The sequence below is a fragment of the Cnephaeus nilssonii genome (assembly GCF_951640355.1).
Source record: "Cnephaeus nilssonii genome assembly, chromosome: 4".
Classification (NCBI taxonomy): domain Eukaryota; kingdom Metazoa; phylum Chordata; class Mammalia; order Chiroptera; family Vespertilionidae; genus Cnephaeus; species Cnephaeus nilssonii.
Genome location: NC_137075.1, coordinates 106,449,692 through 106,593,870, shown reverse-complemented (window position 1 = coordinate 106,593,870; position 144,179 = coordinate 106,449,692). Strand labels below are relative to the sequence as shown.

The 144,179-nt window shown below is 44.3% G+C and overlaps 4 protein-coding genes across 12 annotated transcripts; 3 read left to right on the top strand and 1 right to left on the bottom strand.

The window, feature by feature from the left end:
* Positions 1-3,766: 3,766 nt before the first annotated feature.
* On the top strand, positions 3,767-8,623 carry LOC307098325 (alpha-1-antitrypsin-like; the record flags this gene model as incomplete). Its single annotated transcript, XM_079769013.1, has 4 exons — positions 3,767-4,364; positions 5,804-6,074; positions 6,855-7,002; positions 8,438-8,623. The coding sequence occupies 4 exons, from the start codon at positions 3,767-3,769 to the stop codon at positions 8,621-8,623; spliced, it is 1,203 nt and encodes a 400-aa protein (XP_079625139.1).
* A 25,872-nt stretch (positions 8,624-34,495) lies between these two features.
* Positions 34,496-41,720, top strand: LOC307098324 (corticosteroid-binding globulin-like; the record flags this gene model as incomplete). Its single annotated transcript, XM_079769012.1, has 4 exons — positions 34,496-35,105; positions 36,517-36,787; positions 41,186-41,333; positions 41,463-41,720. The coding sequence occupies 4 exons, from the start codon at positions 34,496-34,498 to the stop codon at positions 41,718-41,720; spliced, it is 1,287 nt and encodes a 428-aa protein (XP_079625138.1).
* A 5,628-nt stretch (positions 41,721-47,348) lies between these two features.
* On the top strand, positions 47,349-83,343 carry SERPINA10 (serpin family A member 10). Of its 4 annotated transcripts, none has more exons than XM_079769071.1 (6): positions 47,349-47,534; positions 49,894-50,756; positions 51,819-52,092; positions 53,606-53,756; positions 55,588-55,826; positions 82,957-83,343. In XM_079769071.1, the coding sequence occupies exons 2-5, from the start codon at positions 49,943-49,945 to the stop codon at positions 55,777-55,779; spliced, it is 1,431 nt and encodes a 476-aa protein (XP_079625197.1). In that variant the 5' UTR covers positions 47,349-47,534; positions 49,894-49,942; the 3' UTR covers positions 55,780-55,826; positions 82,957-83,343. The 4 variants fall into 4 exon arrangements, with proteins under 4 accessions (XP_079625197.1, XP_079625196.1, XP_079625194.1 ...); XM_079769070.1 differs by lacking the exon at positions 82,957-83,343 and adding an exon at positions 76,134-76,566; XM_079769068.1 differs by lacking the exon at positions 82,957-83,343 and adding an exon at positions 60,489-61,785 and having other exon boundaries at positions 47,350-47,534.
* On the bottom strand, positions 58,464-142,053 carry PPP4R4 (protein phosphatase 4 regulatory subunit 4). Of its 6 annotated transcripts, XM_079769067.1 has the most exons (26): positions 141,789-142,053; positions 140,401-140,474; positions 117,174-117,276; positions 105,758-105,846; positions 101,835-102,004; positions 100,984-101,057; positions 98,858-98,964; positions 97,636-97,743; positions 95,401-95,522; positions 90,551-90,673; positions 89,361-89,530; positions 88,554-88,673; positions 86,490-86,567; positions 85,434-85,517; positions 84,441-84,623; positions 78,520-78,625; positions 76,691-76,838; positions 71,834-71,978; positions 68,145-68,186; positions 67,982-68,056; positions 65,196-65,262; positions 64,696-64,779; positions 64,318-64,411; positions 63,141-63,211; positions 61,801-61,948; positions 58,464-59,397 (listed from the first exon to the last, which is right to left on the bottom strand). In XM_079769067.1, exons 1-26 carry the CDS (start codon positions 141,903-141,905, stop codon positions 59,373-59,375), a joined length of 2,727 nt encoding a protein of 908 aa, XP_079625193.1. In that variant the 5' UTR covers positions 141,906-142,053; the 3' UTR covers positions 58,464-59,372. The 6 variants fall into 6 exon arrangements, with proteins under 6 accessions (XP_079625193.1, XP_079625188.1, XP_079625189.1 ...); XM_079769062.1 differs by lacking the exon at positions 105,758-105,846 and having other exon boundaries at positions 101,835-101,982; XM_079769063.1 differs by lacking the exons at positions 67,982-68,056; positions 105,758-105,846 and having other exon boundaries at positions 101,835-101,982.
* Between the last annotated feature and the right edge of the window lie 2,126 nt (positions 142,054-144,179).

Genomic DNA, 144,179 nt, shown 5'->3' with positions numbered 1-144,179 from the left:
GCCTCCCACTGGCACGCTAGCGAGGTCCCTCCGCTGGGAGCCTTGGTTTTCTCGCTAGCAAAACAGGAGCATTAAGGTCCCTTGAGGCCTTGATATTTCCAGGGTGGCCCAGGGTCATTCTTCCACAGGGTCACTCTGAGTCTTGGCTCCTGGTGGTGCCCGTGATCTCCCTCCCACCTGGATCAATGCACCTTGGAGGCCGATTCCAGGTCCAATGTGAGCTTTCCTGGGGCTGGCACCTTGGCAGCCTCAAGCCCAGGGACTTCAGGCTGCTGACATTTGTTGAAGATCAGTTCCAGGCTCTGAGTATGTCTTCCTCATTTACTCCTCTCCACAGATCTGTGAGGTGGGCATCAAAGCAAGACGGCCCTTTGGTCTTACATGGCCACCCCCACACCCCCTTCAGGTGGCCTGGCACATGCTGGCTCCGCTAGACTAGGCTGCTGCAGGGAGGCACAGCAAGGCCCCGATGGTATCAGGCCCCCGCTGGCTGAGCGCTCAAGGCTCCCAGGCTCACTTCCTGCACGATGGGGGGGTAGGGGGGAGAGGGGGCGGTTACTGGGCCATGGAACTTCGCATCCCCACGCCGAGATGCCCTATAAGTAGGTGAAGCCCTGAGAGACGGGGCAGCCTGCGAGATGAGTCCAGCCCGGCGAGGCTCTCTAGAGAGCAGGTGAGTTCCGTGTGCTGAGTGTGTAACCCTCCCACAGCCTCCCCGGAGCTGGGCTGGGGTGAGCTGGCTGGGGGTGCCACGATGATCACCTCCACTTGACAGAGGAGGACACTGAGGCGCAGCAGGTCGGGCTGCAATTGCTGGGTCAGGATGGGAAGCCCGTCAGCGAGCCTTCTCTGTCCTGCTTGGCAGTTGTGGGCTCGCTCCCCTCAGCCGCCCCCGGAGCAGGCCCTCTCAGACTACCAGAGCTGTGGGCACAGCTGCTCGCTGCCGCTTCTCTCTCCACCCCCTCCCTGTGGCCTCGGTGGCATCACCTGGGATTCTCCCACCTGCAAAGGTAGGGACCCGCCCCCTTGGAAGCCCCCTCCCCCTCCCCATTCTCTGCCCTGCTTCTTCTTTTTTAAATTTTTTCATAGCATTTCATGGTATAGATGTCCACAGCTTTCTTACCCATTCATCTACTGATGGGCACTGGGGCTGTTTCCGGATCTTAGCTATTGTATATAGTGCTGCTATGAACATGGGGGTGCATGTATTCTTTCTGATGGGAGTTCTGGGGTTTTTAGGATATACTCCCAGAAGTGGGATCGCTGGGCCAAACGGAAGTTCCATACTGTTGCCCACAGTGGCTGCATCAGTCTGCACCCCCACCAGCAGGGAACTAGGGCTCCCTTTGCCCCACATCCTCACCAGCACTTGCTGTTTGTTGATTGCCCAGCCTCTCTACCTCAGTCTTCTTTCTTACCTGGTTCCTTTAAAACTCAGTCAGAGACAGAGACCTTGACCTTCCCTTCAATTCCACGCCCTGTCCATGTCATTGAAGAGAGCAGATGCCTGATGAGCTTTTCCCACTTTCCAGAGCACAGCCCGTGGTCTCCCCTCTGCTCCCTGGCCCCGACCTCCTACCCCACCAAGCCGGCCTTGATCTCTGGGAGGCTGAGGGGTATTCATTAACTCTTCCGATAACCCTCTTCTCTCACCTCTTCCCCTCTCTTATCTGGGTTCATGGCCCATCTTGACATCAGGTGGCCCCTCATGGATCCTAAAGGTTTTACTGCAAAACCCACGACCCTCTTCCCCCACAGAGCTGACGCCGGTCTCTTTCTGGCTGTGAGCTTTGATGACGAGGCTGATTTCACTCACTTCTCCCGGCAATCTCACTTTAAAGGGGAAGCTCAGAGAGATTAGCATGTGGGCCCACAGCTAGGGAAGGACGGGGCAGATCAGAAGCCAGGCCTGTCCGAGGCTAACAGAGACTCCCTCGCACCACCTCCTGCCCCCAGCCACCCTGTGTCACTGCAAAAAGCAGCACCTGAGGCCCTGTCACCTGAGCCCAGGGCTGGGGGTGGGTCCTGCCCATGTGGGCAGGTGAACCCACTGCAGACAATGTGGGGGATGGGACCTGGGACTCGCGGTGGGGCCAGCTTGGAATGGCTTCGAGGGGCTGTGGCCATGTGACTATTGAGTGGGAACAGCCTGACACTCCGAGACGGTCGCCATTTAGCCTTGTAGAGGTGATTGCCATTAAGTTCCCAGTGAAGAAGGGGTGCCCAAGCTCCCCAGGGGGCAGGAGAGGAGGTTCACTGCATCTCCCGAAGGCCTTGACTCAACCTGCCACCGCGGATCCCTGGGATCCCTAGACAAGGTCCCCACCCAAGAAGAATGCACGCCCCAAGCTCACGGGTCTCCTGAACACGTTGGCCCCCAGGGGCAAACTCAGTGGGGACTCACGTGACACAAACCCATCCTGAAATAAGAAACATGACTAACCAGGGAGGAGGAGGCCTCCCAAGGGGCCTCATGCCCTGAGCCCCTCCTGTCCCACCAGGGACCTCCACATGGGCACTTCTGACCCGAGAAGACACTGGCAATGTCTGAAAACCCTCCACTGTCACACTGGAGGGCAGGTCTATCGGGGAGGCTGCTGCACGTCCCACACCGCACAGGACAGCCCAGAGCCTGGGACTTTGCTGCCCCAGTGTTTCTGGTGCTGGGCTGAGCCCCTGACTCCTTGTGTGCCCGCACCCTACAAACAGCCAGGCTCCAGCTTGGGAAGAGTCGGCAGGTGACCACGCCTGGCACAGAGGGCTGGGCCCGAAGCCAGAAGTCTGTCTCTCCTGGCTCTGCTTGACCAGCTGCATGGCCGCGAGCAAGTCACCAACCCTCTCAAGCCTCACTTTCTGGCATCCTTCAAAGTGAAGATAAGGAGACGCTCCATCAGACCATGGATGTCTGGGAGGGCCTCCCGGTGAAGGCTCGCAGGTGCTCTTCCTCCAAACAGCCCCCAACAGCCCGCAGGCCTGGCACATGCAGGATCGGGTAATAGCCCGCACCAGGCTCAGGTGGCCCACATGTGCAAGCTGCAGTGGTTGCAAGAAAAGGGAGAGGGATGAAGTGTGTGGCGTGAGGGAGGATCTGGGCCATGCCAGGCAGGATGGGATTCCTCTGAGTTCTGTGGTATTCTGGCTGTGTGTCCTTGGGCAAGATCTTTCCCTCTCTGGGCAGCAGCCTCTCTGCCCATTAAATAACTAAGTCCCATGGCAGCCGCTTGGAGCTGTTCCAGATCCAGTCATCCCTGAGGCGGATCTGACTGCTACCTGGGTAACTGTGTGTATCCAGCATCTGTGTCCTGTGCCTCAGTTTCTTCTTTGATAAAATAGGAGCTGTGGTCCTTGCACCTCGGGGTCACTCAGATGTCAGGGTAGCTGTAGAGAGCGTGACCCACACTCCCGATGTCCTGCTCCTTTCTGTGCTCTGTGACCTTGGACAAGTGACTTAGCCTGCGGCACTTTGGTCTCCTCATCTGTAGACTGAGAATTGGCATATGACCTGCATCCTACGATTGCTCTAAGAGGGCAAGGAGATGTGTGAGCGAAGTGCTCAGAGAGGAGCACGGCACCTGGGAACGCTGTGCAAGCCTCAGCTGTTGTTCTGAGTCATGCCGATGAGGACAGAGAACGGGCCTGGCCCGGGGCTGCGTGGGGGAGGAGCTGCAGAAGCTCCGGCTGCTGGACATGGTGTGAGTCAGTGGCCAGGGGCACTCCCTGTGTGGCCTGACTTGGGCGTGATGCTCCTTCTCTCTCTCTCAGGACAATGCCGTCCTCCATCACGTGGGGCCTCCTCCTGCTGGCCAGCCTGTGCTGCCTGGCCCCTGCCTCCCTGGCTGATAGTCTCCACGGAGTCGCTGTCCACAAGATCGCCCCAAACCTGGCCGACTTCGCCTTCGGCCTGTACCGCCAGGTGGCCCGTCAGTCCAACTCCACCAACATCTTCTTCTCCCCAGCGAGCATCGCTACAGCCTTTGCCATGCTCTCCCTGGGGGCCAAGGGCGCCACTCACACCCAGATCCTGGAGGGATTACATTTCAACTTGAAGAAGGTACCTGAGGCTGACATCCACACAGGCTTACAAAATCTCCTCCACACCCTCAACCAGCCAGACAGACAGTTGCAGCTGATCGCTGGCACCATCTTGTTTGCCAATGAGAGTGTGAAGTTCGTGGATAAGTTTTTGGAGGATGCCGGGAAGCTGTACCACACAGATGTCTTCTCCATCAACTTCAGAGACACCAAGGCCAAGAAACAGGTCAACAATTACATAGGGATGAAAAGCCGAGAAAAAATTGTAGATCTGGTCCAAGAGCTTGACAAAGACACAACTCTTGCTCTGGCAAATTACATCTTCTTTCAAGGTAGGTTTTACCACCAGCCTGAGCTGGTTCCCATGGAAACATCCAAAAACATTCTCAAACATCAGTTCCTAAGCTTTCCTGGGCGGTGCAGGATGCCATGTGACTGTGCATCTGGGCAGGGGGATCCCATTCTCCCCACACAACCACAGAAAACGCCCCTCATCAAGTCAGGTCAGCCATCGAAGGGTCAGCAGTCAGAGCATCATCTTCCCTGCAGGACGTGCCAGAGCCTTTGTGCCTGTTCCACGTGCATCGTAAATCCCCACCAGGGACAGAGGTACAATATGCAATGTGCCCCCCCCCACACACACACACACACACACACAGAGCCAGACAAACACACTTGAGCAGAGTGTGAAAACGAAGAAGGTCTCCTGGGCCACTCTAGTGTCGGGGGAGGCGTGGCAGCTTTAGAGTCAGAAAGACAGGGTCAATCCTGCCTCCACCACCGCCAGTGCCTGGCTCTCGGCAAGTCTCTGTACCTCTCTGAGGTTCGAGTTCCCTACCTGGAACATGAACACAGTAATCCCTGTTGTCAGGTTTCTGTGAGGAGCACGCATGTCACAAAGAACATGGGACTACAGGCTCACAATGTGGGTGCTCAGCTGAACTTGACTCTCAGCCTGCCTTCCTCCTCTGAGTGAAGAAAATGCCAGAAACTTCTGGGTCCCAGAGCACATTCTGAGGCTGTTGAAACAGTCCCTGGTAGTAGCCTGGGGCAGGCAGGTGAGAGGCAAGGTCAGGGGCTGCTTCCTTCTCTCTGTGGGCTCCTTGACCTGGGGCCGAAAATGCCCTGGAGAGCGCCAAGGCCAGAGTCAGCACATCCTGGGCCCCAGCTGAGCGGTGGGACCCCAGGCCGGTCTTGTCCTCTGCAGCCTCAGTCTCCACCTTCCATCCAATGAGAAAGGGGCTCAGGGCTCCCGAGACTCCTGTGCACTCTCACCTGGCAGGATGGTCATGGTCTTTTGGAATAGCAGAGGGGGTGCCCAGGCCTCCGCGTCTCACATGTTGGTCCAGGAAAGGCCGTTAGAGGAAGAACAAGGGTGATTTCCCCGAATGCTAAGAACCCGAGGCAAGGGGCAGGGAGACTCAGGCCAGGAGCTGCCAAGTACGACTGATGCCAATCACTTTCATTTAGCCCCTTCTGAGCAACCCTCCATTACTAGAAAATAGGCATGAAATACAAGTTCACATGCTTACTCTGCCCAGCCAGGCTGGCACCCTGAGCCTCTACAATATAGACACCGTGGACCCTCCTCCAGCCGGCTTTCTCCCCACTGAAGTCCTGTCAGTGAGCTGAGGTCCCTTTCAGCTGACAGATGGGGAAGCTGAGGCTCAGAGAGAGCCCTCTCACGCAGGAGGCTCAGGGCTCCTGCATTCTGCCACGGGTACCTAACCCTCCCCTCTCCTGGCTGACCGGCACCTTCACCTCTCTCCAGGCCGGTGGAAGGTTAAAATCGAGACCGAGAACTTTGTAGCAGAAGACTTCCACGTGGACAGAAAGACCACGAAAAGGGTGCCCATGATCCACCGCGTGGGCAGGTTTGGCCTGCTGCACGACAAGGCGCTCTCCTCCTGGGTGCTGCTGCAGCACTACAGCGGCCCCGTGCCCGCCTTCCTGATCCTGCCCGACGAGGGGAAGATGCAGTACCTGGAGGCCAAGGTCTGCCCGAAGCACCTGGCCAGGATCTTCAAAACCATCGACATACGGTGATTCCCAGCCCGGGGCTGACCAGGAGCCGCCACGTCGGGCCTGGCCAGAGGGCCGGGGAGAGGGGGGCCCTCCTCATGCCTGACTCTGCGTTCAGACAGAAGCCAGCATCAGCTTAGGTAGCACCAGCCGGGCTCCTCAAGTGGGACAGTGCCGGCAGCTGAGGAGGCAGAGCCCTGACCTTGGGGACCTCCAGCTTGGACACTGCCCCTCCCCCATGTCAGCGCCTGGCGCAGGGAGAGCAGCGCCTCACTCGCTAGGAGAGAACCCAGGAGGAAGCGGTGTCTTCCTGGAAAAGTCGGAATGTGGAGGGAAAGGGTAGAAAGTTCCTGGCTAGAATCACGTCAGACCTTCTCAGGGCCACACTCTGTCCCCATGGGAAACAAGAGCTGAGCAATCAGCCCGTGTGTCACTCCTCACTCGCTGGAGAAATGTCACTCAGCACCTGAAACCATGCCCCACATTCCCCTGGGATTCCAGCCCCAAAGGCCCGGTCGGGGGTGACCAAACCCTGCAGGGCAGTGTGCAAAGTGTTTCCCAAGGACACTATGGGTCTGCTCGGAGGGCTTCTCAGAGGAGGTGGCATGTGAGGCTTTCAGGATAAGAGGACCCACATTATTCTGACATTCTCTGACAGGGTAGAGCACCTAACAATACAACAAACCAACACTGACCTCCATCCTCCTGTGGGTAGAGAGGCAGGGGCCAAGAGGGAGAAATGACCAGAAAAGAAACTTTCCATGTTGTGAAATTCCTTTCTTTTCTAACCATCTTGACAGGCCTGCCAGTCTGAGTATGCCCAAACTGTCCATTTCTGGAACCTACGATCTCAAAGCCATCCTGGGAGAAATGGGCATCACCAAGGTCTTCAGTAATGGGGCTGAGCTCTCGGGGGTCAGCGAGGAGGTTCCCCTGAAGCTGTCCAAGGTGAGCCTGTCCCTGGTGTCCACAGGGCACAATGTGTGCGGGCTGCAGCCCAGGGGAGGGGACGAAGGGGCACAAACACCCCGCAGACCGAGGTCTCTGGGGAAGGCCATTGGACTCACCAAGGCTGGGCCGTGCTCAGGCGCCCGAGGGAGGGGTGGCTCCTGTGTCCTGGCCCTTTAGGGACGTCCTCTGAGGCGGTGTCACTGACCCTCTGTCTCATCTCTGGTCAGGGTCTTCTCCTCTTTGGGCCTCGGTGGGCCCATATTTACCAAGTCAGACTGAGGGTCAGGGATTTCAAAGGAATCCCCCCCCCCCCCACCCGCCCTTCCTGTGACATTGGGAGCTATTGATGAATCAGCAAGCCAAGTTAATGAGTGACTGGGCTAAAGATGCCACTAATCAGGAGAACTGAGGGGACCCCAGCAACAACTGCGGCTCAGTACTGGCTACAAACTGAGTGCCTGACTGTGGACTGGACGCTATGAAGGGGTCCCCATCTACGCCCTGGTCCCCAAGGAGCTTACAATCGGGCACTAGAAACAAGAGACACGCCCAGGGACAGAAAGTCCAAGTCCGGCTTCTACCTCCTGAGGTGGGGCTGTTTGCAGGGAGGATGAGAATGTTGGTCCGGAGGCCTGAGGGTGCGCAGGTGGAGTCGGCAAAGGCCTTGAGAAGTGGAAGAGGCCTGGTGTCCCCTGCGGTGGGGGCCTGGTGTCCCCTGCAGGGGGGGCCTGGATGGAAGGACAAGGCAGGTGGTAAGAGAGGACTGAGTATGGTGCAGGGAAGGGACCGGCTCCTGGGGAAGGAACAGTAAAGGAGAGGAGTCTGGGACGAGGCTGAGCAGGTAGGTTCAGCCAGTGGATGGTGCCCCACAGTTCCCAGGTAAAGAGCTCTGAGTTTGTTGTGCTGGTGCATGCACATATACATGCGCACTCTAACACAGGCAGCATTTATGGAGCACCTATGCTGGCTGGGGTTCTCACATAGAGCACCTAATGGCCCTAGGTGGTCATATCATGTAGCTCTGATTTTCCTACTTAGGGAAGCGAGGATTCAAGAAGAGTATTCATCTCCTTGAGGTGGCACAGTTAGTTATTTAGTTAGTTAGTTAGCTAATTGGTGGGGAAAAATAGATTGTAACCCCATTTCATGTTCTTCCCACCACACCATGATGATTCAAGTTGTGAGTCCAGTGGTTCTTTAATAAAAATGCTCCAATGGCAGACACCCAGCTGGCAATTCTGCTTGTTTGTCATTGTTTTGTTTTTCAATCAAGGAAATGCTATAGAGGTCCAGGTCCCCACTGGGCCTCTGTGCAGACCCTTCCCTGAGCCCCCAGCACAGCTCCCCCCATATCTGGCCTTGCTCCAAGGCCTGGGTAAAGGACGGCGCAGTCTGCCTCTGCCCCCGCATGCCTCTGCTGTGTCTTTTCCAGGCGCTGCACAAGGCTGTGCTGACCACTGATGAGAGTGGGACTGATCATTCCGGTGCCATGCCTTCGGAAGAGCGTGACAGGCTTAAGTATCTGACCATCAAGTTCAACAGGCCCTTCTTAGTCATCATCATGGATGAAAACGCCAACATGCCTCTCTTCATGGGAAAGATGGTAAATCCCACGTAAAAGTAACTGCCTCTCCGGGTTCAGCCCTTCACTTCCCAAGCCAAGCCCCCTCCCTTGGTGACATTAAAGAATGGATAAACTGGCCCGAGTTTGAGTGTGACATGCAAATCCCTGAGTCTCCGAGTCTCCTTTCACATCCCCAGGAGGTGTGTGGAATCCAGGTCACAGCATCTTTCTATCCATTTAATATTGATTAAGTATTTACACTGTCCAGGCATTGTGGTTGGCAAGCATAAAGTTTTGGCTGAAACCATAATTTACTTAATGCATATAGGCACCCAGCAGTGACAGGAGATGGGCATACTGGAGATGGGTGGGGAGATGGGTGGGGAGATGGGTGAGGAGATGGGTGGGGAGATGGGTGGGGAGATGGGTGGGGAGATGGGTGGGGTACCTAATTAACTACTTAGACTTTGGTAGAAGAGTGGCAGGAAAAGAGGGCAACAGTTAGGCAAAGCTAAGCCAGGCAGAGCACACAGCAGGGAGAGAGTTTAGGGTCTGCACTTACTTAGGGGACCCAATATTTCAGAACAATAAAGGCTCAAATCTACATTAAATAATGGTGTTTGGACCTCTGGGTGGAGCAAATGTTAAAATATAAAAATACAAATGCTTCAGAAGAAAGCATTGATATTGCAGTGCCTAAAACTTCTCTAAACTAGAGAATAAAGCCAAACCCATAAAAGGAAGGATTATCATATTTGACTTTATAAAATGTCTGGCCAAAAAAATGCAATTTGATTCACCAAGAAGGTATAACAAATATAAATATACTAGAGGCCCGGTGCACAAAATTCATGCACTCGGGACAGGGGGTCCCTCAGCCCAGCCTGACCCTCTCACAGTCCAGGATCCCACAGGGGATGTCCGACTTGATGACTTAGGCCCGCTCCCTACAGTCAGGCATCCTTAGCGCTGCCGTGGAGGCGGGAGATGCTCCCACCACCACCACTGCGCTTACCAGATGTGAGCCTGGCTTCTGGCTGAGCAGCGCTCCCCCTGTGGGAGTGCACTGACCACCAGGGGGCAGCTTCTGCGTTGAGAGTCTGCCCCCCTGGTGGTCAGTGTGCATCATAGCAACCAGTCATTCTTCCGTTCAGTCGATTTGCATATTAGTCTTTTATTACATAAGACTAGAGGCCCGTTGAACAATATTCATGCAAGAATAGGCCTTCTTTCCCCTGGCTTCACTCCCGGCCGCCCGGGAGCTGCCAAGTCCCCGCTCTCAGCCGGAACACCGCTCCTGTAGCTCCCTCCGCCCCCCTCCCTACTCCTCATAGCAGGCGTCCCACCCCAGCCGGTCACTCCATGCCTGCATATGCAAATTAACCTCCCATCTTTGGCAGGTTAATTTGCATACTCACTGCTGATTGGCTGGGGGCATAGTGGAGGTATGGTCAATTTACATGTTTGTCTATTATTAGGTAAGATATGCACCAAACATCAGAGCTCCTAAATATATGAAGCAAACATTGACAGAAGTAATGGAAGAAATAGGAACACATTATAGTTGGAGAAGCAATACCCCACACTAAATAATTAATAGAAAAACCAGGCAGAAGATCAAAAAGGAAACAGAAGAGTTGAACACCTCTACAGAGCAACTGTACTAACAGACATATCAGAATACTGCACCCACGAGAGCAAAATAAACATTTTTCTCAAGTGCAAATGGGGAATTCTCCAGAATAGAACATATATATGTTAGGTCACAAAGCAAATTTTAATACATTTTAAAAGACTGGAATCATACAGCCTAGCTGGCATGGCTCAGTGTTTAAGAGTTGACATATAAACCAGGAGGTCATGGTTCATTCCTGGTCAAGGCACATGCCCAGGTTGCAGGCTCATTTCCCAGTAGGGGGTGTGTAGGAGGCAGCCGATCAATGATGCTCTCTCATCATTGATGTTTCTATCTCTCTATCCCTATCCCTTCCTCTCTGAAATAAATAAAAATGTATTTTTTTAAAAAGATTGGAATCATACAAAGTAGCTTGTACAATCACATTAAAATGAAACTAGAAATCAATAGCAAAAGAAAACCTGAAAAATCCTATTGGTCAAAGAAGATATCACAAGAAAAATTTTAAAATATCTTGAGACAAGTAAAAATGAAAACACTACTTACCAAAACTTATGGGATGCAGTAAAAGCAATACTAAGAAAATTTATAGCTCTAAGCATTTACATTTTAAAAAAGAATATCTCAAATCACCAACCTAGCTTCACACCATAAAGAACTAGGGGAAAATAGCTAAACTCAAAGCTAACAAAAGAAAGAATATAAAAAAGACTAGAGCAAAGATAATTTAAAAAAAAAATACCATTTTTAAAAAAATCAACAAAACCAAGAGTTGATTCTTTGAAAAGATCAACAAAATAGGCAAACCTTTAGAGAGTCTGACTAAGAAAAAAAGAGAGAACACTCAAATAACTAACATCATAAATGAAGAAGACATTACAAGTGATTTTGCACAAATAAAAAGGATTATAAGATAATACTATGAAAAAATTATATGCCAACAAACTGGATAATTAGATACAACAGATAAATTTCTAGAAACAGACAGTCAACCAAGATTGCTCATGAAGAAATAGAAATTGTATAACTAGCAATGGAAATTGAATCAATAATAAAAAAACCTCCCAACAAAGAAAATCCTAGGACCTCATGCTTCACTGTTGAATTCTACCAAGTATTTAAAAAGTAATTCACACATATAATCGTCAAACTTTTCCAAAAAATGAAGAGGAAATAATCCTTCTAACTTATTTTATAAAATCAGCATTACTCTGATACCAAAGCCAAAGACACTACAAGAAAAAAAAAACTATAAACCAACATTTCTGATGCAAAAATCCTCAACAAAATTTGAGAAAATATAGTTCAACAGCACATTATAAGGATTATACACTACCATCAAGTGGGATTTGTTATTGGACAAAGTAAGGGTGGTTTAACATATGAAAATCAATCACTACAATATATCACATTAACAGAATGAAGGAGAAAACAAATGATTATCTCATTTGATACAGAAATATTTGACAAAATTCAACATCCTTTCGTGATAAAAACACTGAAAAAAACTAGGAATAGAAGCTAACTACCTCAATATAATAAAGACCATATATAAAAAAACCACTACTGATTGTAGAGAGCGCCTGGGAAGGCCCAGCTACTTCTTCAACCATGTCTCTGGCTATGCTAGCATTGGTTAGCTGCCTGTCTTCTGTAAAGTCTTGCGCAGTCAAGTCCGAGGACTCTGAGTAAATATACACCAACAGCAAAAGAAACTTTCTTTCATTTAGTAGCAAAAAATGTTAACATGTCTGTAGTTTTGATTTCTCTCTTATTGCTGTTTTGCATTGGCATTGTTTTGTTATTATTTTAATAGCCAGGGTTTTGCTCTTGACATTCAAGTTTTAAAATTATAACATGTATATAGTTTGGTTTTTGCATTGGCATTGTTTGCAATTGTTTTAATATTAGAGCTTTATTCTTGATGTTTATATTTTACTTTTATTATAGTAGCTTAAAAACAAAAAAAGGGTGAGAAGTAGAGAGCGCCTGGGAAGGCACATGGGCATTCCTTAATTATTGTCAGCTGAACCCGAGGCGACAGGCAAAGCCACACCCTGGGAACTCACTTTGACAAAAAGGCAAGAGTGTTATCAGCTTGGCCTTCATTTCAGCCCAGGTGTCAGGGAGTGTGTTTTGATATGTAAATCCAGTCAAGCACCAGGAATGCTCGGACCTACTCAAGAATGCAAATAATCTCCTTTGTCTTGACCTTTTGATGAAATTTCTGTTATTTGGTGGTATAAAATAAACATGCTGCATGGGCTCTGGGTCACTGTCTCTCCAGCAGAAGAGGGCAGCAGTCCCACCCAGTTCCAACTTTTTCCTTCTATCTCTGTGTCTTGTCTCTTTCATTTATTTCTCAATCCCCAGCTCCTCTACTCAGGAACTGGACCCGCTCTCTAGCTGCGCTGGATGCGGAAAAAAGAGAAATATTTTTACATCAACTGATATCATACTCAGTGATGAAAGACAGTTTTTCTTTTAGTATCAATAAAACAAGACAAGGATGCCTGCTTTGGCTTCTTCTAGTTAGCATAGTAATAGAACTTTCAGCCAGTGCAATTAGGCAAGAAAAAACAATTAAAAGCATCCAAATTAGAAAGAAAGAAGTAAAATGATCTTTGTTCACAGACAACATGATTTACATGTATAAAACTCTAAAGATTATACACATACACTGTTAGAACTAATAAACATAGTCAGCAAAGATTCAAGAGACAAAATCAATAGGCAAAAATCAGTTGCATTTCACACACTAACAAACAATCCATTAAGGAACTTTAAAAACAAATTCTATATACAATAGCATCAAAAAGAATAAAATATGTAGGAATAAACTTTCACCAAGGAGGTGAAAAATTTTTACACAGAAAACTACAAAACATTGCTAAAGAAATTAAATAATATATTAACAAGTGGAAAGACATTCCATGTTCAGAGACTTGAAAACAACATTGTTAAGATGTCACTAGTACCCACTCCATCAGTAGATTTAATGAAATCTCTATCAAAATCCCACAAGCATCTAGTATAGAAATAGGAAAAATGCATCCTAAAATTCACATGGAATCTCATGGGACCAGAACAGTCAAAACAATCCTGAAAAGGAACAAAGTGAGAGATTGCATATTTCCTGATTTCAAAGCTACAGCAATCAAAACACTGTGGTCCTGGCTTAGCAACAAACCTACAAACCACGGGGAAAAGATAGAGAGAGCAGATATAAACCCTCACATATGTGATCAAGTGATTTTAGCAGAGGTGCTAAGACTAACGGGGATAAAACAGTCTTCTCAACAAGTGGGTGCTACGAAAACTAAATCCACAAGAGAATAAAGTTTGATCCCTATCTTACATCATATGCAAAAAAATAGCTCAAAATAAAAAACCTAAATGTCAGTGCTAAACTCTAAAGCTCTTAGAAGAAAGCATAGGGGAAAGTTTCATAATGTTGATTTAGCAGTGATTTCTTGCATCTGTCGCCAGAAGCACACACACACAGTTAAAACTCACGGACTATATCAAATTTCAGAACATTTATGCATTCAAGAGCACAATCAACTAAGTGAAAAGGCAACCTGTGGAATGGGAGAAAATATTTGCAAAGTATATATCTAATAAGAAGTTAACACCCAAAATACGTAAAAGAGTCCTATAACTCACCAATGATTAAAAAAAAAAATTCAAAAAATGAGTCAAGGACTTGAATTAACTTTTTTGAAAAAAATTATATATATGACCAACAAGCACAAGAAAAGATGCGCAATGTCACTAGTCATTAGGGAAATGCAAATCAAAACCACAATGAGATACCAATTCACACCTGATTATTTTTTTAAAGAAAGTAACAAGTGTTGGCAAAGAGAAACTGGAACCTGTGTGCACTGTTGGTAAGAATGTAAACTGCTGTAGCCACTATGGAAATAGCATAGTAATTCCTCAAACGCTAAAAACTGAAATATCATATGATCCAGCAATTTCATCTCTGGATATATATTCAAATAATTGGAATCAGAGTTTTGAAGAGATCTTGTAAATCTATGTTCATAGCAGCTTTATTCACAACAAACAAAAGATGGAAGCAACCCATATAGCCATCAACAGATGAACAAATAAACAAAATCTGGTGTATGCATATAATAAAATATTATTCAGCCTTAAACAGGAATAAATTCTGAGGCACGCTACAGCGCGGATGAATTTTGAGAACATTATACTAAATGAAATAAGCCAGTCACAAAAGGACATGAGACACTGAGTGTACTCAAAATCATAGCGAGGCAAGAAAACAGAAGGGTGAGTATAAGAGGCTGGGCGGAGAAACGGGAGGTGATGTTTAATGGGCACAGAGGTTCTGTTTTGCAAGATGAAAATTGTTCTGGAGGTTGGTTGCAGAACAATGTGAATGTACTTAACGCTGCTGAACTGTACACTTAAAACTGGTTAAGATAGGAGTCACATCAGCATCGTGGCAGAAGGAGAAGGCCCCCTTTTTAAAAATATATTTTTATTGATTTCAAGAGGAAGAGGGAGAGAAATAGAAACATCAATGATGAGAGGAAATCATTGATCAGCTGCCTCCTGCACGCCCCCCAATGGGGATTGAACCCCCAACTTGGGCATGTGCCCTGACCAGGAATCAAACCTTGACCTCCTGATTCACAGGTCGATGCTCAACCACTGAGCCATGCTGGCTGGGCAAGAAAGCCCTGTTTACCTCCCCTTAATCTATAATTAGTCATCCATCTGTAACCAAACAGGTTTCTCTGCTCAACACACTAGCATGTCTGAGATGCCCACACACTGGTGCATCTGAATGTGCTGCATACGGACCCATAGACATGTTTCCCCACAGACCCAGCTAACACAGCAGGAGCAGCAGTCAGTGTGCAGCCCCACGCTATGGCGAGGCAGAGGGTACGAGGGGCAGGAGCAGTGCCCAAGGGTCCAGCTCCCTCTGGCAAATGCTGTGGAGCCAGAAGCAGCAGCAGAGATGCTTCTACAAAGTCCCAGCTACAGCGCAGCAGTGCCAGCAGCCATGGGGAACCAGGTAGCAGTGCAGCAGCAAGCTCACAAACACACTTGGGAGGGACTGAGCAAAAAAGAAAAAAATCATGAACTCACCACTTGTGTGGTGTCTGCCAGGGGAAGGGGGAGGAAGAGGAGAGTAAAGAGGGGATAAATAGTAATGGACAAAGAGTTGACTTGGGGTGGTGAACACAGTACAGTGTAGAGATGACGTGTTGTAGAATTGTGCACCTGAAACCTATATAATTTTGTTAAACAGTGTCACCAAATAAATTCAATAAAAAGGAAAAAAATAAACCAAAAAAAAAAACAACTTAATGAGAAAGAAAGAATTCTGAAGGCAGCCAGGGAAAAAAGACAATAACCTGCAAAGAAAACCCCATTAATTATCATCAGATTTCTCAGCAGAGACCCTACAGGCTAGGAGAACATGGAATGATATCTATACTAATAAAAGGGTAATATGCTAATTAGACCAGATAGACCAGACATTTTCCATTCGTCCGGTCCTCCTTCCGGACAAAGCCACGGTGGTGGGGGCCAAGGCAGAGGCAGTTAGGGGCGATCAGGCAGGCAGGGGAGGGCAGTTAGGAGAGATCAGGCTGGCAGGCAGAGAGGTTAGGGGCGATCTGACAGGCAGGAAGAAGTGGTTAGGGGTGATCAGGCAGGCAGGCGAGCGGTTAGGAGCCAGCAGTCCCAGATTGTGAAAGGGATTTCCCAGATTGGAGAGGGTGCAGGCTGGGCTTAGGGACACCCCCCCCCCCCGCCCCATGCACAAATTTTGTGCACCGGGCCTCTAGTATTCAAAATATTGAAAGATAGAAATCACCAGCCAACAACAATATATCCAGCAGTTATCCTTCAGATATGAAGACAAAATAAAGGCTTTCCCAGACAAGGAAAAGCTGGGGGAATTGACCACCACAAGACCTGCATTAGAAGAAATGTCGAAAGGAGGTCTTCTAACTAACACAAAAAGACAAAAATATATAAAAATCTGAGTGAGGTAACAAACAGACAGAAGCAGAAAACTGCAACTCTATTTCAGAACAGGGTGTTAAACACCTAATTATAAAATAAAGATATAAAGAGAAAAAAGCATTAAAAACTAGAGCTATGCAAGGAAGGGTCAACATTCACAAATCAATCGACATCATACACCACACTAACAAAATGAAGGAAAAAGGTAATATGATTATCATAATAGATACAGAAAAGTATTCGACAAGATACAACATCCATTTATGATTTTTTAAATTTCAATAAAGCGCCTATAAAAGTTCCCAGAAGAAAAATGGGCAAAGGACTTAAGCAGACAGACTACAAAAAAAAAATAGGAATGGCCAATGGAAATATGCAAGAATTCTAAATCCTATTCATAATTTAAACACAAATCAGATTAACAGAACACCATTTTCCTACAGTTAGAATGGCATAAATGTACAAGGTTGACAATGCTCATTGCTGATGAGCATGTGAGTGAACAGATGTTTTCATACAACATAGTAAAATCAAAATACAAAAGTGTGTATAGTATGATTTCTTCTGTGAACACACACAGTTATTTAGCTAACAACTATTTACGAGTATCTACTATGTGCCAGGCACTGGTTGTGCAACTGTGAACCAAACAGACACAAGCCCTGCTCACAGGAGCTCAATGGGGGATGCAAGCAATTGACCAGGTTAAGTCAATACTATGCATAGAACAGCGGGGGGTGATGAGTCCTGTTGCAAAAAAATAATAACAACAACAACAACACAGGGACAGGGGGAGGGGAGTGCTGGGGTCTGAGACACCCTTGGATGGAATGTCAGGGGAGGCCTCACAGAGAAGGCAGCATGGAAACCGAGGCAGGTGGGAGAGTGAGCTGTGTGGGAATCCGGGAGAGATCAGCCAGGCGGAGACCCTGGGGCGGGAATGTGTCTGGCATGTTCCGGGGAAGCGAAGCGAGGGGGCAGTGCGCCGGGGCATGGAGAGTATGAGTGAGAGAGGAGCAATAGAAGGGGCCAGAGATGCGACTGCAGTGTCTGCTTTGGGCGGGGGGCTGCTACAGTGAACACCCGTGGGAGTGGCTTTTGTCTAAGTGACCTGGAGCCCAACGAGGGTTTTCAGCAGAGGCACGGGGCAATTTACATTTTGACAAAATCCCATAAAGATATGGGTGGCACGACCATAGACCATTTTGCTCTCTTTAGAGTTTTCTACATTTAACAAGTATTAACCATTTGTACACCGTAAGCATCTATAGACGCAGACGGCGGACCTTTTTAAATTAAATTCCAAATATTGTGGCAGTTAACTGGTTAAGTATTACTTTAAAGTTAAAATGGAAGGGGATGCTGGGAGGTCGGGACCGGTGGGGGAGGGCAAGTGGACACTCAGGGAGGCAGCTCTATCCTGGCCAGAGAAGCAGGGGCCATCCTGAAGGCAGGCGTTCCCCCTGGCATTTCCCGGGGGTGTTCATTTGTGTTGTGGGGGGAAGTCTCCTTAGGGAAATGAGTTTGGAAAACTCTGGGTAAATCTTTACTGCAGGACATCTCAGCCCCTTGCAGATATTACCATCCAAGTGGGAGCAACGATGCAGTTTCCCAAACTTATTTGAGCAGGGAGCTATTTTTTTAATCACCTGTAGGGTCCCATGGAACACACTTTGCAAAATGCTCTGTGCGGGGAAAGGCTCTGCTGTGGGTCGTGCCAAGGGCAGACTGCAGGTAGTTAGCCGTCTCGGCCATGGCCAGGCAACTGGTTGGTGAGGCATGATGAGGACGCCTGAGAGCTTCCTCTCCCTCGCGCACACCTGTCGTGCCTTCTGGGCTCACATGCCCGGGTGCTCAGAGACCGTGATTCGGATGCGGGTTACCCTGCCCTCTGTGACTCGGTGGCACCTGCTGACAGTTTGCTCAGACAGCACAGTGATGGACATTCCTGGTTCCGAGGGGCAGCACCACCTGCTGCTGCCGGAGCCCCAGCCCGCAGCCTCCGCCCTGGGCACTACGTGGAGGGCAGCTGAGGTACAAGAGGCCGAGTGGACAAACAGGCTTGTCAGACAGGGGGCAGGTGGCCAGGCCGTGGTTACACAAGCCCCCATCACCTTGGACCTGTTAATATTAACTCAAATCTCCAGCGCAGGGAACATCAGCAACCTCCCAAGTCATGGCCCTGATAAATATTATTTTGCTCGTATTGCTGGCTAGCTCTCATCTGGCCTTCAAGAGTGATCTTGCCTAGTCCCTCCTAACTACGCAGCTGTCATTCCCTGTGGCCACGTGTGGGGGAACGTCTCTCCCATGGGACGGGAATGGTCAGCCAGGGGACTGCAGGAGAAATGTCACCTGGAGCCATTTCAATAACTGTGCCACAGGGCTGCCTCTCAGAAGACATTTCTTCCCCGTGGGCATTCCCTGGCTTGCTGTCTACCTTTTTGATGCCTAGTCATTGCTCACGTGAACTGAGCTTATGAAGAACTAGACTCAGTCAGCCAACCATTGTTTCATTCAACCCTCTTGTACTGAGTAACTCATTCATCCATTCATTCAATCATCTCATGCTAAGTGCCAGCCAGGTCCAGTCCTGGGCCACACACTGTGCACCGTGTGAGTTTCATGTAAGCTCGGCAAACAATTCTGAATTATAAACATCTTTGTAAAAGGCAGCAGGGCTTGGTAGAAACTTTCTTTTCCTGCTGCTGCTTCAGAGCATTGTCTTCTGGGTCAATGGGGACAGTGGTGCAGGCTGTGGCTGCACATGGATGCCCCACAGAGGTCATGGGCTCTGAAATCCAGCCCATGCTACGCCTGTCCTTGGGTGCACACTGGTATATGCCAACATCCATCTAGTAAAAGAGGTGCTCTTTTTATTTGGAACAAAGATGCTATTACTCCAGAGCAGTGGTCGGCAAACTGAGCCAAATATCAACAGTACAACGATTGAAATTTCTTTTGAGAGCCGAAAACCGACTTCTGCACATGGGCCATGAAGTTTCAATCGCGCTGTATGTGCGCGCCCACACATGGTATTTTGTCGAAGAGCCACACTCAAGGGGCCAAAGAGCCGCAGTTTGCCAACCACTGCTCCGGAGGGTATGTGAGAAAACGAGCATAATGCAACACTGGCACAATCTATATGGTCATTTAAGGCATTCACTTTTTTAAAAAATCCTTCTACTTTGCATTGATTTTTTTAAATATATTTTTTTATTGATTTCAGAGAAGGGAGAGGGAGAGAGAAATAGAAACATCAATGATGAGAGAGAATCATTGATCAGCTGCCTCCTGCATGCCCCCCACTGGGGATCGAACCCACAACCTGGGCATGTGCCCTGACCAGGAATTGAACCATGACCTCCAGGTTCATAGGTCAATGCTCAACCACTGAGCCACACCAGCCGGGCTACTTCGCACTGTTTTAAACTGTCAGAATAAAACGTGTGTGTGTGGGGGGGGTGCCATTCCTCATGAAGTTATGCACGGGCCAGAGAGATGCTGCTTTGGGTTGAACTGGGCCCCACCCCTGCCAGATGTGTATGTTAAAGTTCTAACCCTCAGCACCTTACAGTGGGACCTCACTGGGCGGTGGGGTCTTTGTAGAGTTAATCAACTTAAATGAGGCCTTTAGGACTGGCCTTAACCCACTAGGACTGGTGTCCTTGCAAGAAGGGAAATTTGGGCACGGAGACATGAGCATCAAGGGAAGATGGTGAGAAGCTGCAGTGAGGACACCTGTGAGCACGAAGATGAGCAAGGAGAGGGGCTGGAGCAGATCGTTCCCTCATAGCGCTTAGGAGGGACCGGCCTTGCTAGCAGCTGGATTTCGGGGGGATAGCCGCCAGAAATGGGGGGAAACATCTCAGTGTGTGAGGCACTTAGTTTCGGCACGCCTGGCAAATGAACACCAGCGCCTTGCCCTAGTCTGTATAGAGGGAGGCACCCTGGCTCGCAGCACCTGATCACCTCCTTGAGCTCCCAGGGTGAGTCCTAATGTAAGGAGAGCTTTGGGCAGTGGTTTAGTAGAGGGACGCCCTACTGCAGAGCTTGGGGAGCTGGGAATGGCCAGGGCTAATGTCTGCCATGGGAAGAAGTGAGTGATAATGAGGGAAGTCATTGCCCATTGGGATGTAGACCAGCTAATGTCCAATAATGACGATATAGGCAAAGAGCTTTTGCCACGGTTGACTTGTGACACCCAGTGCTAATCCACAAATAAAGGCACAACAAAAGGTTTAAAAACCCATAAGAACCCAAGAAAACAGGCATGGCAAAGAGTGGTTGGAGACTGAGTTCTACTCCTGGCACTAACTACTCACAAGCTGTATCGCCGTGGGGGAGCCACGTAAACTCAACTTTCCCATTCACAAAGCCATAGGGTACTGGGAGTATTAAATAAGGTATTACAAGCCATCCTCTAAGCACAGAGTAGGTGCTTAAGAAATAGGGGGAGAGGATCCAGAGACAGGATTGAGAGAAGCCTCACGAGGACTTATAAACAGGCTCAAAGGCTTGTTTATTCAATAAACCAACAGCTGCAGGTGAAGGCCAGCAGGACTGTGATGTCCAAATCAATCCTCGGCTGATATCAAGAGTTTACTCCCATTAGGCACAGTGAGAATTGGCTCTGATTTCTTGTCATTCAGAGAAAATACAAGTGGAATAGAAAGAACACTTGCTCCTGAGGCAAGAGATTCTAATTCTCCCTTGGCCTCGGGCTACGTGACCATTGGTAAGTGGTCCCTGTGGCCTCTCGGAACCTCTACTTCCTCACCTACAAAGTGAGAGTGCGGTCTAGACTACAAGCAGTAAACAGGTGGCAAGTGCAGCTCCTGCTCTCACACGCACAGACATCACCCATCAACATGGCCCTATTTTCATCGTCCTGTAGACACGGCCTCAGAATCCTCCAGGCGATCCTCCAGGAACCACCCCCCAGATCCAGGCACCGTGTGCTGTGCTGTCCAGATGGCCTCTAAAATGCCTTCCAGTTCCTATGGTTTCTGAGACTGATTCCTTTCTTGGCCAGAGAAGACTTCATTTGCATCTTTCAAGACTGTCATTATTATTTGGGAGATTGCACAGCCTGGGGTCTTGCATCTGCAGTTGTCCTACTTCTCCACATTTTCTTTCAGACCAGACGTCCCACATCCTCACCAGGGTCCCGGATTTGGGTAATTCCATGGTTTTAAGTAAGCTGGCTTCCTCTGTCCAGCCCAAGAGAGTGATGGTTAGAAGTAAGGTGTCCTCACACAGAGATGGGGGTCTCAGATGCCTTCTCAGTTTCCCAGGCAGTCCTATCAATTACTTACAATTGATGGGTCAGGGGGGAAAATGGTCATTGGCCATTTTATCCCTAAAGAAAGAACACTTGCTCCTGAGGCAAGAGATTCTAATTCTCACTTTTTAACCCTTTCGTTGTGCCTTTATTTGTGGATTAGCACTGGGTGTCACAAGTCAACCATGGCAAAAGCTCTTTGCCTATATCGTCAATGTTCAAAGAAACTCTAGAACAAATTGAGAAAAAACTAGCTGTGTGTGTGTGTGTGTGTGTGTGTGTGTGTGTGTGTGTGTGTGTGTTTATAGATATTGGCTTCAAACCAGTGTCATGTAAATAGCTTTCTTTTTAATACTCAAGACTAACCCTTCAAACCACCCTTCTGCCTCTCCTTTTACCTCTGCAACAACCTGAGAACGTGCCCATTCTCTAGAAGGAACCTGTGATAGAATGTATGGGTGGGTATCACAGCTCTCCATGCCAAGCCTGCCTCAATCTCTACAAACTGTTTGTTTTTCAACAAGTTAGCAAGTTACTCAATCTTTCCTGGGACCATCTGCAAAACAGGACCAATGGCCCCTCACAGGGACATTTTAGCACACAGGACATGTTCTGTTACTCAGAAGACATTCAACAAATAAATAAAATTGGCTGCTGTTCTTGTATGTGTCATGATCATTATTAGTAGTATTTCTATATTGATCTGTCAGCCCTTGGGCTTTTGCACAGAGAAGTGAGTTACTGCTCACGCCCGGGAGAATGCAAAAGGGAGCAGCGCTAATGGACAAGCTGGAAGCACAGCGGGAGCCCAGGGGACTCAGAGCCCACCTGGAGCACTATTCAGAGGTTGCTTAGCCTGCACATCCTCTTCCCTCTTCGTGGCTGCCCACATTCTGCCCATCCTTCAGGACCCAGCTCAAGTCCGCTGAGCATTCAAACCTCTTACTCTGTCTGGTGGGGGAAGCTTAACCTTACTTAATTCTAGATGATTTCTATTTGTTCAGCATAACCTTGTCAACTCAAGGGTTTTTCAGTCAGTTCAGGTTTGCCCAGTCCAGAGTTTCATACAGAAAAAATAGGCGCCCACAGTCTCAGGTGAGACATGCCACTAATGGCAGCAATAGGATTACTCTAAACCAGCAGTCGCCAACAGGTGGACCGCGGACCACTGGTGGTTCATGAGGTCCAAAAGGTTGGCGACTGCTGCTCTAAACCCTCCCTCAATGTATACACAGGGTTAAGTATATAGCAAGTACTTAAAAATTGATAGATGGAAGGGAGGATAGATGCATGGATAGATGGATAGATGGTGGATGGATGGACAAATGGACAGACAGGTGGGAGAATGAATGAGAAGATGGATAGATGGATGGATGGAGAGGTGGATGGAGAGGTGGATGGGAGGATTTGTAGATGGATAGATAGATGAGTGGGAGGTACATAAGTGGGTGGGTGGATGGATGGATGGATGGATGGAGAGGTGGATGGGAGGATCGGTAGATGGACAGATAGATGGATGAGTGTGGGGGGTACATAGGTGGGTGGATGGATGGATGGGTGGGAAAACACTTTTCCAACAGAGTGTGGCATCTGTCCTTCCTCCTCAGCCTTTCTGACAGTGTAGCGAGGCCACTCTCCATGGCCAGGTCCCTTCAACAGTTCCTGTTCCTCTAGATCCCCACGCACCAGTAAGCACTGCACACCATGTACCCAAAAGAAGTGGGTGCAGTGGGCTGAGGGCTAGAACATTTGCCTGAGGAGGAACGCTGATCTTCCCACGTGTTTCTGCATCTCTAACCACCAGAATCAGCTGTCGATGTTGGCTACCCTCTTTACTCCTCAGCCCAGGATAGCTGGCCTTGGGTAAGCCACGTTACCTCCCTGAGACTCAAATTTTTGTACAGGCTGGTGGTGAGGGTTACATAGAGTATTCCTATGAGTCCTCTCAATGCTTCAAAGGACGGTGCCTTTATGAAGAGACCAGGCAGAAGGTTGTGGGAAGGGTTAAAGGAAAACCCAGGAGTGTGTCTGGTGAGACACCCAGTGGTTAGCAAAGCCGGGGCCCTCACCTGCCCAAGGGAGTCCTTAGTTCTGGGGAGCAGTCGCTCTATACTTGGGCCCTTTCCTTCTCCCACTGTCCTAAGTAAATACTTCATATCGTCACTTCTCATCACACCTCCAACACCTCCTGCCCCAATCCCTCTCAGCTGGTCACCTTACTTCCTTTTTCATCTGCCAACATATACTAGTAAGTAGCCATCTGCCCACGGCCTGCAGCTGGGCTCACGTCCCACCTTCCCTGAGGTCACCCGTCCACCTATGATGGGTTGTGCTTTATCTCTCCCACTCAAGGACCTCACACAGGCAATCCTGCCCTCTGTCTCCTCCATCACAAATCTTCCCTGCCTTCTAGGCTTTTTCTACCAGGATGCAAACATGCTCTAGTGTCTGCTATCTTACAATGGATAGATGGATGTTTTGGGGGCTTTTTCAGGCTACTGACAACGTGTGAATTCACAGGCCACACCTGGACCAAAGGGTGCAATCATATCACCTTTCCACACCTGGACGCAACACCGCCATGGACCCTCTGGGCCCCAGAATCAGCCCTGGGGGATTCCTCAGGATCCAGCCCATTACCTCTTCTCTGACACAGGGCAAGGCAGGGAAGGAATGAATGAAGATGGAGGCAGGTGAGCTCTGTGTAAGAGCTTTAACTTAGGTATCTAGGCTCAAATTCTCAGTAGTGTGACTTAGATGGGTCTTCTAACCGCTCTGTGCCACAACTTCCCAGTCTGCCAGGTGGGAATAGCAACAGTCACCAGCATTTACAGCACCTTCTAGGCTCTGCTCTCTGCTCTCTCCACGTATGTCCTCACCTATCTTCACACAGCCTGGAGATTCCGGGGCTAGGCCCTCCATTTCTCAGCTGAGGCACAGGGAGGTTACCTAACGCTGCTCAATATGACTCAGCTAAGGTCTGGATTCGAACCCAGAGTCCATGCTCTTGACTGCTATACTATCCTAGCTGCTAATAACACCTCTAGCATACGGCTCTTGTGGGGATCAACTAGGTCAACACACTGAGAACACCAGAGCTGGCACCCAGCGAGGGCTCGGGAAACGCCAGCCGCGGGCCTCACTGGGGGCAGCCCCAGGGCTCAGCACTGTGAACCAGAGCAGCAGGAACTGGCAAGTGGGAAGTGAGAGGAAGATAAATGGTGCGAGCCAGCCCAAGTGGAACAAACTGGTGGCCTCTCTGGGCTGTGTTACTGTCTGTCCAGGAGGAGGGCGGCCCCGAGGCAGCACAGACCTGCTCCACCTAGGAATCTAGGAACGGCCAGAGGCTGAGTCTACACGCAGAACCAGTGGCCCCAGCAATGCTGGCCCGCATGGTCACAGGAAAGGGACTCCGGTGTTTCTCCTGACCCCGACAGCCAAAAGGCAGGCTGCAGGAGCACCGACGGCCAGCTCAGGTCCAGCCTCTGAAGCCCGAGACTTAGCCCAACCTGCCCATGCCACCCACCCCTACACTGGCCACGAGTACTGGTTGGCATCCTTCTTGGCCAACACGGCACATGATTCCTCGGTTAAACACCTGGCCAGAGGTCAGCAAAGGCCAGCCAAGACTCCTCCCTTGGCAATTCTGATCATGGCAGGCTCTGGCTTGACGTGACCTGTCCCATGCTAGGCAAGACCCGCACCCTGTCTTCCTAGGACCCCGATTTCAGAAGGTGCTGCCTTATCCACACAAGCTGAGGAAGTTAGGGGACCCTGAGCCACACTCCCAGGCCCAGCTTCCGTGGGTGGCAGATCTGGAATAGAGGAGCCCAGAACAAGACCTCTGTGATGGAGAGATTTCAGACGAGGTGGCTAGGCCTTAGAGAGCTGTGGCCAGAAGCTCCTCCCAGGATTTGGGGTGAACCCTGAAAGACTAAGTCATTCTCAAATGAGGCCCAGATGCAGCAGTGACTGTCCCAGAGGGGACAACTGAACTGGGCCTCCTACTAAGCAGGGAGCAGGTCCCACTCACCTGAAGGCTGCTAGGTGCTGGTGGACACAGACCAGTGGTTCAGAAACACACAATAAAAGAAAGAACATCTGACTCAAAAGGGCTTATGAGCCCTGACCCATGTGGCTCAGTTGGCTGAGTATTGTTCCATGCACCGAAGGGTCATGGGTTCAAGTCCTGCTCAGGTTGTGGTTTGATCCCAGGTCGGGGTGTGGTCAAGGCACATACTGGAGGCAACAGAGCCTGTTTCTCTCTCTCCCTCTCCTCAATTTTTAAAAATTATCTTTTAAAAAGTGCTTTTGAAAAATGGTATTTTCTTTTTAAAAAATTATTTTTCTATCTTAAGAGGCTAAGAGGTTGATGATTAAAAAAAAGATATTTGGGCCTGGCTGGTATGGCTCAGTGGTTGAGCATCGACCTATGAACCAGGTGGTCATGGTTTGATTCCCAGTCAGGGCACATACCCGGGTTGCAGGCTCAATCCCCAGTAGGGGGCGTGCAGGTGGCAGCTGATCCATGATTTTCTATCATCATTGATGTTTCCATCTCTCTCTCCCTCTCTCTTCCTCTCTGAAATACACACACACACACACACACACACACACACGTGTCCTGGTGCATGGATTCGTGCACATTGAAAGGAAATTAATTAGAAGAAATATTTTAATATTGCTATTCGCCCTTTCTCTATAATAGACATGTCAACCAAATTCATGATCGACAATGACAGATCGAAACACATGCGTGCAATTGGCACCAGCGAGAGCTTTATATGTATCACGCATGCACGAATCAACTTAGCCTTTTATAGATATAGAACAAACTTGCTTAATTAGACCTGCTTTCTGATTTAGCTAAACTTTTTCCAGCCCAGTGAAGCACCCCAACTTCTCGTTCAGGTAATTGTCAGCAATACAGCAGTAAATATCAACATGAAGCAGATTATTATTGTAAATCACGCAGGAAGAATAAAGGGTAAAATATTTAACTGTAGCAGTGTTTGACTATATTCTGCACAGTGAGAAAACCTGAAGTCATTTTCAAGGTCCACCATTTCTTACTTCTTCTCAGTCAAGTTTCTAAGCTTTCTAAATCTCCATTTTCTGGCTAATGAAAAGAAAATAGGATACCACCGAGTCTCCTATCTACCTACTCCAGGACTTCTGTGAGGATCAAATGAGATGAGGCACGGGAAAACACTTCACAGACATTTGGTTAAAGTGTGAAATGTTTGCACCTGGCTATAAAGCAAGTTGTGTTCCTGGGCTGAAGAAACTCCAAGGAGGCTAGTCGTCGCTAGGGAGAGGAAACCGGGTGTTGCTACGTGACATCACTACCCAGCACCCACAGCGACCGTTTCCAGGCTGGGCTGGGCTGTGGACCGCATTTTGCGCTATGGGGGTCTTGGCAGCATTGGCTGCAATTTGGTGGGGTGTCACTCTGGGGTGGTGGTGGGGCCTGTGTCCCACTTGGGGGAAGCCGAGTGTTGGCTTGTCAGCGCCAGGTCTGTGGTGCCGTTTATTTTTAAACTAGAGGCCTGATGCATGAATTCATGCACAGGTGGGGTCCCTCGGCCTGGCTGGCAATCAGGGCCGATCGGGGCCATCTCACCCAGTCCCGACTGGGGCTCATCGGGGCAGCCGGGCCGGGGAGAGGGACCGCAGGAGGTTGACCAGCCGGGGAAGGGACTACAGGAGGTTGGCTGGCCACAGGAGGTTGACTGTGGGAGCACAGTGACCACCAGGGAGCAGCTCCTGCGTAGAGTGTCTGCCCCCTGGTGGTCAGTGCACGTCATAGCTGTCGTCCAGTTGTCTGGTTTTAACAGTCACTTAGGCTTTTATTTATAGACTAGAGGCCCGGTGCATGAAAATTCATGCACTTGAAGGGGGGTTCCTCAGCACGGCCCGCCCCCTCTCACAGTCCAGAGCCCTCAGGGGCGGGAGGCGACCCGGCAATCAGGGGAAGGCGACGCCCCCATCACACTTCTGCTGCTGTCACTGCCGGCAGCACAAGCCTCGGCCAGCCCTGGTTACCTGAGCCTCGGGAAGCCCTGGGCGGCTGGCAGCCACCATTCGAGGCTTGCCTGTGCCTTGGGCTGGCCCTGGGCAGCTGGGGGGCTGAGGAGACTGGGGGACTCCAGAGGCAGGCGTGCGGAGTGGCCGGACCTGCCTGGGGGCGGGCCCGGCCCTGCCACACACCTGCCGCCCCGGCAGGGCTGAGGTGACTGGGTGCCACCATCTTGTGGCTCTGGGCACTGCCACCTTTGAGGGCGTGGCAGTCAATTAGCATATTCCCTCCTTATTGGCTGTGGGTGCCGCCATCTTTGTGAGGGTGTGATGGTCAATTAGCATACCCCCTCTTTATTAGATAGGATGGCCAGTGCGCATCATGGCTACCAGTCAGACAGGCACTTAGCCTTTTATATATCTCTCTATATATATAGATATATAGATATATAGATATATATAGAAAAGGTATTTTTTTTTCAGGCACTGTCTAAGCAGAATCCAGTACTTGATGGGCACCAGTCACTGAAGAGATGAAATAACAATTCTAGCAGTGGTTCTCTTGACTGAGGTCTCACCATGAGCGTGCTGCTATGTGAGGGTCACATACCATTTGCTTTTTACAGCAATCCCATGTGTTTATATATGTAAATGTGTGTATGTTGTGTATGTATGTTAAGTGTATGTATATTTTAAAGAAATATTTGAGAGTAGATTTTTCTTTACCCTTAAATATATGTATATTTCCTATGAATTTGAAATAATAGTCTTTAGTAGTGACCAACTTCAGGAAATTTAGCACTGGTACAATACTTTTATCTAACATGCCATCCATATTCCAATTTTGTCACTTTTCCCAATAACGATCGTCATAGCATATGTGTCTTCCAGTTCAGGACCTACGCACTGCATTGAGTACGCATTCAAGGATGACTCACTGGTCTTTCAGGGGTCACCCCAAATCCTGAGAGGAGCTTCTTGTCAAAGACACCCGAGAATCACCACCTCCTCCTCTTAAATCATACCTTTTTAGTCTCCTGCAAGAGGGAACATATTTTGTCTTTTATGACGCTGCCATTTTGGAAGAACACAATCCCTGTTATCACTAAAGGATGTCAACATACATATGAAAAAGGAGAAATTTGGCCCCTACTTCACACCATACAGAAAAATCAAATCCAGATGGTTTGCAGATCTAAATGTGAAAACTAAAGCAATAAAAGCTTCTAAAAAATAAGAAAACTTGTTTCACAACCTGGGAGTAGGTTGGGGTATCTTAAAACAGACATAAGCAGCACTAACTGTAGAAGGGTAAATGAAAGAATTGGACTCCACTGAAATCGTGAACTATATTCACCCAAAGATTCCATAAAGAAGGAAAAACCAAGTCACGAACTTAGAAAAACCTATATATATATATGGCATTCCTCCCAACCCATAAGAAAAAGATAACTTGACATGTTATCTTATGCAAACAGGCACTTCTCAAAAGATAATATCCTTGGCTAAGGAGGAGAAACTATATTATTTTTTTACCCAGAAAGCTCCGTCTCTTAATATCCAAAAATGTAGTAACTTAAAATAACCATTTATTATATTCTTGGGCTCTTTGGATAGGAATTTATATAAGTCACAGTAGGAAAGGCTTGTCTCAGTTCTAGGATGTCTATGAACTCAACTGGAGGTTTTTAGTGTTTTTAGTAAAAGGCAACCACCATAATATCAAAAGGAGGATAAAGGTATTTTAAAAACAATTGGAGAAAATTCAGACTTTCCGATGCAAAGAAGTAAAAGACACAAAAGGGAAAAGAAGATACAGGAAATGGAAAATATGGAATAAAGTAGTATGTCAATTCTAACACAACAATAATTAAAATAAATGTAACTAGGGTAAATTTATCAATAAAAGGACAGAGACACTCTTTTTTGGATAATAAAAATAAACCCACCAAAATGTTGTATATATAAGATACTTTTAAAACAAGAAGGCACAGGCAGTTTGGTTGTAAAAGAATGGGCTATATCAGGCAAATGTGAGCCAAAAGAAAGTTAAGAAAGCAATCTTATTGGGTTAAGAATAATTTACGACCAAAATGTATCAATGAAACAAAGAGAAAAATAAACAACAGAGCAACAGGACATAATTATCAAAAGTACATATACTTTAACTGTCTCAAAGTATGTCAATCAACAACTGACAGATAAATGAATGAACAATTGTGATTGAAGATTTTAATGTTCACTAGTAAGCAACTAAATATCCCAAGTAAATAGAGTCAACATAGATTTGGAGAGTTAAGTAAAATAAAAAGCTCAAGCTATTATACATATACATACATGTATACATATATACCCATATCAAAAGATAGGACCTATTTAAAGAAAAATAAGGATTTACAAAAATAGACCACATGTGATTGAAAAAAAGCCTCAACAAGTCCAAAATGTTCAATATCATATAGATGTTATTCTTTGGCAGAAATGAAATAAAAGTAACAAAAAAAGTAGCCTAAAATTCTAAATAAACTAAATGACATATCACTAAATTACCCTTGGGTAGAATTAAAACAATAAAGGCAATTAAGAAATACTTTGAAAAAATGACAATGGGAATCGCATAAAAAAATTGTAGGACATAGCTAACTCAGTATTTAGATGAAAACTTTTATTTTTTTTTAATCCTCACCTGAGAACATGCTTAGAGAGAGGGGGTGAGAGAGAGAGAGAGAAACATCAATTGGTTGTCTTCCATACATGTGCCCTGACCTAGAATCAAAAAGGCAACCTTTCCATGCACAGGATGATGCTCAACCAACTAAGCCACTCAAGCTGAGCAAAAACTTTTAACTTCAAATACACTTATATAAAGACTGAAATGTTAAAAAGAAAGCAGAGCATTTACCTCAAGAAAATAAGGGGGGGGGGGGTGGGGAGGAGAGACAACAGAAGGAAACCCAGAGAATTTATATATATATATATATATATATATATATATATATATATTTTTTTTTTTTTTATTAATTTTTTACAGAGAGGAAGGGAGAGGGATAGAGAGTTAGAAACATCGATGAGAAACATCTATCAGTTGCCTCCTGCACACTCTCTACTGGGTATGTGCCCACAACCAAGGTACATGCCCTTGACCGGAATCGAACCTGGGACCCTTGAGACTGCAGGCCGACGCGCTATCCACTGAGCCAAACCGGTTAGGGCAAAGAGAATTTTAAAGTAAAAAAAATGAACACAGAAATCAATGCAGATTAAAAAAACAAAAAGCAACAATAAGCATTAACAAAACTAAAAGCTGGTCCTTTGAAAAGATTAATTAGCTAGACAAATCTTTCTAAATGATTCATCAAGAGAAAATATTCAAATAAATTTTTAAATAATTATTGACATGAGATTTAAAAATAATAAACTCCTGTATGTAAATTCCAAAAATGGCTTAAGGAATAAAAACTCGAAAAGACCAGTGAGCGTTAATAACACTGAACCCCCTCAGAGCTCTAGCGCCAGCTGTGGGCCAGCTTTCCTCTCTCCTCGGGAAGCAGCTCCCGAGCCCTGCTGGGAACAGTCACTGACGCTGCCAGCCTAGCAGCGGGCCCTGGGCCCCGCCGGGACCTTTCCCAGGGCCCGATTTAGCACAGTCTACGGGTGGAGAATAGCGCTCGAAGTCCTTTCTGTGGGCTGATAGGAACAATGAGGAAAGGTGAGTCTCGTTCCTTCTGGTATCAAATAAGTAGTTAGAACCAAGTAACCTGGAGCTGCAGTGGCCACCTTGGCCCCCACCATAGAGACTAAAGCAGGAAAGCACAAGAAAGCACAGATAAGAATTTCAAAAGAGAGACAGAGAGCCCTGGCCAGGTGGCTCAGTTGGTTGGGCATTGTCCTGTGCACCAAAAGGTTGCTGGTTTGATTCCCGGTCAGGGCACAGGCCCAGGTTGTAGGCTTGATCCCCAGTGTGTGGTGTGCAGGAGGCAGCCAATCCATGATTCTCTCTCATCATTGATGTTTCTATCTCTCTCTCCCTCTCCCTTCCTCTCTGAAATCAATTTAAAAAAAAAAAATTAAGTGAGAGAGACAGACAGATCTAATGACAACTTGGGACCCCCTGGATCCAACCAGGCCTGAAGCTCTCTCCACCTTTTAGAACTCTCATTCAAAAGACTCAATAAATATTCTTTTTTTCTTTAAAGAAGTTGAGTGTGGTCTCTGTCACTATAATCAAAAAAGAACTGATGAATTAAAATGTGGGGAAGAACGCTCTGGTTTCTCTTCAGACCGTATAAATCTCTCGCCTTTTACTAAAATGTGGGGAAGAGGGAAGGAGCTAGATTTTAGAGTCTTGAATTTGAATCTCAAGGACAGCTCACATAACCTCCAGGTGCCTCAGTTTTCTCATCTAAAGAAAAAGGGGATAATAGTACGCACTCACAGAGTCATGGTGGAGATTGGGAGGGTCCAGGGAAGCAACTGACTGCTTTATTCCAGCTGAGGGCCCCTTGAAGACAGGGCCATGCCAGACCCATCCCCAGCCTGAGCTCAGCAAATCTGTCTCACAGGTATTAGTGCCATCATGCCCACTAAGGGCACCTGCGGCTTCTATGCCAGCTGCCACTGGGCGTCCACAAACACTGACGCAACACCAGCCACATTTTGATATTTAAAAATAAAACATCGGGGAATTGAACTTCAAGTTAATCTGGGGAGTTGCTGTGTTACTCAAATTTCCTGGAAAGGCCTCCTATTGGTCAATGACTGGGGGGAGGGGACCACCAGTGATGAAGGCCACTGGCCCCCTCTAACCATTAACCAGCCAGGAAGCTGGCAAACAGGATTTAGCAGCAGCTGCCCCTCTGGCTTACTGTACACCCCTGAGGACCCAGGACACAGGACCCAGGACCCAGGACCCAGCCAGCAGCTGCAACCTGGACTCTGCAGAGGGTGAGTAACAGCTGAGGACACTCCATCCTTTGTTCCTGCCAGACCTCAGAACACAGTAACTACAACTTGCTTATTTGATTATTTTATTTTATTTTATTGTTTGAAGTATCACAAACAGTAGTGCATATGTCTCCCTTTTTCAGCCAACAGGGATAGGAGCAGCCCTGGGGAGGGCTCCCGAAGTCTGTGTGTCTGCCCACAGGAGGTGTGGTTTCCCCTGGCCTCCTGCTTTGTGGGGGTTGACACCGAGCCAAGACCCATTCCCATCTGTCTCACAACTGATGCTCCTAAGCCAGGCAGCATTAAGAGCCCAGAGACCAGTCTGAGAGCTGGCATGGCAGCGTCTGGGGGGGGGGGGGGGCAGGGTCAGGGGGAGAGGGTGCCAGACTGGCATAGCACAGACTGTGCATTCTACAGAGTCACACACGCCTCCTGGCTTGGTGACCTGGGGCAAGGATACTACAGATCAAACAGAACTCTGTGCTTTCCACCACATGTTAGGAGGCCGCAGGGCTGCACCTGGCCCACTGGGGCGTTTGTGAAAGTAAAGGATGCCGTGGGTGGTTACTATGTAGGTCACTTCAGAAATGAGGAACAAGGACATACTTGAAATGAAATTCATGAATAATATTGACACTGCATTTTCAGAGAGCTTTTTCACTCAGCATTCTGTTATCTATAGAGAAAAGCAGAATGGCTTATCACAGGCTCTGAAGTTAGACCACATGGCTTAGAATTTCAGCTCTAACTCCCTGGGCCTCAGTTTTCTCATCTGTACAATGGGCGCAGGATGAGCCCTTAAGTGAAGTCACGTAGGAAAACACTAACAGCTGTGACTGATATTCACAACCATCTTGCAGCGTTTTGATCCTATCAGGGAGGAGTGACACAAGAGACAGCAGGAAGAGAAGGGAAGCAAGCCCGCCTAACTCCAGGCTACACACTGCAGAGGGCCCTTGCCCAAGAGGGGCTCAAAGACAGGTTTGGAGGGGACCGGAGCTAAAGCAAAGATCGCACTGCAGTGTGACAGGGACAGTGACAGAGAGAAGCACAGCGGAAGGGCTTCCTGGAGGAGGTGACCTGGGACCTGAGGGAGTGAGCCAGACTAGGCAGGGAGAGGCTGGGCCTACAGAGTGGAGCCAAGTGGGGCAAGAATGGGATGGCACCCCGGCCAGAGCCAGCTCCACAGACACTGGGAGCTGCAGTGACCTTCTCTGCCCTGGCCCTGCAGAGCAATGAGTCCGGTGTGTGCTGGGAGGGAACCCCCGGGGTAGCCAGCCATCGGGCTGTGGCTGAGACTTCCAGGGGCCACATTTGAGGCTGGGAGCAGGGCTGGCTGTCACCAGTGACAAGGTCATGAGGACCCCCTGGGTCACCTTGGTGAAGATCCACTCTGCCTGGAGCCCTGGAAAATGCCATCAGCTTGTTAATTAAAGGACACTATCAAAAGAGCAAAAAGGCTGTAACCGGTTTGGCTCAGTGGATAGAGCGTCGGCCTGCAGACTCAAGGGTCCCAGGTTCGATTCCAATCAAGGGCATGTACCTTGGTTGTGGGCACATCCCCGGTAGGAGGTGTGCAGAGGCAGCTGATCAATGTTTCTCTCTCATCGATGTTTCTAACTCTCTATCCCTCTCCCTTCCTCTCTGTAGAAAATCAATAAAATATTTTTTTTAAAAAAAGAGCAAAAAGGCACCCACAGAATCGGAGAAAGTATTTATAAGTCACATATTCGATAAAGGGTTAATGTCCAGAATACACAAAGAACTTCTAAAACTCAAGTACAAAACTACAAAAAAACAAACAAAAAAAAAACACCTCAATTCAGAAAATGGGCAAAGAACTTGATAAATCAGCTGAGACCACTGAGACCTAGAGTCCTCCTGAGGGGCCCCCAGTCACACAGTCCAAGTGGAAGAACAAACTGGGGCTTGGACGGGTCTCCTGCCTCCTGTCACGCAGGCCCCAGTGCCTGGGAGGCCCCACATCACCTAATGAGCACTTCTCATTTGGCAGGCCCAGCCACCCTGAACGATGCTGCTCGCCCTGTGCACCTGTCTCCTCTGGCTGTCTACCAGTGGCCTCTGGACTGTTCAGGCTAAGGACTCTGATGCTGACACGAGCGTAAGGAGCCAGCACCGGGTCCTGGCTCCAAACAACGTTGACTTTGCCTTTGGCCTGTATAAGCACCTAGTGGCCTTAACTCCTGGCAAGAATGTCTTCATCTCCCCTGTGAGCATTTCCATGGCCTTGGCCATGCTTTCCCTGGGTGCCCATGGCCACACAAGGGCCCAGCTTCTCCAGGGCCTGGGCTTCAACCTCACTGACATGTCTGAGGCCGAGATCCATCAGGGTTTCCGGCACCTCCATCGCCTCCTCAGGGAGTCAGACACCACCTTGGAAATAACCATGGGCAATGCCTTGTTCCTCAACCAGAGCCTGGAGCTTCTAGAGTCCTTTTCCGCAGACACCAAGCATTACTACGAGTTGGACACTGTGGTTACGGACTTCCAGGACTGGGCCAGAGCCCACAAGCAAATCAATGAGCACATCAAGAACAAGACACAAGGGAAAGTCGTGGACTTGTTCTCCGAGCTGGACAGCCCAGCCATGCTTATCCTGGTCAACTACATCTTCTTCAAAGGTACCCCTCCCCATCCATTCTGACGCCACCTCACCTGCTATTGCCAAGAGCAGTAACAGCTACCCAAATTCAGGGGCGCTCGTGGGCAAGGCCTTTGTTTTAAAAAGCAATGCACGTCTGTGAGTCTCCATCCTCACCATAACCCTACTAGGAAGATGGAATTACATAATCTTACAAAAGGTCAAAATGACAACCAGAAGAGTTGAGTGACTTGCCCAAGCTTTTATAGGCTGGTGTGAGGCCCAAACATGTAACCGTGAACAGTCTGGCTACCTCGTAGTCTATAAACACTAGATAAGTTCTGGCTGTGAATCAGGCCTGGACCAGGGACTGGAAACAGCAGCCAGGAACCAGACAGACCTCCGGAGCCCTCAGATTGCACCTGAGCTGTTGTATATGCATCTCCCAGGTGCTCACAGCCAGCCAAACTGCAGTTCCTCTTCACCCGTTTGGAACAGCTTTTCCAAAATCCCTTTTCATAAAATCACCGGGGAGACTTGTTAACATTATAAATTCCAGACCCCACACCAGACCTACTAAAGCACGACCTCCACAGGAAAGTCCTAGAATTTGTATTTTTAACCCTCCTCTAATCATTTTAATGATTAGAAAATTTGGGGACATACTGTCCTTGAGAATAAAAATCTAAGCTCCTTAGTTCCCAACCCCCACCCGCCCTCAGGGAATTGGACAATGTGTGGAGACAGTGGTGTTGTCACAACTAGGGGTGGGATGGGATGTGCTCCTGGCATCTATTGGAAGGGCGTCTACTGGGAGAGCCCAGGGGTGCTGCTAAACGCCCTAAAATGCACAAGACAGCCCCACATCATATCTGCCCCAAATGGCTATAGTCCCAAGGTTGAGGAACCCTGGCCCAGCACCATCTGCTTCTTTGCCTCTCCAGCCTCATGTCAACATGTTCCCTACACACACACACACACACACACACACACACACATACAGTGTCTGACCACACTAAATTCCTCTCATGTCCTGGAGTCTGGCTGTCCCTATAGAAACCTGTATGAGTTTCCTATTGCTGCTGCAACAAATTACTGCAAATATGGTGGCTTAAAACAATGCAATTTATTATATTACAATTCCGAAGGTCAGAAGTCCAAAATGTGTCACACGGGTTACAGTCAAGGTGTTAGTAAGGCATGCTCCTCCTTACGTTTTTAGGGGCCAATCTCAGAAATGGAGCAAAGCCTCAATCCATTCCAAGAGCGGAAGATGGAACAGGCCTTAAACCTCCGGGGATTTCCCTTTTCCCAGGAAACGCTAGGGGACTGGCAGGGACCTTCCCGGGTGAGGGAAGCTGCTGTGTAACTTGCTTAGCGGTTACCCTGGTGCTCAGCTGCCACCACGCTCCTGCTCTTACAGGCCTAACTCCTGCCCTCCTTCTTCCCAGGCACGTGGGCACACCCCTTCGACCTGGCAAGCACCAAAGAGGAGAACTTCTATGTGAACGAGACGACCCTGGTAAAGGTGCCCATGATGTTCCAGTCGAACAACATCGACTACCTCAATGACCCGGTGCTCCCCTGCCAGCTGGTGCAGCTGGACTACATGGGCAACGGCACCGTCTTCTTCATCCTTCCGGACAAGGGGCAGATCGACACGGTCATCGAGGCACTGAGCCGGGACACCATCCAGAGGTGGTCCGACTCCCTGACCAGTGGGTAAGCCTCCAGCTGGCTGTTTGAACTTCTGAAGTAGGTCTGTCCCCAGAAAGTGGGGTGGGTGGAAAAGGGGTGCACCTGGGCGCCCTTCTCGCCCCAGACGCACCCTCCAGGGCTCATTGTTTTCCTGTCTGCTGGGTTCCCAAAGGCCACGCGGTTCTCTGACCTCGGGTCGCATTCATACATCCGTCGATGGACACGGAGATACTTTGGGGCATTCCACAAAGCGAGGTGCCTGGGAGGTTAATAGCCACCCTCCGTGTTATCACATGTTTGAATCATTTTCTTTAACTGAGTTCACCAGCCTCCCACTTACCCATTTTATTACCTTGCTTCCTGAAACCAAGTACTGCTAACGATGCCTGAGAGACTACAGTTAAACATGTAAGGAAAATGGCCACAGTATCCACCCTGGAAGCAACACAAAGCCCATGAGTGATTCTCATGTCACTCAGGGATCTAACTCCTCTTCAATCAATCAGTAAATAAGGAAAACTCCTGACATACAGTAGGTAATAACTGAATAAGGAAAAAGAGAGAGGAGTGTCCATGCTGATGGGTTGGTGGCCAGGAGAACCAGCCAATGAATCTCAGGCCCAGGAAAGGGGTGGGCTCAGAGTGCATATTCAGGGAGGGCTGGCTGAGCATGTGAGCAAACAATGAATGAGTGAATGAATGAACGAACGAGCAAATGAATTAATTTTCCCCAAGGCACTTCTGAGCTAGAGGACAATCACAGTTATGGTCAAGCATGTGCCCAGCCCCAATCCTCACCTTGGAGGAGAGGCAGATGTTTTTGAACATGATCCTCACTCTGGGGAGATCTGAGTTCTGTCCGTACACAAGCAAACAGTAACTCCAACCAACAGGGACCTGGTGGTGGGTGGGGTGGTGCAGACTCCAAGGGCAGAGGGGATGCAGGGAAGGGAGCAGACACTTGGATCTGGAGAAGCGCAGGAAGGCTCATGGAGCAGGTGTCATTCCTTTCCTTCCCTTAGTCACTCATTTGTTCACCTAACAGCCGTAATTGGAAGCACCTGCTGTGTACCACGCACTAGGCCAGTGGTCAGCAAACCGCGGCTCGCGAGCCACATGCGGCTCTTTGGCCCCTTGAGTGTGGCTCTTCCACAAAATACCACGGCCTGGGTGAGTCTATTTTGAAGAAGTGGCGTTAGAAGAAGTTTAAGTTTAAAAAATTTGGCTCTCCAAAGAAATTTCAATCGTTGTACTGTTGATATTTGGCTCTGTTGGCTAATGAGTTTGCCAACCACTGCACTAGACTAAGCAGAAGCGATAGAACAGAGAACAAGACACAGTGTAGACCTCAAAGACATGCACTCCAGAGCAGAAAACAGGTTCTGGTGGAATTTACAGTGCAGTGATGGAAGCTCTGCCCGAGGGAGAGAGGGAATGCAATGTGTGCAATGCTGGGGGGGAGGTAGGGGGGGGGGTCCCTGACTGGGCCCAGGGCCCTGGGGAAGGAGATGCAAAGCAGATTGCTTTGGCTTTGAACTGTGTATTAAGCCTAGGTCAGTGGTTCTCAACCTTTCTAATGCCGCGACCCTTTAATACAGTTCCTCATGTTGTGGTGACCCCCAACCATAACATTATTTTCGTTGCTACTTCATAACTGTAATTTTGCTACTGTTAATGAATCGTAATGTAAATATCTGTGTTTTCCAATGGTCGCAACCCACAGGTTGAGAACCGCTAGCAGGGTCACCTAAGACCATCGGAAAACACAGATATTTACGTTAGATTCATTAACAGTAGCAAAATTACAGTTATGAAGTAGCAACGGAAATAATGTTATGGTTGGGGGTCACCACAACATGAGGAACTGTATTAAAGGGTCGCGGCATTAGGAAGGTTGAGAACCACTGGCCTAGGTGAAAGTTCAACCAGCAGGAAGTGGCCCCTAGAGCATGAGTGGAAGAGGGAACGGCACCAAGTCAAGGAGGCTGTGCCCAGGGCCCCAGCCAAGCTGGGCAGCAGCAGCAAAGAATAAGAACAATTAACTCAGATGAACTTAGCAATCCAAGACTTTGCAGGTACAGAATCTAGAAAGAAGCTCTTCTACTTCATTACATACTAGAGGCCCAATGCACGAAATCTGTGCAAGGGGCTCGGCCCCCACCACCATGGCTTCAGAAGGTCGTCCGGAAGGACATTCGGAAGGCCGTCCGGTCTAATTAGCATATTATGCTTTTATTATTATAGATTATTATTACAGATGTAGGTTTTGGGCTTTATGTTCTCGAGTTGCATTTACTTTGAATGATCCCCTCCATGTTCGCTGCTGGGGCTCCTGGAAAGGTTAATCCAGTCCCGTGAATGGACATGGAGGTGCCTGGGAGTTTGACCTCACTCCTGAAGGGACTCAGGGTCTAGTCAGCTCTGGGATTCAGAGAGACCCCCTATGGCTACATGGGGGACACAGGAGGCATTCTTAGAGTCCTGAAACCAAACATGCCTGCCCTGTGTGAGGTTGTGTGGGGGGGGTGGTATGTGGAGGTGGGGTGTGTTCATGTGAGCCTGTGTTTGGGTGATGGTAGATAGGGACCCATTGGCCAGCTCTTCACCATTTCAACTGTGCCATCCCCACCTCCATTCAGGTACAGTGCCACCAGGTGCTGATAACGCACCTGGATTCTAACAAATTCTGGACCGTATTGTGCTGCAAGTGAGGTCGATAATCTTTCTCTTTACACCAAAAGTAATCTCTTCACTAACCTACTTTAACTTACCATTAATCAATAACACATGCCACTTTCTTCTAAATCCTTTTTAAAATAAAGATCCAAAGTGAAATTTTGCACCTTTAGCCCTCATATGTGACTGGGCATGAACAATTCTCTACGCCATCCGAACGGAGCCTGCCCAGTGCCAGAAGACAGACCCTCCCTCTGGTTCCTCCCCCCATGCTTCTGTGACCCTTTCCCCACCTACCCTCCCAGCATCACCTCGATGCTTCCCAGTCTCCCCGGTGCACCGAGCCCGCACCTTCAGGGCCAGCTTGCACCCACCCCCCACGGAAGCCACCACCCCACTCAGAGCTCGCACACTTTTCCTCCTGTCCCCTTGTCCCGCTGTCCAAGCAGATTGCTTTGAACTGTGTACCGAGTCTCACTTACCCGCCCGCTGCTCTGTGTCACGTGGGCAGCTCTCCGGGGGTGAGGAGATGGGGCCTGGAGGCAGGTGGCTGGTCCTGGTGCTTCCCTGGTGTCACTGGGGGAAGCCTCGGCCTTTCGGACGTTCAGCCTCAGTCTGGACACTGACGGCAGGGTGAGCGCATGCGGACGGGAGGTCAGGAGGTAAAGAAGGTCTGCCAGCCTGGCATAGGTCCGTCCCCCGTACTTTCCGTTGCTGCTTCCCAGTCCGGAGGAGCACCTCCACATCCCGCTCACCGTGCTGCCTCCTCGTCCCCTGGAGGGATGCTCAAGTTCTCGCGGCCGCTGGCAGCCTCCGGGACCCCAGGGCTGGTAGCTCAGTGCACAGAGGCCGCTGCCTCCCCGCCTGCTGTGGAGCCCGTCATTTCGCTGATGCCCCTCAGACTCAGGGTTTCAGGCACCTTCTCGCTCTCTGGAGAACAGGAAAAGGAAGAAATATTTACAAGAATTAATACCTTGGTAGGTGAAAATTTTAGCATCCCGTGCCCAACATGATTCCACCTAACTTTCTAGAAACTTCACTGGCTTTATCCAATGAGAACTGCTGGCCGAGTCTCAGAATTCTTACAGAATCGACCTCAGCGCAGAAGGGCCAGGGCACAGAGAGGGTGCACCATGGCTCTGCCACACAGCCTTAGTGGCACAGCCGTGGCCAGGACCCCCGCTGCCAGCCAGCTGCTCCTGCCTCCACTCCTGGCAGGGGGACCACAGGACTTCTTCTGTTTTGTTGTTGTTGTTGTTAATCCTCACCCGACGAGATATTTCCATTGATTTTAAGGAGAGTGGAAGAGAGAGGGGAAGATCAAAACATCAATGTGAGAGAAACACATTGGTTGCCTCCTGCACAAGCCCTGACCAGGGCGGGGGAGGAGCCTGCAACTGAGGTACATAATCCCAACCAGAATCAAATCCGGGATGCTTCAGTCTGGCTAGGACCACAAGGACCTCTTTAGGGACCCTCCTCTTCGATGTTCCAAGGTCCAGCAGTATCACAGGCAGAATCAGCTCAAAGAAAGAGCTGAGAAGAAAAGACCGCAATTCAGAGGCCCAGTGAGGAAGCTGCCTCTGTGGTGGATGGAGGGACAGATCCAGCCCTTGCCCTGTCCCTGTCCCTGCCCCCAAAGAACCTGTCCAGCTGAGAGGCAGGGTCCGGAGGGATCACAGGAAGTCTGGCTGGCCAAGCCCAGCCCTGGGAAAATCTAACACCCGTCTGCTCTCGCCCAAGCAGCCCAGTGGACCTGTACATCCCGAAGGTCTCCATCTCTGGAGCCTATGACCTTAGCGGCCTCCTAGAGGACATGGGCATTGCAGATTTGCTCACCAACCAGGCAAATTTCTCAGGCATCACTCAAGAAGCCCAGCTGAAGGTGTCAAAGGTAAGTGTCTCTTGAGCCTCTTTTTCCCCAAAAAATGCACAATATAAATAACAATCAGCAGCATGGAGCCCACTCATGAATGGGCCCAGAGCCCCAGGCTGAGAGCCCAGGCCTTGTCCATTCCAACAGGTGATCCACAAGGCCACGCTGCAACTCGATGAGAAGGGGGCGGAGGAAGCTGCCCCCACCGGGGTCACCCAAAATGTGGCGTCCGAGCCTCTCAGCATTCACTTCAACCGGCCCTTCATCGTCCTGATCTTCGACAATTTCACGTGGAGCAGCCTCTTCCTGGTCAAGGTTGTGGATCCTACCCAAGCGTCCACCTTCCCAAGAGCCACAGCGTGGTCTGACTTTAGGCACCAGGGACCCTACAGAAAGGACATGTGAGGAGGGAGGGGCCCCAGTCCTCTCCAGGTTCTCCTCTGCAGTCACTGGCATCGGGACTGACGACAGTGTATCACAGGAGAAAGGTGGGGCACCTGAGAGAATCTGAATCACAGCCATAGAGTGTAGTCATGTGATTGTGTTTTTTGATCCTTGTACTACGGTTAAGTAATCATATGTGGCAGCTGGGAAAGGATATATGGAAGCACTATTACTTTTGGAAATTTTGTAAGTTTGAAATTCTAAATAAAAACTTTAAAAAGAAGAAATCGTGTAAGCCAAAACACAACAGGAAGACATTTTCAAAGTGCTAGGGGGGGAAATGTCATTATCTTTCAAAAAGAAAAAACAAGTCTTCAAAAATAAAGGCAAAATATTTTTTTAAGATAAATGAAAACAGAAAGTTAATCAGCTTCACTAAAGAAATTTTTTTAAGTAGTTGTTTAGGCAGAAAAAAAAGATGACTTAAGATGGAAACCTGGACCTATACGAAAGAATGAAGAACACTGAAGAAGGCAAATACTTATGTAGATAAAACAAAATACTTAAAAAATATCTTTAAAGTATAATTACTGCTTCAAGCAGAGAAAGTTATCAATGAATGCATTGCTTCTCACCTCCAAATCCTCCCTTCATTGCTGCTCTGCGAAAATGAATCTGGGCCTTTTAAATACTTTTGCGTTGCCTGCTGGGCATGATGCTAAACTTTGTCAGTAGAGGGCTGATAGAGAGACATGAGGAGGAAGAGGCCTTACCCTCCTGGTTAAGGGCAAAAGGTATTAAATGAGATAAAAGAACTGAACTGACTGACAAACAGACAGACATATAAATAGATGTAATACATATGATAGATAGATGAAAGGTAAATAGACAACAGCTAAACAGACGGATGGATAGGGCATATATCTTAAAAAATAAGAATAGAAGGGTACTTCCTTAAATATACTACTTATCCCATATATAGCTGAACTTGAATCCTACAGCCATTGTATTACTCAGTAAGCAAACATGAAATGTATTCCCACTAAGGTCAAGAGTAAGACCAGGCCGCCCGTTACATCTACTACCATTTTGCATGGTCCTGGAGGGATTACCAGGGGTCCTCAAACTATTTAAACAGGAGGCCAGTTCACTGTCCCTCAGACCGTTGGAGGGCCGGACTATAGTTTAAAAAAAACTATGAACAAATTCCTATGCACGCTGCACATATCTTATTTTGAAGTAAAAAAACAAAACGGCAAAAACACCCGCATGTGGCCCGCGGGCCGTAGTTTGAGGACGCCTGGATTAGACAGTGCAATTACAAAGAGAAAGCAAAGGTGCAGATGGCATTTAATGTAGTTGCTTAGCCCTAGCACACCAGTGACTAAACTAACTCAAACAATGAAAGAATTCATCCTAATATAAGGAAAAGGAATTCAGATGCAAGAACAGACCTTCGTACACACAAGTAACAACCAGTTAAGACATGTGCTGGAAGAGAAAACCCAACAGCAACCAAAAGGATAAACATCCTATATAATAAAGAGCTAATATGCTAACTAGACCAAACAGCAGAACGGCCATCCAGATGACCAGCCGAGCCCCTTGCATGAATTTCCTGCATCGGGCCTCTAGTTAGAAATAAACAAGATGCGCACAATCTATGTTCAGGAAATTATAAAATACTTCTTAAAGATGCAATCGAATGAACAAAACAAACTGACGAACAAAATAGATCCAGGGACACAGAAGCATGGGACAGACTATGGAACCTCAGAGGGAAGGTGGGGGAGAGGGTGGGGGGATGGGGGGGAGGGTAGGTAGGTGGGTGGGAAGAGGTCAACCAAAGAACTTGTTGTACATATATGCATAACCCATGGACCAGACAATAGGGTGGCGAAGGCCTGGGATGAGGGGCAGAGGTGGGCTAGGATAGGTCAATGCGGGGGGAGGGAGAATTGGACATATGTAATACTTTCAACAATAAAGATTTTTTTTTAAAAGATGCAAAATTATACTTGAACAAATGGAAAGATGTTTCTTAGTGAATAAGATGCCTCAACATCATCCAGGTGTCAGTTTTCCCCAAGTTAATTTGATCACTTAATGGTATTCCAATAAAAACACAAATTTTTTCTGGAGATAGACAAGATAATACCAAAGTACATATAAAAAAATAAACATGCAAGAATAGCCAGGAAAATACTGAAAAGGAAAAGATATGGAAGACAGGGAGCAGGTGAAATGGAAATTTAATATTTGACCCAGAAGGACTTTTAAGTAAGTGGTATTGGAACAACTGAATAGCCTTTTGGGAGAGAGAAAGGATAAAATTAGACCCATTCCTCACTCCATATTCAAGAATAAACTAAGAATCAGAGATCTAAATAGAAGTAAAAAAAAAAAAAAAACACACACAATACAAGTACTGGAAGAAAACATCACACATTTTCTCTATAAATTAGGTGTAGGAAAAGGTTTTCTAACCATGACTCAAAGTCCAGATGAAACTGAAGAAAGAATTGACCAACTTGACCAAGTAAAGACTATTTTTTAATTGCATGGCCAAGAATTCATAAGCAAACTCAGCAGAAATGAAAACTTGAAATATTTGCAATATATGTCACTGATAGAGCGACTAACTCCAATACATGGTGCTTAAACATATGAACATATGTCCAACTTCACTTATAATAAGAAATGCAAATTGAAACTATACTGAGAAACCACTTCCTATCTATCAGAAGGGCAAACATTTGAAAACTTCACAATACACTCTACTGTGTGGGAACGGTCCTTCTCATACATTGCTAGTGGAAATGCCGAAATGCCTGTACGGAAAGGAATTTGGCAACATAGACTGTATTCGTTCCCTAAGACTGATGTTGCCGATTACCACAGACTAGGTGGTTTTAAATTATTTTTCTTTTTTTCATCTTAATACATTTTTTTTTTAAATTTCATAGAAACATCAATGATGAGAGAGAATCATTGACCACCTGACTCCTGCATACCCCCTACTAGGGATGGTGCAGCAACCCAGGCATGTGCCCTGACCGAGAATCCAACCATGACCTCCTGGTTCACAGGTCGACGCTCAACCACTGGGCCACGCTGGCTGGCCACAAACTAGGAGAAATAAATTCTTGCAGTTTTGGAGGGCAAAGGTCAGAGATAAGGTGTCTGCAGGGTTCGCTCCTTCTAGAGGCTCTGAGTGAATCCATTCCCAGTCCCCTAGCGGGGTGGCCGCCTGCAGTCCTCGGCGTTGCCGGGCGTGTAAACACACGCTGGGATCTCTGCCTCTGTCTTCACGTGGCCTGGTCTTCTCTGTGTCTCCAATCTCCCTCTGCCTTTTCCCCAAGGATTCCTGCCATTGGAGTTAGGGCGCACCCTAAATCCAGAGCCATCCTCTCTTCAGATCCTCACCTTACTGACATCGGCAAAGACCCCTTTTCTTTTTGAGTAGGTTTTTATCGGTTTGAGAGGGAGAGAGAGAGAGAAACATGGATGAGAGTCATCGATCTGCTGCCTCCTGCACGCCCCGCCTGGGGCCTGGGGCCTGGGGCCGCACCCAGGACGTGACCGAGATGCCAACCAGCGACCTCTCTGTTCCCGGATGGACGCTCACCTGCTGAGCCACATGGGCCACGCGCCCTTTTCTAAACAGTGTGGCAATCACAGGTACCAGGAGTGAGGACTGGGGCCTGTCTCGGCGGGGAGGACCACTCCACACCCAAATAAATGTAACAAAATTACAGGTGTATTCTTTTTGATCCAGAAACCCCACTGTTAGGGATTTGGCCTAAAGACACACCTCCAACGCCTTTTAAGACTAGTCTGCTGTGTGTTCTCGCCCAGGTTAGCTGCCCTCTCTGGGCATCTGCTTCTTTACAGCCTCCTAGGAGCACTGCTCATTTCCCTCCCGCCCAAAGGGTCTCCTGACTCCGCCACAGAAAACCGCCCTCAGGAGCGCTTCGGCCCCCGGCCTCCCGGGCCGCAGGCGGCAGGCTGACCCCTGGCTCCCCCATGCCCCCCTCGTGGCCACCGCCTGAGGCGGCTTCTCGGGGCGGCCCGCGGGGACGGACCTGCCTGGGCCTCAGCCGAGCGGTGCCGGCGGCAGAGCAGGCCTGTCCGCCCCTGTCCGGTGTCACTGGAGCCTGGCGAGGCCAAGAGCCGGACATTTGCCCCAGGCGTGCGTGCGTGCGTGCGTGCGCTGCGTGCCGTGCGCTACGTGCGCTGCGTGCCGTGCGCTGCGTGCGTGGGCGTGTGTGCGCATGGGCATGCGGGGCATGCGTGCCTGTGTGGGCAGGCAGGCGTGTGTGTGCGCATGTGTGCATATATGCATATGTGTGTGTATGCACGTTGTGCGTACGTGTGTGTGCGTACATGGGTGCGTGCGTGAGTGTGCATGTACATGCATGTGTGCGTGCGTTGCAAGGGTTTGAGGTTTCTCTTTTCCACCTGCCCAAGCTTCCCCCCATCGGACCCACGCGGAGCCGACTGGCTGCGCGGTCCCCCGCCCCCACCCACACACACACTTTTTCCTGAAGCTGACGGCGCCAGTAACGGGCCTTGGCTGCTTTCCACATTTGCTCTAGAAGCCCCGGCTCTGGCCCTGGAAGGCGGGAGGCGGGAGGCGGGAGGTGAGAGGCGGCTCTGGCCTCCCTCTAGGAGCTCCAGGAAGGACGGAGCTGTCTCCGAGTTCACTCCCACCAGAGGCCTTCCTGTCAGCGCTTCCCCGGTCTCTCTCGACAGGTGCGTGTGATGCGCTGCAATCGGGAGCAACTGGACATCGGGGGGCCTGGTTCAGTGCTGGCTCCGAGGCAGGAAAGGCCTGGGGGGCCTGGGCCCGCATTCCCCGCTGTAACCGTCCAAATCGGGGCCTGGGCTTGCCCCAGAGGTTCATTCTGGCACTAAAATTATACCACACATGCCACTCATTAGCCCTTCCGGCCAGGCGCCCAGCCGAACAGGCAGGACTGGGTTAAGCCCCCGCCTGGCGGTGGGGATTCTGGCTGCAGCGCTGGACGGATAACCGTGTGCAGCACAGACTGTCCCACCGGCCCCGCATCACACGTCTTCCAGGGGAGTCATGCCAGAGCATGTACAATTCAAAGACACATGATTTCCTTATCCTTTACTTTTATTTCCCCTCCGTATTATAGAGCAGTATTTTGCTTTTTAAAAAAAATCTGTGGATATGTTCTAGTAACTATAAATTTCACTTCAGGGTAGTAAAGGGCACATGAAATATTTGTAAAAAGGGGAGTCGATGGGGCTTTTTGTCTTAAAGGGCCTCCACCAGCCTTGACTGGACACTTGAGGACTCCAGGCCCTCGAGTCTGGCCAAGTAGTAAGCTGACCTTGAGTTGACCTTGCATTGCTCATAGCAGTGTGCCTGTCTGTCTCTCCCACGGAACCCAAAGTTCCCTGGGGGTTGGGGGAGCAGGTCTTCATCATCTCTGCCCGCCCCCACCCGTGCCAGCCCGGGGTGGGGACTCAGGAGGCCCCCTTCACAGGAGGCGTGGGCGCCTGGACAGGCCATCCCAGCAGCAGTGGGCCTCCGGGGCAGTGCCTGGGGTTGCGAAACAAGCTCCTTTGGAGGGATTTCCACATTCAGGGTTGGAGGGGCAGCGGGGGGATGTGGGAAGCCTCTCTCTGTGTCTCTGCTTTTCCAGAAACGCCAGCATCTCCCGCAAGATGTTAATCAGTAACGGTCCCTCGGGCGCGCACCTTGGAACAGCAAATATTTGCTGCGGGCTTTCAGCTGCGCACCCCAACCTCTGCCTTCGCCCTGAACGAAGGACCTTCCCAGGCGCCCGGGGCCACAGACTGGTAAGAGGCAGCAGATTAAAGGGAGACCTTCACAGTCCGGCCAGCGGGGGGTGGGCTCTAAGGTGAGAGGGGGAGTCTGGGCAGCGCCGGGCCCTCACTCGTGGGCGGAGGGGGCAGCGGTGGGGGGAGAGGTGTGCGGTGGACACAGGGGCTTCCTCTGAGGGAGGAGGAAAGGGGATGAGGCTTTAAGTCCAAAGAGTTTGTGTCCGCAGCACGCACTGTTCAAACCACACTCAGCGTCCTGCTTTCCTCCCCCCGGTAAGCAAACCCCCCAGCTCAGGGCCGGGTGGGGTGCTGCTCCAGGTAATTCGGGGCTGGGAAGTGGTGAGTGAGCCGTTGATTTCTTCCCACTCGGGTTCTCTAGGATGACACGTCCTCGGCGTGCTTGAGGGGCGCCCCGCGCACAGATTCTGTCCCGTTCGGTAGATGAACGTGACCGTGGGGCATAGATACCTGGGTCTGTCCGGTGAGCAGCGTGCAGGGGCCGTGTACCCCTGGGGCCCGCTCCCAGCTGACGGAGGAGCGGCACAGGAAGACCGGACCTGGAAGGGGTGGGCTGATTGGGGTGCTGGGACTGTTTCCTGCGGCTGTCACAGAGAAGTGGCCCGGATTGGGGAGCACGCTCCCGCGGGATGAACGCATTCACTGGCGGAGTAGTGCTAACTACTGTAAACGGGCCGAGCTCAGAGGCACGGGGTATTGAGGTTCCAGACTGCAATAAAGTGAGCATCGTCATGAAGCGAGTCCCATGAGTTGTCTGGTTTCCCAGTGTATCCGAAAGTTATGTTTACGCTGTGGTGTAGCTTATTCAGTGTGCAATACTGTCATGTGTAAAACAATATACATGCCTTAATTACCCAAGACTTTATTGCTCAAAGATGCTGACCACCAGCTGAGCTTCAGCGAGTCGAGCTGTGTGTGCTGTGGAGGGGGGCTTGCCCTAATGTTGAACGCGCAGCAGCACGAGGCAGGCCTGCACACCGAAGGCACGGCCAGGCTCCGTGCGGATGCTGCAGGAGGCACTTACCCAGCATTTGCGACTGGGAGCTACTGAACGCGGCCTTGACGTTTAGAATTGCCCAGAGTTCCCTAAACCCTGACATTTAGGAATCACGGCAGACGTATTCCACTACGTGGGTGAGGTGGTGACTTCCGGCACATTCTGCGGGGCCGTTTAGCATAAGCAAAAGCAGTGCGCTGGGTCCTGGGCCTGTGTGGCTTGTACCAGACACAGACGAGGACACAGCGCCTGCGTGAGGGAGGCGGCTGAGGAACGCCATCCTGTCACACAGGGGCCTGTTCAGAGTGAGGGCCTACTGATGGGACTGCTGTGAGGCCTGCAGCCTCCCTGCCCGATGCCCACTGGGCTGAGGGGCTGCCCTCCCAGCCCCTCCTGGGGCATCTCGGTGACCTGCCCAGCCAGCCTCTGGGTCACAGGCCTGGACACCAGGAGCTGAGTGTGGAGACTGCCGGGCCCACAGCCCAGCGCTGGGCTGTTTACTCAGACAGGAAGCAGGCAGGTGCGCAGGAGCCAGGCTCTGCGCCCGGATGCCAGGGAGCCTGGAGAGGTGGCGGGGCTGGGCCGGCTAGCGGTGAGGAGCGTGGGGTTTGGAGACCCCCTGCCAGGGCCAGAGGACTGGCTCCACGTGGGGCTGAGAGCGAGGACGCACTTCACAGCCTCTGTGAGGGGGAGAGGAGGTCAGCCCGGCCTCACTCAGGACAGGCGGGCTCTCGTGTCTATCAGGGCCTCCAGGCAGAGTGGAGGAAGGGAGAGCCGGCAGGAGCTGGGACCTGGGCGCCAGGGCTGTCAGAGAGGTGCAGGGGGCAGAATTCTCACCCCCGAGCCAGGCAGACCCAGCACTTGCCCTTTCCTGGCCCTGATCGCTACTCGGACCCTCTGCATCCCCAGCCAAGCAGGCCCCAGACCCAGGGCCCCAGACCCAGCTTGATGGGCTGCTGTCGGGCCCAGCGATCAGGGGCAACGAGTGAAGCCGACCAATAAAGGCCTGTGGACCTCCTGACCCTGCCCTGCCCCGACCCCACCCAGCCAGGCCGGGTCCAGACCACATCCTCTCTAATCCACTCCTTCATGAGGAAGTGGGGTGAGTGGGAAAGAGGGGAGGCCTGGCGCTGCCGCGGGCTAGGGCCCAGAGGAGGTTTCGTTCGGTAGCAATCCCCTCCTCGGTGACCAAGGTCCGCCCTTCTGCTCCGGGTCTCCCTGAGGGCACTCTGCTGCCTGAGCCAGAGGTAGGCCCCGCCCACCCCTCAGAGGGAGGAAGTGGGTCCCTGGAGGGTGGACCACAGCACAGGGACGAGGGACCGCATCAGGCATGATCACCCCTCTGTTCTCTTCTCCCAGGAAGCCCTGCTGCTGAAGGGCTCGCTGCCTCGGCCTCCACGCTGACCGGATGGCGGCGGTACTGCGCCTCCTGCTCCCCTGCCTCCTGGCCCAGGTGTGGCTGGTGCCCGGCACGGCCCAGGCGAGGCCACAAACCCCTGCTGTTCCCACGGCCCAGGCGAGGCCACAGACCCCTGCTGTTCCCACGGCCCAGGCGAGGCCACAGAGCCCTGCTGTTCCCACGGCCCAGGCGAGGCCACAGACCTCTGCTGTTCCCACGGCCCAGGCGAGGCCACAGACCCCTGCTGTCCGGAATGAGACCTTCCAGGGAGTGCAGGCCCCAGAGGAGGAGGAGGAGGAGCCCTGGCTGATGGCCAGCGGGCACCAGCTCTCTGAACAGACCTCCAACTTGGGGTTCAGCCTGCTACGCAAGATCTCCATGAGGCATGAGGGCAACGTGGTCTTCTCCCCGTTCGGCCTGTCCTTGGCCTTGGCAGCCCTGATGCTGGGGGCCACGGGGCAGACCAGAGCCCAGCTGGAGGGCGTGCTCAGCCTGCAGAGCCCGAGCCAGACGGGGCCCGGGCACCTGCCCGCCTTGTTTCGGCGGCTCAGGCAGCACCTCTCCCACAACCAGGAGCTGGGCCTCACCCAGGGGAGCTTGGCCTTCATCCACGAAGATTTTGATGTCAAAGGGACCTTCCTCAATTTGTCCAAGAGGTATTTCGATACCGAGTGTGTGACTGTGAATTTTCGCAATGCCTCGCAGGCCAGAAAGCTCATGAATCATTACATTAACCGGGAGACGCAGGGGAAAATCCCCACGCTCTTGGATGAGGTCAATCCTGACACCAAGGTCATTCTTGTGGACTACGTCTTGCTCCAAGGTATTTTGAGGATGTTCTGCTCCCCGAAAGCTGGGTCCCTGCGCAGTCCCGCCCTCTCCTGCTCGCCCCGCAGAGGGTTAAGCCAAGTGGTTTCCTGTGAGGTCGGGTTTCACAGGCAAACCGAAACAGGCGTTGACATGTGTCCCAGGCACACACTGGGCGTGCTCCCCCACGCCCTGCCAGTGGCCCGCGTGCTGTCCCTAGTTTCCAAGCACCTCCACGCAGTTCTCCAGGCCTCTAGGTTCTGACGCGGAATCTTCCGGGCACTTGATCTGTGAGATGTGGGGTTACGTCTTTGCTCCTTCACTCTCTCCTTTTGTGAACTACGGCAAGTGACAATGTCTCTTGTCCTCAGACTCTTAATATAGAACATGGGGACCCTCCCACCTACTGTGCAGATGAGGGTGAGGCTCGGAGAGGTGAGCCTGGGCAAGGTCACATGAGGCCAGACTCAGCGAGGAGTCCTGACACTCTCACGCCAGACCCTGTCCGTCCTGCCCGCTAACGGGCAGGGGGCTTGTGTGGCCGCTGCAGCAGGAAGCTGACACGAGGGCCTCGCCGAGCCCGGGAGAAGGTGCCTCCTGCTGCCAGGCACAGCCCAGGACAGAGTCTGTGTAGAGGGTCACGGCGCTGCACGCTGGTGACCTCCCCTGGACCGGGCGGCTGTGTCAGCAAGGGCCCCCTTCTCGCAGGACCGCGCTGAGCAGCCATGCGTGGGAAGGCCATCGCTCCTGCCCAGGGACCCTGCCCGCACGTGGCTGCGCACACTGAGGGCAGCAGAGGCCTGTCTCCTCCCGCTGGAGCTCAGGACGGAGCGATGGGGACCCTTCCCCACTGTTGTGTGATCCACAGGGGCCCCGGTTCTGCCGGCTGGGAGAGGCTGGGCCAGGCGGCCTCCGGGGAGCTGGTTTTGCTGCCTGAGCTGTGGTCAGACCACTCCTCCCGGGACGGGCCTGCCCAGTGGGGGCAGAGAGGGCTGCGGTGCGCTGCCCTCGGTGACTTCAGCAAGAATGCTCCCCCGCGGGGGAGTGTCCACACCGAGTTCTCTTCTCACCTGTCCAGGGAAGTGGCTGACCCCCTTTGACCCTGTCTTCACCGAGGCAGACACTTTCCACCTGAACAAGTACAAGACGGTGAAGGTGCCCATGATGTACAGCGCGGGCAACTTCGCCTCCACCTTTGACGAGAGACTCCGCTGCCATGTCCTCAAGCTGCCCTACCGAGGCAATGCCAGCATGCTGGTGGTGCTCATGGAGAAGATGAGCGACCACCTGGCCCTGGAGGACTACCTGAGCCCAGACCTGGTGGACACGTGGCTGAGGAACATGAGGACCAGGTAACGCCAGGCCCCGACCCTACACCAGCTCGGTCCCTGGAGCACGCACCACAGTTCCGGGGTTCTGTCTGTCTCCCCAGTGGCCGGTGGGCTCCCTGGGAGCAGGGGCTGCGTTTGCCCTGTTTCCCTCTGTCCCGGCATCTCTCTCAGCGCCTGGCTCATTCATCCGCTCGGCCAGGCACTGCCACGCGCGCACCGTGGAGCCCTCGTGGAGCTCACATTCCAGTGAAGGGAGACGAGGGGGTCACAGTGCAGGGAGCGAGGGGGGCACCAGGGCGCAGGCGCCGCCAGGAAGGCCTCGGGAAGGTGGTGGCGGAAGTGAAGCAGGACCCTGTGGGGGTCTTGGGGGAGGGAAGTGTTCCGGGCAGAGAGCGAGCCTGGGATGGGAGAGTGCCTGGCGGGTTTGAGGAACAGGAAGGCAGCAGGGAGGAGAGGAGGTGTGAAGCCGGGGCCCAGGCCCAGGGCCATGTCACCGCCCAGGAAAGACTTGGGCTTCTCCTGAGGGCGGTGGGAAGCCCCGGGGATGTGAGCAGAGGAGCCCCAGGTCCGACTCCTGTTTGGAAGAGCCACACAGCCATGTGGAGTAAAGACACTGGGGGGAGGGGAGGCAGGGAGGCAGGAGACCTGACAGGAGGCCGCTGTAACCACCCATCAGGAGGAGGCCTGGGCTGTGGGGTGAGTGTAGCAATGAGCAGCACGTGCACGGGGTCCGTCAGGAAGCGCGAGTGGCTGGATGCGGTGAGAGAGAGGAAGAATGAGGGAGGGGAAGTGAGCAAAAGGGGATGAGCTGCAGCTCCTCCCGAACAGCGGGCATTGTGCTGGGCTGTGCTGGGCTCCGCCACATTAGTTCACGCAACCCTCTGAGACCCGGGAAACCAGTACTGCTGTTTGGGGCTACACCTCATAAATTAGGAAACTGAGACTTCTTTAAGACGACTCTAGTGTCAATTATGCGTTTCCATGCTTTTTATTTTTGAGCCACAGAACTCATCTGTTCAAACAGTAATTTCAGAGGAGAACTCCAGTGCATATAAAACAGAATATCAGCATGTCTCTGCCTGCAGGAGCATGGGGGCGGCGGGGGGGGGGGGGGGGGGCGGGGAGGGGAGTTCCCTTCACTCCCTCCTGCTGTCCATCCCCGACTCCTGAGATTCTAGAACGCCGCGGGGCTGCAGGATCTAGGCTGTGGCTGCAGCGCCGCCTGGGGCCTGCAGGGTTGCTGCAAGGAGCCCTTGGATTGGGTTGTTTTTAAAACAGGGAAATGGATGCAAAAGGCAGTGTTCTTTGTGCGTCCTTGGCTGGGAGGTGAAGCCGGCTCGGTGACGCTGACGTTACATATCTGATAGCCAGAGCTGCGTTCCCCGAGCTAGAGCATCACCAAAGAACGGCGTGAGCTATACACAGCCCAGTGAGCGAGACCCGTTAATGGGAATGATCTTGGAGAGAGTGGTCTTTGTAGCGTGCAGTCCACGGCTCTGTCCGCATTTCCCCATTACATCTACTTGTCCCACAGACACATGGAAGTTTTCTTCCCCAAGTTCAAGTTGGATCAGAAGTATGCGATGCATGAGCTGCTTAAGCAGATGAGAGTCACGAGAATCTTCTCGCCCTGGGCCCACCTGGGCGAGCTCTCGGCCATCGCGAGAAACCTGAAAGTGTCCCAGGTAAGCCAGGGTCTCTCATGCGGACCCAAACCCCGAGGAGGAAGTCGGACCAAAACCAACACATATTTTTGCAGATGGTTGTATCGTTGATAAAATACCAAGTTGTAGTAGAAGCTCCGATTTAAATTCTGAGGACTTGAAATAGCATTCAAGTTGGATGTGTTAAGAATTTTGAGCTTCTTTATTAAAACATTAGTTCAACTAATTTAATTTCTCTTATGTAGAGCTCTCCCCCTCCTCTCACAAGCACTCAAGGAGAAGTGTACCCCTGAAAAGGAACTTAGTCACGGGTTCATTGAAAATGTCATGAAGTCACACCACTCTCAAGATGAAAGAAACCCCCAGAAGCCATCTGCCCAACTTCCCACCCTTGCTGGAACCCCCTCTATAATATCCCTACAAATTATCCTCCAGTTTTCCTTCCTTCCTTCCTTCCTTCCTTCCTTCCTTCCTTCCTTCCTTCCTTCCTTCCTTCCCTCCTTCTTGCCTTTTCCCTCCCCTTCTCCTCCTCCCTCCCTCTCTTTCTTCTTTGTAATGCTTCCAGTGACAGGGAAGGCAACACTTTGAAAAGCAACTCAATCCACAAATGGCCAAAATTGTAATTGTTGTTTTGTGTGTGTGTTTTCATATATATGGCTTTGGGGTGTTTTTTTCCTATAACCCCACTAACTCATCCTTTTGGGCCACTGTTCTGCCTCTAACGCTACTAACTCATACTCTTGGGCCCTTGTTCTGCCGCTAAAGATTGGTCACCTTCCACAAGGAATCCCCTCAGCTCATCTGCCTTCCCAGTGGGAACCTGCGGGTTTCGAGGGGAGCCATGGCCTGTTACCTGTGGTCGGAGCAGCCGGGGCGTTGCGGGGAGCTGCCTACCACTCCTGGCTGCTCACTAATGCCAGCAGTAACCCCCTCATTATTACGACTGAGAAAATGTCCCACCTTTTCCACGTGGCAGCTACATCTTCCCCTGCTCTTTCTTAGCTGTGGGGTTTGATTTCTATTTTCCCATTTTCTCGTTCCAAGAGAGATTAAAAATGGCATCCCCCTGAGCGGAACTCAGCGGGACCCCCCTGCAGCCAGGCCTTGGTCTCGGGAGGTGAGAGGCATAAATAGGACAGCACCTGCAAGGCTTTCTGCTGCGGACACAGGGCATGGTGACGCCACGCGCTCTTCACAGTTTAAGTTGCAAACCACTGACTGTCCTCCCTGTTTGCTCCGGAGGAGAACGTTCACTCCAGGACATCAGGGGACCCCCAGGAGCTACTACACTGATGTTTCCTTTGTCTCCTCTTACAGCAATTAGGTTGGTCCATCACCCACTTAACATGAGGTTCCTGGACAAAAAAGCCTCCCAGCCAGGACAGGTGGCCTGAGTACAGGCAACCGGCGTCCAGGAAGTCCTCAGGGACCCCAGCACTTGCCGGGGACTCAGAGCCGTCCCAGGTGCTGGGAAGCTGCCGCAGACTAGCCACACCCCTCCCCCAGCCGGCCTGCCAGGGGGAAGGCCAGAGTGTTCGGGGCTCCAGGCAGCGTGAGCACCTTTCCGAGGAGCACCAGCTGTGCCCAAGGTTCAGCAGCACAGAGGCCACGCTCAGCAAGTACCCGCTGATCTGACGCATGCGTGCAGGGGTTGGCCAGTGTTTCCCATTTGGGGTCCTGGGGTCTCCTGGTATTTGAGCTTCCAAGGCAAGTCCCTGGGCAACCTCAGACGCCTCCTCTCAGCACAGAGGCATGGCCCTGTAGGTAGCGCCACAGCAAAAGCTGCCAAGGGGCTCAACTGCCTCCTCTTGGCTGTCACTCACACGGTCCTCCGCATCACCTCCTTTTCCAGGTCCTACAAAGAGCGGTCATTGAGGTCGATGAGAAAGGGACCGAGGCCGTGGCAGGAACCCTGTCAGAAATCATTGCTTATGCCATGCCTCCCGTCATCAAAGTGAACCGGCCATTTCACTTCCTGATCTACGAAGAAACCACGAGGGTGCCCCTCTTTCTGGGCAGGGTGGTGAACCCAACCCTCCTGTGATCGATGACAAGCATGAGGACGCGGTGCCCAGCGGATGCCGACCTGAGGTATGGGACCCGCGAGGGCACTGGTGCTGGGCGGCAGGAAGGATGGCTCCCGTCTGAGCCACTCTTAGAGAAATCCGAGTGTTCAAGTCAAACTTATTTTCAGGTGATGTTTGCACAACCCGTTCGGTATGTGCACCTGTGCCTAAGAGCCTTCGCTGTTGACTAAGCCGAGCTTTGTAGAATGCCTTTGCCCCCCTGCTACTCACATGCCTGGACACTCTATCCAGATGAGCCGCAGGGAGGAAGACACAGACACATTCTCCATGAGTCACGTGCTTCGCTCTCTACTTCCCTCTGGTGCAAATAAGCATTTTCTTGCCATCTGCTCTAGAACCATTTCTTGCTGACTAACATTAGAAAAACAGCCCAGCCCTGTGGCTCAATGGTTGAATATCGACCTATGAACTGGGAGGTCACGGTTTGATTCCCGGTCAAGGCACTGGGCACATGCCTGGGTCAACTGTGTTAACTAAATGCCTATTTGGATTTCTATCCGTTTGCTATCGATTTTATACCGAAAATTAATTTATTGATTAGTCATCTTAGCCATTAATTTAAATCAGAGCAGTGTGTGTGGTGGTGATGTGAACAGGTCATAATATCAAGCTGCAGTTTAAAGGCTGGCTTTATCATTCTAAACTCCGGACATGGATTCACTCCTGTGCTCTTCCAAGGGCACCACGTGACCGTTGGTAAGGGCAGGGACACAAAATAGAGGACTAACTCTGCCTGTTAGTGTTCAGTTAGCCAGGTTTACTTGTGGGAAGATATCTACTTTTAGAGATGAACCTTGGGGGGGAAGTCTATGGAAACAATATTCTCTAAAGTAAATATGGCCGAGGCCGGTTACGGAAAGGTTCATTGCTATGGAGGGGTTCGTATAACATGCAGAGCAAACTCTCCCTCGCCTCCCCACAAGCACTGCAAACGATGCGGCATAAGGACTATCACTCATTGCTCTTTAAGGCAGACCAGTGGAAAGTGCAGTCGATGATACAGAAATTCCAGGTTTCAACTGAGGGGAGAATCTGAACATTACAACAAGGCTTCGCTATGTAAAGCGTCAGGTTTTTCAAACTGTTCCTACAGGCAGACAGGCAGACACCCACATACCCACAGTCTCACACAGGCTATAATAACGAGAACAGAGTATTGAATTAATCTAATCCATTTCTCTTCTCTGTGAAACTCCTACTCAAGCTGAATAGCCTGTTCATTCCGGTTCAGATATTTCATGTTTGCCTACTAACCACAGGGAAAACGGAGCTGTCCCTTCCAGAGGAGGGGTTTGAGCTCAGGAAGTCCAATAATGGAAATGATTTTCAGAAGCATATGAGGCTGTGGAAGAGTATTTCTACATGCCCCTTATTCTACCGCTATGAAGTAAAATCCATTTAAGCCCTATCTCCACTTCTCTCAGTAAAGTTGAGTTCTACAGGTCTGTTTTTGCTTGCAGTGCTGACCTGTGAAATTCTAAAACCTGTCCTTAAAATGCAAGTTTCCATAATTAACAAACAGCTGATGGTGATGGCCCCACTTCCCTGCAGTTCAGGTGGAGGAGATCTTTCTGTCCTACAGCTAGTTTACTATCTGCTACGCTGCTACGCCAAGGACTTGGACAGAGTATCAGTCTCGTTTCGGTGTAAATCTAAGTATGTGTGGATGGTCGTAACTGTCATCAATTTGTTTTCTACTCTGATTTTATATATCTGGTTTTAGAAATATATATAATTTTTTAAAATATTTCAACGACTTTAGAAATGATCATGTTCTGCAAAGAAAGAGGAAACTTGTGAGCACAATTTTGATTGACTGTTACTTGATTGCTTGGTGCCCTGGAATGAGACTGCGTTGGCCTCTATAAATCCCTGCATTGTAGAAGCTGTAGTGGCTTTTCTGTCGAGTCACTCTCCTCTCCTCTTACGTGCATAAAGGAAATAAAGGTTCCTAACTCTGCTACATTTATTAGTGAACAAGTGACCTGGAATTCTCCATTTTATTAAAATGACAGAGTCCATAATTATGAATCACAGTGCTGGGAAACTGCTGTCACTCTGAGGTCCCACTTACCCCCCGATCACAGTGTGTGAAAGTCCATGTCAGTGATGCTGTTCGGAGATGCCATTAAAATAGTTCAATGAAATCCATAAGGAGTGTACTAAATTAGCCATATGGTCAAGCTTCTCGAACCTACTCAATTTTTCAGTACTGGCAAATGGATTGAATAATTCCATTAACCTATCCTTAAGTGAAAGATACTAAGAATCATTAAAAATAGCCAACAAGAGCCAATTGTAAGGAAAGGTGGAGAGAAATTGAGTGAAAGTTTCACACCGAGTAGCTGTTCCTGAGTAATTTACAGTTGAGGTCGGCGTGCTTCTGTTACTCATCACTTAAAAGTGAACTGTCCTACTCATTAGAGAATAAAAATTGCAGAAAAGTATTTAAAACTTTTTTCACAAACACAGGTATCTCATTAACCTATGTTTTATTTTAAGTAAATTCACTATTCATTATTTCACATTATAAAAAGTAACCACACACGCATTTGCATTCACAAATTAGATCATCTTTATCATACATCAATATATTTTAAAAAACAAAGATTTTCTAATATCAGTATAGTTGTATGCTGATTGCATTTTGTAATAGAGAAGCTGACAATAGCTTCATACAGTATATCTCAAGATCTGACATTTTAAATTAATAATCGTACATGTTCTACAGGCAAACTGTGATGGAAATATTAGCATTAGTATAAATAAAGGCTGTTGACATAGCATAAGCATGATAGCTCAGAGTAACAGCTGATTCAAACTAGATTCATCATTTTTAATTAAGGACAACTACAATCTGAAATGTAAACAAAGTATTTATAAAATAAAATTTTCTAGGAAATAAAGGAAATCATGAATCTATTATTTTTAAGGTAAGTGTGGTAAAAGTTATCAGAAACCTTAGTGGAATTTTCATTGCCAAATTTAAGTTTCAGAATATCCGGGTACACCATATTGTCACCCCAACCAGACGGGTAACATTGTGGGCTGCTGGCTGTACCCTTTTCGGTGTGACTGTTCAGATGGGCTTGGAGATTCGTGAGAAACAATGTCTTTCCTGTTTACTCCCAGGCCCCCCTCCACGTGGTTCTCTAGCGAGGGTAATTGCAACTGATGTGGGCGTTCGTCTAGTTTTCCGTGCGAAAGCTCTAGGACAAGGTAACGGGTGGTTTCCTACACAAATTCAGCCGCGTCTCTTCTGCCGCAGCCGTTAAAGCACGTACTACAGTTGTTTTTCATTACACTTCACTGCAACATTGGAATTCTGCAACCACATTATTACTTAAGAAATATATATGTTATACCTCCTACAGACTCTGATTTCAAATATGGGGCTTTTAGCAACATCAGCTGCTGATGTATCTCTTCTCCAGTAATTAAAAAAAAGAAAAAAGAAAAAGAAAAGGAACCCCAGCCATTGCTTTAGCTTTTGTCCATCAATCACATTATCTCCAGGTGTCTGTTTTGCCTCCTTCATCAAGCAGATGATTTAAGGATTGGATTTTCTGGATTTTCTTTGTCAAAAAGGATGTAAAAAAGAGAGGGGGGAGGAAAAGAAAGAGAAAGGGGAGAAAGGATGGATAGAGGGAGAGGAGAGGGAGGAAGAGGGGAAAGGGAAAGATAAGAGAGAGGAGAAAGGAGAAAACAAAACATGAAAAATTTTATCCATATAATGCTTAAAAAGTAAATAAATATAGATAGAATCTACTCTGAGAATTCTGAGTTAGTGAAAAATAAATTACATATTAAATATTACTTGGAATTACCTTTAATTACCAAATCCTGTGTGCCCCTAAATAGCATTCAATTCAATTCATACAACTTTCCTTACATTGTTTTTCATATAACCGTAACAGAAATTAATGCAGCTTAAATATATCAATTATCTGGCTTTAAAAGATTTAAAATGCAATGCATTCCCATACATCCTTGAAGACACCTATATTCCTAACTACCAGATGTGTGTGTCATCTCTGTGATACTAAAAAGTTGGAGAAGGTACTGTTAGGATTTTGTTGAGCAGCAAAAACAGATATTAATATTTTCTGAAATTATTTCCTAGGCTTATTTTAAGTATAAAGGATAGATTGTCATTGGGAAATAGTGTGGTGCTGAACTGTAGGTAACACTTCACGGAAACACAAGGAAGCATAACCACATTGGCCCTGTCCGGTTATGGGCAGTGTGCATTCATGAGAACGTCCGAATGAGAAGCACGTTAGATGGACTTGTCGATCCAGTCACATGTTAAAAAAGCAGCTGTGATACCAATATCCCTCCTCCTTCAGAACATCAGAGCAGGAGAAACAAACGATGTGATTTGTTAGCAGAGTGTTTGTTTCTAGATTCATGTTTTAAATAATTATATATATAGCTGATTATATAATTGATATAATTATACATTATATATTGAGAAGGAGAAAGTTCAGTCTATGAATAGGAAAAACATGCTCAACAATGAAAGAACAGATTTAAAAAGTAATCTGAAATAAAGGAGAGTTGATAGGAAGTTTCAATGGTCTTTATTTTTTAAAAATGCCTATGGCATTTAGAAAAGTTGAGAAGAGAATGAATTTTATGCTGATGTAACTGTGTTCTTCAATAGAAGAACTCCAGGGCAATCTTTGAGAGGAGGAAGGTCAAGAGTGATGGAGAGGCCGGATCACAGGAGGCCAGAACAGGAAGGCACCGTGGCGGGTAAACCAGGAAACCCTGTCATTTTACCGACGAGACATGAGGCCGAGCACTGAGCGGAGCGTCCACAGCGGCTCAGCTGCCCTGGAGAGGGCACAGGCTCCAGCTCCGTGCTCTGCAGACAGGACCCTCTTCTGGCTCAGTCCTCAGGACTTTTAAAGGGATCGACCACCGTATAATCACTAGAGCAACTGTTCCAAAGAGCATTCTCTGTAAATAAAACTATCCTCTATATTAGCATTACTAATTTGTAACATCAATATTGTTTTTTTCTGTTTCCTATTACTTTTTTCTGTGATACATGATCCTACTCTTTCCTTGAGCTCCTTTCCATAAATTTGTTTCTAAGTTTGAATGAATCTTAAATACATCTATATTTATATATACCGGTGAGCAATTAAAAATTTAGAGAAAGTTACAATATAGTTCAGTTCCTAAAAGGGACACCAGCATGGAGTTCCCACTAAAAGATGGATGTCAGAAACCTTATTAGCATATTCATGAATTAAGGGACATATGTCTAAAAGGTTTAAATTCTGATTTAATCAGAAGGTTCGGGCGCCCTGTAGGAAAGAGTAGACCTGTGAGTCGAGTTGGGGCGGCCTGGATGAATCACATCCACGTGACATGGTCTGTCTGCCATCAGGATGGTTCTTGGGGCTACCTTCTTCCACGTTTAAACTAGCAGGAACACAGGCTTCAATGGTTCACACAGACACCCACCAACAGCACATAAAAAGGAACCTGGGGGAGGAGGAGGCAGGCCTGCATGGCCTCCTGTTAAGGACAAGGACAGCGTGCGGGACTCACAGGCTGCCCGCTCTGGACCACGCTGCAGGAGACTCCTTAAGGAGCAGTAGTGCCCAGCCTTCTGGGCTCCGGGCAATGACACTAGCTGTTCAAAGGGAGGCACTTACCCCAGTGTCTTCTTCAATAACCTCCTGGATGCAAACATTTCACAGAAAATGTTTACAATCTCGGATATCAGTGGGAGCCATTTAAAGTCTCCTGTTGATTCCCTTAGGTCGCCGTGTCTTTGCCATATACAGATCATTTTATATAAAGTATCAACATAACAGAGGCACGTGTGCTAAGAACCCCTTTTAATTGAGAACATTTCCTCGTTACAGACAGTTTCTGTTCTTTGGAAACTGAGTGGGAAGGAAAGTGCCCTGAGAGAAAGAGGAGGATGGCACACTTAGCACTACATCCTGGTTACTTACAAGGTGGCCTTACGTGGTGGTGGGTCTTTACCTCCACTGCTCTTTGGATCAACTGAGTTACCTGTCCCACGGGAGGTGCTGGGGAGGGGAGTGTTAGGAGAAAAGGACGGCGGGAGACTACTGGCATTGCGAGTCCGGAACGAGTCATCTGAAAGGAACACATGCCGAGTCAGACACTCCATTTACTAAGAAAGATGGGGACCTAGCAGAAGAAGCTTGATGAGAGCGGCCAATTTTTATTTTAAAATCAATTTATTAGGGTACAGTTTATCTATAATAAACTGCATCACTACCAAATGTTTCTTCCTGCCCCTGTTCCCCACTCCCTCTGCCTCCTGTCATTAGGGACTTGTTTGCATTTTCTGAATTTTATATAAATGGAATCAGATAATATGTACCCTTTTTGTGTCTGGCTCCTCTCATTCAGCACAATTATGATGAGGTTCGTCCATGTTGTTATTATATCGATTCTTCATTCCTTTTTATAGCTGACTGGTATTCCATTGTATGGATATGTCAATATTTACTTATCCGTTCTCCTATTGCTAGACATTTGGATTTCCCCCCAGTTCTTGACTATGATGAATAAAGCTGCTCTAAACCATCATGTACAAATCTGTGTGGAGGTGTAGGTTTGAATTTCTCTTCAGTCAAAGCCTAGGAGTGGAATTGCTGGGCCCCACAGTAAGGTGTTGTCCGAAGGAGTTGCCCCCGTGGCTGCCCCCCAGCAGTGTCTGAGCGGGCTGGAGCGCTGCCCACGTCCCTGCGCACTCGACACCGTGAGCCTTCGCTGAGAGGAGCTTTCACTGTCAGTCGTCTTAGTGGGACACAGCCACCCACTCACGTGCCACCTACAGCTACGTTTACCCCACAGGGCGCAGTGAGTCATCGTGACAGAAACCCATTTGCCAACGAAACCTAACTACTGACTCTCTGGCCTCCTAACAGAACAAGTTGTCTGGCCCCTGGGATAAAGTTTCAAAGATACCCTATTGCAAATGTTAGCTGTATATTATCTATAGTAAAGCCCTAGTGTTTTAACTGAGTTCATGACTGCAAAACATTTTATTCTTTGCTCAGCGGATCCTCAGACCGTGGCGAAACCTATCCTATCATTTTGTCCCTTTTTCTCTTTTAAAAGAACTCCTAAGTCTTGATACAGTGAAAACAAAATAGTATAGTCAAGTATTTTCTCAATTGCTAGAAAAAAAGTTTCATAGGTATTTGATAAAGATACAAATTTAGAAAAAACACTGTATCTAGAAATAAAGAAATTATTTAAGGAAAACCATATTTCGTTGAATTTAGCAATGCCTTGAGGAGCTCAGATTTCTACTTACCAGTTAGTGAAATCATAGAAGTCTTTGCTAACGCTGAGGCAGAAGATGTATATGCTGCTGTAGAAGTTTTACTGGAAAAGAACATAAGTTTAAAATGCAAGAACATGTTTATTTCAATCCTACTCATTCAGCATTTGGTCTTCTTAAATCTTTTTTTAAAAAATGTTTTCCCCTAGCCCAGTGGTTCTCAACCTTTCTAATGTCGAGACCCTTTAATACAGTTCCTCATGTTGTGGTGACCCCCAACCATAAAATTATTTTCGTTGCTACTTCATTTAACTGTAATTTTGCTACTGTTATGAATCATAATGTAAATATCAGGCCTAGCCTGACCGGTTTGGCTCAGTGGATAGAGCGTCGGCCTGCGGACTCAAGGGTCCCAGGTTCAATTCCGGTCAAGGGTATGTACCTTGGTTGCAGGCACATCCCCAGTAGGGCGTGTGCAGGAGACATCTGATTGATGTTTCTCTCTTATCAATGTTTCTAACTCTCTCTCCCTCTCCCTTCCTCTCTGTAAAAAATAAAATCAATAAAATATATTAAAAATAAAATGTTTTCCCATTATGAAACATGCTTGTTACTTCTATTTCTCATTTATTCTTTCTATTCCATGTTTCACAATAATTATGTGCCCTTGTCTGGGAATTGAACCCTCAACCCTTCAATGCATAGACTGATGCTCTAACCCAGTGGTCGACAAACTCATTAGTCAACAGAGCCAAATATCAACAGTACAATGATTGAAATTTCTTTTGAGAGCCAAATTTTTTAAACTTAAACTATATAGGTAGGCACATTGTTATTAACTTAATAAGGGTACTCCTAAGCTGGCCTTTGCTAAAAACGTCCTCAATCTGATTGAGGTACACTCAAGGGGCCAAAGAGCCGCATGTGGCTCACGAGCCGCGGTTTGCTGACCACTGCTCTAACCACTTAGTTAACTGGCCAGGGCAAGGCATTATATATTGTCATGGCTGTAGTCTTCCTAGAACACCAGTACCTATTTTTATGCAAATTGGTAGACTACTATCTTTTAACAGTCTTTACAGAAAAAAAATTATTTACCTATAGAAAACTCAAAATTAGTCCTAATTTTTATAGTAATGTAAATATTCCACATATAATGAGATGTGACTATAAAATAAAAATTAAAACGTGAAGAACTGACAGGTCATACCTAGCACACTTGTCTAAGTTGCCGTATTTTGCATGAAAAGCTTGATTATTAATAGACTGGCTTCGAATCAATTTGGATTTCTTGATTTCTTTGCCTAGAGTAACAAGCAGAAGGAAAATGTAATTGTTCACTTCACCTTTGGAGGCCCCAAGCCCGTCCCCTCTCCCACTCCCTCCGTTTTCAGTACACACAGACGGGTCTAGCTTCCTTTCCTGCGTTTGCTATTGGGCATCTTTATCCCCACTGTCCAGTAAGAACTCCCAAAACAAACAACAAAAGGAAAGGGTGCTTTAGAAGAACGTCTCTCCTCTAAGAAAGTGAGGCCCCGGTAACTGCTTTTACAAAAGGAAACAGGAGACAGGAGAGGCTGTCTCTTACTTGCCGACGGCGTGCTGGACGAGGTCCCGGGAACAGCGGTGGGGATGCTCTTGGGCAGAGCTGTCGGTGTCTTGATGTCCCTGCCTAAAATAAACGCTGCTGGAGAGCTGTAATGGCCTCTGGGTCCTGATTAACCTCCATAAACACACAGACCACACAGAAACAAGGAAACACGATCCCTTGCTAAGCAGCATTCTTTCCCACATATGCTTACCCTGCATGTTTACATATTTCCATCTTAGTTATTCAGTGATCAATTACACATTCTTATTGCTGCTATCACTTTCCTTTGAAGGATCTGAAGCTCCACACTGATCCCCATCACTTATTCATGTATTCTTAACATCCATACAACATTAAGCAGCCAGTTTTTTAAAACTACTTTTAGAAATAAACGCAATTTTCCATATAAAATTAGTAACTCAACATGGTCTTTCAGAAGACCAGGATTAAACATTAATTGTGTGATTTAGTGGTGAAGACATGAGAAAACTACTTACGTTTCTTTTCGAAGGTTTTTTCATTCACGGGCCTTCCATCTTGTTGCTTCTCTTTCTCTAATTGTTCCTATTATTAAAAATAGTATCTGAGCATTAAAGGTAAGCATGAGTAGATTTAGAAAAATGTTCTAATGAGAAATTACTCTAAGTTCTAGAGATACAATTATTCTTTATAAAAATCCTTTAAAAAGTACTTTTTTTCCAAATTAGTGTCTCCAGTTTCTTTCAGATTTGTGTTTTTTTGTTGTTGTTGTTTTTTGTTTTTGTTTTTTTTACATCTCCAGAATTGTGCTTTGGGGACTTAAGCTAAAACAAGGTGTTTAGTAACACGGTGGGAATGAGTCTTTACTTTCTAAGATGTATTTACTGATTCTCAGCAAAATATTTGTTACTATTGGTCATTTCCATTTCTGATTGGTAAAGAGCAAAATAATGTGTTTTGTTTTCTTTCAAATATGTTTTTATTTATTTTAGAGAGAGGAGAAGGGAGAGGGATAGAGAGATAGAAACATCAATTGGCTGGCTGCCTCCTGCACACCCCAAGCCCGCAACTCAGGCGTGTGCCCTGACCAGGAATCGAACCAGTGACTTCTTAGTTCATGGGTTGATGCTCAACCACTGAGCCACCCTGGCAGAGCAAAATGTTTTTTCTTTTAAAAGACTGAGAGGAAAGGAAATGGTCTTTGGGACATGTTAAAAATGTCTTATTGAAGTACAAATATAGAGAAAGTACATAAATTGTAAGAGTACAGCTCAATAAATTTTCCCAAAATGAACACACCTATATAGCCACACCAGCTCACAGATCAGGATATAAAACATTACCAAAACGCAAGTCCCTTATCCCAATAGAATAAGTAGGCAAGAAAATCAATAAGCATATCAAGTTCTGAACAAACTATATATACAGAACACTATACTCAGCAACTGGAGAACACACTTTCTTTTCAAGTGCACCTGTGAAATAATGAAAAACATGAAGAAAAGAGACAAGATAAAAATGTCCACGTAGCCCTGGCCGGTGTGGCTTAGTGTTTGGAAAGTCCACCACACACCAAAGGGTCGTGGGTTCAATTCCTGGTCAAGGGCACATACCTGGGCTGCAGGTTCCATTACCAGTCCCATTCAGGGCATGTGAGGGAGGAACCAAGCAATGTGTCTTTCTCACATCGATGTCTGTCTGTCTATCTCTCGCTCTCCTCCATCCCTTTCTCTCCTCTCTCCCCTCCCTCCCTCCCTCCCTTCCACTGTTTAAAAATTAACGAAAAAAATATCCACAGTTGAGGATTAACAACAACAAAAAAATCTCCATAAAAAGAACCAAATGAAAATTCTAAAACCGAAAATAAAAAATATAAAACTGAAAAATAAAATATCATTAAGCGTTATCTGCCAACAGTAGTGTTATCTATTTTCTCTATCTTTTCCTCTATTATCTTGATCATAGTAATCCTAGTTATCCTGAAGTCCTTGTCTGCTAACTCCAGTATCAGGATCATCTATGGGTCTTTTTCTATTGCCTGATTTTTCTCTTAGGCATAAATCATTCAGTCCTAAAAAATTTTAGCGCTTTCACTAGAAAGTGAAATTAAAAATTTTAATTCCATTTATAATGATACCAAAAACATAATATACTTAGAAATAAATCTAACAAAGACTTCCTTGAATGCTATACTTAACACTATGAGAAAAAGTAAAGGAGGCTAGAGATTGGGGGTGGTAGTGGGGAGGTCAATGGAGGAAAAAGGTAACATATGTAGTACTATATGTAATACTTTAAACAATAAAATAAAACTTAAAAAAAGTAAAGGAGGCTAAATAAATGGAGGGGTAGACATAGTTCATGAATTAGGAAGACTCATGTTAAGATGGCAATTCTCCAAATTGATCTGTAGATCAATCCTAATTAACACAATCCTCACAAAAATTCTAGCAGGCTTTTTATAGAAATGAACAAACTGATTCTAAACTTCATATCAAAATAAATTATGATGGAAAAAAGCATGACAAAAAAGATCACATAACATTATTAAATTTATGTAAATTCTCGTTGCAAACTACTTTGTAGTAACAGAAACTAGAGTAATGCTTTCTGGGGACTGGAGTGAAAGATAGGAATCATAAAGGGACATGGGAAGCCTTTAAGGGAATGAAAATGTTTGGCGCTTTGATTGTGGTGATGGTTTCATAGATACCACGGTTGAGGATTAACAAATATCCGTGGTTGAGGATTAATTTTAACCTATATGTTAAAATTCCTTAAATTGTACACCTAACATATATGCAGTTAACTGTATGTCAATAATACTTAAATAACATAGTTTCTAAAGCCTTTCAAATATCACTTTCCTTATAGTTCATAAAATCACAGATATCAAAAGATCAGAACTCTTGCCCTGGCTGGGTTGCTCAGGGGTTAGAGCGTCAGCAAACAGACCAAAGGATTGTGGGTCCAACTTCCAGACAAGGGCACGTACTTTGGTTGTGGCGGCAGGTTCCCCGGCCCTGGTAGGGGCAAGTGCCAGAGGCAACCAATCCATGTGTCTCTCTCATGTTGATGTTTCTCTCTTTCTCCCCTCCTCCCTTACTTCTCCTCTCTCTCTAGAAATCAATGGAAAAAATATCCTCCAGTGAGGATAAAAAAAAAATGATCAGGACTCTTTCGTGATTTAGGAAGAAAAAAAGTAGTGTAAAATTGAAAGAAATTATTTAATAGGTTTAGTAACAAAGCATATGTAATATTGGTCAGAAAAAAATACGTGTATGTGCATGTGAAAATAACATACCATTTCCAAAAGAAGTAGTTCTTCTCTTTCTTTCTCTTGATCCAACAAATCTTTCTCATAAAACTTGTTCTGAAACTAAGTTTACGTTTAAAATGAAATTGTGGAACATTAATGACGAGTGTATGTCAACTTTTAAGAATAAAAGCAAAGAGAGTATACTTACAGCATCCATAGACATTTCCATTCTGTCCAACTCTAACACAGTCTGTAAAGAAAGTTTTTCAAATATTCAATGGTAATTAAGTCAACCATCCTTTCACAAAAAGACTCTTTCCAGAGGGAGTTTCAAATAAGAGACTTCTACACTATGTATAAGGTTAAGTTAGAAACCTTTTAAAGTTCTTCCCAATTCTACATTGTATTTTTTATTTTTCTTCAATCTCTATACTTTTAATGCCAGGATCTATTTAAACTTTTAAAGTTTTTTACTTTAAGGAGAGCAAGTCTACGCCTGGCCAGTGTGGTTCAGTGGTTGAGTGCCGACCTATAAACCAGGAGGTCACAGTTCAATTCCCGGTCAGGGCATATGCCAGGGTTGCAGGGTCGATCCCCAGTATGGGGTGTGTAGGAGGCAGCCAATCAACGATTCTCTCTCATCACTGATGTTTCTATCTCTTTCTCTCCCTCTACCTTCCTCTCTGAAATCAATAAAAAATTTTTGAAAAAATAAGAGCAAGTCTAGAGGAATATTTTAAATACTAAACATATGCAATTAACTAATTTCTAATAATTCCCAGTGCCACTCTTCTGAATTTTCAGAAATACAGTATAATTTTTGAACTTTAAAAAAACATTTTAGCTAAATATATATCAAGTAATCTATCATTTGGCTTAAAATTCTTAATTCCTTTCCTTCCCACAGAAACTTTTGATTAATATGACACTCTAACCAATAGAAAAGACTTTATTCTGAATTCATTCTCTCAATGTAGTATTTGTCTTTCAGAATATATTGGTCTGACACCAATTATTTCAATCTAACAATGATCCATCTACCCCAGGGCTCTGTCTCTGACAGAGTACAGTACTTCTCTACAGAAGTAACTCTAATGGCCAAATTAAAGTACATCTACACATTCATAAGCCAAAGCTATCCATTGCAAACATAATCCTATATAATAAAACCCTAATATGCAAATTGAATGGTGGAATGACCAGTCACTATGATGCACACTGACCACCAGGGCGCAGACGCTCAACACAGGAGCTGCCCCCTGGTGGTCAGTGCGCTCCCACAGGGGGAGCGCCGCTCAGCCAGAAGCTGGGCTCATGGCTGGTGAGCGCAGCGGTGGTGGCGGGAGCTTCTCCCGCCTCTGCTGCAGGTGAGCTGTAAGGAGCGAGGGGTCCCAATTGCGAGAGGAATGTCTGACTGCCAGCTTAGGCCCAATCCCTAGGGGGAGCAGGCCTAAGCTGGCAGGCGGACATCTCTCAAGGGGTCCTGGACTCAGAGAAGGTGCAGGCCGGGCTGAAAGGACCCGATTTTCGTGCACCGGGCCTCTAGTATATATACAAATTTTTATTTTTATGCTGAAATTTACAAAAATTTGAAAATTTATGCCATGAAATATCTGTTAAATAAAGTTACTTCCCATCTTAAAAAACTGACAAGAGTCAGCTATTCCATTTTTATCCAGAAGCTTTGTGTAGCTTCTCTCAAAGGTTCCTATACCAACTCCTCAGTATGATAACATTGTATGATAACATTGTACTATAGAATTTTGATAGCACAGATTGACTTCATACTCAAAATAAGAGAAGTATTCCAGAATAATCCATTGTAATCCATTAATTTAATTATTTCATTTCTGTACCTATTTATGGGGTTAGCTTATATTATCTCAAGCTAACAGATTCTTTCAGAAAAGTAACTAACCCTCTCATGTGGCATGTTAACTTCCTTGCCTAAACTTCTGTAATTAAATAGCAAGGTCAGAAATATCTGATAGAAACAAGTGTGCCTGTGTGTGTGTGCGTGCGTGTGTGTGTGCGTGCATGTGTGTAAGTGTTTAAATTTAGATGCATGTCCAGGTGCTGGCTATTTCTGGTTATTTCAGTTGATGAAGAGAAATTCACATCTCAGTAAAATAAAAGTATACTAATTAATACTAAGTTATCAAGTCACTTTATCAAAAAGTTCCTCATGTGACACTGGAAATTATTCCTAGGGTAAAAAAAAAAAAGAAAGAAAAAACACACACAAGGAATTCTTTTTCTTTTTCTCAAATCAATGCCATTATTTAAGACATTAATAAATTAATTTCTCTCACTACAAATAAATTCTCAACACTATGTGTCCTGAAGTTCACATTCATATGCATAAAAGCAACCACTTTTTTGTTGTTGTTAATCCTCACCCGAGGATATTTTTCCATTGATTTTTAGAGCAAGAGGAAGGGAAGGAAGAGACAGAGAGAGAGAAACACTGATGTGAGAGACACACATCGACTGACCGAGGCATGTGCCCTTGACCAGAATTGAACCCACGACACTTCAGTCCTGGGCCAACGCTCTATCCAGAACCAAACTAGCTAGGGCAAAAAGCAATCACTTTAATTTGGCTTAATCTTATAAAAACACTAGAGGCCTGGTGCACAGATTCGTGCACTCATGGGGCCCCTCAGCCTGGCCTGTGGGGATTAGGCCGAAACCAGCTCTCCGACATCCCCCGAGAGGTCACGGATTGTGAGAGGGCACAGGCCAGGCCAAGTGACCCCACCGGTGCACAATTAGGACTGGGGAGGGACCGTGGTGGGGCTCCAGGGCGTGTCTGGCCCTTTTGCCCAGTCCCAATCAGCCAGACCCCAGCAGCAAGCTAACCTACTGGTCGGAGTGTCTGCCCCCTGATGGTCAGTGTGCGTCATAGCGACTAGCCAAACAGTTGAGCGAATGGTCGGACACTTAGCATATTAGGCTTTTATTGTATAGGATTAGCATTAATTATATATCAAGCATAAAAGAGTTCTTGAAGACTAAAGTATTTTAAGGTTTGACTTCAGAAATCAAAATTCTGACTGTTTTAGTGTTCCATTCCCAAACAATCCCTATAATAAGATCACATACTAGAACAAAACAAAAACCATAAGACACAATGTTACTTTATTGAAAAAAGGATGCACTTGGGAGTAAGAGATCTATACTCTAGTCCTATTTCTGTCACTTACTAAGATGATATTAAGCAGACACTTAATATTTCTAGGTCTATACCTTCTGTAAAGTCAAACACACTGGATTACCGCAGAGGGCCCCTCCATGGCTAAATGTCTATAAATGTGCCTTTTCCATTTTACCAACAAAGCTTTCCCAGATTATAATTGCTTGTAAATAAAATCTGGTGAATGAAGTATTCATTACTAGTTGAACAGTATTTATTGAGCACCAAAATTGTGCCAAGCTCTCTCTTGTGGAGCTTATGTTGCTACTAATAGTATCTAATGAGTGCCGACTTTCATACCCAATTGTAGCACACATCAACCAAATCAGTTACTAATTCTTAGTACACTAGCAAGGATATAAAGATTTTAACAGAGTGCCAAGCTAAAACAGTGAAGATATAAAGATTATCCTTTTTTTAATAGTTTATTGATTTTAAAAGTGAAAGGAAGGGAGAGGGAGAGAGAGAGAAACAGTGATATGAGATCAAAACATGAATCAGTGCCTCCTACACACCCCCTACCAGGATTTGAGCATACCCTGGGCATGTGCCCAGACCGGGAATCAAACTGGCAACTTCTCGGTACACGGGACAATGCCCAAAGGCACATTTATAGACATTTAACTGAGCCACACCAGCTGGACTGATAAAGACTGTCTTAAAGCAAGAAATACAAATGTTGTGGCAAGCATGAGACTTACCCTTTTTACAATAGCCAGAACATCTTTATCTTTTTCTTGACATAGAAGTTTTCTCACGCACATTTCTAACTGCTGAAGTAGGTGTTTATCTTCAGGGATCTTCAGAGTAGATTTCACTTTGGGCAACAAGTAGCAAAGTTTCATTCTATAATAAATTAAATACTAGTTACTTGTGAGTAAATTTATAACTTAAATTTAATTACTTTATAATAATAGTGACATATAACTGAAAGAAAAAACCCAAGTTGTAGGTAGCCTAAGAGTTCATTTATTATGCAACAAATGCTTATGGAGTGCCTAGAATGAGTCGAATGTTCATTATTCCGGGTGCTGGAATACAATGGTCACTAACAGCAGCAGAATCCTCTGGTGTCATGGAGCTTACATGCTAGCATGAGGGGAGGGAGGGAGGGAGGATGAACTAAGTAAAATGTTAGAGAGTGGTAGGTGCTGTAGAGAAAAATTACATGGGAAACAAGACAGGTGAGAACCAGAGGAGGGGAGTTACAATTTTAAAACAGGTGGTCAGAGAGGGTTTCAGTGAAGGTTTCAATGAAAAGATGACATTTAAGCAAAGACCTAAAAAAAAATAATAAATAAATGAGGGAATAAGTTGCATGAATACCTGAACATTACAGGCAGTGGCTGCAGTAAGAGAAAATGTCCTGTAGGGAGAGCTTGCCTAGGTGCTGTCCCAAATTAGCAAATTGGCCCAAATTGGCAAATTGGATGAGAGGATAGAAGGGACAAAGGTGAGATTAGCAGATCTTTGAGCAGCAGTAGGAGGCCAGCTCATCCAGGGCCTTGCAGGCCACTGTTCCGAGACTGGCTTTTTTTTTTTTTTTTTAAGTGCAATGAGAAGCCAGGGAAGGTTTGAGCAGAGGAGTGAAATTGTCTGACTTAAGGGTTTTGTTTGTTTGTTTTTTATATTTTTATTGATTTCAGAGAGGAAGGGCGAGGAGGAGGAGGGGGAGAGAGAGAGATAAAAACATCAATGATGAGAGAGAATCATTGACTGGCTGCCTCCTGCGGGTCCCCCACTGGGGATCGAGCCCACAACCCGGGCATGCACCCCCGACTAGAATCGAACTCAGGACCCCTCAGTCCGCAGGTCAACACTCTATCCACTGAGCTGAACCAGCCAGGGTTGACTTAAGGTTTTGAAAGTATCATCTGGCTATTGTGCTGAGATTGGACTGCAGATGGTCAAGGACAGGAGAAAGGAAACCACAGGGGAGGCTCTTTCAGTAATTCAAGTAAGAGCGATGTGCCTGAACCAGATGATGGCAGTCAGGTGGTGAGAAGTATTGGGTTCTGAATACATTTGGCAAGCAGCAGGATGTGCTGAGGGCTTGGAGATGGAATGACAGAAAGGAGTTAAGGTTTTGACCCGAGCAAGTGGAAAGATGAAGTGGTTATTTACTGAGATGGAGAAGACCTCAGGAGCAAGGTGGGGGTTTACTTCGGGACACGTTAAGTCAGAGGTGCCGGTTAGATATGCAGTGGACATGTTAAGTGGGCATTGGGTCAGTGAGTCTTCTGTTCAGGGCAGGGGTCCCTGCTGGAGAAACAGTCAGGAAGGAATCTTCAGCATATGGATGATTTGCAAGCGAGGGTGCAGCCTGAGTAGACGAGATAAGAGGGTAAGGTCTAGGGAACAGTCCGTCTAGATCGGGCTGATAAGGAAGCAATGAGCAGACTGAAGAAGGCCAAGCGGTGAGGGGACACCCAGCAAAGTGCAGACAACCTGCCTGGGAGGAGGCAGCTCAGAGGAACGCGCTGCTCGGCTAAGCTAACTCTGTGGGCGGGACTTGGAGAGGGATGCTAGGCAGGTGTCTGTTCTATGGCTGCTGTTTTCATTAGTCAGCTGAGTACTCTCAGACATTATTCTTATTTCTGTGCCGAGCCTCGCGACAGCTAAGTCCCATTCCTAGAGATTTCAGGATGCTTTGTCAGCTGAGCCCTCAGTCAAGGATTCTTCTCAGCAACAAAATTTGTTCTTTATTCAACCAAAAAGAGGAACGCTCCTCCTCTAGAGTTTTCAGCTCCGTAAACAGCCATAACTCATTCACAGCTCACCACGCATGCTGCTCAGTCCTGTGATGCATTCTCCAATAAGGGGTCTCAGTCCCCCAAAGAGATTTTTTCTCAATTCTCATAGCACAGAAGAAGGCTTCTTAGAATACCAATAATATTTTCCCAGCCTTGATACTGACTCGGTGAATTTTAATTTTAAACCCTCACTTAATGGTAAAAAAAAAAAAAAATACAGTATATGCGCACTTCATTCTTTATAACTCAAGTCAGGTCTAGAAAACATTTATTCCCAGAAGCTATACAAACTACAGTAATGATTTACCTCTATGGGAATCCGGGGCCTGTGATATTATGAAGACTTTGAGATCAGGGACAACACCTTTCTGGTAAACTACACTCTTTATGTACATTATCTCTGCTGTATTCCTCAGAACACCCTATGAAGTAGACACGAAGGAAATGGATGCACAGGGAGGTTTGGTAACTTGCCCAAAGACACACAGCCAGCATAGGGCTGGGAATCAGCTGAGGCAGTCGCTCCAGAAACTCCCCTCCTAACCTGCCTGACCTACCACCCTTGCCTGTGATGGCCCCTATTCCATCTGCAATCTCTACAGCATTGGGCAAAGGCCTTTGTACCCAAAGCCACTTAGTATATGGTGGTTCTGGACCCATTTGGGGGGCTGGCAGCCGCCTAGGCAGGAAGTGGGAACCAAGACTTTCTGCTATACAGTGAGCTCTTACCCAAAAATATCATCAACACTCAGAGCGCTGTTCAATTATCTGCACTTGGTTTTTGCATTGGCAGGCTGCTTTCTCTTAGAGCCAGTGCTATATTATTAGTCCCAATGCCCAGAGGAGAGATGATTCCATTTCCTTTCAAATAATTTTTGTCAACTTCTTGGTAAATGATAATTCATCACATTGAAAGCCACTTTTCTAGAATCACAACATCAATTTTCAAAATGGTAATAATATGGTCAGATCCATTACTTATTTAGCAAGAGCTAAATTCTAAAGAATTATCAACAGTTCTTTAAATCAAAATGACAATGCGGTACCACCTCACACCTGTCAGGATGGCTACCATCAACAAATCAACAAACGACAAGTGCGGGCGAGGATGCGGAGAAAAAGGAACCCTCGTGCACTGCTGGTGGGAATGCAGACTGGTGCAGCCACTGTGGAGAACAGTATGGAGTTTCCCCAAAAAATTAAAAATGGACCTGCCATTTGACCCAGTAATACCACTTCTAGGAATATATCCCAAGAAAACAGAGACACCAATCAGAAAGGACACATGCACCCCTATGTTCATAGCAGCACCATTCACCATAGCTAAGATTTGGAAACAGCCTAAGTGCCCATCAGCAGATGAGTGGATTAAAAAACCGTGGTATGTCTACATGATGGAATACTACGCTGCGGTAAAAAGGAAGGAACTCTTACCATTTGCAACAGCATGGATGGAACTGGAGAGCATTATGCTAAGTGAAATAAGCCAGTCAGAGAAAGATAAATATCACATGATCTCACTCACTTATGGAATATAATGAACAACACAAACCGATGAACAAAAACAGATCCAGAGACAGAGAAGCAGCGATCAGACCATCAAACCTCAGAGGGAAGGTAGGGGAGGGTGGGGGTAAGGGGGAGAGATCAACCAAAGAACTTGTATGCATGCGTATAAGCCTAACCAATGGACACAGACAGCAGGGGGGTGAGGGCATGAGTGGGGGGAGGGGGAAACAATGGGGCGATAAGGACACATATGTAATACCTTAATCAATAAAGAAGATAAATAAATAAATAAATAAATAAATAAATAAATAAATAAATAATTTACTCTAAAGGAAACCTCACCTCTCACATAGCAGAAAGAAAATGCACAAACTACCGAAGCCGATGTAACAGTGCTTTCTGTATGTTCTCACACTAAAAATTCAAACAAAAACCAATCTCTAGATCTGTTCCCCTTAAACAATGATCTCAAAATTCTCAGGTTGAACTTTTCAACATCTTTTGGCAATTCTTCTTGGTATATTTTCTCTCAATAGCAACCCTATGCTTATTGCCTTGACAATTTTTCCTGTTAGTATTATAATATTGCCTACAATTCATGTGAGTTCATTAAAAAAGATGCACATATGTCACACAGCATAAAGTAAGTGGCTAGCATGTGAAAACGCAGCAGGGAGATCTGGAGTTCTTGTGTTCAGGGAAATCTTGGCCACCTGACTTTGTGTCTCTACCCCTACAGACCTGAGGTCCTCAAATTCAGAACAGAGACATGGAGCATAGAACACAGAAATCTAATGGCTGACGGACTACAATTCTCAACTCATTATGCACTGTACAAACAACTGGAAGAGCATTCGCGTACGAAATGCCACTGACCTATTCACTTAAAAATGGTTAAAATGGTAAATTTTATGTTATGTATCTTATCACAATTAAAAGGAAGAAATAATATGCGTATTTTGGGAGGGGAAAAAAAAGGCAAAATATATCTATTACTTTTTTTCAATTTTCAAGCAAGCCATTTCCAGTCCTGTTCCATCTAATCAAACAGTTAACCAACTGCAAATGACATGACATCTATTGGGTTTCAAAAATGCAAGACAGCTGAACATTGGAAAAGGCAAGAAAAAGACTTCACAGCAGCCCTACTCCTGTTCACTAAGAATTTCAAAGCTAACATAAATTCTCTACTTGAATTTTTAATTGACTAAGAAAAAACATTTTGCATATATTCATTATAGTAGATACACATTAAAATACATTTTTTCAAATATTTTCTTGAATTGATAGCCATACCTCACATTTGCTACTGGATCATGTGTCAGTTCAATAACAGGCAGAAAGAAATATTTACAGAAAAATGATTTGGAAAAGAGCTCTATAATAAATTCACAGGTATCCAAAAATCGAAGTCTATTCCAATAACTTTTTCCTTGGCCCAGTTCTAAAAACAAAACCAAAAAAATTAACATAAGCTTAATGTTTTCTACATGAAAATACATATGACAGAATCAGACACAAAATCCATGTCATGTTTATTTATACCCACAACTTACTTAGCAAATACAAGAGATAAGAGAAAAAAATCATATTATATAACCCCAGGTTTGTAAACCCCAAGTTAATAATACCTCAAAAAACAGGGAAAAAAATCTATTAAACATTGCATTCAATCCCATGAGCATTTAGTAAATACTGAATGACTACATCTACTATTTTTGGTCACCCACTATGTGCTAAGTACTTTAAACATATTACCTCATTCAATCCTGGAAAACAATCCATGGGATAAGCACATACTTATCCCTCCTAAAGGATAAGGGTACTGAGGTTCAAAGACATTACAGTGGCAGAGCAGGTAAGGGCAGAGCTAGAATTCAAACGCAGGTATGTGTAACTTCAAAACCTTTCAGCAACCAAATTAACTGTTTTCTTCCTCGTTTACTTAAAAAGGCTTTGAAGTGAACAGTCATATGTAAATACAGTATTATTAAAATAATTCAGATCAAATTAAAAGAATAATTTTCTCCCTTATTATGTAAATGTTCAAAGGCAGCATTTTTAATATTTAAAACCAAATTCTTTTAAAATAAAAAATTTTAGCCCTGGCTGGGTAGCTCAGTTGGTGAGAGCATTGTGCCCATACACCAAGGCTGTGGGTTTGATCCCCAGTCGGGGCGCATATAAGAATCACCCAATGAATACGTAAATAAGTGGGATAACCAATTTATGTTTCTCTCTCTTTTCTTCTCTCTCTAAAGCCAATCAATAAAAATAAATCAATAAAACATTTTAAATGTAAGGTCCTACCCAATGAAAAATAAAAATTTAATTAAAATAGACTAAAAAATGAAACATTAAAGTATACTACGCATAACTTTTCATAAATGAAATTTTATGTACTCTTAATGTTTTTGAAAAGCGGCAATCTATACTTAAATTGGTAAACCCCAGAAATAATTAGAAAATCTCTACCCACCTATGCTGGACAACAGTTTAATAATAGCTTAAAGACATGATTATCAAAGGAAGTATACAATAATTAACAAATTCACTAAGTAGATATAGATGTAGGCCACTATTTTTAAAATTAACACTTCCACTAAAGGTTTTTGTCTTGATTTTGGCCCTTAGCAAATTAAAATAAATTTTCGTTTGTTAATTGACTTAATTTTTAACACATTATAAGCCACCTAGACTCACAGATTCACATTTATTCAACTCTATTCAAGAAAAAAAAAAACACCTCATGGTTAATATTTAAAACAGAAAGATAAATGCTTAGATTCATGGATATTCTTTTTATATTTTAGTTTCAAATTATTTTTCATTAGGGGAGAAACTAGGCTTTTAGCAAAAGTATACATATTTTAAGTTCTCAACTGCAGAAATTCACACAAAAAAAGGCCCAGAATAATTATTACTTTCATTCATCACAGCTCTGATCCTGTCATATAGATTTCTAAAACAAACCAAAATATTGCCTGTGAAACTCAAACATAAACACTCTAGGTATTACCAACATCAGCCTAACTACTCATGGCAAAATGATACGTAAGTCAGAAATAATTAAGGCCAACTACTTTGTTTACCTTTTTTCAAAATAACAGACAATGATTACTCACGTTCAATTAATTTTTGAATGACCTCAAGTCTCTGTTCTTGTTTACGATTATAACGTAGAAAAATGCATAAAGTTCGTGAAGCTGCCTTTTGGACAGGTAAGACTTTCTTAAAGAAAGAAGAAAGACAATTAAACTAGTCTATTAGTATATATTCTGAATAACTTGGCCCACAAGTCAATTTTAAGTTACTGAGTAAAAGAGCAGTATAATCTGCTTCTCAAATCACTGTACTCATAGCCCTCTGTGTCTCCATAATTTAATGTTAATATCATTCAGACAAATCAACTTGTCTCTGTAATACATCACATTACAAAGTTAATTTAATTTGGCACTGTCATTTCCGTATCATCCAGATTTGATTCATATTTAACTGTCATTTTCTTGCCACTTCATCATAAGTGACAATCTCCCCAAATATATTCTCTTAGTCATTCCCTGGACCAGACACTCGTTTATTCAACAAACTTTAGCTAGAACATTCCCTGCCTCGGGTGCATCACTAAAAACGTGCCACTTCTAAAATATAAATTTAGAGATTCCCACGATCAGGTATGTTCTTCATTCCTTCTGGCTCACTTCTGGCTCTTTAACCGCTCTGCCATTGACTGAGATCCCTGGTCCATGACACGATAAAGCGTAGAATCCAAAGGACACCATGACACTCTTACAGGGTACTACACTCTGTTGTCCTTTGAATTTCGGTCACACCACTGGGAACCTCAATTCTAAATGAATTCAACCATCCACCTATGTCAGGTTTTGGTTCAAGATACTTGTTAGAGAAAAATTTCTTAACCAGATATACAGGGAGGGGCAAAAGTAGTTTTACAGTTGTTCATATGGAAAATCTATCTATATAATAGAGGAATATGCAAATTAGCCAGGACCCCGTAACGTCATGGCCGAACAGCAGGGATCTGAGGCTGCATGGTGCCTGGCCAGGGCGAGGGACCTCAGGCCACACCCCCAACCCCAGTGCCAGGCCGGGAGACCTCAGGTCATGTGCCCCCTGCCCGGCAGGGCTTGACGGGGGACCTCAGGCCACACCCCCAACCTGGCAGGGCTTGACAGGGGACCTCAGGCTGTGGTCCCAACTCCAGTGCTGGGCAGGGGGCCCTGAGGCTGTGCCCCCCACCCAGCGGGGCTTGATGGGTTACCTGAGACTGCGGCCCCTATTCGGCACCAGGCCAGGGACCCGAGACTGCACCCTTCGCCCGGAGGGGCTTGACTTGACAGGGGTGGGGCCGGCCAGGTCTGGGTCTCACCCAATGGGGATGGGGTTGCCGGGTCTGGGTCTCCAGTGTTTTCGAAGTGTGTGCCGGTGGTGGGAGGGGACTTGACTCTAGATCCTGCAGTGCGCCCCAGACTCTGACAGGAGGGAGATTTTCATATACATTTTACTAACTTTCTTTCATCTCTAACACTTCTATTATAGAAAAAGAGCAAATAGCAATATTAAAATATTTCCTCTAATTAATTCCCTTTTAATGTACACAAATTTTGTGCACCGGGCCACTAGTAATATAATAATAAATAATAATACAAGAATAAACTGTTTGGAATACTCACAAATGTAAACCTACTTTTGCCCCTCCCTGTATTGTGTCCTGTGTAAGTTCATGTTCACCATCTTGGCTTCATATCTTATGTAATAGAAGGCTAATATGCAAATTGTCCCCTCAACCAGTTTGATCAGGGGGCAGGACCAGCCCGTCAACTACCCGCGGTCTCCCCCTGCCGGCCCGGCCCGATCAGCCTCAGTAGGGGCAGGCTGACCGGACCCCACGCACCGGGCCTCTAGTAAGCATTATAATATTCAATTCTTGAAGATTCAGATTATTATAATGGGGAGCTTTGAAATTCAAGTAGAATAAAACTTTACATTGCTGAGAGAATATTGCCTGCTATCTCATCTCATCTATCCTATCTAATAAAAGAGTAATATGCAAATTAACCATCACTCCACTACACCCACAAGCCACGCCCACCAGTCAATCAGGAGCAAGTATGCAAATTAACCCAACCAAGATGGCTGCAGCCACGGAGCGAGCAGGAGGCTTGGGTTTCCGTGGCAATGGAGGAAGCCAAGCTTCCCCACACACTCTGGCGGGCCCTGGACTCCACTCAAGGCTACAAAGTTTCAATTATAGAAGATAAATAAATCCCAACAAGAATGGCTGCAGCCACGGAGCGAGCAGGAGGCTTAGGTTTCCCCGGCAATGGAGGAAGCCAAGTTTCTGGCAGGCCCAGGCCTCTGCCAAAGGCTACAAAGTTTTAATTATAGAAGATAAATAAATCCCAGATATGAGGACCTCCACTTGTATTTTATAAAACTGTTTCCAGTGTATGAGATGCTATTCTGTGTGGTGTTTTTAATGTATTGAATGTAAAAAGGAAATGTTCACTACAAATTAGAATAGGAAATTTAAGAAGTACACATAAACAGAAATACCACAGAATTTTTTTAAAAATTTAGATACATGAACTAAGTAAAAGCATGTTATTCTTTTCTTTCATTTTGTGTATACAATAGAATTTCAAATGAATATATACTACTTACATGAAAAATACAGATATTTTGTACTTTACAGTATCCTATATAATAAAGGAATATGCTAATTGACCCTCACACCATTGCACAAGATGGTTGCCCCCATGTGGTCAAAGATGGCTGCCACAAGATGGCCAGCAAGGGAGGGTAGTTGTGGGTGATCAGGCCAGCAGGGGAGGGCAGTTAGGGGCAACCAGGCCAGCAGGGGAGGGCAGTTGGGGGGGGGGGGGACCAGGACTGCAGGGGAGGGCAGTTAGGAGTGACCAGGCTGGCAGGGGAGGGCAGTTGGGGGGGACCAGGCCAGCAGGAGGGCAGTTGGGGGCAATCGGGCTGGCAGGGGAGCAGTTAGGCGTCGATCAGGCTGGCAGGGGAGTGGTTAGGGGGTGATCAGACTGGCAGGCAGGCGAGCGGTTGGGAGTCAGCAGTCACAGATTATGAGAGGGATGTCCAACTGCCGGTTTAGGCCCGATCCCTGGGATCGAGCCTAAACCGGCAGTTGGACATCCCCCGAGGGGTCCCAGATTGGAGAGGGTGCAGGCTGGGCTGTGGGACATCCCACCCCTCAGTGCACGAATTTCGTGCACCGGGCCTCTAGTATATTATAAAAGGTAAATAAATAAATAAATAAATAAATAAATAAATAAATAAATGTAAATTATCTTTGGGGCCAGAATTTAAAGGTAAATGCAATCATATCACAAGCACATAAAAGGCAGCTTGAAGATGTTGGGACAATTTGAGCACACAAAGAATGGCTGCAGCTGATTAAAACATTATTTAATATAAAAATGAGTCTAAACAAGAGACAAAACCAAAAATAAAATTCCTTTGTCACCACTGAAAGTGGCTTCTGCCCCAAATGCTAGCCCTACAAATTGAGAGAGGGAATGAATAAGAATCCATCCTGTCTTTACACTAGGAAATGTATTTCAGGTGATCAAATAGCCCAAGTGGATAGAGAAGAACATCTCTTCACAGAAGAATGTCATTAAAAATGTAGAAGAAATGATAGAATTTTTAAAAATCACTCTTTCGCAAGTTCTAATGAAATAATTGATTCAGGTTAAGAATTATCAATGGTTGCAAAAACTAATGGGTAAAAGGCTGATGGGAAATTGGGTGTCAGCTTCAGATTACAATGCAAATCACAGGGAGAAAGCATAATTTTGAAGTGGACTAACAGAGCTGTTATCACCTGCACAGCCACGCTTAGGTCACTTATAGGGACAACCATCCAGATTCCATGTAATATAAATATACAGTAGCACTTATGAAATATTCTTGCCAAAAATGCTTAACCTAAACCTCAGCAAGCCCTTACATCTACCTTCCAGTTTACAAGAAACATGAAAATAGATGAACAAATTAACCCAATGAAAAAGCAATCTAACAAACATAGAAATGAAATATTCCACGGGACAACTAAGTCTTCCCAAATTCAACATCATGAAAAAACAGGGAACGGGGGAGGAAGGAATCTGTTCTAGATTTAGAGATGTAACAACCCAAGGCAGTAGCTAGACCTTCATTAGATCCTCCACATCTACACGCTCACTCGTTACTGTGCTCAAGCCTCTGCACGAGGCACTCTTGATTGGAAGGCTTTTTCCTGCCATTATGTCCACAACAGCATGCTGCCGCCCTCCATCACTTTCTTTCCCTCCAGCTTGCTCTGTAGTTCTTCACTGTATTTTTCATCCTTGACATGCTACATATGTATGTGCTTGTTTATTGCCTGTCTCCAATAAAATGGAAGCTTCCACAAAAATAGGTCCTTTGTCTCTTCCATTCATATTGTATTCCTAGCATCCAGAACAATGTTAAAGAAATGAATAATATTATGATCATTAGATATAAAACTAAACGTAAATTTTTCTTTTCTCCAGAGACTACTGAAACAGGAGTGTCTTCTTTGGTCATGAAAAGTGTGCGGTAATAATCATGTATCTCTTTTTATGTGTGGAATTACCTCCTTGTAAAAGAGAACAAGAAAACAAATCTCTGAGACTTAAAAGTATTTTGTTCACACTCTATGGTTATAAATCATTTCTCTGTCCTAGTAAGAGAAGCTAAAAATATGGAGTAATTATGTAGTCTTAGTTTTCTAAATACAAGCATGCCTACTAAGTAATTAAATTGAGACAATAAGACCAAACTTCATAGCACTTTTTAGTACGTGTAAGTACTGGTATATTTACTTACTTTATCACCTATCACTCTCCTCACCACAACCTCCTTGGAACACAAGCTCCATTAGAGCAGGACTCTGTCTGTCTTGGTCACTCCTGTATCCCCAACTCTTAGTGCCCGACAGAGAGCAGGCACTCAGAGAAGTAATATCTGCATAAAATAGTCAATAAGTCTGCTCAATTTTATGTGACGTTCCAATGTGGTGCACTCATGCACTGTCTTCTGACCAGGACGTGATTGTTTCAAAATCACTCTGGCAGTCATTCTACCTGTAATGTACCTTGAAATAAACTTGTAGAAGTGGTAGTTCATGAAACATGCCTATAATTTTTAAACATAACTAGTAAATGACACCAATGTCATATTTTTCTCTTTTTAGTCTTTGAAGCCAAAACTAATTTGGGTTTTTGAGATGGCTGCTAGATTTCATTCTCTCCCTTTTATTAAGAACAATGAGAATTTAAAGTACATTTTTAACAGTTTCTAAAATGTATTTATATGGAAATTCTTATACTTCAAAAAGTGGTTGTAAGATGTCATACAAAATGTACAGTGAACTGTGGGTTAAATTATCCCCTCTGGGAATTCTTGTGAAAAAGGGCAGACAACGTACGCAATGAGGAAGTTTACGTACAACTCTCCCCCCCTTCTCTCACTGCCCTCCCTCACCCGCCCCGCTTCTGATTCAAATTTTAAAGTTATCCCTAGAAGGGCATCCATGTTTTTGGTATAAGCTTTGCCTGTTACGCAGCCACTCTTTAGGTGCTATTTTTAAAAAGTAGCCAAACTAATATTCAGGGGACTGAGGGAGCCTTGGCACAACGGCAGGGTTGAAGTAGGCACTGAGGCCACGACACATAAAAGGTGTTCGTCAGAGCAGAAGGGGCACTTGCAGTCGAGGTCGCACGCTCCTGTCAGCCTTCGCCTGGGACAGACTGCATCAGGTTGAGGTGAGTCTATTGGCCCTCTCCCTGGCGCTATGCAAACAGGGAAGTGAAGGTGTCACCTGCTCACTCCTCCCCCGCTGGGCAGAAGATGACCAAGGGAGATGAGTGGAGAAGCAACCCGGGAAGAAAACCTCCTTCCGGCAGAATGGAATGAACTGGGTGCTGCACTACTTCAAGAATGTAAAAAACTTGCTAGAAATCCCAAAGAAGAAGATAAAGGGTGTGGGGCTCACATTTGTCATCATGATTGTGAACATTCTTTGTAAGAAACGATAATAAATCTGGTCACTTGATATGATGTGTGGCAGGCAGGCATATTTCTGTAGCAGCTTCTCGTGGGTTCTCCATTTTAAAGAGGCTGCAGCTCGCTGTTCAGCAGCCGTGAGTGCTGGAATCAAGTCAGGCAGGGAAGGCAACTGAAACGGAAACACACCAAAAGCCAGCGATAAATAAATCAGCTGCAGGATTCCGTCAGATTAGTCAGCCAACAACACTCTGAGGAAGGCAATGCTCTTGTTCATTTCAGAACACAGGCGGCATCTCAGTTGTCACAGGGAGATAATAATCTGATTAAATTAAATGCTTAAAAAATATCCAAAGCCCTAGCCGGTTTGGCTCAGTGGATAGAGCGTCGGCCTGTGGACTGAAAGGTCCCAGGTTCGATTCCCGGTCAAGGGCATGTACCTTGGTTGTGGGCACATCCCCAGTAGGGGGCGTGCAGGAAGCAGCTGATGGATGCTTCTCTCTCATCAATGATATCTCTCTATCCCACTCCCTTCCTCTCTGTAAAAAAATCAATAAAATATATATATATTTTTTTAAATATCCAAAAATAAAATTTATTAGTTGTTGGAAACAAAATTTTGAAATAGAGACTGGGACTCTCACAACCCTTCTAATTAAAGTAAAATTTATTCTATTTCACTGTCAGCCAACTTTGACTTTCTTTGTCTTTACAAGTTGTTATTCTTGGAATAATAATTAATGTGAATAAAAACTGAAAATATGAATGTAAACTCCAAGGACTGCAAACAAAGCCATGGCAGTATAAGAATTGTGGAGGAAATTCAAGCTGCTCAGACTCCAACAGGCGTTTACTGAGCACCTACTATGTGTCAAGCACTATTTAAATGTTTCCCATACAGCCTTTCACTGAATCCCCCACAACTCTGTAGAGAAAGATAGTACTTTACAGCGTTCAGAAACTTTTTGACATATGGAATTACCTTATTTTCTTGAATACTGCTTTCTCCACCAGTAGACATAAGTTCCAGGATTTCTGGAAGATGATCTATAAGAGCATCTAGTACCTTTTAATAGAGATATTGATTATTCTTGTGGCAATTACAATGTTTTTCTGATCTCAGATTAGTTAACTTCACATGTCAATTCCTACACAGAAACAGTGCTATTTACCAAACAACATTCTGGAGGGTTCTACTTTCTTACTTGCCTGACATCTTCTTGCTGGAGGGCCTTGGAGACATAATCAACTGCCTTGATCAAACTACCTATCACTATCACACTATACTAAACTATACTAAACTATATTGCCTCTTAATATGTTTAAACAGTCTACATCTGAGACAGCTACACACCAATCTGCTCAAACACGTTTGAAAAGCACCCTTGGTGATGCAGAGTTGCACTATAGCAAGCTAGTATCACTTAGGTGGCTAGAATATACTATCACATCAAAAGTAAGTATTTCAAAGCCTTCACAAGTATACTCCCCACGTAATGCTGAGAGAGAAAAAGATATGAAATGTGATATAACATAGGGTTACAATTGTGTAAAATAAAAACCTTTATATAGAAAAAATGAAAAAATTTAACAAAATACTAATAGTGATTGGAACTAAAGGTACTCACTCTTTTAAAAGTTTGTCTACTTTTTGGCATTTCCAAAATTTTCCTGAACAAACAAATATATATGTATATATAGGATGTCCCCAAAAAATGTATACACACTTTGAATAATTATTATTTCCAATGGATTAAATCTGAAAAGAAAGAAATATGAATTGAGCTATCAACTTTTAATAGCATATAGATTTGGGGGGAACATCCTATATATTTTTTTAACTGAATATATTTTAAAACCTAATTTTTATAAAATACCTTCCCAACTTTCAGTCTCTGATACAGTGGTACATGGACTCCAAGCTTCTGGGGCTGGTCAGCTGAAAGGCTATACAATTCCCAAGAAGTAGGGGGGAAGGCATTGATGTATTCAGACTTAACATAAAACAAGTAAAACTCAAAGAGTAAGAAGATATTACCTCCAGTGATTCGTCTTGTAATAATGTTATTAGTTCTTTATGTATTAAATATACGCCAGAATTCAGAAGTTTAGACACCTAAAATGTAGCAATAAAGTCTCTCAGATTTGACTCTACTAGACATATAAAGGTTGTAATAATAATTCTTAAAATTACATCCCTGTTAGGTCTTCTAAAATGAGACTAGGTTAAAACAGAAATATAACATTAGACTTGTAGAAAAATTACTTGCATACATAACTAGCTTTATCTGCTATAACATGCTAAAGTGTGCGGACAGATGAGGGTAAGAGACGAACATATGGCATGGAAGTGCAGGAAACTGAGTTTATCAGAGTCATAACTTCGCTGTCACAAGCACTAATGAGCCCAGGGTGCCTCCGTGCACGGTGGGAAGCCTCAGAGCAGCCATCGGATCCAACGGGACATCTCAGGTTTATGAGCATTCATCCCGGCTCAGGGCTTCTGAGAAAGGCAAGTGCTACTTCAGGCCCACGACACAGGGTGGAGACAGGGCCTCAGCGAGCAAAAAGAAAGGCTTTCCCATCAGAGACTTCAGTCAGCATGCGAGGAGTTGGGACAGTCTAGCCTAAAGTAAGCACTTAGTATAAATATGTTGAATGAATGGATTAATAAATAATAAAAATATAATATTTCTGTAAACTAAGTTTATAAACATTCTAAGAAGATAATTGAGAACATTTAAAAAAGATTTAGGACTAGACTGTGAAAGAAATATAGAGCTTATATTTTCTAATATATCTATAAATAGAAGTGTAAAAATACCAAATAATCATCCTACCTAATATAAGAGTAATATGCAAATTAACCATCACTACACCCACAAGCCATGCCCACCAGCCAATCAGAGTGAGTATGCAAATAAACCCAAACAAGATGGATTCAGCCACAGAGAGCAGGAGGGAGGCTTGGGTTTCCCAGGCAACGGAGGAAGCCAAGCTTTCCGCCTGCCCTTGCCAGCCTAAGCCTCCACTCAAGGCTACAAAGTTTCAATTATAGAAGGTAAACAAATCCAAACAGAAATGGCGGCAGCCATGGAGCTGGAAAGAGCGAGAGGCTAGGGTTGCCCTTGGCAATGGAGGAAGTAAAGCTTTACGCACACCCTGGCCGGCCCAGGCCTCCGCTTAAGGCTACAAAGTTTCAATTATAGAAGATACACAAACCCCAACAGAAATGGCTGCCGGCCACAGAGCGAGCAGGAGGCTTGGCTCCGCTCCAGGCTACAAAGTTTCAATTGTAGAAGGTAAATAAATTCAAGATACCAGGGCCTCCACTTGGGTCGCTGGGGGGCGTGGCTGGCCTGCAAACCACCACAGGCCCCTCGCTCAGGCCATCCCACGCCCCAAGGGAACCCCCACCCTGATCCGGGACACCCTTCAGGGCAAACCAGCTGGCCCCCACCCATGCACCAGGCCTCTATCCTACCTAATAAAAGAGTAATACGCAGATTGACCATCACTCCAACACACAATATGGCTGCCCCATGTGGTCAAAGATCCTGCCCCCATGTGGACACAAGATGGCCACCATAAGATGGCCAGCAGGAAAGGGCAGTTGGGAGGGACCAGGCCTGCAAGGGAGGGCAGTTGTGGGCGATCAGGTAAGCAGGGGAGGGCAGTTGGGAGGCACCAGGCCTGCAAGGGAGGGCAGTTGAGAAGGACCAGGCCTGCAAGGGAGGGCAGTTGGAGGCGATCAACCCTGCAGGGGAGGGCAGTTAGGGGTGACCAGGCCAGCAGAGGAGGGAAGTTGGGGGCAAATAGGCTGGAAGGGGAGCAGTTAGACATCAATCAGGCTGGCATGGGAGTGGTTAGGGGGTGATCAGGCTGGCAGGCAGAAGTGGTTAGGGGCAATCAGGAAGGCAGGCAGGCGAGCAGTTGGGAGCCAGCAGTCCTGGATTGTGAGAGGGGTCCCAGATTGGAAAGGGTGCATGCAGGCTGGGCTGAGGGACAACCCCCCGCCCCCATGCACGAATTTCGTGCACAGGGCCTCTAGTCTAGTTAATAGGTAGAATTAACAACAAATGTATCACTTCTTCAGACTTACTTCATAAAAGCAAATGGCAATAGTGTATCTGACGGGTACTTCAGGGTCATGACAAAGGCAAAAGAATGTAGAATAGAGTTCCAATTGGAAATTTTTAGGGTCAACAAAAACAATCATGGCCTGGTGGAGGTGGAAGGAGAGAAAAGCATGCATCAATACATAATATTATAATCATTTCACTTAAATTGAAATCATGTCCTCTGAATCATAATTTACTTAGAAATCATTTTTGGAAGATCCAAATGTATGCATATAATTCTAATCTTATATAATAAAAGCCTAATATGCAAATTGTCCCCTCAACTGAGAGTTTGACCGCTTGCTATGACATGTGCTGACCACCAGGGGGCAACATGGAACATGGCAGGCATCTGCGATGCAGTGCTGGCAGTGGGTGGCGCTAGCAATGGGTGGCACTGGAGGTGCTGCCAGCCCTGATGGGCCCGACAAGAGCAGGACCGCAGTGGGATGGTGGAGCAGGTGAGGGGGCAGCACCAGGCCAAGGCGGGGTGCCAGGAGGGGCTGTGGAGCTGCGAGGCCGGGGGCGCGCACTGGGCCCCAGCTCGTGCCCCCAGCCTTGCAGCCCACCCTGAGGGACCCCATCTGTGCACGAATTCGTGCACTTGGCCTCTAGTTTATACATAGAAGTCAATGTAATTACACCAACATTTACTAGGTACCTACTATATATACCAGACAATGCTAAACAGCAGGTGTCAAATATGGCAATATTTTTAATGCTATCTATTCACATAATTTTAAGTAATAATCAAAATGTTTAATCAGCACAAATATATAATGTATTACCGGAAGGTTATAAGCACAGTTCTTCCGCACTGAAATATATTTCTTCTCCTGCTCTAGGATTTGGGGTGGAATCTGGTTTTCATTGAGTCCATTTTCTTGCTGCAAACCTAATGTACAAAGTTTCTTATAAAACTCCAAAAATCTCAAGTGTTGATCTGGAGTAAAAATTCCTAGAGAAATGTAAAACATTTGTTCAACATTTTAATTGAAAATAAAAATTAAAAAGATAAAAGCAAAGTACAATACAAATTAGAACAGAATATTTAAGTAAATGGTTAGAGATCATAAATAACAGCAACAAGGAGAAAAGGGTAACTGTTATTAAGAAATCTAAAGGGTCTATTGTTTCACCTTATGTTGATTTTAATAATATTTTAATTTCAGTAGCATAAACTATGCAATACAAGAATTATGCCTGCATTAATTTCTGCAGCATAAGTCACACTGCAGACCTAACAAGTCACTATAATAATAATAGTGTGGCTGTTATTGCTACTTACTCATGGTAAATATACTAAATTGTCTGCTGAAAAGACATGTATATGTGTCTACAGAGGAGCTTGAAAATTGAATCTGAAAGATGGCAAAGTAAACTCAAAATATTTTTTATCAATAAACTGGTTCCATTAACTATGTTAGGGAGCTTGGAACTCAGGATGAATTCCAATATATTTTTCAACCACCCATTAAAAGTCTACAATCCACATAAAAAGTTTTACTATGCTAGATGGTTATAACTTAATTAATGATTACATTATTATAGTAAGCTAAGAACTGGCTAATATGTTCAAAGTGCCAAGTGTTATGAGTGTTATTCTACATTCTAAGCTGAAACTATCATATCATACATTAATTATTCAACAGATGATTAATAAGAGTATACTTACTATGTACCAATAGTTAATATACCTGAGCTTCTTTTATCAGATACAAACTAACACATAAAATATTCAGAAATTTAAAGGGCTCTCCCTACTTCACTCTGTCATTGTTCAATCAAATAGGTTCTATTAGTAAAAAAGGTTATTTCTAAATGTGTTCTACATTATGCTACCAAAATTCTAAGATCTCTTAAGAGTTTACACACTTAAAGGTAAATTTTACAACTCAATGGCTGAGGTTTAGTGACAAAGGTAAGAAGAAAAAGGAAAAATTATCTTTAACCTTGAAATTCTTAGGATACATCATACCGTATAGTCCATGGCATAGTTTTCCTAAGTGGAAAGATAAGGAAATAAGAATTGATTCATCTGCTTTGAAAGATTTTTCACAAAATGATTTCACTAAGGGAAGTATAGTTTGACTTCTATCATCTGAAAAACAAACCAAAATAAAACATACTTTAGATCCATTGCTTGTACTGCACATTTGGAAACTAATAAATACACATAAATTCCAGAAAGAAATATTACTATGCTAGCCACATGGTAGTAAGAAATATCTGTAAATAATGAAGATGGCAGTGTATAGTGAAGAAAGGGTCAGAGGAGAGTTGAAATTATCAAAAACTTTAATGCCAGGCTGAGGGGGTTACACTTTACTAGTATATCGGGGGCATAGGGAATCCTATATAATAAAAGACTAATGTGCAAATCGACCGAATGGTGGAATGACCAGTCGCTATGATGCACAATGACCACCAGGGGGCAGACGCTCAACACAGGAGCTGCCCCCTGGTGGTCAGTGCACTCCCACAGGGGGAGCACCGCTCAACCCGAAGCTGAGCTGATGGCTGGCAAGCACAGCGGCGGTGACAGGAGCCTCTCCCACCTCCGCAGCAGTGCTAAGGATGTCTGACTGACGGCTTAGGCCCACTCCCCACGGAGCGGGCCTAAGTCATCAGTCAGACATCCCCCAAGGATCTCCTGGACTGCAAGAGGGTGCAGGCCAGGCTGAGGGACCCCCCCCCCCAAGTGCACGAATCTCATGCACCAGGCCTGTAGTAATATATAAAGTGATTATAAATTTAAAAGCTAAGATGATTGAGGTTTTGAGCCTGAATAATTAAAAATTCTAATATCACTAATACCAATACATGAGAGGCAGGCACAGAAAACCTTTCTGACTCTCTCTTGCATCCATCTCATGACTTTCTACAACTTTTTGATTGAAATTAAGTTAGCTTATAATATGTTCTATACAGTGAATTTCTTCACTATTACTTCTTAGGTAAGTCTTCTTTAAAATGTTGATTGATTTATTGAATATGCCTGCTTAAGTAAAAAGTTTGATATATTAGTAATACTTAAGTCTTGATTCTAAATACTCTGAATTTCTTAGTTATCTCAAACTTTCAGAAATGAATCACTATTTTATTAAGGGTCGGTCTGACAATACTAAGTAAAGTGCTGTAACAGGCTTATTTGTATTATTGTTATTACTGTTACGAGAGGCCCGGTGCACGAATTTGTGCACCAGTGGGATCCCTCAGCCTGACCTACGGAATCAGGCTGAAACCAGCTCTCCAATATCGCCTGAGGGGTCCCGGATTGCGAGAGGGCACAGCCCAGGCCAATGGTGCACAACTGGGGCCGAGGAAGTACGCAGGAGGTTGGCCAGCCAGGAAGGGACCACGGGAGGGCTCCAGGGCATATCCGGCCCATCTCGCTCAGTCCTGATCAGCCGGACCCCAGTAGCACGCTAACCTACCAGTCAGAGCATCTGCCCCCTGGTGGTCAGTGCACGTCATAGCGACTGGTCAACCGGCTGACTGCCCCCTGGTGGTCAGTGCACGTCATAGTGACTGGTCAACCAGTCAACTATCTGCCCCCTGGTGGTCAGTGCACGTCATAGCAAGCGATTGAGTGGCCTTAGCATATCATTAGCGTATTACGCTTTGATTGGTTGAACGGCAGACTGGACAACCGGACACTTAGCATATTAGGCTCTTATTATATAAGATTATAATCACATTTCAGTATCACCTGTACTGTTTTAACTAAATGACATTCTTTAAACAAGCACTTATTTAATTTCTTACAGAACAAACATATTAACCTTTTGCACTCGGATGTCGAGTGTGACGGTTATTTAATGTATCAATAATTTGAAATATAAAAAAATCCAAATAAATAAGTTTGTATGAAAAGAAACTCCAGTTTTTTATTCTACTGCCACGCTTTGTAAAATCTGGGGTATTGAAAAAATTAAATCCCGAGAATAAAGGAATCGAGAAAAAAGCAAGCGAGTGCAAAGGGTTAACAAGATGAAAGTTAAATGACCTCTGAACTTGAGAAAATGAGAGCAGCAAAGAAGCCAAAAACAAAAGTATCTTAAGACAGTGTGATCACAGTTTGCACAGCTGGCATAATGCAGGGGTCTGTTTACCTTTTTCGTAAACTTTCTAGGCTTTGCAGTTTATCTACTGAAACTACTCAACTCCGTCACTGTGGCACAAAATCAGCTACAGAGAATACATAAGCAGGAGGGCATGGCTATGCTCCAATAAACCTCATTTATAAAGCCAGGTGACAACGGGAGTTGGCCTATAGGCCATAATTTGCCAATCCCCTGGTATAAGGAATTTGGAAAGATGTTAGAAGGGAAAATATATTAGAACTGGGCACTGGAGCAGGAGAAGAAGTAGGCTAGGAAAAAAATAGAAGGGAGAAAAAACAGGAACAGAAAGAGCATGTGGAAAGGCTAAAGGTCTGAAAGAATTTGGTGTGCCACGTGAGGAAATAAAGCCATGAATACAGGTTAGGCCCAAACTGCCAATCACCAAGTGTGGGCCAGAGAAGGGGAAGAGATCAAAGCTGATACCAATTTTCTAGTTTGGATGCCTGGGGATGCCCCATTATTAGGACAAGGAGATTCATTTTTTCAGTCATTCAGTGTGCAGTGCAGTTTCTTTGCCTCTGGCTCATCATACAGCCTAAATATTATTCTAAAACATTCATATATAATTATTGTCCACATTGCAATAATCTTTAAGAGGCTCGAAAAATTCAGGTAATCCCGGCCAGCGTGGCTCAGTTGAGCATCGACCCATGAACCAGGAGGACATGCTCAGGCTGTGGGCTCAATCTCCAGTGCAGAGTGTGCAGGAGGCAGCCGGTCAATGATCCTCTCTCTTCATTGATGTTTTGATCTCTCTCTCCCTCTCCCTTCCTCTAAAATCAATTTTTTTAAAAATTTGGTAAAATTTGTTAATCCAAGTCAATGTAATCCTACAATTATGCAATAGTGTTTTATAGCTGAACTAGAAGCCCGGTGCACGAAATTCGTGCACGGTGGGGGGTTGTCCCTCAGCCCAGCCTGTACCCTCTCCAATCTGGGACTCCTGGAGGGATGTCCGACTGCCCGTTTAGGCCCTATCCTGGTGGGATCGGGCCTAAACGGGCAGTCGGACATCCCTCTCACAATCCAGGACTGCTGGCTCCCAACTGCTTGCCTGCCTGCCTTCCTGATTGCCCCTAACTGCTTCTGCCTGCCAGCCTGATCACCCCCTAACCACTCTGCTGCCAGCCTGGTTGATGCTTAACTGCTCCCCTGCCAGCCTGTTTGCCCCCAACTTCCCTCCTCTGCCAGCCTGGTCACCCCTAACTGCCCTCTCCTGCAGGGTTGATCACCTCCAAATGCCCTCCCTTGCAAGCCTGGTCCCTCGCAACTGCCCTCCCTTGCAGGCCTGGTCCCTCACAACTGCCCTCCCTTGCAGGCCAGGTGCCTCCCAACTGCCCTCTCCTGCTGGCTATCTTGTAGTGGCCATCTTGTGTCCACATGGGGGCAGGATCTTTGACCACATGGGGGCAGCTATATTGTGTGTCGCAGTGATGATCAATCTGTATATTATTCTTTTATTAGATAGGATAGAGGCCTGGTGCACGGGTGGGGGCCAGCTGGTTTGCCCTGAAGGGTGTCACAGATAAGGGTGGGGGTTCCCTTGGGGTGTGGGGCGGCCTGAGCGAGGGGCCTGTGGTGGTTTGCAGGCCGGCCACGCCCCCTGGCAACCCAAGGGGAGGCCCTGGTATCTGGAATTTATTTTCCTTCTACAATTGAAACTTTGTAGCCTGGAGTGGAGCCAAGCCTGGGGCTCCGGCAGCCATTTCTGTGGCAGTTAATTCACCTTCTACAATTGAAACTTTGTAGCCTTAAGCGGGTGGGCCCGGCCAGGGTGTGCGGAAAGCTTTGCTTCCCCTGTTGCCGCTGGCAACCCTGGCCTGCTCTCTCAAGCTCCATTCTGCCGCCATTTGTTTGAATTTGTTTACCTTCTATAATTGAAACTTTGTAGCTTGAGTGGAGGCTTAGGCCTGCAACGGCTATGGAAAGCTTGGCTTGCTCTGTTACCTGGGAAACCTTGCTCTCTGTGGCTGTAGCCATCTTGGATTGGGGTTAATTTGCATACTCGCCCTGATTGGCCGGTGGGCGTGGCTTGGCTGGTGGGTGTGGCTTATGTAGCGGAGTGATGGTTAATTTGCATATTACCATTTTATTAGAGAGGATACTTGATATTTACCCCTGCAAATTTCATCCTACAAGAATGGTTAATGTTTACTGATAAACTATATAAAGTCCAGAATTAGTCAAGAGTCTAGTCATACACTCAGGAGAGAAGCTCATTGTCTTTGTGATTTAATTTGCACAACACTAAGAAATACCTCCTTACCCATTCCCATGTTAATGCCCCTTTCCAGATTTCTTCTCCTGTGGGCCATGAGATTTCTAGTATTAAAATATTAAGGAGAGGAAACTAATTTAAATATTGCTTTAATCAAGGTCTTTCTTGATTAAAGGGTCAATTAGCTGAGCAAGTTAAAGGCTAATGACCAAGCCAAATTTCTAGTCCTACACACAAGTCGGTTAAATGTTGACAAGAGAAAAGGGAGATATGGAATATGCAGCAACAGTGGACACCATGAGGATAAGAGTAGCAGCAGAGAAACCACCATAGGAAGAGAGATAGGAAGGGAGTTTAACATTCATCATGAAACTTAACGTAAGAAATTCTGTCCTGCGCCCACCTTTACTCCTTATCAGTGCTACAAAATCTAGGGGAAAACACAGCTTTCGGAAGCAAAGGTGTGTCCACATGACGATTTACCTGTATCAAATACGTCAAGCAGATTGACCAAGGTTTCAAACGCTGCCAGCCGCACACTGCAGCCTTCATCCCTAGAGAGTTCTATTAATTCAGGGAGCACCACACTTTTTGTAAGGTCTGTCCTGCACAATAAGCAACGGAAGAAAATAAATCAAGTCAATACGTTTATAGCAAGAACTTACTAAAAACAAGTCACTGGGCTAGATGTTATAGGAAATTGGAAAAAATCATAAGACATGGCTCCTGCTCTCTAGAAACTTGCAGGCTGGTTGGGAAAGCTTGATATAAACATAAATATTAATATTAACTACAAAATTATTTAAATCAGGGTGTAGGCAAGAGGCAACCAATCAATGTGTCTCTCTCAGATTGATGTTTCTCTCTCTCTGTCTCTCCCCTTCCCTTCCACTCTCTCTAAAAATCAATGAAAAAATATCCATTAGTGAGGATTAACAAAAAAACAAAAAGAAAGAAAGAAATGCTAGTACTATTCTGCTGTCTTGGCCAACCATAAAATGCAGGATCTTCTTCCTAAGTATTTAACCTGGAGCAGACAGCTAACCATCAGATGACAACAGATCATAGCCAGCACTGGGATAGATTGCATCCCACAGCCTGACCCTAGAATTCCTGGTTGGCCATGTGGACAAGCTCACCTATTTATTTCATTCATCTCGTTATCCCTGACCCTGTATCGTATTCCCTTATGACCTCTTGGAGGGTTAGATTGTAACGACTAGCACCTAAGCTAATAAAACTGGACTTCTACAAAAATAACAGGATCAGGCTGTCCTCAGACTTCTGTTCCATATACTGAAATAACAGAAGAGTTTTTAGTAAAAAGGATTATAATCTAGAATTCTGCCCCAGCCAGGGTGGAGTTTACATGTGAAGGCAAGAGAAAAATACTCTCATAAATAAACTACCTTGTGCAATATACAGCCCATACCTACTTCCTGAAAAAAATTACTCCAGTTTGCTAGGAGGAAGTAATGAAGGAGGGAAATAGTTGCATCCTATATGTGTAGGTCTGCCATGATGCCTTATTTCCCTCGACTTTTAGAATGTGACAGATGGGCAAAGAAAATGACCATCTACTTCAAAATACAAGTAGCTCCTAACCAATTATTCAACCTCATTGTTTAACATCATTAGTTGTCAGAGAATGAATGAATACATATGAGCAACTGCTTTAAGTAAGCACTGCACTACTTATGGGTGAGATAACAATGAAAAAAAAGATATAATGCTGTCTTCCAGGTGCTTCAAGTTTAAGAAAATATAGTCACATAGACAGACAGTTACTGAATAATATCTTTGCAAAATGGTAGTGAAATACTACTTCTGCCAATGAAAGTGGAAAAGTTCATGATAAACCTGAATTATTTGTAAAGTTGCAGGAAACATCTTCATGTACTACTGGAAGAAACATAAACTCAGTCTTTTTGAGTTCTACAATATACATTAAAGTTTTGCTTATTTTTTACCTGTTTTATTCCAATTTTAGAGAGTCTAAGGAATTACCTGTTTATATTAAAATATATGAGATAATAATAGCAGTAAACAGTTAGCTAATGTTTACAAGGTGTCAGGCACTACTCTAAGCACTTTACATAAGCTAGATAGATTCTTTCTAGTTATACTTTTATAAATTAATCTTCAAGCAATAATCCTAAATTAATTTTCAGAACACAAATTTGAGCACACAATGACCTGCCCAATTTTAACAGTGGCAAAATACCAGGTGACAAAAAGACAACAACAGCATGTTCTCTTAATAGGTTTAAATACTGGTTAAAGAACACAGATCCAGGAAAGACAATTAATTATGGCCGCAACAATCCAGAGCCAACCTAGACTTAGAAGACCTATCACCAAAAGTTGCTTCTGAGATCAAAATTAGGGAAATGATTTTTCATAAATACAACTGCACACATAGTTTATATTGGAACATTTTCCCTTCCTAGATTAAGGAGTTTGGAGTGATAACTAAGTAACTTAAGGTGAGAAGGAAAGAAATTAACATTAATTGAATGCCTACCACATTGCTAAGCTTTTTCACTTTTATTTCTTTTAATCCAGACACATCAGGAGGTACTTGTTGTTATAATCATTCTTAAAGATCATATAAAGTTTAGCCTTTCATTAGCATGCTTCCATGGAAAACAGAAACAGGATACACATTTGATTATCCAGAAATAAGAGTATGACATAAGAAATTGAAAGTATACTTACCCAATGCCCTGAGCTATATTTTCTAATTGCCGACACATACAAGATCGAACTTCATATTCTACATCTTGACAGAGTGATTTTACCAAGGGAAGTATTTCTCTTTTAATGCTTAGAGAGGAAAGAAACATGTAAATGGGTGAGTGTTTTAGAATAATTAATATTTTCAAACAATTATCATCAAAATCTTAGCTTAATAATAACAAATATACTTTAATATAAAGCTTTATAGCTTCCTATGTATTTTTACATAACTGATTACATTTGGATGTTATCAGTAACTGTAAATTATGTATATGACTGTTTTTAAAATACTGGTTAATTTTGGATTGGCAGTTAAACATTTAGCTAAGATAAAAAATAAAAATAAAAAAGCTGCAGGCAAGTAGAATATCTGATTCTACCAAACCATCAACCAAAATGTTCTTCAATTTTATATTTTAACTTTTATCATAATTACACTCCATTCCATCTTTCCATTTGGGATTTATCATTTGGGCAGAAAGTAGCATATAAATTATAAACATTCTCTATAAAACCTCAAATAAGATGCATTGTTCAAAACAATGAATTTGTAACTTATAATAATGGAAGAAAGCAGAAAGTCTGTCCTTATGTTATGTGTATCAATTTTTGAAGTATATACAATACTGCCATTTTATCCTCAAAACTACACTAGGTGTGTGACAGAGTAGATTAAGATGGAAAATAAAAGAAATTTTAACCTTATTTTTTAAATATATTTTTATTGATGTCAGAGAGGAAGGGAGAGGGAGAGGGAGAGGGAGAGGGAGAGGGAGAGGGAGAGGGAGAGGGAGAGGGAGAGGGAGAGGGAGAGGGAGAGGGAGAGGGAGAGGGAGAGATAAAAACATTAATAATGAGAATCCTTGATCAGCTGCCTCCTGCACGTGCCCTACTGGGGATCGAGCTCAAAACCCAGGCACGTGCCCTGACCAGGAATTGAACCGCGACCTCCCATAGGTCCACACTCAACCACTAAGCCACACCGGCCGGGCAAAAGTTAACCTTACTGGTTTTGAAAAGGGATGAGATCAAGAAGAAATGCATCTGAACAAGTAGACTTCTGAGAATTCTATAAAGTTAAAACAGCTAAATTTGTATGCAATGTGGAGTAATACAAATCTATTGTTAGTCACACGGTTATTATTCATTTTTTATCAATTTAATTTTATAAAGTAGACAAAAAGTTAATACAAATACTCACGTGTGGGCATCAAATTTGTTGGTCAATTTTCCTAAAATTTTACAACTAACTAAACGAGATTGGACGGTTTGGGAAAGCTGTGCCTTGGAAACAAGTGGATTCAAAATCTGAAGAGAAAGATTGAGAGAACAAATTCACCAAGTTTTATATATTCTTGACACTAATGTCAGCTATTTTCCTCAAAGAATAGTTTAATGTCCTCAATGTTTTTAAAGAATCTGAATTACAAATTGAAATGCAGAAATTATGGATATTCATAACCTGGATCACCTTGTCTTCTGGGATATAGATACATATATATTTAAGATAAAGATGATGATAGATTATGTAACTAAAAACAATGATGCACAAAGAAGATTGAATTAAAGCTTATGGTGAAGTCTGCAATGATCTGTAAGCACCTAAAGTATAACTGTGAAATATATTCAAAGAAAAAAAGCAAATTAATAGCCAGCTACCCTTAAATAGATTTTCATATTTATTCTGAAGGAATGCAAAACATAAATTATAGGTTCAAATGGATTCTATTAAGTAATTCCGTCATTTGAATACAACAACCCAAGTCTGATACTGTATTATGTATATGTTGGGCACTCAAAAAATCAAAAGCAAGATAGGTTATGAAGAACTATGACAATCAGATCTTGACTCTGGTCCCAGCTCTTTAACTTGTCCAAGTCAGCTTGCTATTTCTCATCTACTTAAAATGGAAATCAGAATATGTCATATGAAGATTCCTCCAAGTTCTAAAATTTTATGACTCTAATAAAAAGGCCAACTGGCTTTATTCCTCTCAACAAAGTAGCCAGAATTCCTGAGCACATAATGATAAATATAGCTTAAAAGTGAAATATTTCAAATAAAGTAAAACACATATTTAAAATCACGTTAAGTAACAGATGGCATTCTAGAGTAAAAACTGCATTCTACCACATACCACTCTTCAAAAAATGTATAAATAATACACATCAACATTACACTGAACATTTAAATAGGTGTAATCACCTAGATTTTTGGCATCAAGTATACAAGCATCCTTATAAATGGTAAATCTTTCCATTTTCAAGCAAGTGTTTTGTCCTTGAGAAAGGACCATAAACTGTATGAGGGCAAAGGATGAAGACACTTCATAAAATCCAGAGAGGACATTTTACTGATAGGTTACTGGGTTTTTTCAACAATGACATATTTGAAAAGAAATACATATAGGGATAATGTTCTCAAGATAAAAAACCTTTTCATTACAGAAAAAAATTCCTTTCTAATTATCTTACTCTCTTATCTTAATTTACTAAAGCTTTTAGAGAAGGATGTATTGAACAATATTGAAAATTAAAAATAACAAATTGGTAACAATATTGGCAATAAACATAACAAAGGACTGGCAACCTTGATAGATAAATAGCACATACAAATAGTAATCAATGATACTCTTAGACAATTCCAAAAGAATAATTAAAAGTGACATAATATATGAGAAATATATACAATAGACTAATTTTTAAAATTCTGATTAAAATATCATGCCATTTTTGGCCCATCAAATTAAATTCGAACACTATTGCTGATAGAAGTCCAGGGAAACAGGCATTTTCACATGCTGCTAGTTAAGACCCAGAAGAATATTAATGCTCTCTGACCCAGTAATTTCACTTCTTTGGAAGCTATAGTTAAATCATCTGAAAAACAGGAAAAGCTCTATAGAGATGTTCATTACTGCCTTATTTTGATAATCAAATACTGAAACCAGGCTTAAATGTCTAACAAGTAAGTAAAATATTTTGTAGGTACTGCCAAATGAGTTTAAAATAACATAGGAAAATAATACTAAGTGAAAACCAAATTAATGCTAAATGATCACTAATATGGCCAACAACCATACTAGTACATAGGGGAGAAATCTGCAATGAAAATATATCAGAATGTTAAAAGTGGCTAAGTACAGAATCATGATTTTTCTCCTTACTAATTTCTGTATTACTCAAATTTTTTATAATTACCATGGTTTGCTTTCAGAGTGGGAAATAACTTTATTCTTTTTTTTAAATACCATTTTTATAAAAAGAAAAATTGTAGAGTGACTTAGTATTTACTCCCCCACACACACCAAAAAGAAAAAGAATTACCTCATGCCTTAGGGTTTCTTTGGGCAACACTTCTATCACAGACAGAAGAGTTTCCAGCCATGCGTTGCTGACACCTGATTGACACAGATAAAACATGGAAATTTAATCTCACAAATCTAGTTTCAACTCAGCCATTATTCACTACAATATTACTTAATGATAAAATGAAATAATAATTACTACCATTGTAAGAAGTTTCTCTATTTTTATTTTAGCCAATATCTGGAAAAAAATTATATCTTTAAAAATAATATTGGGGAGCCCTAGCTGGTTTGACTCAGTGGATAGAGTGTCAGCCTGTGGACTGAAGGGTCCCAGTATCAATTCCAGTTAAGGGCACCTGCCTGGGTTGTGGGCTCAATCCCCAGTGGGGGGCATGCAGGAGGCAGCCAATGAATGATTCTTTCTCCTCAGTGATATTTCTCTCTCTCTCCCTCTCCCTTCTACTCTGAAATCAATAAAAATATATTTTAAAAATAATAATATTGGGGAGCTATCTTTACCCCAAATTGTGCATTTCTGCTGTACAGTTATAAACACAAATGCTTTAAAACTCGAAGAAGAAGGTGTAAATCATAAGATGAACTAATGGTCTTCAGCTTTCAAGGATACTGAATTTCGTGGATTTTGAAAGGAAACAGTCAGGGCTATTTTTAGTCAGACTAATGATCAACTCTTGGACAGCATGACCCCATTCAGTTGTCCTCACCAGACTAACAAGATTCCAAGAACATCATGACCACATGAGTTTAAAATGACATAGGGAAATAACGCTAAGTGAAAACCAAATCATGCTAAATGACATTTAGAGCAATAAGTAACTACAGGAAGACGCGTGCCAGGCTCCTGACCTGCATCCCTGTGCTCCAGATGCAGCAGAATGATTTGGAGGAAGGAGTGGGCATACGTATGAATTGACACTGATTCTTCCTGTAGAATGGTCAGAAATGATACTGCAGCTGTTAGCTGCATTTCCACACCTGCAACATGCAGGACTTCCTGTAGAATCAGAAAGAGTTTGCTATTATATAGGTGAGAGATAATAAATTATAAGTTTTAAAAATCCAAGGTCATAGAAACAAACATAGTCACATTCCACAAATAAATGTATATGACTTCCAAGAATATGTATGGCCCGGCCAGCATGGCTCAGTGGTTGATCTCAACCTATGAACCAGGAGGTCACAATTGGATTCCCGTTCAAGGACGTGGCCAGGCTGCAGGCTCAATCCCCAGTGTGCGGTATTCAGGTTGCAGCCGATCAATGATTCTCTCTCATCATTGATGTTTCTACCTTTCTCTCCCTCTCCCTTCTTTTCTGAAATCAATAAAAATATATTTAAAAAAATATATGTATGCTTGCTTTAAGAAAACTATATTAATCTGCTCCTGATCACTTAAGTCATTAGACCACATAAAGTTTAAATACCTTATGAACTAATAAAATAACATTCCATTGCTTTATGAATGAAAATTATAAAAGTATATAAACCTTTAAATAGAATAGGCATTTTTGATAGATTTCAACTTCTATTTTGCTATTTGCCATCATATCTAGAACAACAATATCAAAGCTCAGACCATCACATGTATTTTCATTACTTGTATTTCTGGTTCAAAAAATAAACATACATTTTACTTTAAAAAAATAAATGCATGTAAGATTTGAAAATGCATTTTCCCCTTTAAAGAACTGACAGGAACATAAATTATCATAAAGTAAACTGCTACTAAAAGAAGAAATTTTTATATATAAGAATGTTTTTTTAAAATTATATTCATTGCAATCTCCATTCGCCATTTTGTTTTTAAATCCTAAATATATATGCAAAGTTAAAGCCTAAATGAGAATATTAGTTTTCAACACATGGAAAAGTAAAAAAGGCTTTCACATAAACCTTTTCAAAGATATTATCTATACTTCATTAGATAAGAGAGCGTGTGTGTATGTGATATACTTTGTTTAACCAATTATGGCAATTATAAAATTGAATAACTATTTTATAACTAGCATGGTAAAGTTAGTAGAACAACGTGGAACTTGCAGCCACAAAACAAGTGGGTTTCAGATCTACGTGTGTGTGAGCCTAAGAAACTTCATGATTCTGCACCATTTTCTAATAGATAAAATAGAGGCCCAATGCATGAAATTCATGCAACAGTAGGCCTTCCTTCCACCAACTGCCGGCACCTGGGACCCAGGCTTCCCTCCGGCTACTAGCCGGCACCCAGGACCCGGGCTTCCCTTGCAGCCCCAGCTTCGTCTGGAAGGACGTCCTGTTTAATTAGCATATTATGCTTTTATTATTATAGATGTGAATTATAATACTGTCTTCTTAGAGATTTAAACAGAACTTATATGACTCACCAACTTGTGTAAATTGAGCATTAAATAAGGCCGCTGTACATCCAACTACCCCTCTCTACAACTAGGCTATCTAGTAGGAATCTCATCTTGGCCACGCCTGAACTGATCTCTTCCAGAACCTTCTTCTCCAACTTCCATCTCGGTAAACAGTAAATGACAACTTAGCCCTTCCAGTTGTCAGCCCAAAAATGCTCAGGTCATCCTTAACACATCTTAGTCCCTCATGCCCCCAATCACATGACCAATCCATCCTGATCCAGAATCTGCCCATTTATCACTTCCACCATTACCACCTGATCCAGGCTACCATCATTTCCAGCCTGAACTACTCCAATGATCTGTTAACTAGTCCCTGATTCCATCGCTGCCCCTAGAGAGAGTCTTGTAAGTCGGATCATGTCGCTTCCCTGTCCAAAACTCTCCAATGGCTTCATATCCACTCAAAGGAAAAGGCAGTCCTCGCAATGACTTATACGATCTGTTCCCAGTTCCCCCTTTTGTCCAGATTTACTCATGGTTGGCTCCTGATCTCTTTCAAGCCTCTGTTTAAATATCACCTTTTCAATGAGCCCTATTTTAACCGGAAAGCCACTGCCTTGCCCCAGTTCTCACCACCCCCTTTACAGGCGTATGATCTCCATCATCCAACATAGTCATTTGTGTATGGCCTATCTCCCACATCTAGAACATAAGCTTCATGACTGCCAGGATTTTTGTCTGTTTTGTTCACTCCCATAGCCCCTGGTCCTAGCGCACAGCAGGCATTTGCAATAATGGCTGGATGACTGAATATCTCTTACCCTTTCACCTAAACTTTCTGCTATTGATGCTCTTCCCTTCACACACATTATCCACATCTCCTAAAGAGTAGTTTCAAGAGATTTTGGGGTGAATCCTAAAGATTAGGGATTGGTAGAATTAGATACAAGGCAAAACAAAAATGCATCACACAGAAATGCATTCTCAGTCCTCTTACTATCATGTCAATAGGAGGTGTTCCTGCCATCATCTACCCCAGCATCTCTGTGGCCATGATTTAGACCGTGTACCGTGGTTCAGCCTGGTGGGACCACTGCCAGCCATTTGCTAGAAGACCTTCTACAGCATGTCATTCTCCAGCAGAAGAAACAAACTCAGAATCCTCAAGCATCTTGCTGAAGGCCAGCGAGCTAGGATCTGGCAACTCTAACCCTGTGTGCATGATGTCAAATCTAAGCGCTGAATTCTTCCTCACAGGTTCTGCACTTCCACTCCCCGCTGACTAAGGCATGGCTTAGTCAATCCTAAGCCTTCCTGAGGCGGCATGGGAGATCTGGCAGTGTCACTGTGGCCTAAGTTTATGAGGTACGGTAATTCCCAGAGACCTATCAAACATTAGGGTGGTCAGTTATTTATTTAGTTAGTTAGTTAGTTAACCCTCTCCAGAAGATATTTTTTCCCATTGATTTTTAGGGAGAGTGGGAGAGAGAGTGAAAGACAGAGGAAACATCAATGTGAGAGAAACACACTGATCGGTGGCCTCCTGCACGAGCCCTGACCAGAGCTCAGGCTGAGGAGGAGACCGCAACCGAGGTCCATGCCCTTGACCGGAATTGAACCCGGGACCCTTTGGTCCACAGGCCAGCGCTCTATCCACTGAGCCAAACCGGTTAGGGCTCGGGGGCTGATTTTTATTTTGTTTTGTTTTAAACTTTTGTATCGCACGCACAAACATTATTTTACAAGTCGTTCAGCCAACAGTCAGCTATGGATCTTAACAGTCATTGGCTGACAGAAAAGGAGAAGAAACCGTGAGGCAGAAGCAGAAGCAGCAAGTGGTCCTGAAATCGGCCTCCCGCATCTCCTCGTTCTACTGTTTCCAAAACAAACGTAACAACCGGGGTTGGAAAACGTTCTCTAAAGATTCTATGTGGCCAGGATGCATCACTCACAGGTTTCAGAAGGCACAGCTTTTATTTAGAAACATAAAGGACTTTGCGAAGAAAGATTAAAAGAAACGGTGAGGGCCACAGTGTACATTATTCCGGCTCACATGTGTCTGCTGCTTTAAGTTCCAAGAGATGTAATTTTGCACCCTCTCAAAAAGTCATTAAAGTCCTGGGTGTGTACGTATGCAAACGTTAGGTACAAGAGGACGTGAGAAGCTCTCCAACTTCTTATCTTCTTACTGCGTTACTTAGTCTTGACTCCCGCAGCAACATTTGCCCCAACTATTTTGCATTTAATTTTCGAAAAGTCCTCAAGTCTTATCAGGATTTGGGTTTTTCTCTTGTGCTGACTTCAACATCTGGGACTGTCCACTGTTAAGAAACCAGCACAGACTAAGAGATTTGATCACTGCTAAAAGCCAATTGGCTTCTAAACATGTCTTTCTGAAACATAGTACAATAAGAGTTTGATACTTACCGATAAGTATTCTCCGCCACAGTCACACCTCTGGACAAACATAGTGAGATCCATACTCTCGGGGTAAATAAGTGTGCATCCGCATGGGCCTTGGAAGACACTGAAAAGTAAATGCCTCTATGGCTTAAGTGCATGCCGTAGTGCCAGTTACCCTTCCTCTTACGACTACTGTATAGCTGGCATTCCAGCTTCAATCCTCAAAAATGAAATGAGGCTGTTTACAAATGAGTTAATGATACATTTCCAAATTTCAAAAGCTATTCTGATTCTAGGAAGGGAAATATACTAGCCACTCTGGGTTACACTGATTCTTTAGCAGTATGAATGGTGGAAGAAAGCATTTTGTAAGATAATGTAATGCAGTCCTTGCAGAGAGGAAAACTGCTCTGTCTCCGATAAACCCACATTCTATGCATCAAGAAGAAACTACTCTTTATAATACACAACATACAGAAGCAATAAATAAGTCATTGGCTTATTTCAAAAAGAGCAAATATTTTAGATGCACACATTGGGAAGCTAAATTAACTGGTAAACACATGGTGCTGGTTAAAGGTAAAGGAGCCCTAAAATCAGAAAGTATCCTGGTATATTTTTAGAAATAACATCACTAATTATTTTGAAATTAAATAACAGGGATTTAAATGTTAAAATATTGAAGATCAAGGACGTAGAAAATATTTGAGGATCATAAATGTGGGAATTTTTAGTAGCAATAACAGTGAACAGCACTTTCACTATAAAATGATAATATTTATGAAAGACTTTAAAACTGAGTTAAATATGAATAATTGGAACATGCCAACTCTAAGACACCTTTAACAATTAACTACGATACCTCATTCTTTTCCTTGTCACTAACTGCCACGTTCCCCTCTGAAACAAGTGTGGGTGGAACTAGTCAACAGCAATGAAAATCCAACTCCGAGAGAGAAAATAAGGTGGAGACAGTAAACGGAATAAAGGGGATATGTTTTACTCTTCTATAAATCTGTATTTCAGTGACTCGCACGATTCATGAGGAAGTACAAACAGAAATATTCCAAAGATCTCTTTCCAATCAGGAAATACCAATACCAGTAACAACTATCACATGACTATGTAAATGTGTAATGAAGTATCTGCCGTGCAAAATCATGACAACACCAAACAAACACATTTCAACACAATGACTTTGCAACTGAACTTCTAGCTGGACTACTCTGTTATTTTTACATATAATAAAGTAGAATCATGTAATTTCATAATTTCAGCTTAAAATGTAAACAGACAGTAATTTAAAATGCTGCAAAAAGATGTGCATATCATAAAAAATGTCTACTTATTGGATATAATAGCCCTAAGTAACCATTTCAAATGATCCATTGTAGCTATATTTAATTAGTTAAAATATTTTAGAAAAAAATTATGAACTGTTTTCTGGGGTGGGGAGCATTATAAAGTATGGCAAATTTCTATAAGCAAGTGAAAATAGGACTTTCCTTGCAGTCATTCTGAAGCATAGTAACCTCCATCTTATATAAAAAATGTTGTTTGAAATTTTAACCCTGCTATTTTGGCTTCTGTAAACACTTACTTGCTTAAAAAATAGGGAAAAGAAGACTACTCCCATTCCAGAGAGGCCATAAACTATGACAAGGAAAAGAACGAGGTATCGTGTCAGTGCTGGCACCAAGCCAGGCCTTGAGATAGGGTCTCATGGCCCCTTTCCAGCACACAGGGCTTCTTTCTCAGAAGGTCCAGAAGTCTCATTCCAAATTTGGGAAATAAAGTACTAAGAAAGATATATATAGGGAAAGCTTCCTCCATGTTTTTGCTCAGAATTTGAAAGACATTTTTTTATGAGCCCATGGTGTAATAATAATAATAATAATGAAGTGTAACTCCATTTCTCTAAGCGTTACTTGGTTTTTCTCCAGTCTTCTGTAACAATTCAATGGTAATTTTCCCTCCTATCCGAATCTTCCTCTAATGAAAATCTAATTCTGATAATATAATTTTAACTTCATTTATAGCTATGTTAAGTACCAGTACTATACTAAGTGCTCTGGGAAACTGCTTCCCTACTTTTGAGGGATTCCTGTTGCTTATACATATTTAAATATTCAACAAATATTTATTTAGTTACATTCAAGGCACTGTGCTAGATGCTGGAGACTTAGCTACAAGCAGGACTAGCAATGTATCTGTTAATACTGTAATTACAGTGACAAGAGCTAAGGATGAGAAGTACAAGATGGCATTAGAATATCTAATGAGTGGCCTGATCTCTTCTGAGGATCATAGAGAAGTAATAAACAGAGAAAAGAGAAAGAAACAAAGAGACAAAAGTTGGAATCGAGAGGCAGAAAAGCAAGAAGAGTAAGAGAGAAAGAACGCACAGCACTGAGAAGTCAGGAGCAGGGCAGCACATTCAGGCCGAAAGGAGGTCAGTGTGCCAGGAGCACAGTCCCAGGAGGGGCTGAGGCTAGTGAAACAGACGGAGCCCAAACTGTAGGGCCAACGAATATTCAAACTGTATCTTAAATGCTTTGAAATATCATGCCTATTATAAAAATAAAAATGAGTCAGGAAGCAGTGCGGGAGGGTGAGGGGGGAGGGAGGAGTGGGCAAGGATCACCTGAGGAGCTATTGCATCTACGTGAGCAAACCCTCAGAGTAGCTTGGACTAGGGTGGAGGCGGTGTTGGAGAGGGGTGGACGGGTTCGGGAAATATTTAAGCTATAAAATAAACAAGATTGTATATGTGAGTAGTGAAGGAAGAGATGGTATCTAGGATGACTCCCAAAATCCTGGCTTGAAAACCAGAGGAGTAACAGTGCTCCCCATGAGGGGAGTGGAGGAAGCAGGTTAGGACAAGGGACACTGGAGGAAGCCCAAGGTCAAGGGGAAATACCAGGAGCTCCATTTGGACTTGTTAGCTGTGAGATGCCTTTGAGGCATCCAAACAGAGATTAAACACAGGGAATTGTATTTACAGATCTGACCCGCTGAAAAGGACTGATATAAATAAGAGAATTTTTATTGGCTAGAACGAGATTGCCTACAGAGAAAAGATGGGCCGAAAGTGGAGATCTGCTACTGTAAACACACTTTCACCTCAGCGAAACAAGAGTGCTGAAGATCTCAAAATTTAAATAAAGAGATGCATTAAAAGTGCTTGGCAGAGTATTTAAGTTTAAGTTTTGGACTATTCCTAACACGTCATTAGAAAACAATCTGCAGGTTAAGGATGATGACAGGATATGGAGGGGGGTGCAGGTGTACGTACAGAAACATTTTGGGTTAATATTGTTTTGATATTAAATCAAGAAGAAAAAAAAAGGAAAAGGAACTTCCTCTTTCAGTAATGGCAGAGCAGGTAATTCTGATCAGCTCTCCTGATGAGGATAATTTAAAAAGCTTGAAAAAATATACAAATCAGCTGCATAAAGGCATCTGGAAATGAATAAGGTTACTCATTCAAAAACTAAAAAATTACCCAACTTAGATTATCCATTACTAGCAAGATGGCCCATTACTAGCAAGATCACCCATTACTAGCAAGATTTCCTGTCTAACAAATAACAGAATTCCAGAAAGGTTAGCATGTAATTTGGGGCCTGTTTTTTTCCTCTGGGACCATCTGCTGATTCTAGAAAAGGCTCCTTAGTGGCCAAAAGCTTAACTGCCTTTTTTAACAGCCTCTAAGAAGCACTGATAAGACCCTGGGATAGGATAAGGGCAATCCATCAGCAAACTGACCTTTACAGGGAGAACGGCCCAGCTTCAAATCATCCAACACCTAAAATGGGTTAAGTGTAGCTGTATATAATGTCCCAAAACATCTTTTCTTATGCTTATTGGCCAGTTTCTTATGCTTTATTGCTAGTGCAGTTAAGAGGCTGCCAGAAGACAAAATATTCCTTTCTAGAGGAAGATATCACCCTGGGCCTCAAACTATTTCCACAAATAATTTACTGAATTCAGGATCAAGCACACAATCAATAATATCCAGGCACATGAAGAGATAATATGAATCAGAACCAGCAGAAGCAACAGAAAATAGAAGTGCACCCACAGGAGCTCCAGGTATTGGTGTATCTGATGAACACCTGGTTCAAAATGATAAAAGATACAATTGAAAAATTCAACAGAAAATTCTAAGACATAAAAGAAAGGATGTGGCAGATTTTTTAAGGAGCTAAACAAAAATTCTAGACCAGAAAAGTATAATAATAAAAATCAATAATCAGAATGAATCACAAAGAGAAATGACAAAAAAAGAAGGTAAAAGACAGAGATACTATGGAAAGGTCTAATATGTAAGAAATTGGAGACCTAGCAAGAGAGCAGAGAAGTGATTAGGTAGAAGCAAAATTAACAAACATCTGCAAAGACTTTTTTTCAGCAGATATTCTAGATTGTGTAGAGATTTGTTTGCATTTATCTAATGACTAAGCATGCTGAACATCTTTTCTTATGCTTATTGGCCATCCACAAATCGTCTTTGGTGAAGTATCTGTTCAAATTTTTGCTTGTTTTTAAAAATTGGGTTGTTTTCTTATTATTGAGTTTGAGAATTCTTTATATATTTTAAACACGTGTTCTTATCAGATATATGATTTGTAAGTATTTCTTCCCATTCTGTCACTTGTCTTTTCATTCTCTTAACAGTGTCTTCTGAAGTGTAGAAGCTTTAAGTTTCATGAGCCCCAGTTTATCAAAATTTTCTTCTATGGATCATGCTTTTCTTTTTTTTTCTTTTTTTTAAATATATTTTATTGATTTTTTTACAGAGAGGAAGGGAGAGGGATAGAGAGCCAGAAACATCGATGAGAGAGAAACATCGACCAGCTGCCTCCTGCACACCCCCTACCGGGGATGTGCCCGCAACCAATGTACATGCCCTTAGACCGGAATCGAACCTGGGACCCTTCAGTCCGCAGACTGATGCTCTATCCACTGAGCCAAACCGTTTTCGGCTGGATCATGCTTTTCATGTCAAACGTAAAAAAACCTTTGCCTAATCCAAGGTCACAAAGATTTTTCTCTTGTTTTTTTCTACAAGTTTTTATCATTTTGGTTTTCATTTCTTAGGTTTATAATCTATTTTAAGTTCATTTTTGTATATGGTACAAGGTATAGACTTTTTCCCAATTGACCCAGCACCATTGTTGAAAAGACTGTCCTCGCTACACTGATAGGCCTTTGCGTCTGTATTAAAATCAATTGGCAATGCACATGTAGAGGGCTTTTTTCTCTATATATATCCCATTGATTTGTCTTTATATCAATATCACATAGTCTTAATTGCTGTAGCTGTATATAATGTCTCAAAATCAGGTAGTAAAAGTCCTCCAACTTTGTTTCTCTTTTTCAAAATTATTTTGGCTATTCTTGGTCCTTTGTATTTTCATATGAATTTTAGAATTAGCTTGTAATTTCCTACCAAAAAAAAAGAAACTAACCTACTGTAATTTTTATTATTTTGCATTAAATATATAGATTAATATGGGAAGAACTGGTATCTTTTTTTTAAATATATTTTATTGATTTTTTACAGAGAGGAAGGGAGAGGGATAGAGTTAGAAACATCGATGAGAGAGAAACATGGACCAGTTGCCTCCTGCACACCCCCTACTGGGGATGGGCCTGCAACCAAGGTACATGCCCTTGATCGGAATCTAACCTGGGACCCTTCAGTCCGCAGGCCGACGCTCTATCCACTGAGCCAAACCGGTTAGGGCAAGAACTGGTATCTTAACAATATTGAGTCTTCTGATCCATGAACATGGTGTCTCTTTCCATTTACTTAGTCTCATATTATTTCTCTCAGCAATGTTCTATAGTTTTCAGTATACAGATCTTGCATGTCATTTTTCAGACTAACCTCTAAACATCACATACTTTAGCACTATTGGGATAGGTTAAGAGAAAGTTCAATTTCCAACTGCTTGTTTTCCTGATTTGTATATTGATCTTGTATCCTGAAACATTTCTATATTCAGCAAGTGCTAGTATTTTCCTTTTGTAGATTCCTTCATAAATGATGTTATGTGACCAAAAAAAAAAGACTTTTTCTTCTTCCTCTGCAATGTGAATACCTTTCATTTCTTTTTGTTGCTTTATTGCACTTTTTAGAATGTCTAGTAGTGTTGAACAAACATGGTAAGAGCCAACACGCTTGACTTGTTCCTGATCCAAGCCACCATCAAAAATGAAGACCAGTGCTGTAGTTTCCTCATCCTCCCATTCCCATCTACTTTACACACAATTAAAATGATCACTGTAAAAGGTGAATGGGCAAGTCACTGCCCTGCTTAAAGCCTTCAATGATTTCCACCGTCCTGAGAAAGAACAACTCTTGCATGCTGTGTCACTGACCATCACTCTAACATCTTTTTTAAGTCACAACCACCCAGACCACTGGGTTCCAACCAAACATACCTCTTTCAATTTCCCCAAGCTCCTTCATCTTAGGAGCTATGTGCTGCTCTCTCCACTGGACCACTCATTCCTGACTCTTCAAATGGCCGCTTCCTCCCAGCTCTTCAGTTTTAAGAGCTCCTCAACAAGGCTTTCTTTGACCTCCGAATGCATAGTAAGTTCCCCCTGTCACTTCCTCCTGACATTTACACTCACCTACTTCTGTTATGTCTGTTTCCCACTCTGAACTGTAACCTCCTTGAGAGCAAGTTCTCTCTTTTGATCACCTCTATTTTCTCAGTGCTCAGAGCAAGTGCCAGCACATGGAAGGCACTCAGTAAATATTTATGTATGAATCAAAATGCCATTATCACCACTCACTCACTTATAGTACAAGATTGCCTTCTATAAGATGGACTAAGAAATTATGTCCATGGCAAAAGTGAGAAAAGTGGCTCTGCGTGATTTTTTTTGTCATTTTACCACTTGAAAGTAACGACTCCCAGAAGCAAGGCAGAACTGAAGAAGGTGTTAACGATAAGTACAAATACTTCTTAATATCTTAATATAATGATTTAAAAATTAGTTGCACATAGGTTTTATAATTTGACATGAGGTTGTTTAAAAGTTTAGCTGCCTACATTATATAGCAAACCTTCTTTAACAGTCATTATTATTGCCCCCATAAAGTCTTATCCAGTTGCTTAATTCTTCAGCATTTTTAGATATAGTCAGAATCACACAATTAAATACTCTCCTATGCTTATTCTTCTATTGTTTTCCATATAGTTTTTAGGCCTGCTTGATATACAATCTAATCTGGGACTGAATTTATCTTTTTGTATTTTTTAGTACAGGGCAAGATAAATGAGAATCCTAAATAAAGGACTGCATGTTGATTAACTCAAAAAATGAATGAAATTATTTCACCAAATAAAGGTTTTCTTAGTATATATTCATTAGTATACAATTTCTTTATAGTATCCATTTATTCAGTTTTCTATGCTATGGATTAATTTTTATTACTTTAAAAGGCTATTATTAAAGTCATCTTTATAGCTCAGTTATATAGTTTCAGCAGACACATTTGATTATTTATATAAATACTAGAGGCCCGGTGCACAAAATTTGTGCACTGGGGGGGGGGGTGGCGAGGGTGTCCCTCAGCCCAACCTGCACCCTCTCCAATCTGGGACCTCTTAGGGGATGTCCGACTGCCTGTTTAAACAGGCAGTCGGACATCCCTTTCACAATCCTGGAGTGCTGGCTCCCAACTGCTCACCTGCCTGCCTGATTGCTCCTAACCGCTTCTGCCTGCCAGCCTAATCACCCCCTAAACACTCCCCTGCCAGCCTGATCGACGACTAACTGCTCCCCTGCCAGCCTGATCATCCCCAACTGCCCTCCCCTGACAACCCGGTCATCCCCAAATGCCCTCCCCTGAATATTCCCTCTTTATTAGATAGGGTTTTTTCTTTAACATATTGGACAGCCCTAACTGGTTTTGCTCAGTGGATGGAGCATCGGCCTGCAGACTCAAGGGTCCCAGGTTCAATTCCAGTCAAGGGCATGTACCTTGGTTGGGGGCACATACCCAGTGGGGAGTGTGCAGAAGGCAGCTGATCAATGTTTCTCTCTCATAGATGTTTCTAGCTCTCTATCCCTTCCCTTCCTCTCTGTAAAAAATCAATAAAATATATTTTTTTAAAAGGAAACATTGAAGATTCCTCCATTTCTGCCTGGCTGGTGTGACTCAGTGGTTGAGGCCCCGGGCTGGCACTGGGAGGGGGTCACTCCGTGGGGGAGCGCGCCCCTCCCAGGCTGAGGCCCCAGGCTGGCGCTGAGAGGGGGTCACTCCGTGGGGGTGCGTGCCCCTCCCAGGCTGAGAGCCCACTGGGGGTGTGCACCCCTCCCAGGCTGGCGCTGAGAGGGGATCGCTTCGTGGTGGTGCGCGCGCCTCCCAGGCTGAGACCCCAGGCTGACGCTGGGAGGGGATCGCTCTGTGGGGGTACGGGCCCGAGGCTGCAGGTGTGTGTGTGGGATCACTCCGTGGGAAGTGAATTTGTTTTTGTTTTTTATAAAGGGTCAGGAGGGCCTCTGGGCAGCATTCCGCCAGGCCACTTACGCTGCCGGCTCTCAGCAGCAGCCCTCCCTGGGACTGGGGGACTCCAGCAGGGCTTAGAGGACTAGGCGCCGCCATTTTGTGGCTATGGGCGCCACCATTTTGTTGCAGAGTTATGGTTAATTAGCATATTATTCTTTTATTAGATAGGATACTCTATAGATGAGTATATAATATTCTTTACACATTTCCATAAAATTAATATTGGGGGGAGTTATTTAATTAACTTTATTGTAACCTCATTAGCAAAATGATTTTTTCAAAATAATTTAGAAACCTCAAGGTCACTACTCTCTATCATTCATTTTTTATTTTTACTTCATGAAATTTTGGACATTCAATACCCTCTGTGGACTAGACTTAGCTTGCTCAACACAGTATGTGTATAGCATGCTCAATATTTTTAGCTTTAAATCTAATTCACTTAATATACAATAACTTTATTTTTAAGAGAGAAACATAAATGTGAGAAACATCAATCAGTTTCCTCCCATACATGCATTAAACCTGCAACCTAAGTATGTGCCCTGACCAGGAATCAAACCCTCAACCTTTTGGTGTATGGGACAACACTCCAACCTACCAAGCCACCCAGCTAGGGCTAGAATAACTCTTAATCAAGAGGACCTAACTACCTGTTCCTTCTAATGTTGTTTAATTGGCACTTTCAGGTGTTACGCTAACAAGCATAGGTCAGTTAATATCACTGAAGTAGAATGTAAAATTAAACTTAAACTGTGAAGACTTAATTCCATTTAAATTATAGCATGATTCTGGGAAAAGAGGTATGAAAGGCTTGATTCACTTTTGAATCACATGCAGTGCTAAAATAAACATAATAAACATCTCAATTCATCCTGGTAACAAGTAAGAAAAAAAAAGAAAACCTCATGCTGCCAGGATAGAAGGGTGGGTATCTTGTAAAAATAACATGGTACTTCCCTACATCTAATTTAAATCATAGTAATTGGAACCAGCTATATATACCTATATATGCCTAAAAATAAAACGCAAGGGCACACTAATAATTACAGTATTTTAAACACATATAAATTAATTTAAAAGTTAGGGAAAAGTTACAACCAAACAGAAAGCCAAAGTAAAGTATACAAAACTATTAGCAAACATAATCCCCGTTAGTATGTAACCTCCCTGACCCCATTAGTAGGTAAGCTCCCTAAGGACACATAGATTGTTGTCTGTTTTGTTCATTCAAGTTCTTAAGAACAGCACTTGGCACATAGGCACAAATAAATAATAAATCTTACATATTAAACATTTAACATTATATGTTAACTAGAGGCCCGGTGCACAAATTCATGCACCAGTGGGGTCCCTCAGCCTGGCCTGCGGGATCAGGATAAAATCAGCTCTCTGACATCCCCCAAGGGGTCCTGGATTGCAAGATGGTGCAGGCCAGGCTGAAGGACCCCACCAATGCACAATCGGGGCTGGGAAGAGATGAGGGAGATTGGCCAGCTGGGGAGGGACCGCAGGAGGGCTCCAGGGCATGTCCAGCCCCATCTCGCTCAGTCCTGATCGGCCAAAACCCAGCAGCAAGCTAACCTACCAATCGAAGCATCTGCCCCCTGGTGGTCAGTGCACGTCATAGCGACTGGTCGGTCGGTCAACTGTCTGCCCCCTGGTGGTCAGTGCATGTCATAGCAAGGGGTTGAGCAGCCTTAGCATATCATTAGTATACTAGTAGCCCTGCGCACGAATCCGTGTGCCAGTCGCTCTCTGCAGGGCCAGGCCGCTCCACGCCTGGTGCCCAGAGGCTCTTCGCAGCCCAGAGGCCCATCGCAACCAAGTGCAGAACGCTTGCCTCGTCACTCAGGCGACGACGCAAGCGTTCCACACCCCAGCCTGGCCAGAGGCCCATCCGCGGCTGGGCACGGAACGCTTGCCTCGTCTCCGTGGTGACGAAGCAAGCATTCTGCCAGGCCGCTCACGCTGCCCGCTCTCAGCGGCCACCCCCCGGGACTGCGGAACTCCGGTGGGCTGAGAGGACTGGGTGCCACCATCTTATGGCTATGGCACCACCATCTTTGTGATGGAGTGAGGTTAATTTGCATATTACCCTTTTATTAGATAGGATTACACTTTGATTGGTTGAACGGCCGACCCATCGACCGGACACTTAGCATATTAGGCTTTTATTATATAGGATAATCCATAAATACTAAATAGAGGAAAGAATATTCTAGTAGATCAAATATTTTTTGTTTATAGCAGGAAAACTAATTCTGAAGAATTTAGGAAGCAATAAAATGAATATAAAACTAAAATTGTGATGGCCCAATTCAATCTTTATTTGATGATTCTTTAGAAGTCACACCACAGGGTCATTATTAAGAATATCAGTGAAATAATATATCATCAATGTTGCTGAATACTATTAATATAAATTTAACTCAACAGAATACCAAATAATATAGATTAACCAAGTAACATATATGCATATACGAATAGCCCACAGACACAAACAATAATGTGGGAAGAAGGGGGAAAAGGGAGTGGGTGGAGGGGGGCAAAGGGAAGAAAAATGAAAGACATCTGTAATACTGTCAATAAATTTAAAAATTTAAAAAGACAGCTATGATTTTGTAAAACTAAAATTTTTCTGAGCTACTGAAAAGCTAACTTTATTAAAATGTCTCTACTCAGAAAATGACTAAAATCTTTGTTTCAACTAAGACCTGGATTTCTCCATTTCCATCAACTAATTTCCCTAAATATTTTCATCACAATACAAAATGTGTATCATAATACTTCCTCCACTCAATGATTAAGGTACAAAAGATCAGCCATCAAAAGCTCTGAAGTTTTCTCCTGACAATGAAAAAAACAAATGGTAAATTCAAATCTCATTTCGCACCAACTTACTCTAACTTTTGGCAAGACTCTCCGAAGTGTCTCAGCAGGATTCTGTCGCATCAAAAACGGGAGATTCGCAATCACACTTGTTCCCTGGATATCTTGACCAGCACTTACAGAGAAAAGACAAATTTAAAATTTGTAATTGTAAGCTGAATAGTTTATGACTATAAAAAGCAGATTAATTTGAAAAATGGCTGCTTTTAATGACAAACACTAAGACTTTGACAAAGTGTTAAATTTCAAACACCATAACTTAAATACAAAATAAAACCAGAACTGAAATTTCATTAAGTAAATCTTATAACACTGCATGAAAATATTAAGCTCATGCTAAAAACAAGATTAACTTTTAAGTCTAAAAGTTTTTAATACTATTATTAAATACTTTAAAATTCTACCTCATTTTTTTCATGTGACCTACCAATTTGCTGTACTGTCTAAAAAATATAAATGGAAAATTTTCATCATGGTAAAATATTAATAATCATTACAATAGGAATAGCAACAGAATCATACAACTTCCTTCTGTTATATTGAAGTTACCTGTGGCCCTAGACTGACTGAATTGCCAGAACTTCTTTTTTTTTTTTTTTTTTTTTAATATATTTTATTGATTCTTTACAGAGAGGAAGAGAGAGGGATAGAGAGAGAAACATCGATCAGCTGCCTCTTGCACACCCCCTACTGGGGATGTGCCCGCAACCAAGGTACATGCCCTTGACCGGAATCGAACCCGGGACCATTCAGTCCGCAGGCCGACGCTCTATCCACTGAGCCAAACCGGTTTCGGCTTGCCAGAACTTCTTAAAGAAATACTCAACATTCTTAAAGGTCAGTAGGGTATATGTATACTAGTACAGTATCTTTTTGACATGTTATTCATTAGATCACTAAAGCTTTACCAAAACAATCTCAGTGATGCTCTAATGGTCTAAATGCTTTAGAAAAGGTGTTCAGGTTCTTCTGAAAACCAGTTCCAAGCAAAAAATTCTTGGATTTTAAAACAGAAACTAAGTGACATAAGATTTCCAAGTACCTGAAATATATATATATGATGTTAGTAAATGTGGCACTGCTATTCTGATACCAATTTAAATGCTAATTGCTGATGCCATATTTATTTATCTTAATTAAAATTATTTTAACTTAGCTCTTCAAATGGAACTATTTGTTATTATATGTATGTTAAGACCTTAATATGGTTTTTAAAGTTTTATATTTATTTGCTTCAGTTTTATACGTCCTGTTAATAAGAAGCAGATTCTGATTCTGAACAAAGCTGCAGAGCTAGGAAGAAAGGCATTTGCCCTGTTGGAGTAAGGCAGGCTATGCACCACGGTCAGCACAATATTCCACTGCTGTCACCACTCTCTAAGTGAATATTTTAAAAGACAAAAGTCAAAAAGGAATGGCACTGAAATAAGGAACGCATGCCAAGATGGGAAGATGGTCAAAAAAGGAAATTGAAGTTGCATATAAAATTACCAGTTGTAGTGGGCTGAATGGTGCCTCTCACCCCATGAAGTATGTCTCTGCCCTAAGCCTAGGTTTCACGATGCCATCTTCATTGGAAAGAGGGCCTTGAGATGAAGGACCATTCTGCGTTATCCAGGCAGACACAGACCCGGTGACAGGGGTCAAAGGAGACGCTCAGAGGAGAAGACACAGACCAGAAGGCAGTGCGACCACAGAGCAGAGACTGGAGTGGCGGGGCCACAGGTCAGGGAATGCGGACAACCTACAGAAGCTGCAAGAGGCAAACAGCCTCCCCGAGAGCCCTGCTGACAACCATGTTCATATGACAACTTCTGGCCTAGAGCAGAGGATCAGTAAATGTCTCTTAAAACGATGAATAAGCTCTGGCCCCGGTGGCTCAGTTAGTTGGAGCGTTGTCCTGTACACCAAAAGGTGGCAGGTTCAATTTCCGGTCAGGGCACATACCCAGGTTGTGGGTGTGATCCTCAGTCGGGGTGCATGCATGAGGCAGCCAATATCTCTCTCTCTCTCTCTCTCTCTCTCTCTCTCTCTCTCTCTCTCTCTCTCTTCCTCTCTAAAATCAATTCAATAATTTTTTTAAAGGATGAATGAATGGATGACTCACTGGTGAAGTTCCCACCGCTGCATAACATTCTTGAAATGACAAAATTATACAAATGGAGAAGAGTGTTTTCCAGGGGTTAGAGATGGATGTGGGAAAAGATGTGACTATAATAGTGTAACCTGGGTAATGAAAATCTTAACTGTCTTGACTGTATCAATGTCAATATACTGGTTGTAATATTTTACTACAGTTTTTCAAAATTTTACTTAGGGGGAAGCTGGTTAAAGAGAACATTGGCATCTGTATTTTTTTTTTTACAACTGTATATGAATCTACAATTATCTCAAAATAAAATTTAATTTTTAAAAAATCAGTCTATGTGATAGATTTAAAAAAATACCTATGAACATCTCAACAAACACAGAAATCTGACAAATCCAACATTCATTCATGATTTAAAACTATCAGCAAACTAGAAGTAGAAAGGAACTTCTTCAACCAGATAAAGGGCATCTATGACAAACTTAGAGCTAACACCATACTTAACAGTGAAAGAATGAATGCTTCTTCCCTAATCATGAACAGGACGAGGATGTTCACATTTCCACTCATATTCAACATTGTGTTGGAGGTTTGAGCGAGTGCGATAGATAATAAAAAGAAATAAGAAGCTTACGGATTGAAAAGGAAGAAATTAAGCTGTAATGTACAAAATAGCCAGTAAAACTAATACCAGTAAGTGAGTCTAGCAGTGTGGCAGGATACAAGATCAAAAAGGATTTGAGAACGTGATATATCAGACAGGTAAAGAAGGTCCAATAGACTGTTAATGGAAGTCCCTAAAAAAGAAAACCTAAGCAAAGGAAGCTTTTAAAAAATGTTATCAAAAACCCTTTCTTGAAATTAAAAAAAAAAAAAAAGATTCAAAAGAGCACACCATATACCTGAGAAAATCAATCCAACAGAACTGAGATACATTGTTGGACTTTAAAGAAAAAGAAAAATCCTTTGGGCATCCAAGCAAAATGAGCAAGTTACTTGTAATAGAAACAAAATCAGATTGGCTTTAAACTTTAACAGTAATAAGATATTAGAAAAGCAAATAACAACTGATAAGACAATGCTTACTGTCAACAGAACTTGAAAAAATAAAAGAAATGAATCTAAATTGCAACCACCATAATCTCTATCAACAAACACAATCTAGGAGGATCCAAGATGGCAGCAGAGTAGGTGGAAATTACACTCACCGCCTCCCAGGACAACACTGGAATTAAATTATAGAACATTCAACCTGAATAACCAACTGAAGACTAGCTGAACAGAAGTCTTATAACCAAGGATTTACAGAAGGCACATCAAGACTGGTAGCAAAGACAGAGATGTAAAAAGCTTCTTTAAAATTGCAGAAGGTCCATCTGACGTCGACTGCATGCATTCACTACTTCGGCTTGTCCTGGCAACAGGTCTCCTCTTCATAATGATGGTAAAAGTGATATGGCAAAATATAGTTAGCAGAGGTGGAACAACACAGTCGACATAAATGCAACGAGAGGAAAGCGTGAGGAGGAGTGGGGACAGGGTTGTTTATAGACAAAAGAGTAGACGTGGCTGTACTTTAAAGTAGGGAACTAAGCGTGCACACCTGGGAATTTCTCAGGTGCTGTGTACCTGCTATTACCTCCTGCTGACTTTGGTGCCAATCAGTATAAACAAACCAAATACGTGTGAATCTATGCCACCAGCCACTGAATGGAAGAAATCCCGAAACAATCAGCATTTGTTTAAGTCAACAGTATAAAATTCATGTCATTGCTATTTGATATGGTACATGTAATTTTAAAATAAAAGTTTAATCAATATTTTATTTATATAGTATGTTATTTTATGTTTTACTAGAGGCCTGATGCACGAAATTCGTGCAAGAGTAGGCCTTTGCAGCTGCGGCGGCTGCTTGGATCCCTCCCTCACAGCCGCATCAGCTTCCTCTATCCTGCGGCTGCAGCCCTGACTTCATTCGGAAGGTCATCCGGTCTAATGAGCATATTATGATTTTGTTATTATAGATTTTTATAAAATAAGCTTCTTAGACTTCAAAACCTACAACTTTCAACTGACAGGCGCCAGGAACAAGCATCCTGCTACCCCCTGAGCTGCTCCTTGTTGCCCGATTCTGCTGTCTCCGGGACATGCTCCTTTCCTAAGATACTGACTCAGAAACAAAAAGACACAACCCACTCGGCAAACCATTCCTCTAAATCTAAAAAGAACTGGGTGAGTCATCTACTCTGTGCACTAGTGACTAAAAAGGAAAGAGGAAGGGGAAAAAAGACTAGTTAGATAAATGAATTTAGGACAGCTATCTTTTAAATTCTAAATTAATGTTACTAATTATTTTATTCCCATTGGGAGATGCGCCTATTTTAAAGAGCCATTTATAGTAATATCTTAAACCAAAAAAAGTCAACCCACTCAAGCATTTTTTATGATAATAAAAAATTTAGTAGTCTTCATTGTCATCCCAGCTCCTGCCACTGTCATGATAACTTCATCACTGACGGGAATGACTAATAGCTACTTTTTGATCCCCTCTAATCCAACAATGTTTCACCCAATTTTTACATTCTCCAATACTTAGCACAGGATCTAGCACTCAGAAAATGTTCCATAAATTTTTTATTTAAATTCAATTTGTCTCCACATCAACAACCATTTTCAAAAGTTGGATCAATCATTACCTGGAAATGTTCCATTTCTAGAATCTCAAACTCTGATCCCATTTGCTGCCCATAAACTCTTATCTATTTTTCCATTGCTAAATACATTTGTTATTCTTATCACATTCCTAATCTCTCAATTCCTTCTGATTCTCTAGTTTCTAATATTCCTCCTAGTTTTACTTTCTACTTGCCAGCCTGAATCTCCCCGACTATTACTTCAATTACAGTCCCTACTAATGACCTTGCTTCTTCAATTCTCCTCCTAACAATAAAAATAGTATCAAATATACTATTACTAGGCATAATACTAATAAGTACCTTACATGCAGTCATCTTTTTAAATTCTCACAATAATTTTATGAGATAGGTTAAATATTATTATTAGCTCCATTTTATAGATGAGCAAATTAGGGCTTGGAGAGTTGAAGGTACTTGCCCAAAGTTACGCACACTGCCTGTACAACTCCAAAACCCATGCACAAACCACTACACAACACTGCCTCTCATCCAACCTCAGCACCCAGCCAATACCAAACCCACCCACCTGCTTTTTCCATCCCACTCCTGATCCTAGGCTATGTAGCACTACTAGAGGAAAATGTATAACCACGCTGCTTAATGCTTTTAAAAACATAATTTTTTTAAGAAATCTGGTTCTCAATGATGCTGGAAGTAAACAAAATGATAACGAATTTGTGAGAAATCAAGAAAAGCCCAGAAATTCTTGGTATATCATATTGCTTAAAGAACTTTCAGAAATATTATTTTGGGTCTCTAAAAACATGGCTATCTGTGCTAGTTATGAAACCCGTGCCCTTACCCACCAAAAAGAATAAGCTGTATGTTAGAACAGATCTAGATACTGACAATATTGTCTTTCTCTATTCTTATATGTACCTTGCTTCAACCTTCTAGGAGCTCAAAATCTAAGGAGAAAAACAGATTTGCACGTAAGAATCCTCACTGTAGAGCAAAAAGTCCTTCTCTTTTCCTAGCCAGACAACCTTCATGTTTTATTTAATCCTAAACCAGTAAGAAAAGGGAGAAAGGGAGGAGCATATGCTACCCAGAAATGACAACACAGCATAGTCACCACTAGAGAACTTAACCTGAGAATTCTAGCTCTGCTGCTGTTTGACTCTGTGCAGGACCCGAAAGGGTTTGTATATGCAGAGCCTGCGGTCCCAATCCGAGCAGCTCTCATTTCAAAATCCAAAATACAGCACATAAGTAAGCGGGCACTGCTTGAATTTCAACGATGAAGCAGATGCCACACAGACCTTGCTTTGAGTTTGCAATGAAAACTAAACTTTAAATAGTTGATATTTAATTATTCCTTTACTCAAAGTAAATTATTAAATAGTTTGTTTTCATGATAGAACAAAATTAAGTGATTAGCTTAGAGAACTAAACTTCCAAGAAAGACAAAACTTTCTTTTAAGACAAAGATGACTCAAGAATATAAAGCAGAGGATACTGATACCAATCAATAATGTAATTTTTCAAATGTTGCACATTTTCATTACTACAAAATTAAATCCTTAATACTGTTAAATCTTCAAAATATCACCTCAAAGGTTTACATAGTTAGAGAACCATTCGACTCTGCTTGTAGACATCATACTTAGAGTCAGAGAGTAACAAATTACATTGTTGAATAGCACCAAAGAAAGAATAAAAGAAAAATTAAGATTTAAGTGTCACTATGTGCCAACCAAGGCACTTTATACACATTTTCAAATTCACCTTGATAATATATATATATATACACAATATATTTCCATCCTTACTTGACAGCTGAAGAAACAATCCCAGAAAAAAAGAAAAAGTGATTTACCCGAAGTGATCCAACTACTAAAGATGAGAGGCAGGGCTCCAACCTGTGATTTCTAAGTTCATGACCGAGCACCACCGTACCACCCAGGATCGTAGTCCTATCCTAAGAAGCGGCTGAGCTGTCAGCCTAAAAATGTCTCTATGTTGATAATTTTTCTAAGAGAAAAATTTGCACATAAATTAGTAATAATCACGTTAAAATAAATTCCTTTACTAATAATTTCCACTACATATCTTTTACTATCCCAATGTCATGGCAACAGAGTATGCAGAAGCTTCATGTCCATGGTGAAGAAGAGACAAACACCTCTTCACTAAAGCAGTGTCACAGCTATACAGAGGGCGTTTCCCTTTGAATGGCTCTTCAACTGCCTATATCACGAATTGAGCTCATTCCCCCGGCCCCTCCTTTTACCCCCGAGAGAGAAACAGCCCTCTGACTCTCCAGGTACACCGAGTAGAACGACATTACCCTTTCCTTCCTCCTCACCTCCACAGCAAACCGCACAACAGTGCACAAGGTGAACATTGTCCTTGCTTGTTCTGGAGTGGAATGAACTTGTTAAGGGGCAGACACACCTGTTGAATTAATAAATCTTTCCTTATTTTTTTTAATTTGGAATTTTTCCATATTCTATTTCAATATTAAGATTACATTTGTTGTTAACTTCCATATGTTTTTCATTTCTTATACATAGGTGGATAATTATTAACACTTAGTATCAATTATACATTATTAGTATATATACACAACCACATGTGTTTATATTTAGGTCACAATTTAAAATGTATTCCTTACTGTGAGTCATGGAAAAAATATTTTTTTGAAAATCATTGTCCTACAGTATTTTGCAGAGTAAAAGGAAATATTACTAAGGCCTGCCCTAAATATATAACCTATAGTAGGAATAGTGAAAGGTATGTAAATTATGAGTTCAGGGATAACTATACAAGTTTAGAAGGTTTCTGGAAACATTGTGACCTCTCCCATTATTTTTTTTAATCGGTCATTCAACTTCCCCATTAACAAGTAGCAGAAAACATCATTTTAAAAATACTTTTTAAAACTATATAAATACAGAACACAGCAAGGGAAAGGGTTAGCTAAGAAGACTGGGTTGCATAGCAGCTAACCCAGCAGGCGAGGAGCCAGGAGAGGGAATGGAATAAGTACCTGGCAGCTGTATAAAAGAGATGAAATGAGGCCACGTCCCTGGAACCCGCAGGAAGAAAGGATGATGAACAGCTATGACAGGAAGAGGACCAGACCCACGTACCTAAGCTACAGAAGACAGGTGGCCTGAGATGTTCAGTAACTCAGGTGGCGTATATGCAGGACCTGCTGTTTGTTAGGCCCCGGTTCTGGACTCTCCAATACAATCTAATAATGCTTCATGCCTCGCCATAGAATTTGTCAGGCAACAGATTACATATCTGGCACTGAACTACGCCCTGAGCAGGGATACGGAGGTACATATAGACATGACCTTACCCTAGGCTTCACCGTCAGAAGAGACACGTATTAAACAACAAAAATTAATTAAGGCCCTGGCCAGGGAGCTTAGAGCAGTGGTCGGCAAACTCATTAGTCAACAGAGCCAAATATCAACAGTACAACGATTGAAATTTCTTTTGAGAGCCAAATTTTTTAAACTTAAACTATGTAGGTAGGTACATTGTTATTAACTTAATTAGGGTACTCCTAAGCTGGCCTTTGCTAAAAACGTCCTCAATCTGATTGAGGTACACTCAAGGGACCAAAGAGCCGCATGTGGCTCGCGAGCCGCGCGGTTTGCCAACCACTGGCTTAGAGTATCTTCCCGATGCGCCAAGGTTGTTGGTTTGATCCCTGGTCACAGCGCATACAAGAATCAACCAATGAATGCATAAATAAGTGGAACAACAAATCAATGTCTCTCTCTCTCTCTCTCTCTCTCTCTCTCTGTCTCTGTCTTCCTATCTCTCTAAAATTTTTTGAAAAATGTTTACATTTATTACATCATCCTAAGTGTGCAAATACCTATAAAGGAACAGTACATAGCACTATCAAGAACATCACCTACTTTGGAGGTTAAGGAAGGGCTTCTTTGAAGACCTGAGATCTGAAAAATTGGTAGGATCAGTGAGAACCAAGTGTAGAAGGAACAGTGTGTTCAAGCATCCCATGCTAGATGTGATTTCACCAAGAATTACTGAGCACTTACGCATTGCCAGGCACTGTGCTCTGAAAGCAGGAAGAAAACAATAGAAAGAAAGCACTCTGTTTCTGTGTATCTAAATTAGAACAGAAAGGAAGAAATGGCTCTTTGCAGAAATAAAATCAATAGGACTTGATACAAAACTAAGTTCTGCAAGAAGAAAGAAGAGTACAAAATTGTTCCCAGCCTTCCCTCCAGTGTCCTTTAAAAGGGCAGTCAGGCCCTGGCTGGCTTGGCTCAGTGGATAGAGCGTTGGCCTGCGGACTGAGGGGTCCCAGGTTCAATTCCGGCCAAGGGCACATGCCTGGGTTGCGGGCTCAATCCCCAGTGGGGGGGGCGTGCAGGAGGCAGCCAATCGATGATTCTCTCTCATCATTGATGTTTCTATCTCTCCTTCTCCCTTCCTCTCTGAAATCAATAAATATATATTAAAAAAAAAAAAAGGTCAGTCAGGCCCAGCCACAGTGGCTCCATTGGTGGGAGAGTCGTCCTGTGCACTGAGGGGCTGCCGGCTGCATTCCCAGTCAGGGCACGTGCCTGGGTTTCAGGTTGCATCCCCGTTTGGGGAAAGTACAGAAGGCAACCCATCTATGTTTCTCTCTCACTTCAATGTTTCTCTCTCTCTCTCTCTCTCTCTCTCTCTCTCTCTCTCTGAATGTCCTCAAATGAGGATTAAAAAATAAATTAATATTAAAAAAGTAATTAAATTAAAGGATATTCAGGCTTCAATAACAAGTGGAGACATATTTAGATTTAAAATTATGAATGCCATTTCAGGTGCACTAAGTTTGAAAAGCCAGTGAGACGTTCTGCTAGCGGCATCACGCTGACACCACCCAGCAAGCAGTCCTGGTCCAGAGGTGGGAGGAAAGCCCAGAGCTCCAGCTGCAGATTTGGAAGGGAAGCCATGGAGACAACAACTGACATCTAGGAGTGCGAAACCTGACTCAGAGAGTCCCTAACAGTACACTGTGGCTCCTCACTGTTTGTTTGACTGATATTGTAACTGAGTCACTGAATCAGAAGAAATACAATACAAACAAATCAATTATAAAATGTAAATGTTCATCAGTCAAGCAAAAATCTTGTAAAAGCTGTGTGAAATGCTGATTCCTTTTCTCTAGTGCTAAGGATAGGGTATAATGGAATGTTGGAGTTAAAGAGGGCCTTAGAAATATAATCCACCTCCTCACATGCTGGCAAATGAAGAAACCAACATCTAGAGATTATGGAAGTTGCTCAGGTCAACCAGCTAGTTCTTGTCAGAGTTAGGACACTATCTTCACAAAGCAAAAATCTAATTTAAAAAAACAACAACACACAAGCAAGAAAAAAGAATCTATTGATCCTATAAAATGGCTCATGGGTTCCTAAATAACAATTAATTTAAAATAAGTTCAAACGTCTATTTTCTTACTTAAGAGAAAAAAATGAAGTCAAGTTTCCCCATGTTCCTTATAATACAAGAACTAATTTAGACAACTATATCATTCCTTTTGTAATATATGAATTACTCGTCCTCTAGTTGTCTTGAAAAAAAAAATTGTCTAAGGAAAAATGTTTAATTATATCGTATGTAATTCAATTAGTAAATATTGATACACTAGAGGCCTGGTGCACAAATACGTGCACAGGTGGGGTCTGGCTGGCCTGCCCTGATGGGGGCCTATTGGGCAGGGGCGGCCAGGGAGAGGGGCCGTGGGCAGTTGGCGGGCTGGCCCCGCCTTCTTGTCGAACTCCCGGTTGAACTCCCCGTGGAATTCCTGGTCAAGGGGACAATTTGCATATTAGCCTTTTATTATATAGGATAAGTAACTAACGTGTAAATTAACTCATATGAGTATATAATTATATAAAAACTAGAGGCCTGATGCACGAAATTTGTGCAAGAGTAGGCCTTCCCCCCCACCCCCCACCCCCCGCCCCGGCTGTTGGCACCGGCTTCCCTCTGGCACCCGGGACCCGGGCTTCCCTCGCAGCCCCAGCTTCCTCCGGAAGGTCGTCTGGAAGGATGTCCGGAGGTGTCCAGTCTAATTAGCATATTATGCTTTTATTATTATAGATTTAGGTAAGATATATATGTATTTTTTAAAGTAACTCTTTTTTTATTTATTTTATTGATTTTAGAGAGGAAGGGAGAGGGAGAGAAAGATAGAAACATCAATGATGAGAGAGAACCATTGATTGGCTGTCTCCTGCACACACCCTACTGGGGATGAAGCCCACAACCCAGGCATGTGTTCTTGACCGGAATCGAACCTGGGACCCTTCTGTCTGCAGGCCGACGCTCTATTCACTGAGCCAAACCAGCTAGGACTTATACAAATATTTTAGCATGTTGTCCACAAGACTAGGTCCATGTGCTATTTATTTACGTGGGAATCATGAAGACTAACAAACCATTCTATTCTTATTTATACACTAAATACCTGCACAAACCAAAAGGAAATGTTTATCATGCAAAATATTGAACATTAATATTTTTTTTTAGAAAATACTAGTCAAAAGAATCAGAGCTGACTAGTATACCCCGAGTGTTTTTGTGTGTGTGTTTTTTAACTAGAGGTAAGTAAATCTTTTTGAAGGTGTCAAGAAATGAATGCACTACCCACCTGAGGCAAGTTGATAACTGGGGTGAGCAGTGAGTTAAGTTTAGAGTCACAGGTGCAAGAAAGAATCCTAATAGCATGCCTGGCACATCCCCCTCACTTTACTGACAATACAGAGAAGCTGAATGATGCTACCAAGGTCACACAGCTTTTAGTGGCTGTGCTCCATGTTTCTTAGCAACAAATTTTGTTAAGAAACATGTTATATAGCTCTCACTGACTAATAAAAAGAAATATGACATTAGTCTACAGACTGATTATAATATATGTTCCTTAATAATAGACTAGAGCTGAAAAAATAAAATAAGTGCTATTTTAGAAAAGTACGAAATATTTTCCTGAAGAAAAATAAGGAGGCCACATCTATTTGCCCACTAGTGTACCAAAGGAAATTAGTGTTTTCCAAAGTGAAAACACTGGAATTCTGACCCTCCAATAGGTTTCTACTAATCAAAGATTTGAAAACCATCTTGACTATAAACAAATGTAGGGTTTTTTAATGTTTATATCAGAAAACTTACAGAAACCCTGTGAATGTTTCTATTTTGTAAAAGAGAGATTTAATCTGTTTAAATATCAGAGATATGAGGAACAGAAAAAATTGAGGATACTCCCAGGTTTCTAAGCTGTGGCATTAAGTAGATGGTGGTGCCATTTATGAGAGATAAGGAGGCAACCCACATTGAGTAAAGATCTGAAAGAAATAATAGCAATGTAAGTATCTGAGGAAACATTAAAAGCAGAAGGAACAATAAGTTTGTAAGCCCTGAGATAGATGTGTACTTGGTAGGCTTAATGAATGGCAAGAATGGCTGGAGTATACACCAAGGGAAGAAGGTAATAGTAAGAAATGAAATCAGAGCTGCAATAAGGAAGAAGGAGGAAGTCACAGAAATCAGGCAAAGCACATTCTCAAACCATAATGGAACTAAGGATCAATAACAAAAAAAATCTGGAAAATTCCCAAATATTCGGAAATTAAACAACACACTTCTAAATGACTCATAAGTCAAAGAAGTCTCTAGATAAATGTTTAAATGTTTTTCAATTAAATGATAATGAAGGTTTAACAGATCAAAATTTGTGAGATGCAGCTAAAGCAGTGCCTAGAGCAGTGGTTCTCAACCTTCTTAATGCCGCGACCCTTTAATACAGTTCCTCATGTTGTGGTGACCCCCAACCATAAAATTATTTTTGTTGCTACTTCATAACTGTAATTTTGCTACTGTTAATGAATCGTAATGTAAACATCTGTGTTTTCCGATGGTCTTAGGCCACCCTGCTAGCGGTTCTCAACCTGTGGGTCGCGACCCACAGGTTGAGAACCGCTGCTGTAGAGCCTAAGACCATCGGAAAATACAGATATTTACATTATGATTCATTAACAGTAGCAAAATTACAGTTATGAAGTAGCAACGAAAATAATTTTATGGTTGGGGGTCACCACAACAAGAGGAACTGTATTAAAGGGCCGCGGCATTAAAAAGGTTGAGAACCACTGGCCTAGAGGGAAATTTACAGCATTATCCTCTCTAATAAAATGGTAATATGCAAATTAACCATCACTCCGCTACATAAGCCATGCCCACCAGCCAATCAGGGCGAGTATGCAAATTAACCCCAATCCAAGATGGCTACAGCCACAGAGAGCAAGGTTTCCCAGGTAACAGAGCAAGCCAAGCTTTCCATAGCCGTTGCAGGCCTAAGCCTCCACTCAAGCTACAAAGTTTCAATTATAGAAGGTAAACAAATTCAAACAAATGGCGGCAGAATGGAGCTTGAGAGAGCAGGCCAGGGTTGCCGGCGGCAACAGGGGAAGCAAAGCTTTCCGCACACCCTGGCCGGGCTCACCCACTTAAGGCTACAAAGTTTCAATTGTAGAAGGTGAATTAACTGCCACAGAAATGGCTGCCGCCCCAGAAATGGCTGCCGCCCCAGGCTACAAAGTTTCAATTGTAGAAGGAAAATAAATTCCAGATACCAGGGCCTCCCCTTGGGTTGCCAGGGGGCGTGGCCGGCCTGCAAACCACCACAGGCCCCTCGCTCAGGCCGCCCCACACCCCAAGGGAACCCCCACCCTTATCTGTGACACCCTTCAGGGCAAACCAGCTGGCCCCCACCTGTGTACCAGGCCTCTATCCTATCTAATAAGAGAGTAATATACAGATTGATCATCACTGCAACACACAATATAGCTGCCCCCCCCATGTGGTCAAAGATCCTGCCCCCATGTGGACACAAGATGGCCACTACAAGATGGCCAGCAGGAGAGGGCAGTTGGGAGGCACCCGGCCTGCAAGGGAGGGCAGTTGAGAGGGACCAGGCTTGCAAGGGAGGGCAGTTGGAGGTGATCAACCCTGCAGGAGAGGGCAGTTAGGGGTGACCAGGCTGGCAGAGGAGGGAAGTTGGGGGCAAACAGGCTGGCAGGGGAGCAATTAAGCATCAACCAGGCTGGCAGCAGAGTGGTTAGGGGGTGATCAGGCTGGCAGGCAGAAGCGGTTAGGGGCAATCAGGAAGGCAGGCAGGCAAGCAGTTGGGAGCCAGCAGTCCTGGATTGTGAGAGGGATGTCCGACTGCCCGTTTAGGCCGATCCTGGTGGGATCGGGCCTAAACGGGCAGTCGGACATCCCTCCAGGAGTCCCAGATTGGAGAGGGTACAGGCTGGGCTGAGGGACAACCCCCCGCCATGCACGAATTTCGTGCACCGGGCTTCTAGTAATGTATATATTAGAACAGAAGATCTAAAATCAATAACCTAAGCTTCCACCTTAAAAAACTAGAGAAAAGAAAATTAAATGCAAGGTAAGCAGAAAAAGGAAAATAATACATGTTAGAACAAAAATCATTAGAGAAACATAATGAAACCAAAAGTTGGTTCTTTGAATAGATCAATAAATCTGAAACTCTTCACTATCCAAGGAGTTTCTGCTGTTCAAGGCTGTCTACTAGCACCTCCTTAGAGGACGAAATTAGAAACTGGGGTTCAACATCTTTTCTTTTCTTAGAATTGAGAATAGCCTGCTAAAGCAACATGGAAACAATTTCTATTGGACCCAACCCATTATATCATACTAGAGGCCCGGCACACGAAATTCATGCATGGGTATGGTCCCTAGGCCTGGCCTGCAATCAGGGCCATCTTCCCCAGCTGCCCGCAGCCAGCCCCATTCCCCATCACCACCCACCCCAGGTTCCCCATTCGCCATCGGGTGATCGGAGCCTGCTGGCCTGGGAAAGAAACCAAGAGGTGGTCAGTGAGCCTCATAGTGACTGGTCGAGCGATCGTTCTGGTCATTCTGCCGTTAGGGTCCATTTGCATATTACCCTTTTATTACATAGGATTATATAGGATAGAGGGAAGAGAAGGAAACAGTGCCTGAAATACCTAAGTGACTTGAATGTGATCACAGAGACAGATGCCAGGTCCCCTGGTTTTTACAATAGCAAAGTGGCCCTTTCTATTGCACAATATAGCCATTTTGGGGGTGGGGGGGTGGGGACCTCAACCCTTACCTTACACTATACATAAAATTTAACTGGAAAATGAATTACAGACCTAAAATTAAGAGCTAAGACTTAAAACTTTTAAAAGAAAACCGGGACAAAAATCTTAATGACCTAGGATTTGGCAAAAAATTTCTTAAATATAACATAGAAAGTATAAAGAAAAAAAAACACAATAAATTAGATCTCACCAAAATTTGACCACAGCAAAGCAAAAAAAGCCTTTGCTCTTTAAAATATGCTCTTGTAAAAATTAAAAGGCAAGCCACAGACTAGAAGGAAATATTCGCAAAGCCAATATCCAACAAATGGGCGAACTATTTCACCAAACAAGCTCTATGGCTGGCTCATAAACACACGTAAAGATGCTCAACATCCATTGGTCATCTGGAAAGTTCGGTTACAAATACAATGAAACACCAGTACACTAGACCACTAGAAATACCACTAGAATGGCTTAAATAAAAAGACTGATCATACCAAGTATCAGCGAGTATATGGAGCAACTCAGTCTCTCACACACTGATGGTGAAAATGTAAAACTGCACCATCAATTAGGAAACAATTTAGCAGTTCCTTAAAAATATAAGCACATACCTACTATATGACCCAGCCTTTCCACTCCTTGATGTTTACCAAAGAGGAACGGAAAGCACATGTCCACACAAAGATTTGTACATGAATGTTTATAGTCTGTAATAGCCAAAAACTGGAAACTATCTAGATATCTATTAAATGATCAATGAATATGCAAAACATATTATATCCTTAAAATGAAATAACTATCAATAATAAAAGCAACAAATTATTGATACATGCAGCATCATGAACTTCAAAATAATTACATTGAGTAACAAAGCCAGACAGCCCTGGCTGGTTTGGCTCAGTGGATAGAGCGTTGGCATGGACTGAAGGGTCCCAGGTTCAATTCAGGTCAAGGCCAGGGTTGCGGGCTCAATCCCCAGTAGGGGGCGTGCAGGAGGCAGCCAATCAATGATTCTCTGTCATCATTGATGTTTCCATCTCTCTCTCCCTCTCCCTTCCTCTCTGAAATAACAATAAAAATAAAAAATTATTATTTAGGAAAAAAAATCCAGACAAAAGAGTAACTATTGTATGATTCGCTTCTATAATATTCTAGAAATTGTAAACTAATATATAGTGACAGAAAGCGAGTCTGTGATTGCCTGAAGTGAGGGAAGTGATCAGAAAAAGAGGAGAGAATATTTTAAAGAGACACCTAGTTACTTTGGGGAGTGATGTATATGTTCATTATCTTAATAGTTATGATGGCTTTATGTGTATATACATATGTCAAAACTCATCAAATTATACAGTTTAAACATGTACATTTTATTGGGTGTCAATTATACCTAAATAAAACTGTAAAAAATAATAAATAGATATGTATATACACACACACACATATACACTCACCATATGACCTAGCATTCTATTCTTAGGCATTTATCCAAGAGATATGAACACATATATCCACACTCTAAAACTGGAAAAACACAATCCAAAATGACAAAAGGCAAATCATATTGATTGCCTTGGATCAAGGTGGAGGATTAACTGCAAAGGGGCACCATCCGGAGAGAAAACTTTATAGCTACATGAAGTTTCTTGGTGGACATTTTTCTATACATCCCAAGTGAAATGTGTTCTGAATTGCAAGTAGAAGATTTAGAAGACCGGTAACAATTGCCCTCTACTGAAACAACTCTGCTCCAAGCATTGTGCCCTCTCCATACATTTCCTCTGCTCTTCCTAACAATCCTACAATGTAAGTATTATTATTCCCAGTTTAGTTTAGGAGGCTTGAACTCAGAGGGAATAAGAAACCTACCCAAGGTCTCTCCATAAGTAAATGAGCAAGCCTCGGCCCCCAGGAATCAATCTGGATGTGTCTTAATGTCAAGTATTTCTGACAGCACACTGCCTTCTCAATGCTCAACACACTTGTTAATTGGGGATGACTTCTACTCTATTGAAATTTAGGAGAAATACATTTGCTTCCTTAAACATAAGTATTTACTGGTACAATGCCATTCATTTTCCCGGGAGATGCATAACAATAAGTACTCAATACATTGATGATTTATCCTAAAGTAACTACAAATATTTCTCATTATTAACATCTCTGATTTGGATGGAAAATTACACTACATAAACAAAAAAAAAGAGAAAAAATCACATTATATCACATCCACACATGAGGATATAACAGATTTGCCTTTATTTCTGACATGATTACCACATACCAATGGATAAAGATGAAAGTGGTGACTGTGATAACTAAGTCTGAACGCCTTCTTCATGCCTCCCACTGATTTAATGGTTGAATACCCTTTATGTGACCCTAATTCTAAGAAAGTTAAGATTTTAACCACTTGATACAGTCAGCATCTTAACTTTTATTTCCAGATTTGGCTGCAGAACTCCAACTCTGCGATATCACAAGGGGGCGACTTACTCCTTTATTTTATTTATTTATTTATTTATTTATTTATTTATTTATTTATTTAATGGGAGGAGAGCCCTAGCTGGTTTGGGTCGGTAGAGTGTTGGCCTGCGGACTAAAGGACCCTGGGTTGATTCCAGTCAAGGACACATAACTCTGTTGCAGGCACTATCCCTGCTCTGGTTGGGTCCCGTGCAGGAGGCAACCAATGTGTCTCTCTCACATCAATGTTTCTCTCTCTTTCTATCTCTCTCCTCCTCCCTTCTACTCTCTCTAAAAATAAATGGAAAAATATCCTCTGGTGAGGACTGACCAAAAAAAATGGGAAGAGAAAGAAAAAGGAAAAAGTTCTAAAGATGCACTTTTATCCTGACTGTCCCTGGAAGGTAAAGTGCAAAATGTTTTAAAATTAACAGTGCAGTGGATTTTAGCTGGTTTTGCTCAGTGGATAGAGCGTCAGCCTACAGACTGAAGGGTCCCAGGTTTGATTCCGGTCAAGGGCACATGTCCAGGTTGCAGGCTGGATCCCCAATAGGGGGGCGTGCAGAAGGCAGCCCATCAATGATTCTCTCTCATCATTGATGTTTCTATATTTCTTTCCCTTTACCTTCCTCTCTGAAATCAATAAAAATGTATTTTAAAAATAAAATTAAATAAAAAATTAAATTAACAGTGCAAAGTGAAAAATAATTTAAAAGTGACACATGACTATAAAAGTAAGCAACATCAATGTTAGATTTGGTAGATACATTAACCAATGAACACATTTAATGCATAATATAAATAGCAAATATTGCTTAAGGTCTTTTGGTAAAAAAAAAAAAAAAAAAAAAAACAACCTATAAATCTGTAATAAAAGCTGACCCTAATTATAACTCAGTTTAAAATGCTTAATTGTAATTTGTGAAGATTCTGGTTTCTCATAAAATACTACTAGCAAAGAAAGTTAGATATTTATCACAAACGTCAGCTGATATACTTCACTTGTCTGTTACTTTGTTAAATTACTAGAAGCCTGGTACACGGATTCGTGCACCAGCAGGGTCCCTCAGCATGGCCTGCGAAGATTGGGCTGAAACCGCAGCCCAACGCCACCTGCCACTCCTGCCCGCCACTCCCGCTCATCCCAGCCCCACTGCACCTGCCACCGGCTCGCACCCAGTCTGTCCCAATCAGGAGAGGCTAGTGCCACCACAGCGGTGCTTGGCAGCTGTGAGCCCTGCATCTGATGCCCATCGGTCAGCTGAGTGGTGCTCCCACTGTGGGAGTGCACTGACCACCAGGGGGCAGCTCCTGCATTGAGTGTCTGCCCCCTGGTGGTCAGTGCACATCATAGTGACCGGTCGACCAGTTGTTCCATCGTCCAATTGTTTGGTCGCTTAGGCTTTTATATATGTAGATTGGAAGGCAAAATTAATACTGTTATCCTCTTTTAAAGTTGGACATTTACCTTGAGCACCTAAGTAGCAAGGAAAGGTGACAGAGGGAATGAACGTTAATTAGGTACCTATTCTGTGGCAGGGGCTCTACACATAGTGCAACAACCTGAGGGAACAGAAATTACTATTCCATTTACAGATGCGAAAGCAAGGGCTTAACAATCATGAGTAACTTGCCCCTCGTCACACAGATAGTAGTACATGGCACAACCGGATATAACTTAAATCTGCCCGATTCTATTGGATAAGATACCAAAAAATCAGAAGTGGCTTAACCCACCTGACACTTTGGTCATCTTCAAATAAACAAATACACTTTCTTCTACTAAGAGGTGTGTATTTCCATTGCAGCAAAGTACAAGCAAGAACCAAAACAGCAACCACATCAAATACAGCTCATCCTCCAAGAGCTCGCAATCTGATAGGAAAATGTACACACACACACACACACACACACACACACACACCACACACCACACACACCACACACACACACACCACGCACACACACCACACACACACACCACACACACACACACACCACACACACACCACACACACACACCACACACACACACACACATACCACACACACACACACCACACCACACACACACACCACACACACACCACACACACACACCACACACACACCACACACACACCACACACCACACACACACACACACCACACACACACACACCACACACACCACACACACACACACACACACACACACACCACACACACACCACACACACACACCACACACACCACACACACACCAAACACACACACACCACACACACACCAAACACACACACACCACACACACACACACACACACACACCCCACATGCTAAGGAATACAGAGCAGTAATTAATTTCGGGATGCAGCCACTAAATGATATGGGAGCTCGGAGAAGCCTGGCATCCAGGTGGTTTCAGCAGTCAGGAAAGGCCTTCCCTAAGATGCAAGATCACATCTGGATCCCGGGGATGGAAAATGCCGGGTAGACAGAATGAAAGGGTGTCCCGGGGTGGGTAAAAGCAGAGGCAAGGATGAACACAATATAGCTAAGTAACAGTGAAGAAGCCAGCTTGACTGCTTCAGAGGACTGAAAGGAAACAACCCAACTATCCACTAACTGATGAATGAATAAAGAAGATGGGATATATCCGCACAACAGAATACTATCAATAAAAAATGAAGTACCAGTACATGCTACAACATGGGTAAAACTTGAACACATGCTAAGTAAAAGAAGTCCATCACAAAAGGCCACACATTGTATCATTTAACTTACATGAAAGGTTCAGAGTAGTAGTGGCTCCCAAAGGCTGGGCAGGGGGGGAGGCAGTGGAGAGGAACTGCTAATAGGTACAGGGTTTTTTATTGGGTGATGAAAATGTTCTAAAATTTATTGTGGTGATGGTTACACTATTCTGAATATACTAAAAACCACTGAACCCTATACTTCAAATGGGTGAACTGTATTGTATATGAATTACATCTCAATTATGCCATTAAAACAAAATGAGGTTTCAGTAGGATACCACATTACACAGCTAAGATCGAGTCACTTATGCTAAGTTTAAGAGTATGCGATTTATCTGGTATGCAATTAGAGATATGAGTAAAGATTTATCTAATGAAAGCACAGCATACACACTTAAAGACTCTCCTCTAGCAAAATAATTCACATGTTTTAAGTACATTCCTAAAATATATGCCAAAATCTCAAAGAGGAGAGAGAACAGGAAAAAGATGTTGCAGTAAGATTTTGACTAATCCACAAGCTGTGACTATTAGGAAAGTTGTTTTGCTTCAGTGCTAAATGCCACAGATGGGTATATCAGCATCATATTTATGCAAAACCGCAAATTTGTCTGTGTCAAATCTTTAAGTACCACAATGTTCTAAACTTAATTGTGAAAACAGCATTAATAATTGATCTACCACACTTTAAAGTAAGATAATAAACAGTGTGATTTGTTTTTCATTGGATGACAGTGCTTTTTTAAATATTAGATTCATTTTAAGTTAGGAGAATCTCTACTAATGTAAAGCATTTCCTACTGATGTTTACTCATTTGACTCTAAATTCTAATTTAACATAACACTCCAAAATAGTTTTAATATACAAAATAATAGAGCTAAAAAAAAACAAATCTGACATTCAAAAGCGGAGAGCAAAAAAGAACGTCTGGATACTAAAGACCCAAGGGAAAGGTAAAGCGCTCAAAAATAAACCTGAAAATCAGAGAGAGAGAAAAACAGAACTCAATATTAGGTTCTACAGCATTGGGGAGTACAGACATTTTTTTAAAGGAATAAAACACATCTAAAATAGAAGGCTCAGTACAGGAGATCAGAGGAGGCTTTAACGGAGGCAGCCTCTGGAGCAGTTCTACAAACAATCCCTTACCTTCCCCCAATCCCAGGCATGAAAGAACCTTTCAGGCCGCCGGCCTAAGGTGAAACCCTGCTTCCCCCCAGGAGGTGGTGAGATGTTGGGAAGACAAAAGAAGAATTCAGCTGCAGACCCAGACACAACCCAACTAGTGTTTGCCTTCTCAGTCACCTTGCAAACCTCCTTCAAGGCAGATGAGCCGTAAGAAACTGAGAGATATCGGATCTCTTTTTAAATTCTCTTGTTGAAGAATGAGAGGACCCAGCTGTCTCTATCAGGGCTTTGTAAGTTCCAGGACTAGATGAAACTTATATTCGGTGCCTTGAGAAATACAGACACCTCAGAAGACCTGGTTCAGTAACAAGCAATAAAAGTAAAATAAAAACAAATAAGCCATCCTAAAAAAGAAGGCTTGTCACTGATATCTAGAATAAGGTATCTGCTGTCACAAGTAAGTAGAGCAAGACTCCATTTCCTCATTGTAAGCCAGCATTTAGACAAAGAAAAGAATTCAGGCGGAGTAATTAAGACCTTATTTCAAATCATTTACTGCAGTATGTTAAAAATAAACTTATCCAAACTTTTACCAACTGTCTACCTACTCCAATCAAAAAAAAAAAAACTGTGGGAAAAGACAAGTGTTTGTAACTACTGTTCACCATGTTGGACATGTTCATGTACTAACATGTTCATGTTCATGGAATAATGTACTTCAAATGTAGCAATAAAACATCAAAATAGGTTAAATGTTGGATTATTCTCTATGTAAACATCAAAACACATACTGTTAATGTATACATAAATAAAAGTTTTCTTTTAAATAAGTAGGTAGACTTGATGAGAGCATGCTACCAAAGACCATCAATAACATCAACAGAAGGTCCAAGATCCAGAAACATTTTAAAGTGATAGAATTATTGGAGAGGATGCTCCAAATTGTAAGCATGCTAAAATTCCGACTAAACTAAGAACAGAAACCCAAGATGCCACTAATAGACTAAAGAACATTTTTTTATAACGGGTGCCATGGAAAGGGATTTTTTTTAATAGGATCCTTCGATGAGTAACATGGAACTAGAAACATAATCTAGACACAAGGAAGAAGAACAAGTAACTTGCCAGCACCTGAAACTGGAAAAGTAGACCGAAGCTAAGGAAACAAGGATGACAAAATATCCCAGTGGTAAATCACACCAGTCTTCAAAATCAGATTCTGAAAAACTAAAAGTGAAAACTAATTTGCTGAAAGGGAGAAAAAAAAAACGTTGCACTAATTAAAGAGCATTTTTAAAACAAAAGTACACAAAGTACCTTAGAAAAATTTTGGTTTCCAAAGTATAGATATGTTCATTAATGTTGGCCACATTTGCTTTTAAGAAGCTAAAATCACAATTTTTAAAATAGTTGAGAGAAATCTTGTAAATATTTACAATAAACATTTGCCTTAAGCAATTCTGTAGCGCTTGTGAGATGAAACTTAAATGAGAGTGAATGCAATTAAATTTTAAAATCTCTCAAGTATTATTATGAAGCTCACATAGCGAAAGTAATATGAACAACTACCATATTTGTGGATTTTTTTTTTATATAGTAAATAGTATATAAGGTTCACACTCTACAAGTAACTTAAATTAATCCCTGGATATTCTTGAGTCTCATCTAAACTTATTGGATGTTATGTGAGAACCACTAAAGCTGGAAAATAAAAAAAAGAATGAGATTCAACTCAAATCATTAGTTCTGTTCCTCCTCCTCCAAGCAGTATTCTTTAAGTCAGGTATCTTATTTTATTTCAGTTCTCAAATGTGTAAGTCCATAGCTAAATCTTGATTTATAAATCTTAGTTTAGGTGGGAGTAAGAGCTAAAACAAAATTAAGTGCTATGCTTGCCAAAGTACTGTGCTCAAGTGGGTAAGTGAACCTGAACATAACGGCAGCGTGACATTTCAGAAAGCGTTGGTCCACACGGGAAGAGCAGGAATTTCACAGGACTTCCGGAAATACCTGAGCAGGTAAACGGCCCTTTCAATATCCCCGAGGTCTTCATCCACTGTCAGTCTTTCTATTTCTTCTGGTGTCTGTCAAGTGCAAAACACAAATTATATCCACCACCGGCATCAGCCTGCCCCCAGTGCCCTCCAGGGGCCCTAGGGAACTGCTCCTGCCGAATGGAGAAGTTTCCCAACTGAGCATTTTCATTGAAATCCAACCAAGGATCTGAGGGAGCGGTCTCTAATTGTTGGGTTTGGGTTGAGGAGGTTTGGGTTTGGTTTTTGTTTCTTTTTTTTTTTTTCCGCTCTTCTAGCTTTTAGATTGAAGCTTGAGAATCACATTGTGGCTTCAGAACAGTGCTGAAATCAATTTTATGTGCATCTTTAAAAATGTATACACACTTTTTATCTCTAATACCCCAAGGCTGTTTCTCCGGCATTTTCCACCCCAGGAAATGCTCCAAGGGGTGATGGATGAAGACTGCAGCGGAGTGGGAATGAAAAAGACGAAATCTGGAAGCTGGGGAAGATTGGGGGGGGGGGGGTCCTGTAAAATGGGAAGCTGGAAGGAAATCCAAGGTTGGAGATCTCAGGGCGGTGGGAGCAGGAGCTGAAGGGGCTGCGAAGGGCGGGCTGGGGCCGGGCCGTGAGCGGGGTTTGCCGGCAGCGAGGGCTGGAGCCTCCGCGAGGCTGGGCGGACGATGACTCTGCGGGTGGGGGAGCCGCCGGGGTGCGGGGCGCTAGAGAAGGCTGCCTTCCTCAAGACGGTGGGGCGCAGGTCCTAGGAGGGCCGGGCCGGGCGGGGGGACGGAAGGAGAGGACTTCGGGTGACTCAGGATGGAGGCAAAGGGTCGGCGGGGCCATGAAGGTGGGGAGCAGGACGGGTGCTGGCTGGAGGTGAAGGGAGGCCGGGATGACTCGGAGGAGGGGTGGGATCTGGGGTGTCTCAGGACGGGTGGGGGGTCAGGATCGCGGCGGTGCTGACTGAGGAGGGGGACTGGGGCCAGAACTGAGACAGCACCGGGGCCGAGGGGGCACCGGGGGAGGACCCCGGAGAGGCCGAGAGGGGCGGCGGGGCAGACGCCGGGCGGACCCGAAAGACGGGGGCTCGGCCGGCCGTTCGGGGGGCGGGCTGGGGAAGGGCACCAGGGGGCCGAGGGCCAGGGTCCGAGGAGAGAGCCAAGGGCTCGTCCCTCGAAGCTGGGGGTCAGGCTGGGAGAACCAACCCGGCTGCGTCGAAGAAGGGGCCCCGGAAGGGCCGGTTTAGGGGGACACGGCGAGCGGAGGAGGCTGAGGGGCCCGCCGGGCACCGAGAGGCGCCGCCACCGGGACGGGCCGGGGTCGGGACCGGGCCGGCCGCCGGGCGCCCAGCGGGCAGCTCCTCCTCCCCGGGGCGCGCACCTTGAGGCTCCGGCGGACCGGCCTCTCGATGATGGTGAGCTCCTGCAGGTCCTCCGTGTAGCCGAACAGACTGTTCTGACTGAAATCCATCGCGGCGGCGGACGGCGGCGGATGCATGGACCGCCGGGCCCCCTCGCCGCCCGGGCCGGAGCGGCCCCCGGATGCCGGACGCGCGCAGCCCCGCGGGCGCCCGCCAGCAGGACTTTCTCCCGCTCTCGGCCGCGGGAACCCGGCGGGCAGCGAGCGGCGAGCCGGCAGCGAGAGAGGGAGCGCGGCCGCCGAGGGGGCGGGGCGGGGCGGGCAGGAGAGAGGGCGGGGCTAGGAGAGAGGGCGGGGCTAGGCGCACGGGAGGGGGCGGGGCGGGGAGGGCAGGCGAGAGGGCGGGGCTAGGCGCACGGGAGGGGGCGGGGCGGGCAGGCGAGAGGGCGGGGCTAGGCGCACGGGAGGGGGGAAGGGAGGGGCAGGCAGGCGGGAGGGGCAGGGGCGGGGCCAGGGCGGGGGACGTGCCACAGCGTCCGCCTCAATCCCGCCCCTTCCCCCCGGCGTTGCGCGCTCGAGGGCTGGACGCAACCGCCTTGCAAAGTGGCCGCGGCCTTCGCGACCCCTTTGCGCCCGCCCCTCTCGGCTTCCAGCTCCCAACCGAGCGCGTCCCACCCCGCGGCGCGTGCGCAGAGCCTTCCACTTGCCGCCACCGGCGGGGGCGGGTTGGGGGCGGGTTGGGGGCGGGAGACGGTAGAGAGGCTGAACCAATGAGAGGGAAGCAAAGGAGAGGGGTGGGAAGTGGGCGGAGTCTTGTTTAACTGGCCAGTAACTTCCAGGGACTCCCGGGACGGCCCATCCCCGCAGGCTGGCTGTGGACACTGAGACCAGCCCAGCTCAGCGCTAGCCCTGGGGGACAGGTGTGTCCCCCAAAATAAGCAAGTGCACCGCGACTTGTGTGGGGAGGAGGGGAAAGGGGGCGTATGGAAGTGAGGTCCTGGAGGGGCTAGCATTTGGGAAAGGGCCGCGGTCAGGAAAGGACTCTTGGAGGGGAGGCACTTACACTGAATCTTAAACGATCAATAACACTTTTCCAAAAGAAATCAATAATAGGAGTAAAAGCCATTGCGGATCGAAGCCTGGGCGTGTTTTGGTGGTGGGACTTGCAGTCGGAGTAGAACTTGGCGTGCGGGGAAGCGAGAGCTTGGCATGTGGGGGGAAGAGGCCCTGCTCTGGGCAGCCACGATGCGTCCTTGCGTTTGATTCTATTCAGAATAGAAAACGATGAAAGGGCGACTGGGGCGACTTTGGACGTCAGGTTGATGATGCTCTTCAGCTCCTAAGGATCAGCAAGGCCCCCCTCTCTTTTTTTCTTTCTTTTTTTTTCACTTTGTTGTTTTCCACTCATCCCCTCTTCACACGCCCGCCCATTTCTCTACCTCCCATTTGCACCCTCTTTCATATGTTTATGTACCAGTACAAGTGTATGTCCTGAAAAGTTTTTAGTTTGTGTATTTATTTTTAATATACATGAATGGTCTTGTGCTCAGAACTCACTTAATGTTTCTTGTTTTTCCCTCAGCGTAATGCTTTAGAGATCCATGCCTGAGGCTGTGTATATCAGGAGCTCATTAATTCCTACCACCAATGGCATTGGATTTGGGCATCTAACACGTTTACTTATCAGTTCCTCAAACAATGGACAGTTATGGTGCCAACAGTTCCTTGTTACCACAAACAATGCCGGGATGGGATGCGTCTCTTACGGACCACAAGGAAAATGGAATTGCTGGGTCATAGTTTACTCTGCCATCTCTTTCTCCAGAATGACTGTCACTTTGCACTCCCGCCAGTGGCACATAAAGGCAGGAAGATTCCCGTTTCCCTACTCTGTACGGTAACATTTGGTATTATCCAACATCCCAATTTATATCAACCTCATATTGGTAGAGTCCTATCACAATGTAATTTTCATTTGTATTTCTTGGGTGATTAGTGGTGTTAATTATTTTTCCATATATACGTAAGAACCATTGAGATTTTTTTTCCTTCTGTGAAGTAGCTATTGACATTTTTTGCCTCTTTTTCTGCTAGATTTCCTTTTTCTTTCTTTTTTTATTTTCTTTTTTTAAAATATATTTTATTGATTTTTTACAGAGAGGAAGGGAGAGGGATAGAGAGCTAGAAACATCGACCAGCTGCCTCCTGCACACCCCCACCGGGGATGTGCCCGCAACCAGTGTACATGCCCTTGACCGGAATCGAACCTGGGACCCTTCAGTCCGCAGGCCAACGCTCTATCCACTGAGCCAAACCTTTTTTTTTTCTGAATGAATTGAAGGAGTTCTGCCCCTGGACACACAATAGTGTGGCGAAGGCCTGGGATGGGGCAGGGGGAGAAGAAAGGGGTCA

Excerpts from the sequence above, each read along its gene's own strand:
- SERPINA10 (XM_079769071.1), top strand. The coding sequence starts at position 49,943 with ATGGCGGCGGTACTGCGCCTCCTGCTCCCCTGCCTCCTGGCCCAGGTG. Across the intron at positions 50,757-51,818 it reads GGACTACGTCTTGCTCCAAG|GGAAGTGGCTGACCCCCTTT; the intron begins GTATTTTGAGGA and ends TCACCTGTCCAG. Across the intron at positions 52,093-53,605 it reads CTGAGGAACATGAGGACCAG|ACACATGGAAGTTTTCTTCC; the intron begins GTAACGCCAGGC and ends CTTGTCCCACAG.
- PPP4R4 (XM_079769067.1), bottom strand. The coding sequence starts at position 141,905 with ATGCATCCGCCGCCGTCCGCCGCCGCGATGGATTTCAGTCAGAACAGT. Across the intron at positions 89,531-90,550 it reads ACTATGCCATGGACTATACG|GAATTTTTACTCCAGATCAA; the intron begins GTATGATGTATC and ends ACATTTCTCTAG. Across the intron at positions 63,212-64,317 it reads AACTTAGACAAGTGTGCTAG|TAAAACTTCTACAGCAGCAT; the intron begins GTATGACCTGTC and ends GTTCTTTTCCAG.